This window comes from Rhinolophus sinicus, linkage group LG14, assembly GCF_036562045.2.
Source record: "Rhinolophus sinicus isolate RSC01 linkage group LG14, ASM3656204v1, whole genome shotgun sequence".
NCBI classification, from domain to species: Eukaryota; Metazoa; Chordata; class Mammalia; order Chiroptera; family Rhinolophidae; genus Rhinolophus; species Rhinolophus sinicus.
In genome coordinates this window covers 43,121,843-43,266,021 of record NC_133763.1, presented here as the reverse complement: position 1 = coordinate 43,266,021, position 144,179 = coordinate 43,121,843, and the positions used below count along the sequence as shown (strand labels likewise).

At 42.3% G+C, this 144,179-nt stretch overlaps 2 protein-coding genes, 2 long non-coding RNA genes and 1 pseudogene across 8 annotated transcripts in view; 2 read left to right on the top strand and 3 right to left on the bottom strand.

Annotated features, from left to right (window-relative positions):
* The window catches only part of RAP1A (RAP1A, member of RAS oncogene family), a 68,867-nt gene extending 31,824 nt beyond the window's left edge, over positions 1-37,043 (bottom strand). Inside the window, exon 1 of one of the 5 annotated variants that reach the window (XM_074319239.1) lies at positions 36,915-37,043. Coding sequence is in view for 2 of the 5 variants with exons in the window: in XM_074319240.1 (XP_074175341.1) it covers positions 29,408-29,421 (14 nt within the window). In the remaining 3 variants the exon portion in view is untranslated. Of the gene's footprint in view, positions 1-29,407; positions 29,482-34,097; positions 34,118-36,914 lie in introns of those variants that run through there. The other 4 variants (XM_074319242.1, XM_074319241.1, XM_019730434.2 and 1 more) reach the window with 4 other exon arrangements.
* A 10,368-nt stretch (positions 37,044-47,411) lies between these two features.
* On the bottom strand, positions 47,412-104,425 carry LOC141568542 (uncharacterized). The gene is made up of 4 exons (XR_012491685.1): positions 104,365-104,425; positions 68,111-68,175; positions 53,862-54,083; positions 47,412-48,750 (listed from the first exon to the last, which is right to left on the bottom strand). It is a non-coding gene; the product is annotated as an uncharacterized LOC141568542 (long non-coding RNA).
* LOC141568648 (thioredoxin pseudogene) lies at positions 68,651-69,049 on the bottom strand (annotated as a pseudogene).
* Positions 104,426-119,770: 15,345 nt separating the features above from the next.
* Positions 119,771-122,766, top strand: LOC141568543 (uncharacterized). The gene is made up of 3 exons (XR_012491686.1): positions 119,771-120,546; positions 121,999-122,036; positions 122,559-122,766. It is a non-coding gene; the product is annotated as an uncharacterized LOC141568543 (long non-coding RNA).
* A 69-nt stretch (positions 122,767-122,835) lies between these two features.
* LOC109446734 (transmembrane domain-containing protein TMIGD3) lies at positions 122,836-140,778 on the top strand. The gene is given in 7 exon segments (XM_019730435.2): positions 122,836-125,223; positions 133,644-133,750; positions 135,228-135,541; positions 135,543-135,576; positions 137,072-137,138; positions 138,536-138,633; positions 140,717-140,778. Coding segments are annotated over 7 exon segments (1,032 nt in total). The 5' UTR covers positions 122,836-124,873.
* Positions 140,779-144,179: the final 3,401 nt, after the last annotated feature.

Genomic DNA, 144,179 nt, shown 5'->3' with positions numbered 1-144,179 from the left:
AATCGATGTCTCCAGATTTGAAATGCCATCCTCTTTTCAATGTGTTATGCTTTGTTATCTAACAACAACAACGACAACAACAGCAGCACACATTTACTGAGCGCTTACCCTGGGCCAGGGGCTGCTGTAAGAAATCCTCACAAAAAGCTTAGGACGTAGGGACTAGTCGTCTGCCCAAGCCACACATCTAGGAGGAGAAGCGGGGATGGAAACTCAGGCAGCCTGGTTCCCGAGTTCATGCTCTGTAACCAACATGCTAACTTGCCTCTATTCATATATGTACATAGAAATCTGCATATGCTTAGACTACCTTGGGAAGGAAAGTGAGGAATATGGGGACTTGGAAAGAAGGGAGAATTTTCACTGTGTGCCTTGCATGTTTCTTGAAGGTCAGGCAGAGGAAGGGGCGCAGGTAGAGGAAATATTATAACACATGGAATTCCATGAAAAAAGGCACAGATTTGAGAGACTGAAGAGTCTAATGAAAAAACTATTAAAAAAAGAAAACAAGGAAAGTCTAGGTGGCTTGAGCATTTGAATGAAAGGCAGGGGGAAAGGAAGGAATACTGATGTGGTTGGTCTAAATAGCAAGCCAGCAAGCTACCCAAGTCCCTGCGTGACAGCCTAAGACTGGAAACTCTGATCATAGGGGGAAAGCCACCTAAGGTTGCTGAGCAGAGAACTTGAGGGGGATAAACCACAGATGAAGTGGAGACCTAGGAACCCAAATTAACAACCTCTCATTGAAAGGAAAGATCTTTCTGCTAGCACATCTGAATCCAAAACAAAGCTCTACAAATCCTATAAACCAGGGCAAGTTATTCGACCCTATTAATATGCAGTTTCCTTTGTAACAAAACAAAGATGGATTAAGATACCTCACTGGTTTCTGATAATTAAACAATGTAACATATATTAGGCACATATAACATGCCTAAAACAAGTAAGTTAAATGCTTCCCACCCCCAAAGTGAAAGCAAATAGAAGATCAACGTTTTGTTTTAATGAAAAATTGCCACATTGGACAACTATGGTTAGGATCCTGATTTATTAGTCTGTTTGCTTTGGGAACCTCCAATCTGTCTTAGCAAGGCCAGGATGTCATGACTTGCCAATTCTCATAAAGTCTGAAGTTCTACACAAGTTCCAAACATTCTCTTCGTATGGACATCAACCCCAGTGGACTAAGCTACCACCAGCTTACACCTGGATTATTGTAGTAGTGTCTCCTCTGGTCTCCCCACATCCAATCCACGCCCCCACCCCGTCTTTTCCACAATGGAGCCAGAATGATCTTTATACAAAGACAAAGTGAATCATGCTGTGACCCTCCTCCCCAATTCCTCCGGTGATTTTCTACTAACCTTAAGGATAAAGACCAGAAGGGTCAGCGAGGCCGACAGGGGCCTGCAGCTGAGTCCCTAACTCCTACCCGAGCTTCGCCTCACCATGTGCTCCCTCTCATTCTCCATGTTGTAGCCAAACTACACATCTTTCCTTTCCTCCAGTGTGCCATGCTCTCGCCTGCCAAAGGCACAAGCCAGCTGGTCAAGTGTTTTGGAGAAAAGTGAAGCAGGAAACGGTGACAGGCAGTTCACAGAGCACAGAGATTTGTAATTTGAAAAAAAGACCTCAAGGTGATGGGAAGTTAGAGAACAGAGTTGCACGGATATCTGAAGGGAATGGAAGAGACTTGAGATGCCAGGTAATTTCCATAAAGAGAAAGGAGGGCACCCCGGCTGGAGGGCACTGAGGAAGGCATGAGTAGGAGGGAAGAGATGACACAGACAGCTAAATATGCACTTTAGGCCATGATAAGGACTTTGGTTTTACTTGGTAGGATCTGGTAAGTCATTAGATAGTTCTGAGCCAAGAATGAAAAGTTATACCATGCAGACACTAACCAAAAGAAAGCTGGAGTAACTATATTAATTTCAGACAAAGGAGACTTCAGAGCAATAAAAATTATCAGGGATAAAGAGGGGCATTACACAACGATAAAGGGTCAATTCTCCAAGAAGACACGACAATCTCTAATGTATATGTGCCTAACCAGAGAGCCAAATACCTGAGGCAAAAACGGACAGAACCCAAGAACAGATGCATCCGCTACTGTAACTGGAGGTGCCAGTACCTCTGTCAGTAACCGACAGGGCCAGCAGGCAGAAAACCAGCAGGACCACGCTGAAGGGAACACCCCCATCAATCAACTGCATCGAGTTGGCATTTACAGAATACCTCATCCAACAACAAAACACACACTTTCCAGTGCACATGGAACATTTACCAAGATAGACTATTATCTAGACTATAAAACAAATGTTAAAAAAATTTAAAGCAATTTAAATCATACAAAGTATGTTTTCTGACCACAATGGAATTAACTTAGAAATCAATAATAGAAAGCCATTAGGAAAATCCCCAAATATCTGTAAACTAAATAGATAACATACCTCTAAATAAACCATGATTCAAACAAAAAGATCAAAAGGGAAATTAGTATTCTGAACAGAATGAAAATGAAACTACAACATATCAAAATTTGTAGACTACAGAGCCCAGAAAGAAACCCTTATATAAATGGTCAAATAATTTTAAACAGGGTGTTAATACCATTCAGTGAGGAAAGAACAGTCTTTTCAACAAATGGTGTTAGGAAAACAAGTTATTCGCATACAAAAGAATTAATAAGGACCTTACCTTACATTGTATACAAAAATTAATTCAAAGTGGATCAAAGACCTAAACATAAGAGCAAAACTATAAAGTTCTTAGAAGACAGGGAAAAGCTTCATGATATGGGATTTGGCAATGCTTTCTTGGATATGACGTCAAAAGCACAGGGAACTAAAGAAAAAATGAATTAAATTGGACATCAAACTTAAAAACTCTTGTGCACCAAAGGACACTATCAACAGAATAAAAAGGCAACCCACAGAACTGGAGAAAATATTTACAAATCATGTATCTGATAAAGGGGGTTGATATCCAGAATATATAAAGAACTCCTACAACTCAACAAAGAAAACCGAACAACCTACTTTGAAAAACAGGGACATTTCTCCCAAAAAGATATACAAATGACCAATAAACACATGAACTAATGCTCAACGCCACTAATCATTAGGGAAATGCAAATCAAAACTACAATGAGATCCCATTTCACACCTGTTAGGATGGCTATCACCAAGACAAAACAAACAAATGAAGAAACCAGAAAAATATGAAGTGTTGGTGAGGGTGTGGAAAAGTTAGAACCCTCGTGCATTGCTGGCGGGAATGTGAAAGATAGTATGGTGGTTCTCAAAAGATTACAAATTGAATGATCACATGACCCAGCAATTCCACTTCCGGGTATGTACCCAAGAGAACTGAAAACAGGGGCTCATAGGTATTTGTATTGCACCCACGTTCACAGCAGCGTTATTCAGGCCAGTAGTGGAAGCTACCCAAGTGGCAGCAACAGACGAATGGATAAACGAAATGTGGTCTGTCCATACAATGGAATTTCAGCCTTAAAAAAGAAAATTCTGACACACACTACAACATGGATGAATGTTCAGAACATAATAGTAAGTGAAACAAGTCAGTCACGAAAGAATAAATACTGTATGATTCCACTTAGGTAAAGCACCTAGAGCAGTCAATAGTCAAATTCACTGAAAACAGAATGGTGGTTGCTGGGGGTAGGGAAGAATGGGGAGTTACTGTTTAATGGGCAGAGTTTCAGTTTGGGAAGAGGAAAAAATTCTGGAGATGGATGGTGGTAACAGTTACAAAAATGTGAATGCCCCTTAACTGTATACTGAAAAAATGGTAAATTTTATATGATGTGTATTTTACCACAATTAAAAAAAAATGTAATTCAACATATTAACTTAAACAAAAATTATAGCTAGAGGAGCCAGCAAAGCAGGACAAAACGCAGCAGTCAGTGAGGTAGGGGGAAAACCACATGTGCGGTTTCTTGGAACAAAGAGAAAAAAGTATTTCAAAGAAGAGGAAGTGATCAACTCTTACAGGCTGCTGACAAGTCAAGTACGATGACGGAGAACTGACCACTGGAGGTCACTGGAGACGAGCTAATGTCAGTGGAATAACCGACAGACAAGAGCCTGACTAGGCTCAGGAAAGACTGGCAGGTAAGACATTGGAAATTGCATTGTAGACAATTTTTTTGAGGAGTTTGCTTAAAGAATAGAGAAATGGGGTGGCCACTACTACAAGGGAAAGAGGATTTGGGTTCAAGAGGGTATTTCTTTTTAAATTATTTTATTTTTACAGTAGGTGAAGGTCAGTATATCAGACATTTAAGAACTACTCAATAAATGTCCAGAATGAACTATTCTGAAGGCTGGGTTTATTGCCTGACACGAGAGGTTACAGTGCTGCAATTTTGAATCTTGCTTTTTTCCTCTCCAAACATTATCTCACCATTTTCCCAAGGTCATTAAAATTCTTAATAAAACTCTTTTTAAACAAATATTGCAATAAATGTGCAAGGATTTAACTATTTGCTTGGATATGTCCAAACGTTCTGTTATTACAAATAATGCTGCAATGAATCTTTGTGTATAAATTTTTACCCAGTGTCACCCCTTTTTTCTTTAGGTTACAATACATTCTCAGGTGAATCAACTAGATTAAGGTTATGAATATTTTTAAGGTTCTTCATGAAAATGAATAGTTTTATCAATTTACATTTTCATCAGGAATATAAGTCCCATTTCATCATATCCCTAACAGCACAGAGTTTCAACTTAAGTTTTCTTCCTTCAGCTTAAATGTTTTTATTTTGTTAATTGTATAATAAAAAATGTATTATGGTATTTTAACTTTCTTTGATTAGCTGGTGAGGATAAACTGTTTTTCAAATATTTATCAGTCACACTTTTTTCTTGTGTGAACTGCCTATTCTTTTCTCATTTGTCTTTGAAAATAGTTGTTTTTCCTATCAATCGTGTATTTATTAGGGACAGTTACCTTTTTGATTACTCCAGGTTTCCCGCCAGGTGTTATTTGCTTTTAATTGTTTATTTTTATCATACTCAAGTTAACGTCTTGTTAAAGATGTTAAATCAAACATTCCTTTGTCATTTCCCCTTCATATTTCAAAATTTGGTTTGTAACTGCCAAGGCTGGGTATCAGTGGATTAAAGCCAAAGACTGGGTTTAGAAACGAAAGTTCTGTTGTAAGAAAGGCAGAGTCTCTTGTGCTATTAATATCTGGGTTATTCTGGTCTCCACTTAAATGCAAGTTCAGAAGGTTTCTAAATATCTGTCTAATAATAAGTACATACTAAAATCTGGTAAAACCAATTAGAACAGGACTTGGATTCAGAACACCTATAATTAAGTGCTGGTTCTACCACTTACCAGCTGGGAGACTCTGGACTTCTTAACCTCACTCAAGTCTCATGATCTATTAATAGCAGCATAACAGTTACTGAGGCTTAGTATGTGTCAAGCACGATTCGAAGAATTTTACTTTTATCAGTTTATTGAAATACAAACTCTAGCATCTTACAATCACCACTTTACATAAGCAAACATAATCTAGAGAGATAAAATAACTCATCCAAACTCACATATGACCAGTAAATGGCAGAACCAGGAATGAGTGTCCCCATCCTGGTTCCTCATCACTCCATCACGTGGCCTCTTTCGTCTTCGAGAACGATACCATCTATCTATCTCACAGGTGTGGTGAAAGGATTAAATGAGGCAATACACATGAAAGAACTTTATGTAAAGTAGCCAAAAATAAGGAATAGTATTAAGGACTTTTGTTCTGAATAAAAACGACAACAAAAAAATCAGATACATTGTATGACTTAAAATCGGTTAAAAACCAAACCAAACAAAAAAGATGGCAACAAATTCCTCAAAGCATATTCGTACTGAGAACTAAAAATCTTACAGTAGCCTGTTAAAAGTACTGTGGCAGACAGCCCTAAGGTCTTGCTTTCTGGCTGGAATAAAAAATTCCTGCCTTAGGCTAGAAGAACACACAATTTATTCCACGAAAATGATAGTGGTGTTATTCCTAGCAGGCTGAATCATTTAAACATGCCAGGTTAGAAAAAGCCCCCGGAAACAAGAGACAGCTGTCTTTCTTCCTCTTACGTCTTGCCACGCCTTCCTCTTCTGCCAAATAAATACCAGTATCTTGGTTTATACCCTTCCTAAGATCCGTAATGCCATACTCACTTCCTCTTTTTCTATCCAAATCCTCCATGCCCTTTGGGGTACACTGCAAGCCCCAATTTCAAAGTTATAGCCATGAACTCATGGCTTTAGTCTTCTTTACCCGACCTCTCATTACTTCTTTTATAAAAACTACTTAGTCTTTGATCACATTTTTTTTGAGATATAATTCAATTACCATAAAATTCACTATTTTAAAGTGTGCAACTCGGTGGTCTAAAGTATTTTCACACGGTTGTACAACCATCATTGTCTAATTGCAGAACACTTGCACCACCCTAACAAAAAATCCCGTATCGTTATCACTTCCCACTTCCCCTCCCCCCAGCCTCTGTCAACCACTCATCTATTTTCTGTCTTTATGGATTTGACTATTCTAAACATGTCTATAAATGGAATAATACAATACGTGGCCTTTTGTGTCTGGCATCTTTCGCTTATCACAATGTTTTTCAAGGTTCATCCATGTTGTAGCATGTATCAGTGTTTCATTTCTTTTTATGGCTGAATAATATTCCATGTTATGGCTGTACCACATTTTGTTTATCCATCAGTTGATGGACATGGGTTGTTTCCCCTTTTTATCTATTATGACTAATAATGTTATGAACATAGCATACAAATTTTTAACATGTAAACATGTTTCAAAATCTCTTGGGCATATATGTAGAGTGGCATTACAGGGTCATATGGTAACTTTAACTTTTTGAGGAGCTGCCTGTTTCTACAGCCACCCACCAGTGAACATTCCACCAGCGATCTATGTTCCAGTCTCTCCACACCCTTGTCAACGCTTGTTATTGTCCATTTTTTTATTATAGCTTTCCTAGTGGGCGCAAAAAGGTATCTTGTAGTGGTTTTGATTTGTATTCCCTAATGTCTGTGGTTACATTTTATTTTATATTATATATATTCTTCTAATTCATTGTCAGCAAACTTTTGCTGTGAAGGGCCAGAATTTTATGCTTCTGGGCCACGTATCGTCTATATTACAAATTCTGTTTTTTGTGTTTTTTTTAAACAACAAAATAAAAGCCATTCTTAGCTTGAGGGCCATGCAAAAACAAGCCTTCGACTGTAGTTTGGCAACCTCTGCTCTTATTGTTTCATAATTAGCAATGCCTTCTCGAACAATGTCAATTTTGGTGATAGCAAGGTAAGGACTACTTTGTATGCTTTCACAGCCATCTGCACACAGCCCATGAATACAAGAGCAGAGGTTCTAAAAATAGTTGAACTGAACTTCTTGCACAAAGAATATCCCCAAATTAAAAGAATATTATGTATCTCCCCATGAGTATTTACAATATAAATAAACATACTAGTTTTTTACATAACTAAAAGTGAAGTGATTTTTCTTTTGGAAGTGGGCAGCTTGAGCAGGAATATTGTAAGAATCAGAGAAAAATTTTTTCATAATATCCTTTGAATCAAAATTATATTTAGTCAATTAACATATCTCTAAGTTCTAAAGTTACAAATAAGATTAAAATTATAGTAATATACTATGGCAGAACTTGGTATATGTTCCAATTTGATATATAGCCCAGCCCTCCAAATCAAACCAAAACAGAAGGTACATACTTCTGGCAAATGCTAAAATCCAGTAATTTCAACAATTTGAGTTTTATATATTTTAGAAATTATAGGTTCTTCACATAGAAGGAATTGAATCTACACAGAAGTGCTTTGATAATAGCAGAATGAAAACTAATATGAGAGATAGCAGACACAACTAGTTATTTATCTCTGGGAAAGTCCCTGAACTTCTTACAAGCCCAGATTTCTCATCTTTAAAAGTAGGAGTTATTCCATCTGCCCTTCCTTTTTTACAAAATTGTAAACATCAAATGAGACAAAGTTTATAAAAAACACTCTACAGACATCACTCATATATTGTTAGAAGAATTCTAAACCAAAAGTAAGTTTTCACTATTAACATAAATCAGAGTTCTCCGGGGTCTTCAGAGTTCTAACAAGTATTTTTCCCTAATGACATCGATGAACACTACGGTGATTCTTTTTTAAGGCTTTTTAACAGAGGAATGGAACTCAGAACAAACCAGTCTCACGTTCTGAATAGCATAAAGGTTCACAAGTGTATAAAAGCATTCAGACCGGTTCCCCAGGTCTTAGGAATCTAACACAACATTCATTCTTTTGCATCTTTAGCTTATTTTAGCTAAAAGGAATAATGTACTAAATATTCCTTTAAACACTAAACTGCCTGCTAAAAATTCAATTGGAACCAAACAGTAACCTTAAAAAGCAAGTCAGAATCACTATAAAGTTCTGATCAACAGAAAAGAAAATAAAGTGATGATAATACGTAATATTCCGTGCTAAGTACTTTAGATGGGCCATACCATTTTCATCGCCACAGGTAGGAGTGCTGTTATTGTCATTCATATTATAGCTCAGGAAAGGGAGGCTAAGATGAGTACATACCAAAGGGCACAGGTAGTAATTTGTACAGCTGGGATCAGAACTCAGGCAACATGTCCCCAGGGTCTACGTTCTTAATCTAAACAGCTATCTTCCTAAATTGCATTTATCAGATTTCATTTTCTATAGTAAAAGCAAAACAAAAACAAAATCCAAGAAAAACACAAAATTTCCAAATGTGTGCTTCATCTCATTTTCTTTCCATATTTAACTACTATGAAACTAAATAAAAGTAGTTAATACCCAGAAGACCACATAACAAAATAGGGTGATGGATGAAAGGCTGAGGTAACAACAGCCTACCTTCTAATATTGGCTTCCATCTCATTTTTAAAGTTCAAAATTACGCCTTGTTTCAGTAGGTTTCTTTGCTCACAGGGGCTGAAACCTTTTAAGAAAGCCCATTCCAGTGATCTAAAGTCCTCGTCATGGGGTTGAAAATGTGTTGGTGCACTTGCCACAGAGTCGGTGTACATTAAATACTTGAAATACTGTTTGTTGGCAGAAATGATCACCAGGAAATGTTTGTAATCATCCAGGTTAACCAACTAATCCCACCTCTACCTTCCTTACTCCCATTTTTATTTATGGATATACATTAATGCAAGGTCCAGTACAAAATGAGGCTATGTGTTTGCGGAAACCAGTATCCTACAGGTCTCTTTGAAAATGCAATTCTGATCAAGGCTTTAAGATACTTTTAACTATGAAAACTACTTTGAGTACAACATTTCTGCTGGGAAAATTTTGACTAGAAATAATATTAACCCTGGAAATTATCTGCTTGACACTAGTATCTAATTCTTTTTTTTTTTTAAGTTATACCTGAATTAATTGTATCTTTATCTAAAGAATACAGAAGAGGAGGAAAATAACCCCCAAATCCTGCAGTTGACATCAGAATGCTGAAGGGCAGTGACCAAGGGTCACAAACATTAAGGATATTAAAAGAGCTGCCAAAGAAATACCATTTAATAATTAAAATTACAAAAATAAAATGTGGGATATGGGAACAATCTTTAAAATTGTCAAAAAAGAAAGTCTCCTAATATATAAAATTTCCAAGCAACCACATAGAAACAACACCACAAATAGAAATTATATCACATTTGAGCAGTGACTTTGTTGTGATACACCTGAAAATATAATTATTGAGGGATTTCTATGTAGAATTAGTTCTAGACACAAAGTACACCAGCTATTTTCACTGAAGAGAATTCTCAATATAGTACAGACTAAAAGACTGATAATATTACCTACAACATTCATACATTCACATTGATAAGGAGAAATTTCTCAGTATCTAGACTTACCTTAATCCTTTGGCATGTATGAAAGTATCAGAACAACAGTATATACAAATTGTGAAATTTGAAAAATGCTAAATACAAACAAATGATGAAATTATCAACTCTTAACACTGTGCTTAAGTCTAACAATATTTTTGGATTTATATAGTTCTCAAGGTTCTTCAAAACTGAACTACAATCTTTTGTTGTTATAGTATGACAATTTACCAATTTAAATAACTTCACATTAGTTGAGATACCAGTCAATAAGAAATAACTATTAAAATTCACTACAAGCATATAAAGAGCTTACTTTGAGGCCTAGATTTGGACTAAGCTTTTTAACAGGGAAAAAGCATTTCTAGTCAAATAAAAAACCACCTGAATACAGGAGACAACTTAAGTTTTACTAAAGCCTTGAGGGTCTGGGTTCAAAGGGAAATAGTGTAATTAAATATCTATGATTAAATTTTCCAGAAGTTACAAGCTTAACATGTATTAGATCTAGAGCCCTGTTTCTAACGATATCTTTCACTGGCTAGAAGCAAATAATTGAAATGTTAGCCCAAATGAACATGAACGACATACCGAGCACAGCAAACATCAAACTTACACCTTGATATCTAGCTTAACACAGAAAAAAATATGTAATAGTCCCTAATATCACAAATATTTATTATGTCTACCTACTAAGGATATGAGGCACTGAGAAAGAAAAATAAAACCAGTTACCTAATTTTAACAAGGAAAAAAGTACTATCATCCATTTACTCAAAAATGTTGGTTTACATTTTACAATTACAACAAAAATTGTTGGCAAAAGCCAAGCACTGAGGGGGGCCACTCTGAGGGATGCATTCATTCTTGATTCCCTTAGTCTGCTAATTGGGCACCAGGTTAAAAGAAAAAAAAAAAGGAAAAGGAAATCTCGTGGAGAACTTACAGACACATGCTATACTAAAAATTAGAACAAAGCATCTCTAGCTGTAACTGGCAGGGCTGCCCCCCACCCCCCAAACGGGCAGAAGTATACCAGTGGATACAAACACACTAAAATGAAAAAGCCTGCCAAATCAGTGTTTTGGAGAGAAGAGAAAGAGTAGAAAAAATCTGGTAATTTACTAGGGATTCTGTCAAAACCAGTTGTGGTGAAGCACACATACCAAAGGAAACAGGTTTACTTTTATAAGAATATCTTGCTATCAGAACACAAAAATGGAGCAAAGAGAATTGTGCAGTCCAAACATGACTCATGAAAAAAGCTCCTGATCATTAAGAATTACTGATAACTGTCTAAATTAATTTCCTTTTGTCCACCTCGCTAACATTTCAGACACTTCGATCCTTCGTCATCTCCTCTCCTTCCCTCCTAAGCCTGGAACCCTCCAAGGCTGATCGTCAGTGTAGTAACTGAGCGTGGACTTTGGAACCCACTAACTTCCTGGGTTTCAAGTCCAGCTGTCACTTGACTTGCTCTGTAATCCTAGCCAATGTCTGAACCTCTCTGTGCATCAGTTTCCTCGTGGAGATAATAGTGCCTACTTCATAGGGTTATTTTGAGTAACTGAGTTAGTACCTTTAAAGCACACTTATAAATGTACCTAGCAGAGTAAAATCTATAAGTGTTTGCTCTTTATCATTATTACCATCTTTGTTGGAATTATTCTTTGCCCAGCCCCTCTATTCCATGTATTCCTGTTTCCCCCCAAATCAGCCTGTTTCCGCCCAGACCAGTTTTCCATGATCTGGCCCTGGTCTACATACGCCTCACCAGATATCCCTCTATGTGGGTAGCTATCAAGAGGTGGTGAAGTGGGGCGGCCGGGTGGCTCAGTGGTTAGAGTGCGGTGCTCATAACACCAACATCGTCGGTTCGAGTCCCACATCGGCCGGTGAGCTGTGCCCTCCACAACCAGATTGAAAACAACTTGACTTGGAGCTGAGCTGCACCCTCCACAACTAGATTGAAAATGACGACTTGACATGGATCTGATGGGTCCTGGAAAAACACACTGTTCCCCAATACCCCCCAATTAAAAACAAAAAAGTCGGTAAAGTGGACATGTGTTACTTCTGCATGTCTAGTATCCCTTCCTCCTTTTGGTAACAGCATCCAGACTGTTAGGAAATAACCCTTGTCTCACTACAGTACTGCTGGGAATGTCAATCAGGATGCCCCACCCTCCACTCGCAGGGAGACATCCCACCCAATCTCAAGCTAGGCCAACCAGGAGGAATTTCCCGAGAAGCAGACTCCTGAGCTGAATGGTGCGAAGACAGAAAAGGTTGGCACCTATTCTCCTGACTGTGGGAAACTAAAGACACCGTTCGTTCCTGCTGCCCAGGTCCAGACCTCTCTGCAAACTGGTTCTTCTCAGGCTTCCTGAAGCCTGCATGTTCGTTTCTTACTTAAATTCTGTTAGACACCATCCTTCAAGTAAACACCATTTTAGGCATTTGTTCATCCTTTTATTGGAAAAATATTTACTGAACTATGTGATCAACTTGGCTAGTACCCAGTTAGTCAAACAAAGACTAATCTGGGGTTTGCTGTGAAGGTATTATGTAAAATGTGGTTAACATCTACAATCAGTTGACTTTAAGGAGATTGTCAGCAATGGGAGGCCTCATCCAATCAGTTGAAAGACCTTAAAGGCAAAACAGAATTCACTGAAGAACTTCTGTCACAAGGCCACCAGAGTTCCCAGTCGGCCTTGCCAGCCTCCACAATCGCATATGCCAGTTCCTTGAAATAAATCTTTCTACACACACACACACACACACACACACACACAAAGTGTATGTAGGGTATGGGTGTGTGCATGTGTGTATCCCACTGGCCTGTTTCTCTGGCGAAACCCGACTAACACAAACACCTATTATACACTGGTGCTGAGAACAAGACCAAGTCTGCTTCTGTTGCTTGCAACCAAAGAACCCTAAGTGCAACTATACCATACGCCACTGTTTGAGGAGGAGTCTCCATAGAGTTCAGTTTCACAACATGTGGTAATAGTTTAAGATCAAAGCTGTAAGTAGAATTTTGAATTCTGAACGTTAATGGCAATAACGCTAATTTTCTAGATTCCTCCACAATACAGTGAAATTAAAGAATGAAGGCATGCTGAAGAAAGGGTGTCTAACATTGTCGCGCAGGTTCCTTTACACTAGTTCAGGGATCAGCAAACTGTGATCCACAGGCCGAATCTGGGTCACTGTCTATTTCTGTGTGGCCTGTAAACTAAAAATGGTTTGTACATTCTTAAATGACTTGATCAAAAGAAAAATAGTACTTAATGTGAAATTTAAATTTCAGTGTCCATAAATAAAGTGGACACAGCCATGCTCATTTGTTTATATATCTCCTTTTGTCCTATGACAGCAGGGTTTATTTTTCAATTACAGTTGACAATATTGTTTTCTATTGGTTTCAGGTGTACAGCATAGTGGTTAGACATTTAAGTAACTTATGAAGTGCTCCAATAGGTCTAGTACCCATCTGACACCAGACATAGTTATTACAATACTGGACTGCGTCCCCATGACTGTTTGTAACTACCAATTTCTACTTAATCCCTTCACCTTTTTCACCCAGCCCCCCAACCACCCTCCCAACTGGCAACCATGTTTGTTCTCTGTATCTGTGTTTGTTTCTGTTTTTTGTTCATTTAATTTGTTCTTTAGATTCCACATATAAGTGAAATCATATGGTATTTGTCTTTCTCTGACTTATTTCACTTAGCATAACACCCTCTAGGTCTATCCATGTTGTTGCAAATGGTAAGATTTCACTCGTTTTTTTATGGCTAGTAATACAGTGGTACCTCGGTTTTCGAACATAATCCGTTCTGGAAGACCATTTAAGTTCTGAAACATTCGAAAACAGAGGCACGGTTTTCCCCATAGAAAGTAATGCAAAATGGATTAATCTGTTCCAGACCTGTAAAATCAACCCCTAAAACTGCAAATTTAGCATGAATTTTACTATCTAATGATACCATAGATCCATAAAATTTAGTGTTCGCCAACTGGAGGTTTACGGTGTTCATCAACGGAGACATTTGAAAACCGGAGTACCACTGTATTCCACTGTATGTATGTACCACCTCTTCTTTATCCAATTGTCTATCGATGGACACTTAGGTTGCCTCCATATCTTGGCTATTGTAAATGCTGCAATGGACATACGGGTACACATATCTTTTCAAATTAATATTTTGGATTTCTTCAGGTTAACACCCAGAAATGGAATTGCTGGGTCATAATGTAGTTCTATGTTTAATTTTTGGGGGGAACGTCCATACTGTTTTCCATAATGGCTGCACCAATTTGTAATCCCACCAACAGTGCATGAGAGTTCCCCTTTCTCTACATCCCCGCCAACACTTGTTTATCGATGATAGCCATTCTGATAGGTGTGAGGTGGTATCTCACTGTGTTTTAATTTGCATTTTGCTGATGATTAATGATGTTGAGCATCTTTTCATATCTGTTGGCCATCTGTATGTCCTCTTTGGAGAAATGTCTATTCAGGTCCTCTGCCCATTTTTTTTTTTAATGGCTTGTTTTCCTGGTGTTAAGTTGTATGACTTCCTTATACATTCTGGATATTAACTGCTTCTTGTATGTATCATTGGCAAATATCTTCTCCCATTCAGCAGACTGTCTTTTCATTTTGTTGATGGCTTTGTGTGAAAAAACTTTTTAGTTTGATATAGTCCCATTTGTTTACTTTGTCTTTTGTTTCCCTTGTTAGAAGAGACAGATCGGAAAAAATATTACTAAGACCAATGGCAGAGAGTTTACGGTCTGTTTTCTCCTAAGAGTTCGGGTCTTACGTTTAATTTTTATCCTACTATTTCACTGAATTCATTTACTATTTCTAAGTTTTTGATGGAATATTTAGGGTTCTGTATATATAATATCATGTCAACTGCAAATAATGACAGTTTTACTTCTTCCTTTTTAAACTGGATGCCTTTTATTTCTTTTTCTTGTCTGATTGCTGTGGCTAGGACTGCCACCACTATGTCGAATAAAAGTGGTGAAAGTGGACATCCTTGTCTTGTTCCTGATCTTAAGGAAAATACTTTTAGCATTTCCCTTTTGAGTGTGATGTTGGCTGTGGGTTTGTCATGTATGGCCTTTATTGTGTTGAGGTATGTTCCCTCTATGCCCACTTTACTGAGAGTTTTTATCATAAATGGATGTTGGGTTTTGTCAAATGCTTTTTCTACATCTATTGATACAATCATATGACTTTTAGCCTTCATTTTGTTTATGTAGTGATTGACTTGCAGATATTGAGCCAACCTGGCATCTTAGGAATAAACCTTACTTGATCATGGTACATGATGTTTTTAATGTATTGCTGAATTCGGTTTGTTAATATTTTAAGGACTTTTGCATCTATGTTCATCAGGGATACTGGCCTATAATTTTCTTTTTTTGTAATGTCTTTTTCTGGTTTTAGAATCCAGGATAATGGTGGCCTTGTAAAATGAGCTGGGAGCCTTCTCTCCTCTTGAAATAGTATGAGAAGGATAGGTATTGTTTTTTGAAGTTTGGTTAAATTCACCTGTGAAGTTATCCAGTCCACGATTTTTGTTTGTTGGGAGTTTGTTGCTTACTGAGTCAATCTTGTTGGTAGTAATCGGTCTTACAACAGCAAAACTGCATATTGCAACAGAGACTGTATGGCCTTAAAAACCTAAAATTTTTATTATTTGGCCCTTAACAGAAAAATATTTGCTGACCTCTGCTATAATTCATCAGAGATAGCATTAATTTATCTTCAAGAGGAAAGAAAAAGAGTAGGAAATATTAAAAAAGAAGATACAAGAAAAGGAATAAATTAATTTTAACTATTATTTATTGAGTACTTACCATGTAAAAAATACTGTTTTAGCACTTTACATATATTAATATTTTTAATCCTCACGACATTCCTATGAGGCAGAGACTACTATCCCCACCTTATATGCATATGTGGCAGAGAGGCTAAAACAAACTTGCCCAAACTCAATGGACAAAAATTACAGAATCAGGATTACCACCCCGGAGTCTGGCTCTAGCATCTGTGTGGTTAACCACACTGCTTTATCACTCATTTTGCCTATTTAATTTGCAGTGCATTAATGGTGTTGATTTTCTTAGAATTAAGGTGTTACAAACTATAGATGAACCAACACTGGAATAAATGAAGAAGTGTGTGGCAGTGCAGTCCTTAGAGAACTTGAGGGATTACAAAAGCAACGCCTATCTTCCTTCTTAAGGGCAGGAAACTGAGGAAGACACCCCCCTGGACTCAGTCATTGTCTTCCCACAATCAAGCCTGAACTCAGAAGCTCAGGAAGGTTCCATATGCCAGCTGAGATATAGCATGTTCTCCTGCCACGTGTCTTGCCTCCTCATGACCAATTAAATAAAAGTATCTGGACTGTGCAGCCAAGATGGGGATACTTCTCCAAACTCCTCAGTTAATTCTAATGTTCAGCCAAGCCACGGTTAAAACCCACCGCACTATACTTCTCTCCTTCCAAGCAGAAGAGTGGTAATTACAAGAATACAGGTGAGGGGAGGAGCAAAGGTAGAGACGGGGGAAGTTGACAAACCTTGTCTTTGAAGAACAGAATTTTTATTTACTACACCAGCATGCTAGTAAAGAACATTTCTAGTCTTTGTCTCACCTCTATATCTGGATTTTCTTTTTTTAAAGCAGGTATGAAAACAAACTAAATATTTCTATATATGTAGTATGTACGAGTGTATTTAGACACGAAATCCCTGTAAGCATACATGGCAAACGGTAACTATAATTTTTGCCTTATCTGTAATTTTTACTTGATCAGCATTTCTTTTTCATAATGTATTGCTTGTTTAGTTAAAAATAATGAATTTGTAAAAATAAAGTGTGACTAAAAAATATCCAAGGATTACTTTAATTATACTTTGAACAGGATAAAATAATTATATGCAGAGCTAATAAAAATTGCTTTATGCTTTCCTGAAAAGCAGTTTACTTTTTGTGAGAGCACAAAACATATAATCTCCCCAATTTCTACGTGCAGTGGAGATGTATACTCTAACAAACCTATTAAAGAATCTTTTCTACCAGAAGGCTATTACTAATTAAAGTCTTACTGGTAGTAATCTATCACAACACTTAATGTGATAGGAAAATATTTTAAATAATGAGAAATAATAAAATGGAAACATTTTGAAGTTTTGCAAACTTCAAATGTCTATTATACATTTTATAATCATTAATAATTTCATACATTTTGTTAAAATCAAATATCCTCCTTATAAGGACCATTCATTTAAACGAATCTGAAGTTTTCGATGCAGCTTCAGAAAACAAAGAAGGCAATAGGGATGGTAAAGCCGTGCCCCAGCAATCACACAGGCGTGGCCCAAGGTCTGAAGTCCTAAGGAGTCACGGCTCAAGCGTGGGTTGCCACGTTTGCTGCTGTCATTCTGAGGATCCAGTTTCACATATATTCACAATGGTTAAGTTAAATTCTGTACCAAAGAATAAATCTCCAACCTGGTGAAGTGTAAGCCTCAACAGACAAAATCACATTTGAGATGTTAATTTTTTAAAAAATATCAAGCAAAGAAAAGATTATTACTGCGAAGGCTTTTCACTCCTCTAGATGAAGTGCCACGCCGCAAAGCAAAGTGAACCTCTGTAGCTGTGGTGACAACTCAAGTGAAAGAGAGGCTATTCTTAGAAAGCAGTCCTGTCTGAATTGCCTAGGCACTGAATATCATTTTTTTTTATTTTATTTTATTGAGGAATATTGGGGAACAGTGTATTTCTCCAGGGCCCATCAGTTCCAAGTTGTTCTTCAATCTAGCTGTGGAGGGTGCAGCTCACTGGCCCATGTGGGAATCGAACCAGCATCCCTGTTGTTCAGAACTCACGCTCTGACCAACTGAGCCATCGGCCACCCCAAATATTTATTATATTCATTATAATTAGTCTTCATCCTAGTGGGGAGCATAGCACTCTCAGAAGAGATTTTTCTTTACAAAGGTAAACTGACTCTTCCAGAACACTAAGAGCATTTGGAAGTCTCACTTAAGAGTGTATCTGAAAGAACAAGATTAGCTCATAGAATCATAGTTAGTAGGGTCAGAATCAACATTCAAAGATTTTAGTCATGGTGTGAGTAATTAAATTTAAAGGAGAAACTGCCCCAGAAAAAAATGAGTGCTTCTTAAAAAAACCTAAAAACATTTCTACTTTGAAATCCAAAGCATGACTGTTTTGCAATGTTTAATAGATGCCCATAGAGAAAACTGCTTGAATCCAGCAAAAATACTAGATTGAGTGTGAAAATCAAGTGCTAATTCACTGCAAAGTGTTACCATATACGTATGTATTCTGATATTTTTAACTTTTTGAGACTCTAAACCTCAAAAAACATGTATGAATAACTCTAGAGACAATATACAAAGGAACTCTATCAGAAATAGCACAGGATATCTAAAATAAGAACATCACCAGAAGGAATAAAAGTTAGACAGCAGAGAGTATATGTCCAAGATACTTCAATCAATAAACCAAAGATTAAAAGGCATATTAGACAGAAATGTTGTGGTTCCAGATAGTCCCAGAAAGCTCACAGCTCAACAGCTTGTTTGTTCACTTTCCAATTTGAGAGGTGCTTTTAGAGTTCTGAATTACTGCCAGGAGCTAAAAGGTCTCAAGCTGAAAAATGTCAATCCTCAAAAATCTGTATTATTCCAGCCCAGTTAAAATACATATACATGTCTTTAAAAAACAAACAAACAGCCAAACTTAAAACTGCAACTTGTAATCTGAAAAAGAGACAGGCACATCTGCCTTCTTAATGAAACATTTTATATTTCCAGATATAAAAGTACAACACTATAAAGTTACAGTAATTAGAATCTAGTACTACCAACCTCAGAGTAGGCAAATAAAGGAATGAAAAAGAAGAGGAAGCCTAAAAAAAGACTCAAGCATATAAAGTGCTTCCAATTCTTAAATAACCCAGCAATTCCACCATAAATGGGAATCTATATTACAGAAAAACACAAGCAAAGAAAGGCGTGTGACAGAAACAAAAAGCTAGGAAACAAAAAGTCCTCCAAATATCAGAATGGATAAATTACTGTACATCAACACAGCAGAATATTGCTAAAAAGAATGAGGTAGGAATTATATATAGTGACATGGTGATCAAAACACCTTAGACAACAAAGTAATTGCCACAGTTAAAGTTCAATCTAGTCTTTTAAAAAAGATAGATGGGTACAGCTATATAAAACTATTTGTTAGAATATATACAGGAAAAAACTGGACAAATATTCACATTAACGTTGGTTGTCCTTGTGGAAAGGGATTGCCACTTTCTAAGTAATACATAATCATAAACATTAAAATGTATAGACTAAAATAATTCTACTTCTTGGAATTTATCCTAAGAAAATAAGACGCATGGGAAAATTGATATTCAAAGATATCCAGAGCAGAGGTTTTATAATAAAAAATTGAAAACCATAGGGAGTCATTTAAAGAAATGATGACAAATGCACACAATGGAATACTATACATTATTTATCCATTAGCTATGACACTATTAAAATATATTTTCATGAAAAATTCACAACATATTTTAAATAGGGAGCATAAAGTATTATACATCTGATCTCATTTTTTTATGGAAAAAAAATATGCACTGAAAACCACTGGGAAAGATACATACCAAAATGTTAACAGGCTGGAAGGTGGTTTTTCTTTTAGCTTATTGCACGCATACTCAACAGGGGTAACACTGCCCCCAAGGGGGTAAAAATTAGCTCTAGAGGGGGTCCAAAAAAACCCCAACTTAACTCGTTTAGTATATAAAGCACAGATTAACATACATAAACAAATATATATTGTATCTGTGGTATCAAAATTTCAGGAGGCGGGAGATTAGGAAAAAATATCTAAACAGGCTGAGGTGGGTGAACAAGTGATGATAAAAAAGATTGAGAAACATTGCCTCATTGGTAGTTTCTCATTTTTTCTACAATTAAGTTGGTATTACTTGGTTTGAATAAATATATACATTGAACTAATTAAAGAGGAACATACAATAAAAAGTTAAGACATGCCATTAATTTTCATTATGAAACATAAAGTATTGCATCACAGTCACCTGGGGGTCACCTGGAGGAGTAAACTGCAGATTCTATGGCCCCCCTCAGACCTAATAAAATCAGTATTTTTGTGGATGGATGAGGCTAGTGCCCTTTATTAAATGAGGCACATACCACTCCATGGAAACATGAAATCAGGACTGATAGGTTTTAATTTAGTCTAAGAAATTTTTAAAATTATATACTAGAGTGGTAAAAATAACACTAACCTACAGGTCCGGAAATCTAGGAATACCTGGTAAACTCCTCCCTTTCCTTTAAGGAATTTGAGGATTCAAATTTCTTGACAAACAATCACACACACCCTATTAGTCATTATCTGTGCTAGGCACAAGGCATTGCAAAAAATATAAAAGAAATAAGCAATATTCTTAAATTTTGCCACTAGAATACACTTCAGTTAAATCTGCAAAAACTAGCATTTACCACTGGCTTTCTCAGGGCACCGTTATTCAGTTTTTAATCCTATGATGGAAATTAGACAAGTAGGGAACAAAAGTCACCGCTGGGTAATAATAACGGGGTTGCTGTCAGCTACACTCAATTCTCCAGTGAACATACTTAGTGGCACGTCAGCCTTGCAATATGCAAAATTTTGCCTACACCAAATTACAAACCTCCCATGTTAAATGCGCTGAGTTTAAAACATTAAACCACGAATGCCAGGATTTACTGTATACATAAATAATGGCACTACCTAAGTGCATAGCTAACAGTCCCACTTAACTAAAAGAGAATACACAGGGTTAGTCAAAATAGTGGCTATAAAGCGTGGGGAATTGCTCCAGTCCCTAGCCATCTTCTACTCCAATTTCTTACAGACATCAATGCCAACTTTAGGTGATAGTAGTAGTAATGCCAGCAATAATATTTAAGTGCTTTTTGTATGCCAGGCATACTTACTTAATCCGCAAACACGTCTAAGAAATAGGTACTATTCTTTTTCCACTTTATAGATGAAAAAAACGAGAAATAAAGAGGTGAAGTAACAGCTGGTAGGCACTACACTCAAATTTTCACCGAGAGTCTTTCCTGCTGATCACAAATACATTATTCAACGGCTAAATGTTCAAAGTGAGATTTGGCATACCATTTATAGAAATAAGTTTAAATCCTCTAATTAAACAATTATCCATAAAACAGTACATAAATGAATGTAACTGAGGCAAATCTGAGTTAGAAGAATCAAACAAAAGTCTTTTAAGTCTTCATATATCAATGGGACAATACTTTTCCCATTTTCTCTCATTCCCTGCACCCAGAAAATGGCAACCTAATTTTGTTTGATTTTGTTTCAAAGTACAGATTTTATCATTACATATAATTCCATCTCAGGAATGCAGTCTGTTTATTAATTCCTTTGTAAGGCCTTTAACTTATTTCACCCCCTAAGAATCTTCATCTTTAAAAGTTTTAAATTTCATACTCTATAATGAATTCATTTTAGAAACTTCCATTTTCTAATTATAAAATATATGAAGAATGTATTGAGTTTGGAAGATCAAAAAAATATCACCTGTAATCCCAACAGAAGATAACTCTTTTGGTGTTTCCTTTCAGTCTATGTGAATAGACATTTTGTAAAAATAAAAACTGAAACCATACTATGAAAACATTGGTAATCTGCCTTTTCTCCCTTAACAACAGAGCACTTTTTAAAAATATGCCGATGAGTGCAATTTTATAACTGATTTTCTACAAAACACTTTGGACTAAAAAAAAAAAATTGTTATATTGTAAAAATTAACCACAAAGTGGAGAGGGGATGGTGGGTCCTTCATCTGAAGAATTCTCTTTTATAAGTATTTGTTTTTAAAAAATCATTTGAAAATTTTCCTGATTTGAAGGCATTTTCTTTGCACTAAAAAATCTGGCATGTCCATCTTCAGCATGTCAATGCACAGAAGACATTGAACACACGGTTGTGGAAGTGTTATGGTTGCAAAAGATCAAAACGGTGACAATTCCCTGTAGATAGCAAGCTCAGCTCAGTACCCTTGAACCGAAGCAGAGCCAGCGAACACCACCACAAAGTGATGATTCTTTATTTCCAGTATCTAAGGCCTATTGCTTACATCCACAGCAAGCAGATGGCACTGAGTGGTGACACAAACTCAAGCTTGTTCTATCGATGACAGCAGTCCAAGTCTAAAGCATAATAAGGACAGAATAACTACAGCATCTGAAATCCTCCAACCCATGGTTTCAACTGCTGATTTTGGTTGGTTCTTAAATTATAATGCTGTCATATTCCCATGTAAAAATTATGACATTTGAGTACAAGTGAGAAATTACTAAACACTTATAATTCAAAGGGATGTTTTACAATCAAGTTTGTCTGAAGTGTGCTATTCAATATTCAAAAGCCACTGGAACTTTTTAAAAAAACAGTATAACAGTTGACTAATTTTGAGTTACTTAAGTTCCAGACTTATAGGGATGTTTAAAAGAAACACCATCAAAATAACTTAATATCTGAAAATCTAAACAAACAAAGATGGGTCTGAGAGATAAGATTCACCTTCCAAACACAATTGCCCATGATTTTTCTTAAGTTAATCTGATATTCTTAAATAATTAAATTTACTAAAGTTACACTCTCATCAATTTTTAGATATACACATCTGTAGGGCAAATTGATACTTGTACTTTTTATGCAAAACAAATTTCTGAAGCATGAAAATTTCATACTAAACCAATTATACGATTAGAATGGAGAGCAGTGGGATACAACAGTACGTCTAAAAGCTGTCATATAGAAATCTATTAAAAAAACACACACAAACAAACCCCACAAAAAACAAAAAGAGCACTTTGAGGATACCAAGAACCAAAATATCAGTTATCTTTTATAAAACCAGTCATATTATAGCCTTAGTCTCAGACATCTAGAAATAAAATTTTAAATGTTCCTTCACAAAACCACCCTCTTCATTCTAAGCGTATGTACTTGCAACTCAAACCAACAAAACTGACCCACACTTCATGAAGCAGTGAAAATGCCATGAAAAGGTGAGATTTGTCACATTCTCTCTGACGGTCCCTGCAGGCCCACAACTAACCTAAACTGTTCTTTCTTCATGTTCTACGTTATCTCCTCAGAGCCTTCAGTTCATCAATTTCATTTCTCTTTTTGTGAAAATGTCTTTTCCAGTCAAGCACAGCAACTTCCACGTGTAAATCCCGTATCATAATCCCTTCCTTTTCGCAACCTGCTACTAAAATAGTTTCTTTAAAACTCTCAATTATCTGCACCTCCGTTCATCCCTTAGGCATTCATGCCTATTTGGTAATCATCTCAGAGAACTCTAAACCTCAGAGTATTAGGTGGTAACTCACCTGAAGGACTAGAAACTGTAAAACATGCAGATTAGAGACCTTATACTATTTCTCTGCCTCCTTATTAACATCAGTTGTAAAACAATTTACCACATTATGTATTTTTTTAACCCTACTATTATATTAAATGAATGATCAGTTCATATTTCTGAACCACACACTTTGTTGTACTAAATATAGAGCAGAAACACATGCCCCCACACAACTGAAACAGACATTAGATGGACACCTAGTGTTGGCTACTTAATAATTTCAACTGTTGTTCGACCATCGCATTTCAGAGAACTACAGTAAGTTTTTAACACATTAAAAATATTATATACAAACAGAACCAAAAGGTAATACAATGAACGTGAATACAAGGGTTTATAGCAGATTTTTCTTAAAAAAAGCTGAAAACATTACAGACTACTCAGACAGCTAAAATTTCAGTGAAAATTACAGTTTCCATGTTTCTGGTTTTTATTCCCCTCTTCAGGATTTTTACTGTGTGATTTATTTTAAGTAACTTAAACCTCATGGGGGAGGAAGGCGTTTTGTACAGAAAAAAGATAGGTGAAGTCATTCATTTCTGAAGAATTTTCTAGACTCATCTGGAAGAAAAATAGTGTGTTGTACCAAAGAAAGGATTATAGTGACAGAGGCAGTCTCCTGCCATTCACCTACTGACAATCATTCATTCGCTCATGTTTGCATGTAGCAAAATGCAAATATTTACTGATCACCTATTTTATACTTTCTACTGCAACAGTCCCTGCTTCTGGTAGTTTCCTGTCAGCATTATTCTGTAATTAGAGTTTTTGAATTTTCATAAATTATATAGTTAAAGACTTTGAGTTTCATCATCTGTAAAAAATGGGCAATATTCATTTTGCAGATTTGCTGTGTGGATTAAATGAGATGCAAGGGCTTTACCTTCAAGAAAGTAATAGTCCCCCTCTCCCAGGAGGCCCCTCTAGAGATTAGGACATTTATCAGTGGTTCTCAACTTTACTATGAAAAACTTATAGTCTCCATGGAGTCCATGTCTTTAAAGGTTTTTACCTACCAACTGCATTGACATTTCATTAATCAGATAAGTAATGGCTAATTAGAACTCTCTAATTGGCAAAAGACATGAAAACTAATGAATAGTTAGGTTCTCGAGGTACAGGCACAATTTTTATTGCATTAACAGCTTGCAAATCACCAAAATGTTTGACAATGATTTGTGATAATTAGTCTTAAAGAGTTTGAGACATTATGTAATTATCGGTCAAAGCGAAGATACATAGTATTTCATCTGTATAAATCTATTGATAGCAAGTATACTTTTCATTAGGCTGTTTGCAATACTAAAAATAATTCACCCATACCTCAGCAGACCCCTGAGAAAACATAATTCCGTGTTTCCCCAAAAATAAGACCTAGCCGGACAATCAGCTCTAATGCATCTTTTGGAGTAAAAATTAATATAAGACCCAGTATTACATTATATTTATTATATATTATACCCGGTCTTACATTATAAAATAAAACCGGGTCTTGTATTAATTTTTGCTCCAAAAGACACATTAGAGCTGATGGTCCGGCTAGACCTTATTTTAGGGGAAACATGGTTTGTGTACCGTAAGTTAGTAATTTTCTATGTCTAGAGAAACTACTAATTACCTGTAGATGTGTTTCAACCCCTGTATCATTAGTAACACCATCTTCAAAGTTACACATATTTATCCATAAAGATAGGTAGTGATATCCGATGTCCACCCATTGTATTTCTAAGAAGAAAATACAAATCCTTCACCACTGACTTCAGTGATTTGTCCCTTGCCAGCCTCACCTTCCAGTCTCATCTCAGCTTAGCGCGACACCCTTCTCCGACATGACGAGCTGCTTCCCACTGTGGGGCTTGTGAACCAACTGGGCCCTCTGCCTGGTTCACTCTTCTTGCAGATGGTCACGTCTGGCTTTTTGTCCCTCAGGTCTCAGATTAAATACCATCATCTCAGGGAGCTTTTCCTCAACACTTAGGCTAGACCCTGCCATCACTCTCTATCATTTCATCCTGTTATTGCTTCTTCATGGCATCTGTGACCTCTGAAATTATTTTGTTCACTATTTGTTTCTTTCCACCACCACCAAACCACATTGGTATAAAGAGCGCCATAAGAGCAAGTCTTATTAACTATTCCATCTCCAGTTCCTGGAATAGTACCAGGCACCCAACAATCAATAAATATTTGCTGGATGGGTTAACTAGCCAAACTGTTCAAGATTATTTTGGGGATGGATTTTGATTTCTTAGTCAAGAACTTATGTTTAGCATTCAAAATTGCTGATTTAAAAGGATTAAGAAAAAAATGCTCTTTTGATAAAAAGAGTAAGAAAAATGTACACCATATTTTACCAACAGACTTTATGTTCTTTATTTTAATCCTTTGGGACAGAACATGAAAGTCTATTCCTGTTTCACACACTTCCTATGTCATCTCATGTAAAAATTGAGTGAATTAAAAAAAAAATAATTATACAATAATTTATCATAATTTTTAAGTAATTTCCTATAATAGTATATCATGAGCTACAAGCCTCTCAATCTAATAACATATTTTTCCTGCCAAGATGAAAGCAGGCTTCTAAGAATGGAAGACATCCATACTGGGGAAGCCACGGCTGCCACCATGGTGACAGCACCAGAATGGGCCAGACCAGGGAAGATCCCGTTCTCAGCTACGGTTGGGGAAGACGGGGAAAGGGTAAGAGTCATCACTCCTAGGAGAATGGTTATAGTTCTGATTTCTGTTGACAAGCAGAAACACCTTTGAGCCAATTCAAAACAGACTCAACTGGAATCTTATAGTTTGCAACATTAAATAACTGTTTTGAATATCTGAAGTCTCTTTAGTAAACCAAGTATCATTCAGTTACCAGATTTGGGTTTTTGTATTTCACATAAGAAAAAGATGGTACTTTGTAAAAAGTAACACATACACAATCACTAATACTATGTGTGGCGTTTGCTTATTACAGTCATGCCCTGCTTTACAATGCGAATATATTCTGAGAAATGCATTATTTGGCGATTTCATCTTTGCGTGAACGTCAGAGTGCACTTACACAAACCTAGATGGTACAGCCCATTGCTCCTAGACTACAATACTGTACAGCATGTTACTGCACTGAGTACTGCAGGTAATTTAACACAATGGTAAGTATTCGTGTATCTAAACATAGAATGGGTACAGTAAAAATACAGTACAAAAGAAAAAATGGCACACTTGTATAAGGCACTTATGAACAGAGCTTACGGGACAGAGTTGCTGTGGCGAGTCAGTGGGGGGGGGCATGGATGGGAAGGACATGACTGCAGGCTCCTGCAGACTTTGTAAACACGTACACTCGGGCTACACTGAATTCTAAAACAACAGGAGATTAAACCAAGCATGAGACACAGTGATGCAATCAAAAGACACAGTAAACACGAGGTACATGAGGCTTCTGCTGGCATGATGTGGCACATTGTTTTATAGCAACTCTTTTTTTACTAAGTAGAAAGAGTACACTAAATTAACGATAAAAAGTATAGTACAGTAAATACATAAAAGCACTAACAGTCATTTATTATCATTATCAAATAGTATGTATTGTACATATTGTACGTGCTATACTTTTATGGAAGTGGCGGCACGGCAGGTTTGTGTACACCAACATCGTCACAGACACGTGAGGAATGCATTTCGATACGACTGTAAGTAGGAGAAAGGAATTCTGCAGCTCCATGATCATCTTATGGGACCAGCATCGTATATGCGGTCTGTCACTGACAGAAATGTTAGGTGGCACATGACTGTAATTTTAAAATATTTTCAAGGGTACTTTTAAAAGGAAGAGAGCTGAATACAAATCAACAATAAGGACTTTATTTCTGAGTTTAGAAAAGATCTGAAAACTAAAAGAAACATTTAGACAGGTCTAACAACTCAGTGGTTTAAAAAATGCAAACACCTTGAAAGTATCACAAACCTGTATTTATTTTTTTAAAATTGGAGGTTTGCGTTTTTTCTCAACTGGTAACACTATAGGAAGATAGCTAGCAGATAATTCACAGTCATGTGAGTTTACTCGGCCACTCAAAAAGAAATAGTAATATCAACCTTTGGGCTAACTTCCTTAATGTGTTATTTAGCCAAGTGGAAAGTGCAATTAGCGTAGAAGCAGACCAGGTACCAGAATGACTAAGAATGGCATTTGCAAACTTTTTTTTTATTAAGAAATTAAGAGGGAAGGGAGAGAAGTACTAAAATATTTTTTCTAAATATCATGTGGTCTATTTCCTAGTTTTCATTGTTCCACATTTCACTGCCCTCAACATTCTAAGCTGCTTAACAAACACGAAGTCTACACTTCACTTTTCATTCATTACTTCTCCTCACACAGCTGATGCTCCTGAAGCCCAGTCACATTTACAAATCCTGGAAAGACCACACGCAAAGGATTTCACCTTACGTTGAAGTATTTTAAGATAATACATTCCAGAAATTCAATATCTAAACATGAGGATTCCCTGTTAACTAAGAACTGAAACACTAAATAAATGAAATATCTGAGGAGACTATAAATTTGTCAAAGAAACAGCATCAACATATGCTTTTCACTGATGAACAGGAATCTTTTACCTTCCAATTGCTTAAAAAAGGTAGCAACACCCAAACTGTACTGAGTCCTACGGTGTCTTCTTTTGGAGGTTGCCTAACTCCACATAGCCTCTCTCTTAGATTCAGCTGTTTTCTTTTGAATTCCTCTGCTACACTTAAAGATCCAGAGATCTTCACAACAGTGACTCTCTGCAACTTCCCCTCATTTTCCTTTAAATGCTCGTATCTTACCTGTGCTATTAGAAACAGCGTCCCTGTCTTTCTTCCTCAATTCATTCTGTACTCGGTAGCCAGATTCATCTTCCAAAAGATGGAATCATGTTCCTCATCATCAAAACTTCTTGCACTCCTGAATAAAGTCTGTACTTCTCAGCCTAGCATCCAAATTCTAGCCTCAATCTACGTTTGCGGCCTTATCACTATGTTTGCTAATTATACAATCCTAGGCTTCTGTCAAATCAGGCTCCTGTCCTCCAGCAGCTTGTCCTGAACTTTCTATATTGGCTCATGCCATTCCTACCACAAAGAATGTCTACCACTCCCCTCCAGCTGCCATTGCTCACAGCCATTTTGCATCTCTGCATTTAATCACGTAAGCAAGGCCACACAAATGTCATCTCCTGCCCCACCCACCCAAACGGGCAAAAAGCAAAAAACTCACTCAAATTTAACAATAGCTTTTATTAAATGGCTTCTATATGCCAACCAGTCTCACACAGTATTTCAAATCCTCTCAACAATCCTATGAAGTAGGTATTATCTCCTTTTAAAGATGACAAAGCCAAAGTTCAGAAACATCAAGTCATATATTTAGTAAGTTACCTCGAATGATACACTAAGTTGCCTCAAATCATGTACTCAGTAAGTGGCAAGGCAAGGATTTGAACCCAGGCTGCCTACCTCTAGGGCCATTACTCTAAACACTTAAGTGTTTATTTTTTAGTCCGAACCACGTGACTACCCCTTTCAATCTATCTGAAGAAATTTAGCCTTACATCATATTTCTTACTACATGCTATAAAAATAAGCTTTCTCGTGTTTGTCATTTTAGTAAAGGGAGACATTAAAATGCTATTTCTTTCCAATAAAAGAACAACGTGCAAATTGTAACTTCAAGGAATATCTTTTTATGTCACAAGGATTACTTTCACCTGAAATATTTTCAAAGAAATTCATTCTAACCAACTTTTTGAAAGATGACTGCAAATCACTAATGACGGTTTCACAGATTATTAATAATGTAAGGATTTTGTGATTACCACCCAGGAAATGTAAAAGATATCTACCAAATTGGCAAAGATTGTAAAAACTGACCTACTCAATGCCATTGAGGGTGCAGTGAGACACACATTCTTATACACAGGGCAACCACCCTCTGATCCAGTTATCCCACTTCTGAGAACCTATCCTAAAGAAAGAAAAAAAAAAAGAGATGTAATCAAAGATAAGTGTATTAAAAGGTTTGCCCCGGTGTTATTTAAAATAGTAATATTACAAAGAATCAACCTAAAAAGTCCCACAGTAGGTAGGAGACCAGTATCTTGTTCAGAGAAAAAAAAGTAGAAGAAAAACGGTCCACGTAAAAGTGTAATTCCAATTTTTTTAGAAATTAAAAAATCTGTACATACAAGGACAGAGCTAGAAAAATGCACATTAAAATGTTACTCATAATTATTTCTGGGTGACATGTTTATGGGGGCTTTTCAATATTTCTTTACATTTGTGTTCTTTTCCAAATTTGTCACAATGGAACATGAATTACTTTAAACAGGAAAAAATGTTTAAGCAGTTTTAAGCACTGAAAATGATCCAGAACCTAACAAGGGCATATTACTTGAAATAGAAACTACATTTCCTAGTGCGAAGAAGATGTCAAACTTCTTTTGTTTCCAGCTTCTTTTACGCTCCCATTTACTGTTAGATTGTATAAAGAATGCCATCCAAAACGCAATAGTGTTCATGGAATTGCATAAGGCTCACTAACTAAAAGTCAGCCAATACTCCAACAGAAAGCACCACAGTTGAACTCTTTTACTGTGTTTAGTGAAAATAATAAACATCCAATTAATCCTAACTCAAAACATGCAAAAATGGCAAAATCAGAAAAACTATTCTCATTTTGCAAATTAAGTAAATGTACTTTTGTTGCCTTTTAAGTACATCACAGTTAGCTCTGGGGAGGGGGGCGTTGGGGGACTTGAAAATAAAGCAGGCAAGCTACCAACATTCACTAAAAATATACACTGATGCATTTTATCTATATGCACATTTCTATTCTAGTGGATAGTTAACTTTAATGGCACAGGATGATTTTAATCAGTGTAGAAAAAATATTAAGCTGTACTAAAAAAAAAACCAAACTTCTCACATTAAACATAGAATTTAAATTGCTAGCTGAACAAGAAAATAAACTTCCCCACAAAGTGACATATATGCAGAAAAGCAACTTGAGAAACAAAAAGTCTTGGACTGAAGTTAATAGGCAGCAAACAATTCTTATTTTGTTATATTTTAAACAATTGGGAAACTGATAAAACACTAAAAAGCTGTTAGAAAATAAGGCCACAGAAACAGTTGATAAGCAACTAAGAGAGAATTTAAAATATTTTACTTAGACATTAATATCATTCTATTTTTATTCTACCATGAAAATACAACATTTATTTATAAAACATATGTCAGGTTCTGGCAAAGAAAATAAATTAGTAGCTTATAAATTCCTTAAATAGAAGCTTCCATCAAAGAGCCTAATATTGGGTCACTCAAACATCTGTTCAATGACTGAATCTGAAATCTACTAATGAAATTATGCAACGTTTTCACGAGCATACAATTTAATTTAAAAAGTGTTTCAAAAGACATCAATGATTTAGACTAGATACTGAAAACTACATAAAATCAAAAGATGAGTGTTAAATTTCAACTGTTAAAGTCATTAAGTCATGGTTATTTGTTTAATGTTCTATAATACTTCTCTGGAACAAAATGATTCTATTTATAAATGAATTTAAAAATATCACTGAAAATACAGTGAATGAATTTTCTCTCTGGGTTACACATCTGACAAATCTGAAATGTTCAGTCTGCAATAAGGGAGAATTTCCTACTACTACTAACTTAGAATCTTACAAGCTGCATTTGGGATTTGTCCAAGAAAAGCAGTTGTAGCCAGTTCTTTGTGCCTCTATTACTTTACACTTTTGTAGTTGATAACTAAACCATAGTTCTATCCTTAGCAGTTATTTTTTTACAACCACAATAATACAATATAGCACAGCAAACAACCATTATTGTTATAGGTATATATACTCCTGAGTTCAACCTAAGGCAGTTCAAGTTTTAATTAATCCAACAATATATTTTATCAGTTACAATGTGTAGTTTGGCATTTCCTATTCTTATGAAATATTGCCTAATTTAAATGTATTCTAGAACCAAACATGGATTACACATTTAATTCCAAATTTGGTTAACTTTACCATTCCACACTTTGAACCACCCTCTTTCAATGTGAAGTAATAAATAGGCTAAAGATAGGAATCTGTATCTGGGAAAGAAAATTTTTCCCCCCAGATTTATCTACTTAAATTTATACAGCTTAAATAAAGAAGTCATTGGTACAAAAAAGCCATTAACTTGTCTAATGATTCAACTTAATTTCATAGAACATATTGAATCCTCCATGTATATATCACGTACTTCTGAAAATCACATGAGAAGGGTTGTTAGACCACTTATAAAAAGATGTACAATATTTCTTGTCTCAACTTCACCTTAATCATCACACACAATTTCCTGTTTCTTATTGGTGCACACGTGTACCTTCTACTTCTAAAAGGCCTATTTTCAAGCAGAAATGAGAGCATGGCATAGTTCTCTGTTGAATTGCCTTATTGATCAGAATACCATGATAAACTAAGCTTATAGGTTCAATACTCACTTGGATCATTTAACTTTGAAACAAACTGCCCTCTTAACCAGTCATCTCAAAACTGTGAAGGGGAAGGGAGAGATTATGTGAACCATTCAGTGCAAACCCATAACCACTATTACAAAAATTCAAAACGTGAATGAATGGGCCAATATTATCTCTGTGCATGAAAAGACTGAAAAGCACAGTAAAAACTACCCCAAATTTCATCCACAAAAAAGGAAAAATTGGATGCTTCACCTACCTCAGTAACATATGCAAACCTAAGTATATTTGTTTAACACTAATCTTTTCCATGTGATTGGCATTAACTCAGGCAACACACATGATATCAGAATGAGCAGAAAATATTTGGAAATATGCCGTAACTTTTTTAAATTTATAAGTTTAATTTGAAAAGGAACATTAGGAGGAAATTTGTATTCACAATTTTAAACTCACCACAACATTATGATATAAATGCTTTATATGAGATATTTTTATTGAATTCCTAAAATAGGAGAATTTTAGAACTGGAAGCTTAGAGGTTATCTGAGGTTCAATGAACACTCATTCGCTGGGTCCCTAGCATGTATCAAGACACTGTGCTAGGTGCTTGCAGGTAACTCCATTAGTTCAACCACTCACTTCATAGATATTGGAGTTCCCTGCTCATGCCAAATCAAGCCAGCTAGATTTCACAACCAGAAATGCTGACCAATGCCTTCATAGTGGTATGATTTCTATCAAAACAGACTGGTATCATCCTCCCTTAAAAAAATAAATAAAATTTCAAAGATGCAATGCTGACCTTATTTAACAGAAACAATACTCTCTGTTTTGAATAACTATAAAGAATTACAACAATTTAAAACTTCAACTGTGAGAGTCCTCAACTGAGTACCAGGTTGCATAATTTATTGCAAAGACCAAAACATGGGGCTGTCACAGTTGTAAAATTCTAAAGACATACAAACAAATTACAGATACCATTAAAAAAATCCCTTTGTAAGGGGGGAGAAAAAGGAATTCTGAGTTTGAAAAATTAAATGCGGGCCGGCACAGAGGCTCAGATGGTTGGAGGGCCAAACTCCTAATGCTGAGGCCGCTAGTTCGATTCCCGCATGGGCCAGTGAGCTGCGCCCTCTACAGCTAAGATAGTGAACAACAGCTCTCCCTGGAGCTGGGCTGCTGTGAGCAGCTGGAGGTTAGCGTGAGCTGCCGTGGGCTACCAAGTAATGCCATGAGTGGCTGGTGGACACTGTGAGTGGCCGGCAGGCAGCGTGAGAGGCCGGCAGCCATCATGAGCTGCCCTGGGCTACCATGAGCTGCTGTGAGTGGCCGACCAACGACTGGCAACTGGCTGCCTCAGCCGGGGGAGCGTCCGGCTCATAATACCAGCATGGGCCAGGGAGCTGTGTCCTACACAACTAGACTGAGAAACAAGGGTTTGAACTGGAGTGGGGGTGGGGGCGGAAGGGGAAAAAAGGAAAAAAGAAAAAGAAAAACTAAATGCTTGATTGGAATGCTGATTTTATATAAAAGATCATTAACCACATATAACAAAGTTCATGGGTTAACAGTGAACTTTGGCAAGATTTGCAGAAACTCAACTATTAGATTACAAAATAAACAGAATGTAAAACTCCCTGAGAGTAGAGACGCTAATTCATTTCTCTGAGCTAATAATACACAAGCTCCAAATACGAGCTATTAGAAAATTAAACCTAACAATTTAAAAGATCTCTTTTTATAACTCAAAATTTTAAAGTATTAAATGATAATACTCAATGAAAGTGACATTACCATGAAACTTCAGATCAACAACTGTGGTGATCACTTTAATAAGTACAACCCACTCTTTGAAGGATCCATAGATACACCAAGAACACAAACATATTCACATACTTTGATTCAGTAGTCCTTCTGGAAATCAACCCCCAGGAAATATTCCAAAAGGAGAAAATGTTGCATATACAAACATGTTCATTTCATTGTCATTTTAATGAGGGGGGAAGGAAGCTACTTCTATGCCCAACAGCAGGTAGATGGACTGTTTGCAACCGCTGAAAAAGATTTAAAATTAAGATTAACCTCATTGGTCTTCCTGCTTCCTCCACTCTTGCTCCCCGCGCCCCAAGTTGACTTCCACACAACAGCCAGGATGATGCTCACAAACTTCAGTGAGAACAGGTCTCCTTTCGGCTCAAAACCATCTCATTCTTCTTCCCAAGGCCTTACAGTGTGGCCCCAGCTAATTCTCTAACGTCAAACTCTCTTGGTGGCCCTCTTGCTTACTGGCCTCCTCGCTGTCCTAAAAAAGACCAAGTACACTGAGGTGTCTTTGCACTTGTCCTCTTTGCTTGTACCCTTTTTCCCCCAGAGAATACACATCTCCTCACCTCCTTCGGGTCTCTACTCCAGTCTCCTGTCTTCCCTGCCTACCCTTCCCTGCTACTGATGCGCTAACTTACCTTACTCCCCTGCATAGCTCTTATCATCTGACATATCCTATATTTATTTGGCTATGGCCCATCTCTCCTGATTAGAATATAAACTCTATCACAGTAAGGACTTTGTTTTATTCCAGTGGGCATTCAAAAAGCACTTGTTGAATTAACATTGAATGTCGATACAATAATTATTAACTACATGAAAAACCATGTATATGAAAAGCTTGGAAGAGAACAGGAAAACGGGTTTGATTTGTGAACATTTTCAAGTGCTGTTGATATTGCTCAGCAGTATGTACAATAAAAATCATAATTCAGTCGTGATTAAGATTTTAGGCTGCCGACAGCAACTGTAACAGTCTTATTTCTTTTGAAGCCATTCTTAACTGTTACTGACTGGTAATAGTTACTAATGAGAACTTTTCCCCATAAAATTGTAATAACAATCACTCTAAAATCGTGTTCCCAAAGACCGAAAGTTTAATCTGTAAGTGGAAACACTGTCATTCCTGAGACCACATAGAACATGAACAAAGGCTGTTCAACAGTTTTAACATGGAAATGAATAATATTCAGGGATTCCAGTTTACTGTCCAGACAGGTAACCATGGTTGGCTTCAGAGGGCCCCCGAAATGGCAACATTTTGCACACAAATGCCTATTGCTTTTTTTCCTGCAGAGAGAGTCTATATATTTCACCATATTCTCAAAGGTATCAGTGGCCTAAAAAGGTCAAGCATTACTACTTTACATATTGGAAGTGAAATGCAATATTCAAATGGAAGCTACCTCTCAAAAGGACAGAAGATACATACATACTAATACTTAGACACATCTTTGTAATCATTCAAGAAACAGCCAATAAATGTCTACCACACACCAGGCACCGTACAATCCTCCACACCTTACCGAGGAAACAAGATTCACTGAAACACCAGCCTAAAAAAAGAATTTCAACCAACGCAAATGGAACTTCAAAACAGAAAGTCTTACAGGCAATCACAATAAAGACACAAAGGAGCTGGGGGCCGGATTGAGTGCTTATTATGCCAAAATACGGCAGATATCAATGACATCAAAAAAAAGAAACACTACACATACACATGCCCACCCCCACACACTGACAGGAAACCAAAAGTAAGTTTCCAAATCCTGTTTCCAGCAGCATCCCTTCTGAGACTGCCCTTCAACGTGCTTTTGAAGGTAAGAGTCCCCCATGAACACTGCGAGCCAGTGCGTTACTCTGACTGTGATAAAAACAGAAAGAATCCTCCTCCCACACCCAGAAGGCAGCAAACCGTGGCCACCTGTAAGGCGGTGGCCCATTAACCTCCTGCCCTCTTACTAGTCCCTTTCATTTCCTACACCCTCCTCCCTGCAAAGCACTGACAAAATGATCTTCCCTCCCGAAGACAGGTGACTGCTCAACGCTAGTTCTTTCCCCAAGCGGACCAGAGGTCCCCTAAACTCGGGGGCTTAGCCCTGGGAGGAGATTCCATTTGTTTCAGGCAGGAGGGTCTCCCCCTCATCTTTTCCCCACAGCAGTCCATTACACAATTCAGCTTAAGACACCGTCCCTTAACTTCCTGAGTAAAAGGGCCAGCGACACTCCTACCAGCCCCAGTTCGGAGGCACCCACGAATCCCACGGACCGTGTCCCCTAACGAAATCCAGGGAAGCAGAGACGCGAGCGAAGCAACGCCGGAAAGGCGAACACATGGCCTGCTGCGGAAGACCTGGGGGCCACGAGGGCGGGAAAGGGGCTGCGAGGCGGCGTGGGATGGAGAAATGTCAGCCGTGCGCGCTCGGGGGAGCAAGGAAGGCGACGGCGACCCCGGACCCGGACACAAGTGACCAGAGACGGGGCAACGCTCCAGGCTCCCCGCACCTCGCGAGGCCGAGCAGGGAGGACAGGAAAGGCACCCATCCCTGCAGCCGCCTTTCCTCGTGTCCCCCAAAGGGACAGCTGGGTTCGGAGGAAGCTGTGACCCGGGTGTGGGGACACGCGAGCAGCGAGGAAAGGCAGCGGCGTCCCGCCGTCCACACCTCCCGGGGGACGAGGCGCGAGGGCACTGTGTCCGGAGAGATGGCGAAGGAAGCGGGCTCGTGCCATGACACCTCCGGGAGCCGGAGGGTGGGGGACACAATGTCCTCTTTCTCTCCCACACCCGGCCCGGGCCCCTCCCGGCCGTCTCCCGCAGGCCCAGCCACTGCCGCCCGGCTCAGCCCGCGGGCGTGGTTGGCTTCGGCCCTGGCGGCTGCGGCCGGGCCTCCCCGAGCCCCGGCCCCTCCCGCCCGCCAGGCCCCCGGGCCGCCGCCCCGGACACCGAGGGAACGCGGCGGAGGAAGGGGGAGCTGGGGGACTGACCGGCGACAGGAGCCGCCTCAGCCCCGGCTCGGCCGACCCGCGCCCCCCGCTCCCTCTGGGGCCGGCCCCGGCTCCCCGCCCCTCACTCACCCCCCCGGTCCGGCGCCTCCTCCACCTCCTCCTCCTCCTCCTCCCTCCTCTCGGCCGTGGCTCCTGCTCCGGCTCTGCGCGGCGACGGCGGCAGCGGCCTCGAGAGCGGTGGCGGCGGCGGCGCCTCCAGAACGCGCACGCACGCAGCACGCAGGCCCCGCCCCCTAGCTCCTCCCCGCCCCTCCGAGTCGCGGTCCGCGAGGTTTCGGCCCCGCCTTCCCCGCGGTGTTCCGGAGTCCGCTTAAAGGGGCCGCGCAGGAAGGGGTGGGGAGAGCAAAGAACGCTGGTGGAGGTGCGGGGAGTTCCGGCTCTGCGGAGGATGGCATGGGGCGGGGTGCATAGGGCCGGAAGTGATCCGAGGAAGGGTCCGAGGATTCAGGAGAAATGAAATCTTGAAGGGAATATAACCATTTGACAAGTACTAACTGAACACTTCGTAGGTGCCAGGCACTGTTCTAGGCGCAAGGGACAAAGCCATAGGCAAGCAAGGGCCATCGTGGAGCTTGAGAGTTCTAGTGGGGTGAGACAGAGGAGACAAGTAAACAGAAATTTTAAATGGTGGTAAGTGGTGTGCAGAAAAATAAAGCCGGGAGTGGGGTGACTTTATAGCTAAGCAGATGTTGGCCCTCAGAGGACACCTCTGAGCACATAGGTGTTTGATATAAAGGAATGAGCCTAGCAAATACCTGGGTGGGGCTGGGACAGCCTTTCCAAGCTGAAAGAAAATCAGCCATAAACTCAGAGGTGGAAATATGCCTGGCATGTTGCAGGAACAACTAAAGGCCAGTGTTGCTTATAGGAGCCAACTGGCTAGAGAGCAAGCAATAGTAGGTAGGCTGAGGTGGGGAAGTGGCCAGATCCAGTGAGCTTTATGGGCGGTTATAAGAGCAACAGAAAGCCATGGGAGGGTGAGCAGATGAGTGACCACCTCTGATTCACGTTTTTAAAAGTGACTCTTGTTAATGTGTGTAAGATACACAACAGGGAAGCATAGATGTCTGCAAGAAGACCAGTTAAAGAAGCTGTTGGTGAAATAGGGTGGCCGCAAGGAAGGCGTGAGAAAAGAGCTATTCAGATAGATTCTGAATTGAAATGGATTCGGCAAAGAGTGTGTGAAACAGAAAGATCATGGATGATTATCAGGTTCGGGGCCTCAAGGATGGGTTAATGGTGGTGCCATTTAATGAGATGGGGGAAGAGTCAAGGAGGAGAAAATATGGGATGGGGAAAATCAGGAGTTCTGTTTTGTATGTGTCACATAGGTGCTCGGTATACATCCAAGTGGAAATACTAGTAAACAATTGGATACATGAATCTGAGATAAAAATTTGGGATTCGTCAGCACACAGAAGCTTTTTACGCAGTAGGTCTATATAAAATCACTTGGGGAGGGAAAGTAGCTGGGGGCGGGGACTAAGGAACTCCAACACTTGGAGATTAAGTAGAAAAGGAGAATTGCTACGGGTCAGGTGGGAGGAACACCTGGAGAGGGGGGACTGTTGGAAGATAACAGGATTGTTTCGGGAAGGTGGGAGTGGTCAGTCTTACCAAATACTGATGAAATGAGTAAAATGAGATCGGAGAGCTTGAAGGCTGGATTTGGCCTGATGAAGGTGCCTGATGGCCTTGATGGACAAAAGCAGTTTCAATGGGGTCAAAAAGGAGAAAGTCTGATTGGGGTGTGTTAACAAGAGAATGGGAGGTGAGGGAGAACAAGTGTTCATAGCAAATCTAAAAGCTCCTGAGGAGCTGTCCTGTAAGAGCAAGTGAGAAGTGGACAGTAGCCAGAGGATTCCTTGGGATCAAGGGAGGGTATTTTAAGGTGGGAGATGTTTCCTCATGTTAATATGCTGGAATGACCCTTCCGGAAGGTAGAAGTGATACTGCAAAGGAGGAAACAACTGGAGAAAGATTGTCTTCAAGTAGGTGAGACACAGTGGGACCTAGCATAGAAGTAAAAAGGTTGGCCTTGCTTGGAAGCAAGGACAGTATGTTTACACACTGTTTTTGGAGAGAAGGCAACATCTAGCTGCAAACGCAGGTCAGGTAGTCCATTCGGTGGTGGCGTGCTTGGGCCACCATGGAGCAGAAGGGGGCAGGTGGGCATTGAAATCCAGCCCCTGTTCTGCCAACCAAGCTGTGAAGCCACATCGACCTGGAGGAAGGGGCACCTTTTCTAATTGCTCTGCCTGGAGGGGTGGTGCCTTTTAGCATTCCTACACACATACACTGCAGTTTCTCAATTTACACTGAGTCCTGTGTGTGCCGGCTCCCTCTCACAGTACTTTGCTCTGTGCAATGGTGACCGGGAAGAGGCGATTGGCTATTTAAGGAGATAGAAGAAGGTGAGAAAGAACTCCCCTGAAGAGTGGCAAAGTTACGAGAGAGGTGTAGGCTGGACAATGCTGAGGGCCCTCTTGAGTTGGTGGTCCTATATTTAAAGTGAGACCACTCGGCAAGGTTGTGTGGTTTTTCTCCAGCCACACTCCGTTGCTGGGTGTGGGGGCGCGGTGGGGAGGTTAAAGGAGAGTTGGATTTAACTAGGGCTGGGTTTCCCGATAAAAGTCAGTGAGAGGGGCAGGGGAATAAGTCAGCAATTGGTAATTAGCCATAGACCGTGGAATCTAAGCTGTGAGAGAAGAGAGGGCAAGTAAAACAGCAGTGGGGCCAATGGTTCAGTGGTCCCTGTGGGAAAGAATAGTTCAAGAGGAAGCAATCAAATAAGTGTGGGCAAGGGGACTTTCCAAGGATCGAGCATGGGGAAGGGTGAGTGAGGCGGTTGGGGGAGAGGAAGCGAAGATAATCTGTGAGAAAAATGGTTCAGGCAGGTGCCTGGAGTGAGGAAACAGCAATGATGCTTTCGGGCTTATGCCCTCCTCCCAGTAAACACATGAGCCATTGGTTTGGGAGAGGATGAGGGAGCCGTACAGTCTGGGGAGAAACTGAGTGGAGGAGACAATAAGCCAACTTCATACTGCTGGTCTCCTTTATAAGCCATGGGGAGAGCCCACCGGGTGCTTTGTTTTTCCCACCCCCCCTTTCACTGTGGACACCCAGGCACTTGTGTTAGCACTTTATCCTGCCTGGTGTTCGACAGAAACTAAACATCTTTCCTCCTCTTCCTGACTTCCCTGTTCGATTCGCAGCACTGCCTTCCTCAGTTACTCAGCCACCTTTAATCCGTCTTCCCCATCCCTATACCCAGCCAGTCCCCAAAATGTAGCAATCTGCGCTGTCCAATAGAACATTCTCCCATGATGGAAATGTTCTCATCTTCATCGTCAAAATGGTAATCACATATGGACAATGAGCACTTGAAATGTGGCTCATAGGACTGAGGAGTTGGATTTTAAACCTCACTTAACTTTAATGAATGTAAATGAGATTTAAAGAACCACTTGTGGCTGGAGCTACTGTATTGGACACACAGACGTAATAGATCCTTCCTACAGACGTCTCTTCCACCGGCCCCCTCCTCTGTCTGCATTGCAACTACCCTGGGTCAGGTACTGATTACCTCCAGTCTAGACTTTTTCTATAGTCTCCTACTTGGTCCTCTGCTTAGTTGCTTTCCTTTCAGCCCATCTTGTGTTCTTGCCAGAACCATCTCTCTGCAGTGGCCAGATCATGACTCCACCCTATTTAAAAAATTATCAGTAGTTCCCTGTCACATCAGGAACAAATTACTTAGTCTGCCAATTGCCCAATGATGTGTCTTCGCCTCGCTCTTCCAGCCTGACCTTGCAATGCACCTTTCCATATATAGAGCTGGTTCTGAATCAAAATTGAACTACTTGCAGTAATGCCTACCAACTTTTTACAAAGGAGCCAACTTACTTGCCTAAATTCTCTCTGCCTGGAACAATATGCCTTCTTTCAGACTCCAAATCTGTTGAAATTCTTGAAGGCCTGTCTCGTATTGCAGCTCCTACTTGGAACTTTTTCCGATTTTTTCTCTCCTCTGAATCCCACTGTTCCTATTTTTGCCTCACCTGTGACACTTACAGACTGCCTTGTCATATGTTTTGTGTATTCATTTTATTCCTGTTACTAAGTATTCCTCCTTGCAGATCACTGTGTTTTAATTATGTTAGTGCCTCGTGCAGTGTTAGTCTTGTATCTTATATATACAAGGTACTTCTCAACTAACCACTGAATTGAGTTATATACACTTTTGCGGAATCTGAAGAACGTTCACGCTTCTCTCTAAGAGTCATATCACTAACCCTCAAAGAGAATATCTTTATGCCCCAGGACAAACAAAAAGAAAAAGAAGCAGAAGAAGCCAAGAAGCAATTATTTCATGGCACTCCTCTTAAACAACTGAAATTTCTTAAGTTGGAAGGCCAAGTTTGATGCAGAGCTCTTGGAAATTAAAAAGAAATGAATGAAAGAAGAACAAGCAAGGAAAAAATAAGTGGGAAACAGCTATCTGAAACATAGTTGTCTTCACACATCTGCTCTCCAGTTCTTAGAGGTTGCTAGAAACGAGGTAGATGAGTCTTTGGAAACAGATGACTTGGATGAGTTGGGTCATCCAGGCTACAATCCTGCTGACCCACAGAGTGACTTCCCTTTTCTCCACATTCTTGCCAACACTTGTCATTTCTTGTCTTTTTGGTAACAGCCATTCTGACAGGTGTGAGGTGATATCTCATTGTGGTTCTGATTTGCATTTTCCTGATGATTAATGATGTTGAACATCTTTCATGTACCTGTTGAACACCTGTATGTCTTTGGAAAAAATATCTATTCAGATCTTTGGCCCATTTTTTAGTAGGATTGTGTTTTTGTTTGTTTGTTTTTTACTATTGAGTTGTATGAGTTCTTTATTTATTTTGGGTATTAACCTCTTATCAGACATGATTTGCAAATATTGCCTCCCTCCCATTCAGCGGGTTGCCTTTTTGTTTTGTTAATGGTTTTCTTTGCTGTGGCAGAAGCTTCTTGGTGTGATGTAGTCCCACTTGTTGATTTTTGCTTTTGTTGCTCTTACTTTTTGTTGTCAGATTAATAAGTCATTGCCCAGACACAAGTGAAGGAGTTTACTGCTTATGTTTTCTTCTAGGAGTTTTATGGTTTCAGGTCTTACATTCAAGTCTTTAAACCATTTTGAGTTAATTTTATGTAAAAATAGTTGTCCAGTTTTGTGCATGTCTCTGTCCAGTTTACCCAACACCATTTACTAAAGAGACTGTCCTTTCTCCATTGTATGTTCTTGGCTCCTTTGTCATAAATTAATTGACAATATACGCGTGGGTTTATTTCTGGGCTCTCTATTCTATTCCATTGATCTATGTGTCTGTTTTTATGCCAGTACCATACTGTTTTAATTACTGTAGCTTTGTAATAGAGTTTGAAATCAGAGAGCATGATACCTCCAGCTTTGTTCTTCTTTCTGAAGACAGCTTTGGCTTTTTGGAATCTTTTGTGGCTCCATACAAATTTTAGGATTGTTTGTTCTAGGTCTGTGAAAATTGCCATTGGAATTTTCATATGGTTTACATTGAATCTGTAGATTGCTTTAGGTAGTATGAACATTTTAACAATATTAATTCTTCTAGTCCATTAGCCTGGAATATCTTTTCATTTATTTGTGTTTTCAATTTCTTTATTTAATGTTTTGTAGTTTTCAGCATACAGGTATTTCACCTCCTTAGTTAAATGTATTCCTAGGTATTTTATTCTTTATAATGCAATTGTGAATCAGATTGTTTTCTCAATTTCTCTCTTTGATAATTTGTGCATTGATTTTTGTATCCTGCAACTTTACTGAATTTGTTTATTAGTTCTAACAGTTTTTTTGATGGTTTTAGGGTTTTATATGTAATATTACATCATCTTCTTCCTTTTCAATTTGGATGCCTTTTATTGCTTTTTCTTGCCTACTTGCTCTGGCTAGGACTTTCAATACTATATTGAATAAAAGTGGCAATTGTGGGCGTCCTTGTCTTGTTGTTGATTTTAGAGAAAAAGTTTCCAGTTTTTCACTGTTGAGTATGATGTTTGCTATGGGCTTGTCACAGATGGCCTTTATTATGTGGAGGTACATTTCTAGATACCTGCTTTGTTGAGTGTTTTTTTTTTTAAATCATAAATGGATGTTGAATTTTGTCAAATGCCTTTTCTGCATCTATTCAGATAGTCATGATTTTCATTTTGTTAATGTGGTGTATCACATTGACTAATTTGCAGATGTTAAACCATCCTTGCATCCCTGGAATAAATCCCACTTGGTCATGGTATATGACTCTTTTTATGTATCAGTCTGCTAATATTTTGTTGAGGATTTTTGCATCTATGTTCGTCAGGGATACTAGCTTATAATTTTCTTTTCTTGTGGTGTCCTTGTCTGGTTTTGGTACCAGGGTAATACTGGCCTCATAAAATGAATTTGGAAGAGCTCCCTCCTCTTCTATTTTTGGAAAGAGTTTGAGAAGGATTGGTATTCTTATTTAAATACTTGGTAGAATTCACTAGTAGAGTCATCTGGTCCTGGACTTTTGTTTACTGGGAGGTTTTTGATTACTGATTCAATCTCCTTACTAGTAATGAGTCTGTTCAGATTTTCTGTTTCTTTATGATTAAGTCTTGGTAGGTTGTATGTTTCTGGGAATTTAATTATCTAATTAATCCTAACCATTTTGGCTATTTGCCACCACCTTCTTCTCCTCCTGGATATTACTTTTTCAGAAAAAGAACACTTCATGCATTTGGAGTGAAAGAGTCAGTAACAGATTTTAAAAAAAATTCCTTAATGCATTTTTACCATATATCTACTGATCTTATGCAGTGGAAGCATTATTGCTGAGTAATTAAGCATATGGTCTCTAGAGTAAGACTACATAGGTTTAAATGCGTGTTCTATCACTCACCAACTGTGCAACCTTGGAAAAATTGCTTAACCTCAGTGTTCTTATCTGTAATATGGTACTGATAAAAGTATGAAATTTCATAGGGTTTTGGTGAAAATTAAGGAATCAGGCATGGAAAGTGCTTTTCATAGAGCCTGGCACATAATGACAAAACGTTGTTTTTATATTATACTAAATGTTATCTATCCTTATTATTTCACTCTGGGTTCATAAAACTTCATGCTGTTCAAAAGATTAGAAAAATCTTGCCTATACAAGTAATTCTATAACTACCCAGGCTTATAAATACTAGATGGTCACTTTTCAATTATGCACATTATTAAAAGAGCATGAAGATCAGCTAATTCCAAAGTTCTTTATATTTATTTTTTAATGCATTGTGTGATCTGAGGGACAACACATTTGTCATCTGTGTAGCCTTGAAAATAGTTTCTATTTCTTCAGCTCAGGTTATTTGGGTGGTAAAAAAAGGCAGTCAGGTAGGTTTTTGTTGTGCATTGCACAAAGTACATTAGAGAGGAAAGTGCACACACAGATAATCAAGAGTTGTTTGGTGGTGTGTGATTGCCTATGAATATGTCTCATGCAAGAGACTTTGTCTGTAGGGTCCCTTTCTGCTAAGCCAACTCACGCTTTTCCATTGCCTTGTGTGAACACTGTCATTTGGAAGGAAGCAGCTCTTCCACCATGCAGCTTTGCAGCTCCTAGAGAGAATTAAGGATTTTTTGCAGCAAAGTAGTTGGATAAGGGTGAGCTCCAGGGAGGACACTGCTCACCATTGAAGGGAAAGCCCAGTGTAGGCAGGAGGCCAGAATGTGCCAACAGTAAGCAGAGTCTTTTCTTATCAGAAAGGAAAAGCTTGCGCTTAACTGCACTATCAAGGAGGAGACTGTCACCAGACCAACCCAGCCTTCAGTAAATGGAGGGAAAAGGAACCCAAGTGGGCTTGCCCTAGCTGTGTTGATACGAGTTACCATCATTTGTTCTGTAACAAAACGCAGCATATGTAAACCACAAATTATGCAACCCAAATATATATATAGATATGTGAATTTATAGAAGACAGAATAGTGTAATGAGAGTTGCTAGATTTAGCAAATAAAAATACAAGATGTCCAGTTAAATTTGAATTTCAGATAAACAAATACGTTTTTAGTATAAATATGTTCCAAGCAATATTTTGGGATTGTTTATCTGAAATTCAGATTAAACTGGGCATCCTGTGTTTTATCTGGCAACCCTAGGGGTGGTTAAACATGTAGGCTCTGGAGTCACATTGTGTAAGTTCAAATTTTGACCCTGCCACTTACCAGCTGTGTGACCTTGGACAAATTACTTAACCTCTCTGAGTCTCAGTTGCTGTAGGTGTAAAATGAGACCATTTACCTCATAGACTTGTTGTGAAGGTTAAATAACACATGAAACGTTATAATAGTAACTGACACGTAGTAAATGTAGAAAAAGTACTAGCTACTTTTATAGGAAAGATAAATGGTTATTTACTAACTAAAAAAAAATTTTTTAAATATATTCCAAGGGCTTTTACAAAAAATGGGAGGGTCCTCTCCCCCATTTTCATGGTACTTTCAATTTTGTTTACAACAAATTAAATTAATACAACTTTTAGACCCCCTGTCAATGACATAAAGGAACACACAACCAGCATCTTACAGTGGTAGTATCATTAGGTTTACAATTCCTTCCTTTGATGCCTGACCCGTGGACCCAATCTTGCAGATGTCCTGAGTTCCAAATTTCCACTAAGAAACTGGGTAAACTTTCATAAAGTACTTGAGTATTTACCAGATGAAACTTGGGAGTGAATGCCATCTCTAGAATGAGGTTTGCTGTAATGGGGTTCCTATGCTCTGTCGGTTATTTACAAGCAACCACCTTGTACAGAGATTTCCAGTTCTTAGATATAGTGTCCTATGGACACAAAGTTAAAAATCGAACAGTAGGAAACATGGCGAAATGTAAAGAACAGTAGACCTAGAATCCAAAAATCTGGTTCTACCACTCACTCAGCATAAGTCACCTAATACTTTTGAACATTTGCTTCCTTGTTTAGAAAATGCAAACATCAATACTACAAAAGGACAAGAATTAAGTTAAATAGGATGATATAATGGACAATACAGTGCTGGGAACAAAATAAGCACTTGATACATATTTATTAATATGAATCTGTTTATTCATTAGAAGGAAGCCGTACACTAGAGCAGCCTGGCAGAGAGATTCAAGCCTGGGGTTTGTGCTACTTTATATGGCTGAGCTAAAATAGTAACTCCTTACTCTGTCGTATTTGCTTCTGGATAAGAACCAGTAACTTCCAAACAATGATATAACCTAAGGGGAATTCAAGCAAGGACTCTGTCTTTGCAATCTCCAGTGACGTGTGTGTGTGTGTGTGTGTGTGTGTGTGTAGGGGTGGGGTTGGGGGTGGGGGGTAGGCAGTGGTGAGATAGGGAAAAAGCCATAAAAGGGGTTGGAAATTTCCTTTCCATTTTAATAACCAGTTGAGCCAGATACTAAACTTTGTGTGTAAAAAATATTAGCTTGAGGCCAGAAAGTGAAAAACATGCTTCCAGTAAATTTACAATATTAATTTTCAGCTGCGTGAGCAAATCCCAAATTCAACTAGATGCAGAAATTAGGACCTCGGCTTTTCCAGACTTTTTACTCATTAGGCTTGTTACAGATTAACCAGAGATAGAATGTATTAGGGGGAAAACAGCAGAGAAAATTAGAATTCATGAGACTACTCCATCTCAGAGAATGAAATTACCTGTCTTAGTGTTTGCTGCTAATAAATGAGACTTGAGTGAAGAAGTGTACTATTTTCTAAGATGGTGTGGAGGGGTATTTGGGTTCTGCCAAGCAGACCTAGGTAGTCAGTTGTTTTGAGCTGGAAGATCATAAGGAGAGCATTGCAAGGCAATACAGAGATGATGGTAAGCTAGGGAAGTAGAGCTGGTAGTTGCAGAATGAGCCAAATAACTTCTGAAAGTCAATTAATCAACATTTATACAGATGCTCCTGGACTTACGATGGGATTACATCCCAATAACCCCATCATAAATTGAAAATGTCATTAAGTCGAAAATGCATGTAATACACCTCACCTACTGAACATCATAGCTTACCTAGCCTGCCCTAAACATGTTCAGCACACAATATCCAAAACACGCTGGTCACACAGAATACTGTGGAGTTATCAGCTGTGTACCCTCGTGATCGCGTGGCTGGCTGGGAGCTGTGGCTCACTGCCATTGCCCCGCGTCATGAGAGAGCTAGCCCGGGAAAAGACCAAAATTCCAAACTCGAAGTTTGGTTTCTACTGAATGTGTATCACTTTTGCACCATCGTAAAGCCGAAAAATCATTAGGTCGAATGATCGTTAAGTTGGGGGCCATCTATCTGTATATTGAACCTATGTACTCAACAGCTTAATAAGTGTTTAGGGGGTACAATATCCCATAAAGCAGAGAACCAGCACCCCATATGTCTAGTTTAGGGGAAAGGAAACTATGAGCCTAGGTGAGACAGAAGAAAAAAAATGAAAAAGGAAGGTTCTGGAACAGAGGGTTAGGAAATTTTGAATGACTAAGATTTGAGTTAAAAAAAGTAAGGATGGGTGGCCTGTTAGCTCAGTTGGTTAGAGCACGGTGCACTTAACAACAAAGGTTGCTTGTTTGATTCCCACATGTGAGCTACTGTGAGCTGAGCCCTCCACAACTAGATTGAAACAACTACTTGACATGGAGCTGATGGGTCCTGGAAAAACACAAATAAAAGTTAAAAAAAGAAAAAGTAAGGACTGAATTCTAAAACAGAGACTAGAAATAGAATTTGCTACCAACTTGGAGGCCTCCTGACAAAACTACATTCAGTGTTGGGTATGCTGGGGACGTGATTGAAGGCCTCACACGGGCTTCAAACTTGGCCAAGGGTAGAGGGGAAGCATTGTTCAAACCCATCTCTTGCCTCCTGCAGCACCGAGGTGTATGGTTATCAAGGAAGAAAAGCCAGGGTCTGTGCACCTCTGCACAGGTATCTGAAATGGATCCGAACCTTCCTGCTGGAAGTTGTAGGGTTTCTCACTGCCCCTCTCTTCTCCCCCTCCCCCCGAGCTGTAATTGCCAAAACGAACAAATTATCACCATGTCAGCCTATGCAACTATCTCACTCATGCTCATTTGCTGACATTAATGAGTTCTAGAACCAATTGGTGATCTTATAATCAGTTCAGATTTGTCACTGAAAGAAAGCTCTGTTAGGTCTTGTTAGAGAGGCCAGCTCTGCAGACCGCAGATACAGTGATATGAAAATGAATTAAAATGAATTCTGGTGGGCATTAAGGCTCGAAGTTCCCTAACACCATGAAGCACAAAAATATTCGTGTCCCATGGGCCGGCTCACGTACAATATCTATCTTGCAAACTACATTCAAGCATCTTTTTGTTCTCTCTTTGAAATTTCATAGCTTCCTCTGCTCTGCCTAAAAAGGAAAACTCACGTCTTTGTGCTGCTACAGTAAAACTATTGGCAGCGTGTACAGTGAGAACAGAGCCTTGCCTTTATTTACTGCACCATGCAGATTTATTACACATCAAGGTAATAATAACAATACTATGACTTGCTGCCTGATAATCTCCTCCTCTGCTCCAGTAGGAGTGCAGTGGAGGGAGCTTGGAGGGCCCACAGACTCCCTGTATGGTGCTGAGCACCGCAGGGCACGCTCTTGGCTCAGCTCCACTAGATGATGGGGCACTACTGTGCCATGCAGTGCCAAGAGGAGATGCAGAGCTGGTGAGGAGATCCAGTGTTTGGATAGCAGATGCTGGAAGCCATTTGCCAGGTCTAGGTCTGTGAGACGAGTGTTTCCACCCTTGCTCATTGCCAGGGGAGTAAGCCTTCCCAGCTACCTTCGTCTCCTAAGGGGTTCCTCCACCTGAAACCTGAGGAAAACACAGATTGAGAACCATAGAGGTGAGGGAGTCCTTTACAGGGCATTTTATCTGCCTTTAGGCAGCACCGCACTGAAAAGAATCTGCGACCTTCCAAGTTAAATCTGTTCCATGTCTGAGGAATGATGACAAAATACAGGGTTAAAGACGATCACCCCTCAGGCCAAGGGTCTCCTTCAGGGTGGCCAGCCTCACTTTGGTCAGCTTCTCTATCTCTTCATCTTGGCTTCCGGGTCCTGAGGTGTCCAGGCCATCTTGACTGCTGCCAGGGAAACTGCTTGAGGGTACTTGGGCACGCAGCTGGCCCATGGTGACAGTGACATTCTCTCAGAGGACAGCGACCATCAGAGGTGTCTTCCTGCTGCTCAGCTCACTCGGGAAGCCTTTCATTAGGGCTTCTAATTTTTAAGATAATGGGAACTTAATGGGGACCATTTTGATTTTCTCTCACTAGCCAAGGCTTTTGTACCCGAAGCCTTGCTGCTTCCAGCTGCAACCGCCTGAACAAATTGCATCCTGAACAAGCAAAAGCTGTGGCCCAGGGGACCGCTGAAACATCGTCCAATCCTATTTCCTAATTCTCTTTCCTCATGCCAAGGGTTTTGCCTATAATAGCAGTTGGGTTTCTGGCCATCTCAGTGACCACTTTGGATCTTCCCTTGTTCCCCCCGCACCCCCCGCCACCAATTTTTAGACAGAAACATCTTTAACAAGTCATTAATGGACTAATCAATTAATTCTAAGCATTTGAGAGGCTCAGGTTCCTCCTGCTTCTCTCCTTACCACATTTTATAAAAATCAAGAATTTAGTCGGCCATATTCCATTATCTGTTTAGATTCTAAGACAGCGTTTTACCCTCCAAGGACAGTTCCAAGACCAAAATGATTGGGAAATTATGGAATCAAATGACCTCAATAAATCCCTTTTGAGGCCATTAGGCCCCGGGGATCCAAAGGCATTGTCATGTCCTCTGCCAAAGCTTTGGCTTTCTTCTCAATAAACAAGTGTCAGTTTGTTTGTTTTTGCATTAGTCAGTGGGGTGAATTGGCCCTTCGGGAGTTTTATCCCACTAAAGTGATGGCAAACCACAAAAATGTGCAAACCACCATCTTTAGTAGACCAACTGTGTTCCACACTTCCCAGGATTGGCTGGATTTGGGTGTCCCCTGCCTCTGTTGGCTCTTAGATATTGGGACCATTCAGCAAATCTTGAATCTTGGAAACCACTTCAGTCTTGTGGTTGTTGATTCCTGGCAGGTAAGAAACCATGTCAATCTTCTGTCTGAGATTCAGTGGAGTATTATCCCTACCAACTTGACTTTCTAGAAGTAGGTCATCTCACAACTCACCCCAAGTCAATCTAACAGTATAGAAACCAGAGAGTCAGAAAGGCCAATGAGTCACTGAAATGGAGCTAAACATGACCCCAGGTATGTTTAGGGAGACGACAGGCCCTGGTGCTTCAAAGCATGTTGCTGATCATTTTTGATGGACGGCCCAGGACTATTTTAACTAAACAATTATTTTGAGGATAAATGTATAAGACAGGGATTATAACAGCTATTTTGTGGGATGGGTGTCAAAGGATTGGCCCCAAAAGAGGAAGAAGGGAAAAGGCACCAAAGAAGGCGAATGACAATACAAAATGGTAAGTAGGTAGAGACTGTAGCATTGTAAAAAAAATAAAAATAAAAATAAAAAAATAAAAATTACATCAGAAGTGGGGACTCATTTTTATTTATTTTTATCATGATGATTTTTTTCTTTTTCTTTTTTTCATTTTAAGACTGTTTTTAAGGGTATAAGTTAAACTGTGGCTACCCTGGCCACTGAGAATTGACGTCAAGTGGAACCAATATGTAACAGGGACCCCTGAGAAGAATTTGCATCAACGTGTGGCAGTGAGGGGTAGGGGACATTGAAGAGACGAGAATGAAGCAGAGGTTTTAGTCCCACAAGGAGCAGTCACCTAACTTCAAAGGACACCTGTGTCGCTGACAGTGTCAAGGAGTGCAGACAGGGTTCAGAAACATGGCTTTCCAGCTCCTGACAGTGACTGAGCGGCAGTTTACTGCAGTGCACGAGGCACAGCTCATTTGCTGCCTTCATCACTCTGTAGGTGCTGACTTTGCTGGCAGAGTCTCACCGCAGCCACTGGGCCCCTTCCCACTTCCTCCTCCTCACGCTGCTCTTCTCATCAGACAAGCCAAGGCCCACTCTTGTCTACTTTGCATCTCTTACATCAGAGGTTTTGGATGGCAGATTGCAAATGATCGTTGCAATCTTTCCCTTTTGTGCTCTTGAAGTTGGAACAGAGAGGCAAAGACTAAGTGGCCCAGGTGCAAATAAATGTCTGCATTTCCAGAATGCGTCTGAAATGAAGCTCCTCGGAAAATGTGGCAGGCGTTCTTTCTTTTAGGGCAAAAGCTGGACAGGCTCTCAGAGAGTCTCACTCCTACATATTTTATCCGTTTTGTTAGAAAGAGAAGGAAAGAAAAAAAAAAAGACAGCTAGATACCATTCCCTTAGTTGGCATGCTATGAAGAAAAACTAACAGATATTCACTACCTTTTTAATGGCAGACCTGAGCAGTTCTGGGAGGAGTGGGTTTTGTATTCCAACACAACTGTTCACGCCCCAAACTTGGGAGAAGTGAAAGGATTTTACAAAAGAAAAGATACAATAACTGCGATCTAAAATGTTCTACTGCGGTCCAAATTAAAGTTCAGTTTCCAAGCGAAAGGACCATTCTGTCAAATCTCTACTGCACCCCAGCTAACACCCTACTGCTTGCCTCACCTCTGCCTAATTTTCACACCTTTCATCTCAGAGTACATGGTAAATACTTATTAGTTTTCACAGCACTCTGAAGTTGGTCATGTCGTTCAAACTTATAGTGATGACAGGTTGGGCAGTAGGTAGCAATTTTCTTTTGTTGTCATTACCCTTCCTACGTGCTGGGAAACTGAGGCACAGAAGACTTCGGGTTCTGGAACAAATCAGTGGTGTTCCAGGAACCAAGCCTCAAGCACTTCTGTCATCTCTGGGAAGTGGCTTTTTAATTCAGCAGCGGTACTTTCCAATGTCAGCACTTGTGTGTGTGTCAGCATCTAAGATGACTCCCATCCAAGAAGACCCAGGTTCTCAGCCTCTGCTTCACCTCAGAAAAGTTCCCAGGGTAGTTGAAGACATTGGGGTGGGTGGAGAAGTTAGATGGTTGGATGCTTGAATGGGTTTTAGCAAGGAAGGAGAGGGACTCTGCGAATGTGAGTTAATTTAGCTAGAGGGGATCAGAGATTCAGCTTTGTCCTTAAAACTCTGATAGGAAACTAGGATTTGCACTAGCCCCTCTCTTAATAATGAAGCATTGCAAAGTCCTGTCTAGCCTGACTCCTAGCCTCACTTGTCCTGCCCCCTTGGGTGTTGCACACACCTGTAAACTTGGAAAGGGGCCATATTGGGGATGACTTTCTTGAGGCCTTATTGGTTTCCATCTTAACAGAGATCAACAGGACACTTATGCCTAGGTTGACTGAGACAGTCTTAGAGTAGTTAGATAATTCAGTGTCAGCTGGAATTTGATCATTTTTTTAAGTGCTAGAAGAGAAAGATGGACAATGTCCACTAGGTGGAAAAGATTAGACCAGTGGGTACTCACTGCTTCCCAGCTTCATGACCCCTTGCCTCAGAAAAGTGGAAGAAAAATAAACTGACATCATTTAATGAATGCCCCCTCCCCACAGAGTAGTCCAACTCTGTATCTCAGCAGGAGAGGGGGAAAGTGGGAGTGGGAACTGACATTTATTGAGTGCCAACTCTCTGCTGGTGCCTTTATATAAATAATGTAATTTAATCCTCCCTCACAAGACCCTACTATGTAGGTATGATTGTCCACATGTTTAAATACAGCTCTCTTAGGTTCTCACAGTTAGGAAGCCATGAGGCCAAAATGTAAAACCCAGGGCTTCCTGACTCCACATTCTTTCCATAAATATTGTTATCAGGCTGCAGTGTGTGTGTTGAATGAAACCTGATTTGATCCTGAACTCAGCCTACAGGAGGAAAAGGACAGCAGACAGGTAGTGTCTTCTTCTACCGCATGGCTATCAGAACGTTCTTAGTGACAGGATGTCACACTTGTTTCAAAACTCTGTTTGGCTGAAGGATCCAATTCCCTGAATGAACACCTTTCATGCCAGGTTGTGAGGGTGCAGGTCTTTATGGAGGGTAATCAGCTTATGGAGGGAGATACTCTACGATTTGTTTGTTGAAAAATCTGATTAGAGTTTACTTTTAATCACTTGTCAGTGAATGTATGGGTGCCTTAAACTAGAAGGGCCTTCAAAATCATACACCTCTTACCCTTGTCATAAAATAATTATAACCAAATTAATTGAGGACTTATTATGTTCCAGGAACCATTCTTGAGGCTTTACATGTATTATTTAATCTTCCAACAATCCTGTGAGGAAGGTACCATTTTTTTCTCCATTTACAGGTTAAAGTACAGATGAAAGGCACAGAGAGGTTAAGTACCTTGCCCAAGGTTACACAGGAAGGAAGTGGCAAAACTGGGATTTGAACTTCCAAACCTGGGTACCTATCATCTACATTTTTGCTGCCTGTCATTGGGAAAGATTGTACAAAAATAGGAAGGGTCATTTCTGTACTCGGAGCAGAAGATTCTTCTTTTCTCATTTTCCATTTCTAGAGTAATAGCCACCTAGAGTAATTCCTCCACATGAAGCACTAGGTCCTTTTACCCACATACATGTCAACCTGCTAGAAAGGTTTAAGGAGGTTAACTCCAGTCCTTCATTACACAGCTTTGTTCTTCTCTTTCCTTCTCCTAGGCTGGTCTTTCAGCATCTTCCTCCCGCGATGGGAATGAGGTGTGATTGTAGACGACGATCATCCTTCTCAGCTGTGGTTTCACCCTCTGGTGTGGTCACGGTCATGGACACCCACAGGCATTGGAGAGTGGTTGAAATTCACTTCTTGGGCACCAAGTTTCCCACCATCACCATCATCCTCACCAAAAAGAGACAGGCAGTTTCCCCATACTGACCACCGTGGCGGAGGACAATGAATGAATTCTTACCGTGCTGTGTAGGTGAAGTATGTGGACCTCAAAGAAAGGTCTTGGTCACTGAGGAGAGGGAGTAAGTGAAACTGCAGCGGCCTCAGGTTTTGATTTCGACGCTGAAACTCACTTCTGCCTCCCCTTTCGGGTGTCAACCAGGCTCGTAGAAGTTCGCGCTCCACTCAGATGTGTAAAGAAAACTGTTTCTTTTATCTCGAAATCCTTCTGCGCCCGCCCCTGCTGGGTAGCAAGAGGGGAAAAAACCTTTTTAGTTTAATAGGTTTGAAAACTTAGTCATTCCATTACTTAAACAGTTTCTTTAGGCTTAACCCTGCCTCTTTGGGTTAAGGCTCAGTCTTTCAGATTCCTCCCTTCTTCTGCTTGCTTCTCTGGAAATGGTACTTTTGGCTCTGAGACCAGGCTCCTAGCTCCCTCACCCCACAGTGCCCTAGCAAGGGAATTCACAGAGCCCTCCTGCCTTTGATGTTCTCTTAATTTATTTGATTTTCCTTCAGGCAGAGACCCAAAGAGCTGCCAGTAGTATCTACCTCAGGGGTTGATTACAAAGTTTAAATTTATTAACATATATAGAGAACTTAGATGTTTGCTTATCTCATAGTAAGCACTCAACAAATGTCAGCCATTTAGAATCCACACACATATAGCAGGAGATTTGAAGTCTTAGAAGCTTCTTATGTGTGATATAGAGGAAAGGGCAGCTCAAGTTATATGATATTGAGCAAAGTTATACGGCCTCTATGAGGCGTGGTCTGAAAAATGAGGATAATAGTATCACAGGAAAGCTGTCAGATTGAAATGAAACATCAGATGTATGTGAAGCCTTAGCAAAGAGTTTGGCACATAATTGAGGCTCAGCCAATGTTTCTTCCCCTTTCTCCTGATGTCAGTAACATGTTCTCTTATAATTGTTTACTGTTACATCCTCAACCAGGAATCTAAAGCTGTTATCATCCCCTCACTGGCTGGCGTACAGGAGAAAACCAATAGATTCACTGACAGATGCAAATGAACCTCCAGATCTGGGGCTCAAGACCCAGAACTCCTCCCCTGTCAAGGGCGGTTGGTCAGAGGACAATTCCTGTCTTCTGATTTTCACATCTTCTGGGCACGTATTTCTCCCTTCTCTTTAGTAAAGTTACACTGTGGTCTGTTGGAGGCATCTGTGTCTGCTTTACTCACATCACTCAACCCACACTTGGAAACCAATGTGTTTGCATAAATACTAGCAGATGAATTTTTTTAAATATCACTTTTTCTCTTCTGGCACTCTGTGAGAGAAATGAGCAAATATAAACAGAAGAGTATCACACCAGAAATACAGCAGATGGGTTCCTGCTGGAGATCTGGACTTTCCTGGAGTTTACACATTTGGGAGATTTAGGATTATGACAAAATCCACTTGTAATGCTCTTGCTTTTTATTTCTTGGGCACATTATAAATTGCTTAATGACTGGGCTTAATGTATACTTTCAGCCCCAATTTCCCCTTTGGGGAATAAGCAGGAGGCTGTAAGCACTCTCTGTCAGAGAGGTTCCCTTCCGAAGCCTACCATAAATCTAGTTTGATTGAGGATCAAGAAGAGAGAAAGAAAAAGTCTATCTTTATTCCACGCAGCGAGGGCAGGGGAAAGACGAAACGTCATTTCCCATGTCAGATGGCTTCGTACTTATGACCAAAAGTTTATTATGGATATTAAAAAGATGGAACTGATTACACACGCTCTCTGACCAATCCTGATTTGGGCCATCTCAGTTCAGAATATACATCCTAAGAAATACATGTATACCCGGGGAGTTGCTCATGAGCCATCCTTAACTCCAGGCCACCCCTTTGGCCCAGACTTGGTAAGATATGAGTATTATTTTCATTCATGCATTCAACAAATTTCAATGAGCATCTACTACAGACTAAACACTGTACTGGGAGTCGGTATGTAGCAATGATGAAGACAAGTATGGTCCCTGACTTCACAAAAGTCTAGTGGGGAAATAGACATAATCATTCTATTATACAGGTATTGAAAAGCAACATTTTCTACTTCCATCAACTATCCCATGTCCCAAGAATTGGCCTTGGAGGACGTAGGAGGTGGAAGCTCCCTCATGGTATCAGAGCCTCCATGGGACCTTAAGGCCACCCCACGGAAGAGCTCCTGATCCACAGTTGACCTGGCTGACCCCTGGTTTTCTTGAACTGTCTTCATGGGCTTCTCACAAGAACTTTAGCAGTGAGCCTGTCTGCCTATAACGGTGTCTTCTGGATCTCAGAGAAAGCTCCACCATTAATCGATAAGTAAGAACTCACGTTTTATTACAAGCATGTTTATCTGTGAGGTTTAACAAGGGAGACAGTGTGATGCACTGCACAGCACACAGACTTTCTGTGGTTTAACTGCCTTATGTGCAAAATGGGGAGAAGAGCACTTAACTCTGAATTGTTGAGATTCTTAAATGAAATAAGCTCCAAGAAGTGCTTTAGCGTGGGGCACATTCTCCTCCATTACGCTCAGGACCTGCGTGCTATGGCCCACAACCTGCCTTTGAAAGGAAACGGCATTTGCATGAAATATTTCATGACAGCCATACAACTACGACCATTTGGTAAATGATACATTATACTCACGGCCGAGGCTGCCTAGCCTGACTAGTAGTACCAATGCTTTCTGCTTCTGCTGCCCTAACTCTGCAGCTCAAATTAATTCTCTTCAGCGAGTGACCCAACCAGGAAAACCCAGAGGAATTCAGAATACTCCCATAGGAAACCAGAAAAAGAGACAGTAAGACACTATAAATGTTTTAAAATGAGATCCTCAGCTTTGTCACACTAAGTATATGTAGCCCCCCCTCCTTTATTTTACTGTTCTTTTCACTCATTGAAAATATTACCTGTCACCTTCAGGATGCTTGAAAATGTTGGGCTGAAGATGGAAATTGTGGGCCACATTTGGCAAGGAAATAGACAGGTAGATCCTGGTGACACTGCCTTAAGGAATTTCTATGTCCTTTAAGACCTCGTACCAGAAATCCATGAGTCTTATAGCTCTCGAGGGCCTAGATCCCCCAAAGAATTGAATTGGCATCTTCCTCTGATTGTCTGTCCTGTAGGTCCCTTCCGCAGCTTGTAGGTTACCCATCCAGAGATTTTAGCGTTTACCACCTGGCTACGTGACGGGGCTGATGCAAAAATCCCCAAATTTTGTATATTAATTGAAGAATTACAGTTTTGAAAACTGGACACAAATGCAGTGTCCAAAACATTTCGGGATGATTAAGATAAGTCTATGGCTTATTAGTTAACCATGAATAATTATGGTTACATAACTTTCCAGATGATAACAGGGAAAAACTGTAAGATATATTTAGCAAAAAGCAGCACACACAATTTTATATACAGAATGAGAGCAATGGGGTTAAAAGAATAAATCTGCCTATAAAAAAAACTGGAGGAAACACACTAAAACGTTCACATTTTGAGTGTTGGAACTATGGCTAATTTTTTGTTTCTACTTCTATTTTTATAACAAGCCTATACGTATCGTTTACATTGTCTTAAAAAGCATTTTGAAATGAAGACTTCTGAGACCAAGAATATGGTCCTCCCTGAGATGATTTTCATGAATTATTTCCAAAGAGGATATTCAGTAATTCACCGGTTGGCTTGGCTGAGTGTGAAATTCACGTGAGCAAGAGGCAGTGCTTTTAAGGAATTTAAGGGGATCAGAAAGTTTGCCACTATCAAGTTTGGGTTCTGTGGTTCTTTCTTTACAGGGGCTGTAGTTTTCTTCCCAGCTGCCAAGCCTCGTTAGCTTTCAGTCTCCCCACTGAGCGCTGGAGATCAAGCTTTGCTCTTTCTGAGGCATAACATCTGCTGGTGCACTTATGCGGGCGGGATAGGGGCGGCAGCGCTCGGGGAGGTGAACGCACAGGCTGAGTCGAGCCCCCACTGCAGGTCCAGTGAAGCGGAACATGGATGTAGGCTAAAACACCCACGTTAACATATTCTGTTGTCCTCTGCTTTTAAGCTAGTCCCCAAACTTCCTAGGTTTTGACCTAAAACAAGAATCAGACAGTTTGGTGGCTGGTTAGCTCAGTTGGTTAGAGCGTGGTGCTGGTAGCACCAAGATTGCTGGTTCGATCCCCGCAGGGGCCACTGTGAGCTGCGCCCTCCTTAAAAACAAAAACAAAAAAACCAAAAAAACAAAAGAACAAAAAAAAACGGAGAGAGAGAATCAGACAGCCTGCGAGCGAATCTTGTTGAAGCAGGGCCCGGTTGGGGCCCCTCACAGTGACCCGGCCTCACCTTTCCTTGACCTATATCTTGACAGTAGATCATCCCCCTGCGGCTTGAGCTCCAAATGTCCCCGGTCCCTCCCAGTTCCCTGTTTTAGAAAATTACCCTGAAACTTATGATTAATACCCTTAGGCTTATTGATCACAATCTCCATGGTCTGGCATTCTTTCCAGACTCCTATCCTTGTTCCTGGGTTGCTGATGCCACCAGAGAGCCATGCAGACCCTGGAACCCTCAGTAGCCTCTGGAGGAACACCCAGGTTTTCCCTTAAATACCCGGAGCCAGTCTGAGAATGTGAAGGTGTCAACCCGCTGCCTTCTCAGACCACCGATGCTCTGATAAACGCTTATTCTGTGGCCCAACTCCTGTGTGGGTCTATTGGCTGAACCGCGCAGGCAGCACGAGCCCCGGACTCGGTCGGCCTCTGGTTTCACTGTCATCCTCATAATCCAAGACAGCCTATCTCCGGGGGTATTTTACAATTTCTTTTTTCCTCCCCAATAAATCCCCTTCACAGCCATATGATATCAGCAATCTTGGATGCATCAGGGCCCCTGTTCGTTACACATGTGGTTTTTCTTTCTGGGTTCAAGGACTGTGAGCTGGCCAGGCAGATCTGCATGAAACCAAACCATTAGACATGTTCCAAGGACTCAGCCTACTCCACCACTTTTTTACTTAGAAAAGTGTAAAAGGTAGGGGTCATGTCCTAAGATGCCAGGAAACATGCTCAGTGGCTTCCAAGCCAAACAGACCCTGATGGGGCCGTGTCCCCCGATCTCTCAGCCATCAGGTTCACCCTCAGCGATGCCTGGAGTCTAAGCCTTGAGTGGCCCGTCCAGCTCCACCGTTATGCTTCAAGATAAGGCTTTGGGGAAACGATGCATTCTAACCACATCCCAACAAACAGAAAAGGGCGAAGAAGAAATTTAACTTATGCCCTGACTCTTGTGACCCAGACACCATAGCACTAGAAAAGAAATGGCACTGGAGTAATACCACTGTGTCTGATTAGCAACCTTGCCACAACCTGAGCAAAGAATTCCAAGCCTTAAGACTTAGAACTTGTAAATAGAAAAGAACAGCCGTCAGGTGACTGGTCCAGCTGAGTTTTACTAGACAGCCCAGTGTTAGCAGTTCCTGAGGGGCCTGCTCTTAGCCTGAGTCAGCCAGGGTGTGACAAACCACAGTGCTGATCTCACCTTTGCAAGCCAACCAGTTCCCTGCCCCGCCGCCCACTCAGCTGCTGTCAGCCACTTCTGCCAACTTGTTCATTTTGTTTCTATTTTTCTCCCTCTCTCTCTCTCTCTCTCTCTCTGGGCAGCCACCTCCTCTGCTATTTACCCCCCAACACACCCACTGATCTTCAGATCTCTGCTGTTGACGTGTGGTGACTCATTTGTTACTTAGGTATTTTGGGTTCATTCCTCTTCAGCCAGTTTACCCAGAAGAACCACACAGAGCCAACACAGAGAAGAGAGGAAATGGAGGCGTGCAGATGGGAGGGGTGGGGGGAGAAATCCAAGAGCTGCCACGGAAAAATTCCACGGAGGTGCTGCTGTCCAAGCTGGGACTCAGAGAACAAGGCCATTCCAAAAGCAACAATGGGAAGGAAACAGTGCTTTGATTAAAACTTCATCAGGAGGCCTGGACACCCCCCGCCCCACCCCTTCACCCCCAGAGTTCTCCCACGACAGCGATGGCGTGTTCAAGAGTCCAAAAGAATCGTCATTGCTCTTTGGGAATTTTAAGAGCAACCACACCCAAGCGTGTTGATGTGGCCAAAACAAGGTGGAAGGGTGCAGTCGGGGGGCAGCCAAGCAGAACCTACAAAATACAGCCCAAGTCATTTGCCTGAACCTTCAGGCCCCACCCCTCTAATACCCAGGTACCCTTGGCTCAACTATCTGGGTTGCTTTGTGGACACTATCCAGTGTGGTGATGCTGCTGTCTTGAATCGACAGCCGCTGCTTATGTTGTGAACAATGGAAAAATCATGTGTGACAGGTCAGCCAAAGGATTCATAGGTTTGAGACACTTCCAGGAAATGATTGTTTAGAAATTAATTTTTCTTAAATTGCTTCCCCCAAGACTATTCAGTACAGGAGGCTTCTGCGTGCACTGTTGCTTAAGCCTGACGTGTTCTGTTCTAATCTCTTTAGTAAGTGTCTTGAATTACTGTTTGTGACATTTGCCATCCGTTTCTAGTTTGGGGCTTGCAAGACTAGCATGCTGGGCGTATGCGTTCCTTTCCAATTATGCATTTTTTAATTCAACAAAATTCCCCAAATACCTAATGTTGGAACCAGCCCGTCAGGTCCAGACTGGGGCACGGGATAAAGCTCAGGCTTCCGATAGGCAATTCCAGACCAGGATTCTGAACTCTCAGAGAAAGAAGCTGGTGAAAATAAAGACAGGTTCATGATAAATCTTGTTATTAATGAGTTTGGGCTGTTAATTCCTTCTTATGAAGCGTGGGTTAGTGAAACAGTAGATTGTACCCAACAGCTGCTATATGCAAACCATTTTACCGGAAACAGTGAGAAATTAAAAAAAAAAAAAAGAGATATATGACGGAAATGATGGAATCCATGTATTAGGGTGATGGAAGAGGGAGAAAGAAGGGTCCAGGTTTCTGATGGCATCATACCACCATCTCAGCCCAGATAACAATATCATATAGATCACATTTTCTGATCTATAAAAATCTTATTTACAAAAACCTTACTGTAATTTCCACCATGAATAAATTTAAAAATACTTCTTAATAACATTAAGAATAAATAATAATTGATGGATAAAGAAAAAATAACTAAAAGTAGATGCTATATAGAGCTAAATAATAAAATATTTTCCAAAACTTGTGGGATGCAGCAAAAGCTGCAGCGAAATTAACAAAAGCTTTAAAACGCCTATTTAGAAAAAGAAAGACTAGAAATTAATGAACCATGCGCCCAACTCAGAATACTGGTAATAGGAAAACAGCATACACACAAAGAGAGTAGAAGAAAAAAATAATACAGAGGAGAAATTAATTAAATAGAAAACAAACTTATAATAGAAATGATCAAGAAAACAAACAGCTGGTGCTTTGGAAAGACTAATAAAGCAGACAGAATAAAAGGGAAAATCACTACATATATAATAGAATTTTTGAGAAATAAGAGAATGCTATAAACGTCACGTAACTAAATTTGAAAACATATAAAATGACCAGTTCCTTAGAAAAATGAAACTTACTAAAACTGACTCAAGAAGAAATAGAAAATCTAATCAGAGAGCTATAGCTATTTTTAAAAAGTTGAGTTGATAGTTTAAAATCTACCTACAAAAACAAAACAAAACACAGGAGGGCCAGAGGGGTTTACAAGCAAATTCTGACAAACACTTCAGAGAAAGATAATCATAATCTTGCACAATCGATTTCAGAGAACAGAAGAAGAAAGAATGACCACAACTCATTTTATGGTGCTGGCACAATTTGGTATCAAAATCAGACTAGGATACATAGGAAAGGAAAATTATAGACAAATCTCTCATAAATGCAGATGTACAAATTCTAAACAAAATAGTAGAAAATTAAATCCTGAATTAAATTCAGCAATGCATCAGAATTAATATTTATGATCTATTTGGGTTTGTCCCAGAATACAGTGCTAGAACATTAGAAAAATTATTAATATAATTTACTACATTTGTATATTAAAGGAGAAAAATCATCATCTCAATGGATGTAGAGAAAATATTTGATAAAATTTAATTCCTGGTAAAAATTCTTAGCAAATTCATTATAGAAGGAACCTCCTTAACTTGATAAAGGGTGCCCACCCAAATTTTACAGCAAATAGTATACTTAATATACTTAGTGGTAATGTTTCTTAGACTCATTCCCTTTAAAGTCAGGGCTAAGACAAGGATATCTACTATCACTATTTCTATTAAATTGAATACTGGAGGACCTAGTAAGGAACCAAAAGATAAAAAGAATTTAAATGTATAAAATTTGAAAGGCCAAAAGAAACTGCTGTTATTGCCAATCAATGTAATTATGAAGAAAATTCAAGATAATCTATACACTATTAAGAGACAGCAGAATCCATAGAAACAAAATCAAAACAATGCAAAAATCAGCGGTGTTCTTATATAGGAAAAACAAATAATTAGAAGCCGTAATTAAAAAATAATGTGTCCTAGGGCCAGCCCAGTGGCTCAGGCAGTTAGAGCTCCATGCTCCTAACTCCGAAGGCTGCCCGTTCGATTCCCACATGGGGCTCTCAACCACAAGGTTGCCAGTTGGGTGGGCTCCGCCCCCTGCAACTAAGATTGAACATGGCACCTTGAGCTGAGCTGCCGCTGAGCTCCTGGATGGTTAGTTGTTGGAGCTCGTCCTCTCAACCACAAGGTTGCCAGTTTGACTCCCGCAAGGGATGGTGGGCTGCACCCCCTGCAACTAGAAAATGGCAACTGGACCTGGAGCTGAGCTGTGCCCTCCACAACTAAGATTGAAAGGACAACAACTTGACCTGGAAAAAAGTCCTGGAAGTACACACTGTTCCCCAATAAAGTCCTGTTCCCCTTCCCCAATTAAAAAGAAAAAAATCTTAAAAAATAAAAATAATGTGTCCTAGAAGCAAAAAAAAATTTTTTAATGGAATGAATCTAACCAAAGATGTGTAAGACAGTTGTAGAAATAGCTATAAAACCATATCGAAAGATATAAAAAAATACCTAAACAACTATTGAGAGGTGCTATGTTTTGAGAAAGGAGGACTCAATGAATGAAGATGTCAATTCTTCACAAGGGAATTTATAAGTTCAAGGCAATTCAATCAAAACCTCCAAGTGTTGTTTTGTTTGGTTCGTTTGTTTGTTTACCTGAGTGGCACATGATAAGCTCAACCTAAATTCAGAAGATAAAGCATTCAGAAGGCCATAAATAGGCAACATAATTTCAAAGAAAAACAATGTTGGGAGAACTCGTGCTGCTACATATCAAGTGTTTGTAAATCAGTAACAATTAAGATGGTGTGAACTTGACCAAGGGACAGACGAATAACCAATAAAATAGAACGGAGAGCCCAGAAACTGCCCCAAACATATATATATGAAAAATTACCCTAAGATAAGTGGATGGTGTTATAGAGTAGTCAAAATACGGGGCTCAGGCAATTGGTTTCCACACAGAAAGATAAAATAAAACTATACAGTTACCTTGTACCATGTACCAAAATTTGTTCTAGGTGGATTAGACTCCTAAATGTCGGAGACAAACTTTTAAAATTTAAGAAGAAAATATGGAAGAATATTTTTAAGATCTTGGGAAATGAAATGATTTTTAAAATAGGATACAAAAAGCACAAATCATAAAGGTCCAGGTTGATACATTTCATTATATTAAAATTAAAACTTTAAAACAAAAACACTCAAAGTGAGAAATCAAGACAGCAGCTAGCAGTGTATATTTACAATGTATAGAACCCCCCAAAATTATCATTATGAATAATATATCCCATAAATTACTGAGAATAAGACAACTCAACAGGGAAAAAATGGACAAAAGATATGAACAGATGCTTTACAAAAAGGAATACTAAAACTGATGACTCAATATAAGAAAAAAAATGATCAAGTATATTAGTAATCAGAGAGAAATTAAAACTACCATGTAGCCTTTTATACCTACCAGATTAATAAAAATTTTAAAAAATGAGTGTTGGTGAGGATGTGGGAGAGTGTATGCATTCAGCTTCTCATCTGTATCCTCCCCCCACTAGAATGTAAGTTCCATCACAGCAGGAACAAGCCTTTGTTCACAGACATCATCTTCAGTGCCTGGCACTGCCTGGCATTGCAGAGAAGTGAGGGCAAGAACTGGTAAAACTGAAGACGAATACAATCTAACACTCCATTCGTCAGGATATGATTCACAGAAAGGTGTCCTAGAACAATTCTTTAACATGTGCACAAGAAAGCATGTCCAATATACTTATTATTTCAAAATAGCAGCCAGTTGGAAGAGAATAGATAAATAGATTGTGGAATACTTATACAATGGAATAATATATGCCAGTTAAAACACATGAATTAGAACCAGCATATATCAGTGTGGATGGAGTATTAAATTATTTTCTGTACTTAAACTATATTTGCTTGAAATACATCATTAAAAGAGTTATATACCATCTTTAAGGGGTTGAAAAAAATGTTAGACGAACAAAAAGTTCAATGTAAAAGCCAATGTGATAATTCATACTAATTTTTGCTACACAAACGTGAAACAAGACAGATATGATAAGAGTTACAAAGTGATACGAGAGTCCTGAAAAAGGAGAAATTAATCTCTTCAAAAGAAATCAGGGAAGTGTTCTTGCATGAAGTTACACTTAATATTTAAACAGTTAGAAATGGAGCAAAGAGATTCTTGGTGGAGGGAATAAAGGCCTAGGTAGAGGAAATAAGGCACTTAAGTAAGGAAAATGCAGAGCATTTTCAAGGAGTGTTTGGAAATTCAATTTGACTGGAATATCAATTGACTACAGAAGAATGGTGAAAGACAGGTTGGGATAAAATCTTGGAGAAATTTAAATATCAGGTTGAAGTTGGGTAGAAAGCTACCTAAAGTGTACTCTGGGGCCAGGACTTGGGTTTAAGTACCTAGGCTCCACTGGAATTTGTTTCCTTGGGAGTTCAGGTTAAGATATTTGCCTAATGAATTAGGTTTTTTTCACTTAGAAATTAGGATATCACTAAGAAATCAAAAACATGCATAACTCTACTAACGGACTTATTTAAGGGAGAAAAAGATGTAAGTAAATGAAGACAGTTACTTTAGTGAAGTGCTTTTCTCACGCTTCTTTCACTATCACGACGTAGTTTACCAGGATTTTCCCTCTGTCTTGAGTATAAAACAACTTTTTATTTACTGGACCTTATTTTTAGACTCAAAGACTCAGTGACTCATTTGTTCGTTCATGTCATTCTACTAAAATTTATATAACAGCCTACGCCAAGGTAATGGCCCCGGCTTTCATGGAGCATAAATTCTAGGACAAGACATATAAATAAACCGGCAATGACAATAGAGATGATAGAGATATGCAAAGGATGTTCTCATGAAACAGTGGAGTGACAGCTAATCAGGGAGTTAAGACAGGCTTCCTGGAGGAGGAGATATTTTAGAAGGATGTTTAGCAGTTAGTTTGCTGGACCAAAGAGGAGTCGGTAGGAACGCATCTGAGGAGGGTCAGGGGCATGAAACAGCCTGTGCGTATAGCCAAGTAGGATCAGAAAAGAGAAAGTATTGGGGTACTCAGTAGGAATAAGGGCCACAGATGTGGGCAGGGACACATCAGGAAAGATTAGGTGTTAAGTGAACTGGAGGTGAAAGTGGACACAACCATAACAGTAGACTTGACAAACTTGGTTTTCAAGGAGAGAGAAAGGGCTGAGCCAGGAGAGAGCAGTGTGCAGAAGGGTGGAAGTTGTTTTTAAAGAGTAGAGATGAAAATATTTACATGCCGTGAGGAAAGAGCAAGTGAAGGGGAAGTTTGGAGTAAAGGAGAAAGAGGGGATGACTAATAAGGAAGAGTTCCTGAGGAGGAGGCGGAGACCAGACGGAGAATTAGCTTTGCCCTGGAGAAAAAGTTGCCCTGAAACAGGAGAGAAATGGAAAGCAGAGAATTAGAGTTTTTCGTTTTTCGGTGCTGGGGAGGGATCTCAAGGAGTGCCAACTCGATGCCTTTAATTTTCTCATAGAGTAGAAAGATGATTTGCTGAAAGTGAAGGTGTTGAGGGTGTGAGGAAAAATAGGGAACGGCTGGAAGAGCTGTGGAGAAGAGTGACAGAAGGAACAGGTTAGCAGCAGCTGGAGAGCCACCGGAAGCTGGAGCAAATGTATCTGCGTGATGGCTTGTAGCCACTGGAGCACACGTACAGAAGGCAGGAAGTCAATAGTCAAGGATGGAACGTCATAGAGTGGCTGAAATACACAGACGAGGAGGAGGAGGAAGAGGGTTGGGGGGTACTGCTGGCGGGGATTAGAGGGCAAGGTCACTGGTGTTGAGGATGTAAGATCATGTGACAGGAGTCTTCCACGAGGACCCTGGGGTTATACAGTTTGATTGACGCATAAGAGGTGGTGGGGGAACAAAGGAATGTGAACCAGATGCCAAGTGCCAGGTGAAGGTTAGGAGACTCGTGATTCCAGCCAGCTCTGGGGATTCAAGGCTGCAAGGTAGTTTCACCAACTAAGAAACAACCTGAGGGAGCGTTTGAGGGCTTGCTCCCTGGCATATGTTGTCAGTCTCAAGTAAACTCTTATAAAAAATAAAAAAGAAATTAAAAAAAGAAACAATCTGGAAGAAGGCCGTGAGGTGTCATTTCTGCGTGTGTAATAAGCTACTTGTGTGATTGTTCGTGCACCTTTTCATCCCTCCGTTCACTCCAATCCTTCAGCAACCTAGAAATATTTATTAAATATTGACTAAGGGGCAACATCCCCACCACTGGAGGTGAACAAGACACGTGTCAATTCGTCCGTTCTGAAACACACAGTCCTCACCCCCTCCACTCCTCAAATTTTTTAATATCTCTGAAAGCAATTGGGATACTTCTTACACTGACGTCACCCAGGCTGACAGCCCAGGGTAGTTGTCACGGTCTTCCCAGGCTCAAACTTAGTCATAGCTGTTCATGTTGTCATTACTTCATTTGAGTTAAGTACACTGTTGGTAATAACATGTTGAGCTTAGTTGCTATTTAAAATTCCCCCCCAAAAAAAAAAAAAATTACACTATCATTTGGCATGGAAATGAAAAGCTATTGTATTTGCAGAAGGCATGAAAATAGTGGGACGTGGATTTGATACTGATGAAGCAGATATTGATGCTTCAGTGGGGAAATTACCACAATTTCATGTATTACTGCGAAAAACAAGAACCGAGTGTTTTATAGGACCCTCGAAAGAAAGAAAAAATACCCACAAACAAATAAAATTGTGTTATGTTTGTCACTGATATTTATATACACAAAGAATTGCCTAAGATAATAAGCCAAGCAATGCAATGGGAGGCCTGGAAGATTGTCCCATATTTCAAAGCCAGAGGCTGGTGTGACTGATTCCTGGGTCACAAGGTTATGGCTAAGGCATTGTATCATAGTTTGGTTGGCAGGGTTTTTTTTTCCTTAGTGATACATAAAATCATGGTGTGTCTTAGAGTTAAATGTGTCATTAGAATGGATACTATATGATCATTCGTGTCCGAGAACTAGCTAAACATTTCCTTTTAGAGAAACTGAGAATGCCAGATCCATAAGAACCAACTCCTTTCTTTCCAAATAAGAAACCTGAGTCCGGGAGGTAGGTGGCTGGCCCAGGATTGCACCCCACAGCTTGTTGGAGGCAGAAGTTTATTTACTAAAGGATATTGTGATGATTTTTGGCAAAAGGAGCAAGATAAAAATTATATAATGGCTTAATGGCTCCAATCTCCATTAAAAACCCTATGACTGCTTTTTTTTTTTTCTTCTGTTAGAAGGATGATGATAAGCAGGTTTAGTAACCACTAATCTTTGACAACAGGCTTCTGACTTAGGTCCACCATCTATATCGATTTAATCTCCTTAATCACTGCCCTTGCTGGTTTTATCATTTACATAAAGAGCACACAGAGCACACACTCTCAGTGTCCCTTTTTATTTTCCTCAAGAAAATTGTAAGACACATAAGGCAGTTTAAAAATAGATGGAGATAGCAATCCCTTATTTGGTGTGAGATATTTTTTTCAATACTTAAAAAACGAAGTTGCTTCACTGCTGTTCCCCCCCCCCCCCCCCCCGGGGCTGGGACAGTTAAGGGAAGCAGGTGTCCAAACTTGAAAGGGAGGATTGAGCCAAGAATGGTGGTGGGATCTGATGCAGCCATCATAGAGTAACTAGAGAGTTCTCTCTTCCTACCTGGTCCTTCGGATCCACGTTATCACAGAAGCAATCTCTTTGTTTATTGTCCACAGCTCCCGATACTAGTGAGAAAATACACAAAAGAGTGTGAAAATAAGATGACAGATACTTACTTTTCTAGTTTGGCAGTGGAAAGCTACAGGTTCCTGTGCTGAGAATTTTATGGCCAGCAGTTAGTCGGCGTTCATCCTTTTAGCTCCCACATCTTAACTGAATAAGATTCACATTTGTTTTTTGTTTGTTTGTTTTTGGTTATCATAGCTGCTACTATTTCTACTTTTACTAAAGAATGGCATTCTGGTGACCAGCCACATAGTTCCTTATAAATTATTCCCTATTTATAAATGAATCACTCTGAAGGCATTTGGAGAATGGAGGAGACACCACGAGATACCCTATTTTTCTCTTCTCTCCTGTTGGAGGCTCCTTTTATCTTTAAGCATTTCCAATACAGGAGAGGTTTGCCCTTTTTTGGTAGTAAAACTCATCCATCGTATGTTTTGTTATACATGCTTCTGATCGTTCATCATTGTCAATTTAAAAAGTTGCAAGTTTTAAACAGCCAGCGTGATTAGATTCATTCATTCGCCGTGACTTCTCAAGTTTTTCCTTATTAGCTCCAAAAAATTCATCCACTTTTTGTCCCTTTTTCAAAACTGGAAGGTAGGTAATTGAAAAATAAATTTAAAAAATTTTTTAAAGAGTGGAAGGTTGGCATGCATGTGACCTCACCTTTGGAGAAACATCCTGATGGTCCTCCCATGTACTGCAAGGAACGCAGCACCGGAGTACTTTTCAGAGAGGGGTGAAAGGAAGGCTTGATCGTTTTTTGCAAGGCCCACACCACATGGCTGAGAAGTCAACGACTACGAGTTTATCTCCTGCACTGTTCCAGGCTTCCCAAAAAGCCTACTTTCTCTCCACCTGCTTCACCATTTTGGCGGCTGGGGTCTGATGAGCGACCGTAAGAACCAATGGAAATGGATCCAAACTATGGGACCATGCTTCCCTCTCCTTTTTCTATGCGTGCTTTTTACAGTTGAAGTATCAATTGTATACGCAGTAGTGTATTTTGTTTTGCTTATTCAATATTATTAGGTAAGCATTTTCTTATATTACTCACTCTTAAGTACAATTATTAGTAGTTGCATACTATCTCCCTGTGGATGTTAACGTACCTTTTTTTTTTTTAACCCATTCACCTGTGATTACAGACTTAGGGTGTTTTCAGGCTTTTGCTATTGTAAATCACGTTGTGGCAAACATCTTCATGCATTCATCTTTTTCTGTGTGCAATGAGATTCACCCCCGAGGGTGATAGCTATACCATCCTGCCCTTTTGCATTTTTCCAGAGCAGGGAAAGACACTGGGGTTGGGTGAGAGTGGGTAGTTTAGAGGACCAGTGTTGATCTGTGCCTGGCAACCTCTGACCGGTGCCCAGAAAATACAGGACTCTCTGCAAAATACTTTGTGAAAATCATGGTTTCTTGCCTTTCCGATTAATTGATACATTCCATGAAGACAGAGTGGACTCCAGACTTGCACGGACCCATAGTTCTCCTGCAGTCACCACAGGACTGTCTGGTTGCAGCAGTTGAGAACCCAGCTCAGGGCCAGGAGACTGGGCTCTGGCTTGGGTAGGAGTAATCCCCTCGCTTGGCACCTAGTAGCTTCAAAGGGCAATTTGATCCGAAAGCCCTTAGGTCATGCATTATAACACAGCTGTTAGAACACACACCCTGTAAACAGGAAATGCCTTGGGAAGCACAACCGAGTACATCTTATTTTTATTTTTAAAGAAACTATTATAAAGCCTGAGCAGAGGGTGACATTTATCTGACATTACAGTTAACAAGTTAGAGCTGTTCCCTGACAGCCCTAGTTTTATGTTCTGAGCAATTGCGTGCCCGCTGCTCTTTCACAGGTGCTTAAATAGTCCCAAATTCATCTATAGCTCATCTTGCCTTGTAAAATGAGGGTCTCGGTCAAGGGAATTGCAAGTTACATAGTTCTTTCTTGCTGTCATAGGAAAGGAAAAGATTTACTAAACCCTAAACCACTATTTAGACACCTCTGTGCTTGAAATATGGATAATTTACCGTATTTCCCCGAAAATAAGACCGGGTCTTATATTAATTTTTGCTCCAAAAGACGTATTAGGGCTTATATTCAGGGGATGGCATCCTGAAAATTCATGCTAGGGCTTATCTTCCTGTTAGGTCTTATTTTCGGGGAAACACGGTAGCACCGAGAGAAAGGAAAACCATGTGAAAGAGGATTGGGAGGCTCTAGTTGGTTGAATCGCACCAGGAAAGGCTAAAATTAAGAACGGATGACTTCCAGAAAAGACTTAGCACAGTCAATCCACCCTTTGCGCCAGGTCCCACCCTGCCCCCTGCCCCAGCCATGTGCCATTTGTTTGTCACACAGCCTCATCGACGAGGCCGTTTCCCACCACAGGGCTTTTATAGGTGCCCCACAACACTTGGAATGCCCCATATTCCTCTCAGCTCCCCGATTTGTTTGGCAAATTCCTCCTCCTCCTTCAAGGCTGAGATGTCACTCGATTTGGTTATAGCACGAAGACAGCATAATAGAGTGGTGAGAACCTGGATTTTAGAGTGAAACATAACTGGGTTTAAATCTTGGTACCATTTTTTGACTAGGTGAGTGATCTTGGACAAATTGATTTGACCTCTGGGATTCTGTTTCCTCTTCAGTTAATGGAGTTAATACCTCACTCACTGGCGTGTAGCGACTATTAAGTCACGTGACTATACAACATGCTTGGCATACACTAGATACTCAATAAACGTCAATTTCCTTCTGCCACGCCCATCTCCCAAGCCTTCCTTCATTCCCTAGGCAGCACGCTTTTATTCCAAGCCTGGAGTGTGAGCCGGTGTCTTATCTCGGAGTCTGTAGTATCTACACAGTATTCAAATTCTTCGTGCCATGCTGAAGTTATAAGGTTTCCAGATAAAAATTTTAATTCATTTGTTTATTTAACGAATATTTATTGAATGACATCAGACAGCAGCTATCCTGTCACTTGTGTTCTTGATATGTTTTTTTCCTTCTTTTGGAAGGGGGTCTCTCAACTTTGACACTATTGCCATTGGGCCAGATAATTCTTTGTTGTGGGGGGGGGCTGCCCTGTTCATTGTAGGATGTTGGGCAGGATCCCTGGCCTGTACCCACTAGAAGCTAGTAACAACTCCCCCAAACCGGAAGTGACAACTCCAAATGCCTCTAGACGCTGACTGCCCCTGGTTGAGAAAAACTGCTCGAGAACTTGGCTCCCTTGGTTGGTTATTCTCCCAACTCTGGTCTCTACATTCAGCCTTGATGGGTACCTTTCTCTCATAAAAATATGCTATTTTCTCTAGTCTCGCAATAAATGAATAAAACATTAGTAAATGAAACACAAAACCCATTCCCTTCACAGCCAAGCTCTCCAAAAGTATAGCCTGCATCCAGTGCCCCTTTCCATCCATTCTTCCACCTGCTGCAGTCAGGGCCTTTCCCGCTTTCAGGAAGTGTTCTGACAACGTTTCTACTGATAAATGGTTAAACCCTGTGTCTCTTTCCGCTGCTCACCTTGCTGGAACTCTACGACATTTGACACTCGATAAATTCCAGCACATCCTTCTTTCCTGGTTCTTCTTTGACTCTCTTTGACCCCACCCAAGCAGTAGTGGGGTCTCCTTTGCTCTGCCTCTTAAATTCTATCCTTTCCAGCGCTCTGTGCTTGGTCTTCTCTCTCCCTAGAGCTCGTTCACCTCTTTTCAAAGCTTTAATTCTAATATAGCGTCAACTTCAACGTATTTAGTTCCAGCCCAGATTTCTCTCCTGAGTACCAAACCTGTATATCCACTGTGTCTCAGTCATCTCAAAGACAACTGTAACCCAGATCTCCTCTTCCCAAAGTTGTTTCTCTGCCCACCTTCCCGTGCCTGTCTCACCTGCACAGTGGAGCACCGCGTGAGCGTTAGGCCCTGGTGTTGCAGATATTAGGCATTTTAGTAAAGGCGTTCATCTTAGGTTACCTAGTAATGCAAGGCCATGCCAGTTCCTCCACCTCTTAGACCCTCCTCACAATCCTTTGGCTGGAGCTGCAAACCTTAGCACTACATTAAATGAGACAACCTCCGAAAGTACCCAGCACATAGTAGGTCTCTTTCCCTGTTATTTTCTTCTAGAAGACACACTCTAGAACATTGAGAGTTGTGTATGGGTTGTGAGATTGCAAGTGATTTTTTTCTTGTGTTCTCTAAATTTTTTCCCATTGAAAAGAAATTACTTTTGCAACTAAAGGAAAAAGGGTTTTGCTGATATACCCTGATGTGCACTTCTGCTCATGCCACTCCCCTCTATTGGCTGTTCATTGCCCTCACGGTCAAGTCCAAAACAATAAGCATGGCTTACAAGATCCTCTGTGACTTGGCCTTGATCTGGTTATGAAAACTTATCTTATGCTGTACTACCTCCCTTTCACATTACACACTCTGGCAACGCCAAATCTCTTCCAGATCCCTGAACAAGCCAGGCTTGTTTCTGCGTAGGATTTTCCTGCTGCTTTGTGACTTACCCATGCCCTCCATCCCTTCCTGCTCATAGCCAAATCCACACTTACATGCATACTCTGCGCTACCTGGCCAATTCTCATTTCTCATAACTCAGTTCAAACACGTCTTCTGAACCCTTTCTTTCCTTTTTTTCTTCCTTCTTTCCTCCCTTTCTTCCTTTCTTCCTTCCTTCCTTCCTTCCTTCTTCCCTTCCTACCTTGCTCCCCCTTTCCCTCCCTTCCTCCCTCTCTTCCCTCCTTTCTTTCTTTCTTTTTTTTTTTAAACACCTATCCTTCTCAGCTTTATTTTATCTGTGTGCTGGAGTCATTTTGCCTGCTAGAAAAAAATTGTTTCCATTTCTTAATTTCCATCAGAGGTTCAGTGCCTTCTTGCTTATGATGGTAGTTGAAATTAATCAACCTCTCTGTGAGTTCCAAGGTGGCTGGTTGGACACGCCAATAGCTTCCTTCCTTGTTCAAGAGAGGAGATTGCACTTCAGGTCTTCCTGTGCATAGGACTGCAGCACAAGCTTTGCTCTGAGAGTCCTGGCCGGTTTCATTTTCTTTCTTCATGATAAAAAGCGTAATGGATCCACAAACATAGCCATGGTTGTGGTGGTCTGTGAAGTGATCATAAAACCTTAGTTTGTCCCTGATCACTTGGCCCGGCTGTGGTTTCTGCTGGAGCCCAGTTACATGAACAGCCAAGACTTTGGGCCAATCAAGCACTTGGAAAGGAGGGAGTAGTCTAGATTACTGGTTTATTAACCGCCAGATGGAACAGATGCAAAGGATAAGGTATGGGGAAAAGACACACGCTTCCAAGCCCTCTCTGAGGGTGTTACTCACCCTGTGTCTCTATGTGTTCACCAACGCTTTCTTATCTCTTAGTCTCCAAATTGAAAAGTAAACATGCTTGGCTTTGTTCTTTCCCCATTTAGACATTTGTCAGGGCACCTAGAATACTTGATTATATTTATTTAGTGCTTCATCTTCTCCCTCTAAGAGACTGTGTACTCCCCTTAAGAGCAAGGACTATGTGTGTCTTTCATTTGGCATATAGGAGATGCTCATTTAAATGTCCTCTCACTGAGAAACACGGCAGTAAACTTTAGGATGGGAGGAGGGATGGGAAGTAAGCCATGGCTCTTCCTGCCTTTTGGGGCCTTACAATTGTATCATGGAAATGGACGTGATTAAGTGGGGTAAAGAAAGAAGAGATTATAATAAAAGCTAAACACTTTACATGCTTTGTCTCTCATTTAACCCATGATTTACTTGGACACAAATGCTATTATTTTGTAAATATGGCAAATTGAGACTTTCATGAGGTTATGTGACTTGACAAACAAATAATAAGCTTCCAAACTCCAAGCTCCTCATCTGAACACAACAATGTATTTGATGCTACGATTTGAATGAAGTCCTCCAAAATCTATTCACGGAGAAATTACTATGGGGGCTTACCTTACAAGAAACCTGGATTCCTGCAAAAGAACACCCAGATGTCAGTCGATTAATCCAAATGTACAGGGGCTGAGATTTCTGCTACTCCGTCTCAACCCGTCTTCCCACGTCTGACTCTAGAAAAACACTGAAAAAACACAAGCTTCGCCAGGTAGTGGGATCTACAACCACTTGACCTAGGGAACCTCCTGAGTCTCAGGCAACCAGGAAAATCTGGCTTGTGTGGGGACGGTCTTCCTGGAGGGGATTACTTCCTGGGGCACAGTCAGACCAGTAGGCCGTGATGATGCTGAGTGGGGGGCTCTATTAAGGACATTCGTCTTCGGTCACCTAGTCACCCAAGGCTGAGTGTGTCCTTCCGCTCTGAAGGCCCTCTTCCCAAAGCTCTGGCTGCGGGCCCACAGGGAGGCCTGCCTCCTGGTAGCTTTGGTAATGACTTTAGAGTCTGATTGAGATCAGGTGGCCTCCGAGCTGGCACCAGCACCCATTACACTCTCCAAAGATAAGGAAACCAAACATTAGCTAGCTGGTAGCAAACAGTGCCATAAACACACCCACGCCTTCCTCCCCTTCACCCCTTCAAAGGAGCACCAAATGCCACTCCTGTCCTTATTTGGGCGGGGAAATAAAGACACACTGACAATGACCCGAGTATTTAAAGTTGCTTTAGCCCAGAGAAGTTCTCCTACAGAATATGCTGTCTTTATTTCTCCCCCGCTGAATCAAGTGCCTTCCTTTCCTTCCTCCAGGAATTCTTCAGATACCTTCACTTGCCTGAACCCCTTGATTCTATGGCCTGAATTACGTGTACGCTTAAATGGTACTGTGGACTCCAGTCATTATATAGAGGGATGGGATGTAGTTTAGCGAGTATTTTCTAGCCACTTGACGTACTTTGCTCTGTGTCTTGTGTATCCAAATAGTTTATAACCCCCCTTGGGACTAAGAAACCCATTTCTTTAGTGTCACCTGGTATAGCCCTCCGACCAATGGCATGAGCAGTGACTCAAAGCTTGTTAGAAAGGCAGGGTCTCAGGCCCTACCCCAGACCCACTGAGTCAGAATCTGCATTCTACCTGGATCCTCAGGGGATTCATATGCACCTTGAGAAGCTCTGGGCTACAGTGTTGTTCGCTGATGCACACACTCTTCTGTGATCCCACAAGGTGGGCACAGTGCAGGCAGGCTGTACTCTCTGTCCCCCAAGAAACTTCAGTGCACACCATAATCCTACTGACCCTTTTTGCATATTTTTTGTACATGTCATATATTTTTTCAGTGCCATACACAGATATTTTGTATGAGTGGTAAATAAGAAGAACAAGAAATATTTACTGAGCTTTCATGTGCTACATGCTGTACGCGTGTTACCATTGTATTTGTTTAGGCTGTGGTAACAAAATACCACAGACTGGACGGCTCCAACAACAGAAATGTATTTTCCCACAGTTCTAGAGGCTGTAAGTCCAAGATCAAGGTGTGGGCAGGTTTGGCTTTTGTTGAGGCCTCTCTCCTTGGCTTGCAGACGGCTGCCTTCTTGCTGTGTCCTCACATGGCCTTTTCTTGAGTGTGTGCATCTGTCTCATCTCTCTCTCTCTCCCTCTCTCTCTCAATCTCTCTCCAAATTTCCTTTTCTTATAAATCAGATTAGATTAAGGCCTGTTTTTAACGTCATTGTCTCTTTCAGGACCTTGTCTCCAAAGATGAGTACATTCTGAGGTACTGGGGGTCAGGACTCCAACATATAAATGTTGGAGGAACACCATTCAGCCCATAACAATTCTAAAGTGGCTAACTATTATTATTGTCCCCATTTTACAGGTGAAGAAACGAGGACTTTCAAATGTTCATTGACTTGGTTAATGTCACACAGCTAGAATGACAGAGCCAGAACTGGAGCTTTTTGTTTACTCATAGGTTTGTTTACACATTTACTTAGCATATATTTATTAGATATCTACTCTGTGCTATGCATTATAGTGTGTGATAGGGCTATAGACCTCACACTTCTCGCTCTCATAAACTTTACATTTTTGTGGATTATTTTTTATTCTGGAGTCTACATGCTTACCCCCTCTACTGCTGTAGAGATTCATTTCTGTGTAGCCTCACACCATTATTTATTGCCAAATAGCAACCTTCCAAAAAAAATCAGGCTCTGAATCTCGCCTCATAAACACCTATCTGGGACCATATTTGTTTTAGGCTAGTCCTGGCCATTTCCTAGGGTGACCAACTCATCCCAGTTTGCCTAGGACTCGGGCTTCCCTGGTTTTAGCACTGAAAGTCCTGTGTCCCAGGAACCTTTTCAGTCCCAGGCAAACCACCATAGTTGTTCACCCTACTATTCCCTGATTTACACAGACATCCCATATGGAGAGCCTGATTTCAGAATCAAGATGGATTGAGGGGCCCACGAAACTTTAGCTTCACCCAGGCCTCTCTCTACTAATCCGGGTCAGTCTGTTACTTCCATGGATGGGAACTGAACCAGGGGCTAAATGGGACATCTCCAGCATTGAGTATTCTCCCTGTAAGCATGAACGAACAAAATAATCTCTAGAGTTTTCTCAGCTGAGGACTCAGGAATTCCTGAGTTCCGAATATCCAGCCGTTCTTCCTTAGGTAATCTCAGTTTCTGTTAACAACCCGTGAGAAACTGACAGTGGGGGGCTGTGGCAGCACAGGAAGCCCTCTCTGAGTGGGCCATCTTGGGGAGAACAGAGAGCGCCTGCTCTCTGACACTAGAGCCTGTGCAATGTGGCAAAAGGAGTTTTTGAAAGGCAGCCAAATTCTACTGCATCATTGATGACCGCAGCAGAGCCCTGCGGGACCTGTTTGGTACTTTCCCGGGGCTGCGGCATCTTCTACTGCCCACTGTCTTTGGGACCCTCTTAGGTGCAGCGCCGGCAAGTTCCTGCCTATGGAAATGGCAGGCCTCGCAGCTGCTGAGGTGCCAAGTGCATTGTACTCCAGCCTCTGCTTTTCGTCATTCTGTTAGCACTCAAAGCTTCAATGAATCAGGAAGAGTCAGGGAGCCTCATAATTAGTTAAACCTATGAAAACTCCTAAATAAGAAACTTAGCTTCTTGAACAACAACAACAACAAAAAACCCAAAAATACAAGCTATTTTATTCAATCTCACCAAATTCAAGGTTAGGGATGGAATTGGGATCATGCATTATCCTGACAGAATGGCCTATTACAAAAACAAGGGTCTCCCATAATATTTCTGATTTCAGGGAACGGGGATTCCTTAGCCATGCAGTCACTAACTATGCTTCTTGCTTCCAAGTTAGTCAAGAAATTAACTGATAGATGTTTAAGTAAGATCCTACTGTGTGCAATGGTGATATAATAAAAAATGTATTTAGTCTTTGTCTCAGGTTCCTGACACAGAGTTCCTAAAATCTTTGGAATTTCCTGAGTGATAGGAACGTCTTTTGTTATTCCTAAAGAGCCTCTTTTGACCACACCTGACTTTTTGCTAATGAGGCGATTAAGCATGGGACCCCTGAATAGCTTCAGGAAGGAGGTTGGTCACCAGAAAGACCAAACTTTCAGCCCCAGTCTCTGATCTTTAGGGAGGGGCAGTGGCTGGAGATGGGTTACAAAAACTCTCGAACAATGGGACCCAGGGAGATTCCAGATTGGTGAACACGCTGGTATGTGTGCCCAGAGAGGGCACGGAAGCTCCAAGCACCTTTCCATCCCCCGCTCCCATACCTTGCCTTCTGCATCTCTTCCATTTGGTTGTTCCTGAGTTGTATCCTTAATCATAAACTGGTGAACCTAAGCAAAGTGCTTTCCTGAATTCTATGAGTCATTCTAACTAATTATGGGAACTGACTGGGGAGGAGTTTGTGGGAACCTTCAAATTTGCACTTAGCCAAACACAAGTTTGGGTAGCTTGGGCACCCCATTTGTGGTTGGCATCTGAAGCGGAGGCAGACTTGTGGGACTGTACCCTTCACCTGTGGAGTCTGATACTAATTAGTGTCAGGATTGAACCGGATTGTTGAACACCCTGTTGGAGTTGGGGAATCGGAGCATTGGTGGAAAACACACACAGTTGGTGTTAGAACTGATACCAGAAAACGTCGTTCAGCAGTGAACATTCTAAGCACCAAGTAGGAAACACAAAATTAACAGATGGTCCTTCAGCATTTACAATCAACTGGAGATTCAGATATACACACAGAAGTGCACACTTCAAACCCATTTTGGTAAGTGCCCAGCACGTGGATTGCTGCACCTCATTAGGCCTTGATTTGACCTTGAAGTCCCTTTCAACTTCAGTATAGTTTCAATTTATGTATATTCCAAGGTGCACAGGCTGAAGGGTATAAGAGAAGAGCAAGAGGCAGAAGATGGCCTCAGGAGCCCTTGGTTTCAGAGCCGGCTTCCGGGAGGGTCAGCCATGTTGACCCGTGCCATGGCGGTGAGAGCCGGGCATTAGCCATTGTTTGCTCATAGAGCACTTGGGTCCCCATGCCAAAATGAAGGTTAGGTTGGCAAACGTTTGCATGTCCTCTGGGAAATTAAGAAGCTTCCCTACGCCACACACTCGGGACACAGCACTCAGCAGTCTCCTCCCTGACATTTTATGCTTTGCTTTATATTTTTTCCAGGTGGAAGGAACACCACAGAGGCTCCTCCACTAGCTGGAAAAAGACTATTTAATGTTTCTTCTGAATCAGAACCTTCCAGGGAGACCTCTGAATTTCCATCTCTCACAAATACATTTGAGGCCTCAAAAGTGCTGAAAAGCAGGAGGTTTTGAGACTTCCGAGTAGGTGGTACCGTCTCCTGGGCACCCAAGGGTGATTTGAAGACTGCTGGGAAGGCCTCTTGGCCAAAAGTGCCTCCCTGTCTTAGACGATTGTGGGGGCAGAGCCCCAGAAAGTAGTTTCCAGGCTCTCGGCCTCACATAGACAGGTGCCTGGCTCAGGTAGTAAATGGCCATCAACTGTGATTGCATGGCCATCAGCTGTGGCTAGTTGGCCGTCAGCTGTAACCAGTGAGCCATTGGCCACTAATATAACTGCTGTGGTTACGCTAGCAGAGGGAGAAGAGAGAAAGAATGGGGGCTAGCAAGAAGATGGCGGCTGGGCTGGCAAGCATGGATGGCGGTTTGCGGACAGTGTGGATCCAGCCTCCAGTGAGAGTATAGTGCCGCCAGAGAGAATATAGTGGTATGACTCCCCTACCTATGGCTCCATGGGTGTTCCTTTTTGGCCTCACCATATCCTGCGTTCTTGTATGGGGAGCGGGAGCAGAGACCCCGCAGGCCTCCCAGCACGACAAATGGCGCAGCGAGCAGGGTCCCCCGCATGACACGATAATTCCTTCATGTGGGACCTGAAGATATTTCAAGCTTCAGAGACTCTTGTAAGTGAAGGTCGGAAAGATAATAGCTTAGATTCCAAGAATCACTGAGGTAGAAGGGGAATTTAGCTCATTCCCCTCTTTTTAAGTTAAATTAAATCAAATTTAAAATTCAGCCTCTCGGTCATTAATTCATACCAATCACATTTCAAGTGCTTGATAACCCCATGTGGCTAGTGGGGTTATTGTGGCCATCGGACCTCACGGGTTTAGATGCCCTTTTCTCTGACTTCCCCAATCCACATTGAGTGCCCTCCCACATGTCTCCAGAGTATTCTGTGTTTGACCCGATCCCCGTACTTACTGCACTGTGATATAGTTGCCTGCTTACATCTCTGTTTTCCATTAGACTTTAAACTTCTTGACAGTTAGCACTTTGTTTTATTCACCTTTGTCCTTACAGCAGCCAGCAATCCTCGTGTAAAACAGCTGCTCAGTGTGTTTGAACGAGGTAGAATGCCTCAACACCAGCAATTTTCTCTGGCCCTTCAAGACACCCCAAAATCTGGTCCCTGACGCGTTCTTGGACCTCATGTGCTGCCACCCTCCCTCTGCTCACTCTGCTGCAACCACATTGGCTCCTTGCCATTCCTTGGATGCCCTTAGCACTGTGTGCTCTGTGCTTGGAAAGCGCTTCCCCTGGAGAGCCAATCCACTTTGCTCGCTCCCTCATTGCATTTAGATACCTCATTAGAGCTGCCTTCCCTGGCCAACCTTTTGAAAATAAGTCCTATTCTGCCAGTCATTTTCTAACCCTTTTATTTTTCATTATGGTGCCCATCACCCCCTGGCATGTTATTTACTTAATTCATCTGACTCTCCCAACTAGAACGTAGGTTTCATGAGAGCAGGTACTTTTCTGTGTTGCTCAATGCTGTATTTCCAGAAACTGGAACTGTCCCTGACATCTAGTAGGTGCTCAATAAATGTATGCTGACTGTAAGAAGGTTAGACTACCTATCATAGGGGAGCTTGGGAAAAGAGAAAAGACAACAAGGCACTTAGAGGCAAAGTTCCAGAAATTTCACTATTTCTCCCAGTTCAAATTTCGAAGTGTCCACATGACTTGGAAAGTCACCCAATGACCAGCTTTTCCTTGATTTATGGTGCAAAAGTTGCCGCAGGAGAAAAAGGGTAATCATGAGTTTTAGGAGGCTGAGGCTTCATAAATGTGCCCACTTCTCTGCCCCCAGACCTAGGGGACCCCTGATTCTCCAAAGGCAGAAGGGTTGGGTGGGTGGAATGTGGCTGTTGGGAGCTTCCATGGCATTTGGTAAAGGAGACCACCAGTTAGATTGATGGAAGGGACTCCTGCAGGACGCATGGAACAGAAAGAGGCCAGGTAGGAAAGCTCCTGGGGGAAGAGGGCAGACTGGATGTTGGGCTGCCTGAGTCCTGGCTGGCAGGGAGGCATAGCAGAAAACGTAAGAGCTGGAGGCCAAGATCTGGGTCTGCGTCTGCATACTCATCACAGTGGAAAACGGCTTGGTGACGTCAGGCAAGCTAGTCAATCCATGCTTTGTCTTCCCTTGTAAAATGAGATAATTTATATATCACAGGATTGTTGTGAAGATGACATGACATAATACATGTGAAAATGCCCTGTCAGCTGTAAAGTATTCGAGAAATACAAGTTATTAGCCCTCTAGGTATTTTCCCAGGAGTTCTCTTGTCTGCCCACTCTACACATTCAGTCGTTGTATTTACTGATTGTATACAACTCGGGGGTCTTAGAAACCTTTATTTTGTTATAAAACTCAGATCCTTTCCTCCTGTGTGTCCTATGGGGTTCAGAAAAACAAATTTCTGTCTAGCCTTAAAGAACCATCATAAATTGTGACTCAAGGAGCCACATTTTGGCATTTCAACAAATAGAGTTTTCTAATGATTTCATGTGTGAATGTGTTGCCTGCCCAGATAGACTATAAGCTGGTTGTTGTAAAAAGCACAGACTTAAAGTCATTCAGTCCTGGGTTTACATCTTGGCTTTGCGACTTACTTATAGTAAGGACTTTGGGCCGGTCACTTAATCTTGTTAAGCATTAACCTTACCCACAATATTGACATCCTCATAATATCATTTGTAAAGTATTGTTGTGAGAATTAAAATAGATAATACATTTAAAGTTCTCAAGTCTGTACCTAGGACATAGTAAGACACTAATCAATTGTACCTTCTGAACAATACTAAACACAAGGGTTGGGTTTTCCCAAAAATATTGGATTGAGAACTGTAAGTAAAGCAAAGAAAGCAAACAGTAATTCAAGGCCAATTTTGTTTTTAATCTCCCAGCCTCCCAATAGAAACTGCACTGGATCTCTGGCTGGTTCAAAAGTCAAGTCAAAGAGTGCTTTCACCATCTGAATGCCCATCCCATACTATGCTGAGCTTTGCCTTGTCCAATGTCTAAAAAACTTAAAGGGTTATCGCTTCCTGACCCAAGCAGACACTTGAACAGGAATATAAAAGCAGTTATTTTCTTGAGTTGACACCTGATAAATCTCACCTGAAATATGAGTGGGTTCGGGTAGAGGAAGGGGATATTGGCAATATTAGTCCTGAGATGTTCATGGAATGGTTGTGGGATATAGGAATGGGACAGAATGACATATTTTTTAAGGTAATTACCAATTTCAAATCCTCTGCCCCTTTTTCAGACCATGTATTTTGACTTTTGTTCAGAAACTTTAATGGACACAAATATAGCTACGTTACTGTACATCACCAAAAATAATTAGCATCGTGTTTACTTATTTGGCTATTTGTTTAATTTATCCACACACTCAACAGTTTTTAAATTCCTACTGAGAGCTGATTGTAGGGATCAAACACAAGGCACAAGAGTTCTTGACCTAATGTTCCAGTGCAGGAGACAGACACATAACCAACTTTATTGAAATGCTACCTGGGTGATGTTAAGGGTTATGTACAAAACGACCTGGGTTATAGAAGATGGGGAAATTCCTTCTCCTTTGGGGAAGGTGTGGTGTTGTCAGAATAAACCTTACAGAGAAAATAGCAGATCTTGCCGTGTTGCCATATCCCAGGGTTGGGTGGCTATGGTGAGCTATGAATGAAAACTGAATTTGAGCTCAGGATGTGGAGGATCTTCCATCCTATGCTAAGCAGAACTTTACTCAGTAGGCAACGTGGAACTGCTGAAGGGTTTTAACCAGGGAGGACATGATTCTAAAGGTAGTTTTGGTAACAATGGGAAGGAGAAACAGATTGGGAAAGGGCAGGAGCAGGACAGGCATGGGAAGAGTATTGGAAAAATGCAGAAGAAAGATGATTCGTCCTGAATTAGGATTGTAGCCATGGGATGGAAAGAGGGGATCAATTCTAGACACATTTCTGATAGAATTGACCCAACTCAGGCCCTCTTCAAATTACGCACACGCAACGCACATCCGAGAAACAGACTTCACTAAGAGAGACGTCCATCAATGAGGGGAAATCAGAAAGAAAGTCAACAGTTGTGAGCAATAGGACAGAACAGCAATGGTCTGTGATTGAATAAAACTCTGACTATTCACTCTATCTTTGGCCTGCATGTGGCCTGTACTTCCCTCTCTCTCTCTTTCCCAACGTACATATATATAGTCTGCCCTCTGACAGGTAGGAAATTAACAGTAACCTCCAGTTAGTCACTAGATTGTCCATCTAAAATTAACAATTGGGTCAGGGAGGTGCTTTGAAGATGCAAAATCCTGAATCTCTTTTGGGATATGGTCCTATCAAGTCAGCCTTAGACATTGGATAGGGCAAAACTCAGGCTACTATGGTGAAAGTAGACGGTGAAAGTAGACGGTTTGACTTGACTTTTGAACCAGCCAGAGATCCAGTGCAGTTTTTCAAATTTTTTTTCACTGGAGAAACAAAGAGGTGGAGCTGATGAGGCTGTAGGTCTTGAGGCAGGAGGGAGAGAATTGGCAAGGGTTTGGGGGAACCGAATGAAGTTGGCTAGATTAATCTTCTTTGGTTTCCAAGGCAATCTACAGGTATTTATCATGTACCATACGCCTGCTATCAAGGCCTCTTTCATTCTGTTCTGCCTACTCCATTTATTCATTTATTCAACAAGTATTTCTTGAGGACCTAGGCCCTAGGAATATGAGAACAATAAATGAAACCAGAGCCATCTACCTTTGCCCTCATTCTCTGTGTTAGCTTAGCTCTGAGGAAAGTGTAAAGTAGAATGAGGGTGCGCTTGGGTGGGAGTGGGCTGTCCTCTTTGTGACTCTCATGTGTTTAACTGCATTGAGAAAATGCTAGGCAATTTTGTCGGCCTCACCCACTGCACTAATCTCTGAATTTCCTGTGCCTTGCCTATAAGGTACATACGAAGTACTCAGTAATAGAGCAATGAATGAAAGAATTGGCTGCTCTGAGAGGCAATTTTTAATTCAGTGCTTGATGTGCCGAGAATCTTTGATCTTAAAGCAAGGGACGGGACAATTGACAAGTACGTGGTAGCACTGTGGAACTGCACTCTTCAGAATTGAAGAAATACAAGACACACCTGCGAGTAGATTTAGTAATTTATGCTGTAATGTGTGCTTTGATTTCCCAGCATCCGGTGACCCAGCCCTCAGTCTCTCAAGCATTAAGATTTGAAGCCACTTGTAGCCAGACCCATTTCTTGGCCTTTAGCCAAATAAAAGAGAGAACATTTTAAATTGAGCTGCCATTGTGTTTCTCCAAGACTTGGAAGTCGGTAATAGTAAATGGAATACAGGTGCTTTAAATATCAAAAACAATCATTTTATATCTGTATAATGCTTTTGATTTTCCAAAGTATTGTTTATGTCATTGGATTCCATTCGATTATATCACACGATAGATAGAACAGATATATTATGGTTTCCTTTCCAGATAAGGAAAGGGAGGCACAGTAGTAATAAATAATTTACCTAAAGACTTACAGGTGGTTACTGGGACAGTTGGGATTAGAATGCAAACCTCTTAATGACCAGAATAATATTTATTTCTGCATTTGGTTACAGGGGCTTTAAGTTCCATGAGGTCAAAGACTGTTTAGATTATTGGTGTATCTTCAATGCCTAATAGTAGGTGCTTAATAAAAATTAGTTTAATTAAATGAATAAATTATTTCCTTCCTTCTAATTCTTTGTATCTGTTTTAATGGCTATGTTTTGTTGACATCAGAAACCTTCAACCCTGTAGACAATTTTATGAGTGTATTTGAGACAAACTGACATATGCCAGGGAGCAAGATCTCAAATGCATCAGGGAATAATGGTTTTTCAGGGTTTTTTTATGCATTTGAAATTAAGGAGGGAATTTAAGGAAGATTCCAAGGAAGTGGGAAAAAACAAGGCGGGGATTGGATTACAGAATAGTTCACAAGATTACTGCTCTCTTGAGGCTCAGTTCAAAGGTGTGTGAACCTAGATGCATAGAAACAATGGACAGGGCTGCTTAAGGCAAAGATAAACCTTTACTAAAAAGTTATGTGCCTGAGGCATGACTGCCAACCATGACCTGCCCATTTAGGAATTTATGATCAGATCACCCTTTTTTTGGTCCTCAGTTCCTAGCTTCTCCTCCTCTTCCTTCTTTTTTTTTTTTTTTAAAGATTTTATTGGGGAAGGGGAGCAGGTCTTTATCGGGGAAGAGTGTGTACTTCCAGGATTTTTTCCAAGTCAAGTTGTTGTCCTTTCAATCGTAGATGTTGAGGGCGCAGTTCAACTCCAGGTCCAGTTGCCATTGTTAGTTGCAGGGACACAGCCCACCATCCCTTGCGGGAGTCGAGCAGTCGAACTGGCAACCTTGTGGTTGAGAGCCCACTGGCCTACATGGGAATTGAACCGGCAGCCTTTGGCATTAGGAGCACGGAACTCCAACCACCTGAGCCACCGGGCTGGCCCTTTTTATTTCCCATAAATCATAATTAAAAAAAAAAAAATGTTATTGGGGAATGTTGGGAAACAGTGTGTTTCTCCAGGGCCCATCAGCAAAAGTCATTGTCCTTCAATCTAATTGTGGAGGGTGCAGTTCAGCTTCAAGTCCAGTTGCCATTTTCAGTCTTTAGTTGCAGGGGGCACAGCCCACCATCCCATGTGGGAATTGAACCAGCAACCTTGAGAGCCCACTCTCTAACCAACCAAGCCATTAGGCTGCCCCCCCTAACTTCTTAAATTAGTTGACTAACTCATTAATTTTTTACCTTTTTCCTTGCTAATATGGGAAATCAAGATTATACACTTCCCTTTAAAGACTGATTTACTCTTATCCCACAAGTTTTGTTTTTTTTCAATTTCAGTTGACATTCAATATTATTTTATATTAGTTTCAGGTGTACAGCATAGTGGTTAGACAGTTATATAATTTACAAAGTTGATCCCACAAGGTATTTTCATTATTTATCGTTCAGGTCTAAATATTTTCAAATTCAAAATTTCAATAACATATGTTTTTAATTATCTTTTAAATTGGTGTATTATTTAATTGCATTGTTCTATATGTGATTATTGTAAATATATTAGAACTTAAGATCTAGAATATGTTCAAGTTATGTAAAAACTGCCTTTGAAGTGAACTTCTCTTGCTGGGACTGTATTTTATACATAATCAGTTTCATCAAGCTTTTTGAATTATCGAATAATCCATTATTGGTGTTTTAGTCAGCTTGTTCTATCAGTTACTAAAAGAGGTAAGTCAGAATCTGTCACTCTGGTGGTAAATTTGTCATTTTTGTTGTTGCTATTCAGTCACTTTTTACTTCATGTAGTTTAAAGCTATCTTATTAGGTAGATTTTAGATGTTTATATTCTCCCGGGCAATGGAAATATTGACGATTATGTAGTGACCCTATTTATTTGAGTAATATTTTTGCCCAATATTAATATAGCTATACCAGCTTTCTTGTAATTAGGACGTTGCCATTCTTTAAGTTTCAACCTCTCTTTGTCCCATGTTCTGAACGTTTATATTATAAACAGGAAATAAGTGGGTTTTTAAAAATCTTTTTAAAAAAGTCCTTCCATATTTGACTTCTAACACAAAAGATTTGGTCTGTTTATTGTAAGTACTGTTATATTTAGATTCATTTCTACTATTTTAATTTGGACTTTCTGTTTTTGTTTCATTATTCCCACTCCTGTCGTGCTTTCTTTTGGATTGAGCTCTCCCCTTCCCCCACCCAATTCCATTTTTCCCCCTTTAGTAGATTTTATTTTCTTACAGTGGCTACTCTAGAAATTTTAATGTGCATAATTTACTTCATATATACTAATTCTAATTAATATATTTATTTCCCTTCTAACAATATATATATTTATTTATATATAAAATAATATTTATTTATAATATATAAATAAATCCCTTCTAACTATATATATTTATTTATATATAAAATAATATATTTATTTTCCTTCTAACAAGGAAGCTTAGAGTACTACTTATTACTCAGATCAACCTCCCCAACTCAAATGCTATTACTGTTTATATTTGTTTATTTTTATCCCGCAAATTAGTAATTTTTATAAAATCATTTTTTAGATATACCTATTTGTCAGACTATTGGCACATCGTTCCTTGTAGCATCTTAAACCTTTTTTCTGACATAATTTACTTCTCAAAGTATGTATTTTAGAAGCTCATTTAGTGCTAGTAAAGTTCAAGTTTTTAATTATCTGGAATTATTTTTATTTTCACCTTATTTCTGTAAGATTTTTTAATTAAGGTATCCATTTTTAGGTAGAATTATTTTTCATCTCAGTCTTTGGAAGACATTATACTTCACTCTTCTGGCTTCCATTGTGGTGTTGAGAAACCAGTTGTCAGTCTAAATATCATTCCTATGAAGGTTTATTTTTTTGCTTTGACTGATGTTAACATTTTCTCTTTGTTAATTTGTGGTTTTACTCCAATGTGTCTAGATATGTTTTTCTTTTATTATGGATTCATTGTGATTCCTTAAATTTAACATTTGTGTCTCATCAGTTCTGAAAAAATTATCAACCATTATCATTTTTTCAAGTTTAAGTGAATTGTAGTAAAATATACATAACAACCATGTTAACTATTTTTGAGTATATGATTCAGCAGCATTAAGTACACTGACATTATTCTGCAGCCATCACCATCATTCAACTCCAGAACCTTTTTTATCTTCTAAAACTGAAATTTGGTATCCATCCCATTAAACACTAGTTCTCTCTTTCCTTAGCCCCTGGCAACCACATTCTACTTTGTCTCTATTAATTTGACTGTATTCTTATTTAATATTCTGTAAAACTAATGCCTATATTTAAAGTCTTGGCAGGTGATGTTTTACCCCCTGCATGTTGTTCTGTCTCTCACTTAGGGAATTTTGTCTCATTTATTTTTGTGCCCATTTTTGATTGTGAGCTAACATTCTTTGGAAGCTGGTTGGAATTCTTAGAGGCCTGAGTAGAGAAAATGTGTTTGTTTTTCCTACAGAGTTGATACTACTACCAATCTGGAACCACTTCGACTACATTTTTTATTTTTATTTTTTTTAACATGAAGGAAATCTGAATTAAGGCCCCAAACTTACTTGAAATCTCATATGTGGTTAGAAATCCACAAAGATTTTTAGACCTTGTCCCAAATGCTATGACTGATGAATTGTTTTTCATTATATTCCTTTGAGGGGTGTATGTGTGTTTCTTTTAACTATTCACTGAGCGTATAATCCTTTGATCCAATTCCCAGATAAATGTTTGGGTCTCTGATCTTCCTCTTGAACTTACGTGAACTTGAGATTTACTGTGCTGCCTCCAAGTGGCCATTACAACAAACGCTCTAGATTACTGTGGATCCACAAATGCTCTAGAACAGCCCTCAGGTCTGGCATTCACCCTGCTCTTTAGGTTTGGGTTTTACCTTTGACCTTTGAATACTTTCTTTATTTTCTTCCCTAACAGAAGATATTGTTAAATTTTACCTGGTGGTTTTGAGAGATTTTTAGTAACAAGGTTTTTTCAGTTATGAGAGTCTCTGTAATACTACACACCTCCATGGGTTCTCACAGCGCTAGATTCTGTGATGTTTCCTTTCTAACTTGAGTTTTGATGTCTGTTCTATGCGCGTCATTTTAATTCTCCCAACAAGTCTGTGAGATGGGTATTATCATTATTCCTATTTTAAAGATGAAGAAACTGAAACATAGAAATTTAAGTAATAAGCCTAAGGTCACACAGCCAATGCGTAGTAGGTATTTGAATCCGGAAACCCTGGCTTCAGTGCTTATGCTCTTAACCACTCCAATCAATCATGTTCAGTTTCTGCTTTGTGCCCACACTTTTCCTTCTTGCTTCCAGTCAGAATGAGGAGGCAATGCATACCCATATGGCACCATTAGAAAACAATATGAGATAATGTGTGCTCCAATTTTACATTATGTGTACAGGCTCTTAATTTCTATAGATGCTTACAGCAGGGTGGTCAATGGGAAGTCTTCTGCCAGTTTGGACTTGAAATAGCTCTTAAGAAATAGATTTAAATTAAGTAAGACAAAAGGAAAAGGGGAAGAAATTCCAAAGCAGGGGAGATATAACCCCAATGTCAGAAGTAGAAATGAGCATGATATATGTTTGAAAATCCTGGCCCATGAAGCAGAGAAGGTTTTCTTTAGGAAGAAATGGGCAATTCAGCTGGATAGATATGGAGGAGCCTGAAAGCCAAATAAAGATATTTAGATGTAATAGGCAGAAATTAGGTTTAAGGAAGATACATTTGCAACAGGATGGAAGTTATCAAAACCTGTGAAGGGTCTGACATTTTACCCTACCTGCAAGCAAAAAAGTTAGCCTTTTGCACAGATGCTGGTGGATATTACACAAAACTGCTGCTTTGTTATTCGCGGCACAGCAGGCAGCATGAGTTTCAGTTTCACATCTATTCTCCTTGCTCCTCCGGTCCCAGAGGTGATGCTGAGTGAACGCTATATAGCCGTGGTTTTGTGTCACAGCGGAGGAAACTCACGCCTAAGAAACTCAAATCCTTTATAATGGCTGCAATAATACCTGCCTGACTTGTGCCTGGAGGAAGTATTATCTTCATTATACTAGGCAATACACAAACCTGTTGTCTGCTGGAGAGGAAGAGAGTCCGAAAATAAGGCCATCTATGCCTCTGCTTGCAAGAGGGGAAGCAACGTGAGAAACCCATGAAAAATAATTTCCCCAAATTATAATCTGAAAAATAGCAAACTGAGTATGAAGCGTTTGGGACATTTCATGTAAGCTCCACGAGAACAGGGATCTTACCTGTTGCTATGGACTGAATGTTTGTGTCCCCCACCAAATTCATATGTTGAAGCCCCAGTGTGATGGTATTTGGAGGTGGGGACTTTGGGAGGTAATTAAGTCATGAGGGAGAAACCCTCGTGAATGGAATTAATGCCCTTCTACCAAAAGACACCAGAAAGATGATCTCTCTCTCTCTGCCACATAGGACACAGCAAGAAGGCAGCCAACTATAAATCAGGAAGAGGGCTCTCAGTGGTCACTCGATGTGCTGGCACCTTGATCTTGGACTTCCCAGACTCCAGAACTGTGAGAAATAAATGTTTGTTGTTTAAGCCGCCCAGTCTATGGTAATTTGTTACAGCAACCCAAGCTGACTAACACACCTGCCGTCAGTCTTGTTCACTATAATACTCCTACAGATAAGTATATAATAGGCCTTCAATAAATACTTGCTAAATGCATTTAGTGCCTAACAATATTTTAGTGTTTATTGTGTACCAGGCTCAGTATTAATCATTTGACAAGTATTAACTCATTTAATCCTCGTAACAATAGGCACTTTATTATCCCATTCTACAGATGGTAAACCTGAGGCAAAGAGAGTTTTTCATTAACTTGCTCTAGATCACACATCTAAGTGGTGGAGCTGGAATTCAAACACCAACATATGATTCCAGCCTCTTTTCTGCTAACTTTTAATAGTATGATAAACTGCCTCTCAATGCCTGCCTAGTGGTGGTATTTATTGAGATTTTGAAGGAGCAGTTGGATGGCTTTGGTGATTTACTAGATATAGGGGATTTGAAAAAAAAGGGATGAGTTTGGATCTTAGTGAAAATGGTAGGCTGAGGTTCTTCAAAATTCTACCCCTCCACAGAAACAACTAAAAATCCGGCAAGAACTGTCATAATCAATTCTTTTCGAAACTCTAGGAACTAGTCATGTTTTTTGCAGCAATGCAGGAAGCATCTATTCCAGGAAAACAGCTGAATCTTGGTAAGAATAGCAAGCCTGTGACATTTAAATTTACCCCAGTCCCATCTCCATCTCTCCAGCACAGTGGTAACCTTAAAGATAACAGCCTGCATTCTAGTACCAGTATCACAGGGGACAGAATGAATGTCATTTGAAAATATTGGTCTTTGGTTGATCTTTCTGGTGACTTCCTAGATAACCAGCTCAAAAGGCATTTTATCTCATTTACGTCAGAATTTGCCCAGCCCGAAAGTCACTACCCATGGTCATTTGTCGAAAACCTTTACTACAGGCAAACGTTTTAGCCTTTGTTGCTAAGGCAATGTATAACAGTTGGGACAAACAATAGAGTAATCAAATACCTTTGGAGGAAAGGCTGGGGAATGACCTGCTTTAAGGAAATAAGGGTATTGATGAGCTCTGACATATTTCTGGGAATCCAGAAGGCCCAAGGCTGCCCACATGCTCAAGGAAAATGAGAGAAGGTCCTAAGCTCTGACCTCTTATTGACCCACATGAGCAGGAAGTGAGAGCCAAGGCAGAGTTGTAAATTTCCTGGCTGAATGTTGAAGGCATGCCTTAATACATATACAGAATCCCTCTGCAAAGACTGGGAGATTCTTGTTGTTGTTGTTCCCGGTTTTTAAGGAAATCCCTGTACATTCATTAGCTGAGCACTGTTAACAGAACAGAGATTTCAGTGTTCACACATGACAAAGAATACAATCTTTACAAAATTAGTTCAAGAGAAGTCACTTAAACAACAGCCACAGTAAGCAGCAACAAAGTCTGTAGGGGGAGAAAAAAATCTAATTTCAGTGTTTCCAAATTATGATATTCAAAATGTCCAGTTTTCAATAAAGAAAATATGAGGCATGCACAGAAACAGGAAAGTATGGCCCATTCACAGGGAAAAAAACAACAAAACAATCAACAGAAAGCGTTCCTGAGGAAGCCCAGATATTAGACTTTTCTAGACAAAGGCAATATTATGAACAGTTGTATGCCAACAAATTAGACAAATTTCCAGAAACACACAAACTATCAAAACTGACTCAAGAAGATACAAAAAATCTGACTAGACCTATAAAAAGTAGAGATGGTAATAAAAATAACAAAAACCAAAAAAACTTTCAACAAAGAAAAACCCAGGACCAGATGGCTTCACTGGAGAATTCTACCAAATGCTCAAAAAAGTAATACCAATCCTACACAAACACTTTGAAAAAATAGAGAGCAGTGAACACTTTCTAATTCATTCTATGAGGACAGTAGTACCCTGGTATCAAAACCAGACAGAGGCTTCAGAAGAAAAGAAAACTACAGATCAACAGCCTTTATGAATAATGATGTAGAAATCCTCAACAAAATACAAGTACACTGAACCCAGCAGCATATAAAAAAGATTATACATCATGATCAAATGAGACTTATCCAATAAATGAAAAATGGGTTCATTTCTTGTATGGTATACAATCAATATAATGTACTTTATTTATGATTATCTTAATAGACACAAAAAGCATTTGACAAAGTCCAACTCTTTCATGATAAAAGCACTCAACTAAACCAGAAATTGAAGGAAAATTCCTCAATCTGATAAAAGGTATCTACAAAAAACCCACAGCTGACATCATACTTAGTGGTGAAAGACTGAAATATTTCCTCCTAAAATCAGAAACAAGACAAAAATGGCCACTTGCACCACTTCTACTCAATACTATTGGAAGTTCTAGCCAGGTGAATTAGGCAAGAGAAGAACTAAAAGGCATCAGTTTGGAAAGGAAGACGTAAAACTATCTTTTTTACAGATCATATGATCTGTGTACAATTTAAATATAGAAAGCCTGAAAGAATGCACACACACACACACATACACACACACAATTAGCACTAGTAAATGAGTTCAGCAAAGTTGAAAGTTACGAGATCAATATATAAAAATCAGTTGTATTTCTACACACTACAATGAACAGTCCAAAAATAAAACTAAGCAAATAATTTCATTTTTAATACCATAAAAAAAGAATATAATACATAGGAATAAATTATTGTTTAGAAGGCATCATTCCACTTCAAACCCATTAGGATGGCTATTACCATAAAAGAAAACCAAAAATGAACAAAATAACAAGTGTTGGTAAGGATGTAGAAAAACTGGATCCCATGTCCACTGCTGGTGGGAACGTAAAATGGTACAGCTGCCATGGAAAACAATATGGCGGTTCCTCAAAAAATTAAACATACAATTACCATATGACCCAGCAATCCCATGACTCGATATATACCCCCAAGGAATTGAAAGTAGGGACTCAGACAGATATTTATACATCTCTGTTCATAGCACCTTTATTCATAGAAGCTAAAATGTGGAAGCGAATCAAGTGTCCATCAACAGATAAATAAATGGATAAACAAAATGTGACATATATATGCGACGGAATACTTTTCAGTTTTTAAAAGGAAGGAGATTCTGATACATGCTACAATGTGGATGAACTTTGAAGACAATAAGTTAAATAAGCCCGTCACAAAGAGGCAAATATTTTATGATTTTTTTTTAATGCCTATAGCATTTTTAAATTTTTTTATTTTTGGGGAAGGTGAACAGGACTTTTATTGGGGAACAGTGTGTACTTCCAGGGCTTTTTTCCAAGTCAAGTTGTTGTCCTTTCAATCTTAGTCGTGGAGGGTGCAGCTCAGCTCCAGGTCCAGTTGCCGTTGTCAGTTGCAGGGGACACAGACCACCATCCCTTGGGGGAACCGGCAACCTTGCGGTTGAGAGCCCACTGGCCCATGTGGGAATCGAACCGGCAGCCTTTGGCGTTAGGAGCACGGAGCTCCAACCACCTGAGCCACCGGCCAGCCCCTATGATTCTTTTATATGAGGTACATAGAGTTGTCAAGTTCATGGACACAGAAAGTAGAATGGAGGTCGCCAGGGGCTGGGGAAGAACAGAACGGGGAGTTATTGTTTAGTGGATATACAGTGTCAGTTTTAGAAGATGAAGAGTTCTGGAGATGGATGATGGTGATGGTTGTACAACAGTGTGAATAATAAAATGTGCTATATCTTTGTAGCGGAATATTATTCAGCCATAAAAGGGAATGAAGTACTGACACATGCTACAACGTGGATGAACCCTGACAACATTATGCTAAGTGAAAGAATTCAGACACAAAAGGCGACATACTCTATTGTTGCATTTATAGAAATGTCCAGAATAGTCAGATCCATGGAGACAGAATGTAGATTGGTCATTGCCAGGGAAGGGGGGAGAGGAAGGAATTGAGAAATGTGGGGTTTCTTTTTAGGGAGATAGAAATGTTCTGGGAATAGATAGTGGTGATGGCTGCACAGCATTGTGAATATACTGAAAATTACTAAATTGTACACTTTAAAATTGGTCAAATGATAAATTTTACATTATATGGATTTGGTATCAATTTTTTAAGAAAGAAATGAATAAAAAATGAGTGACTCTCCTTCAGGTTTCAAGTCTGTGTACTTAAGAGAATTACATCACTGATGGAGATGAGTAAGTTAGAAAGGGGAGCCTGATTTTGAGGGCAATTGGCAAATTTGACTTGAACACATTGACTACAAATTGAAGACGGTAGGTTTGGTTGGTATTATGACCCCTGATAGATGTCTCGGGAGAGTTCATGGCTTGAAATAAGATTCCGGGTCCTTCAGTATAGAGTATAGTGGAGACTGGGAGAATGAAGCATCTCCTAAGGAAAGGACCTCTTCTTTGCAGATCGTAGCCCATTCTCCCTCTCGGAGGAGGCCCAATGCTTGAAAATAAGCAAAACCCCACCCCCTTCAAAAATGCCCAACCTGGGCTGGCAAGATGAATGATAATGCAGGAATAGGGGTAATTCTATTTTTATTGGAAGTTTTCCAATCTGTGCTAGCACTTCTTACCCGCTCCTTCTAAAAGCAGAGCCCAGCCTTTCAATGAGGAAAATCCATTTTTCATTTCTTCAGAGCACTGAGACACCAAGAAATGATTGTGTTAACATTTTGGTGAACTCTCTCCATTGGGAGTTTTAAGCAGAAGAACGATGTTATCAAATTATGTTTCTAAGGGATCATTCTGGTTGCTGTGTGGAGAATGGATTGGGAGAATGGATTCAGGGAAACCAGACTGAAACCAGTTTTTCGCTTTTGGTAGTGAATTTCCTTGGAAATGAAATTCTTCAGTTTTTTTCTTAGAAAATCAAGTTCTCTATATATAAAAGTTCTCTCTCTCTCTCTCTCTCTCTCTCTATATATATATATATATATATATATATATAATATTGCTATATATAGAGAGAGAGTGCACACAGAATTACATTAGTTTTTTTTCTTCATCAGTAAAAATACCCATAAAAAAACTATATTTAATAGTTGGGTTACCAAAGAACTCATACCTCTACTTTGTGTGTGTGCGTGTGTGCGTGTGTGTGTGTGTTTAACAGAAAGACTTTCTTTAGAAATGTCCCAGATATTACAACCCAGAGGAGGACTCTACAAATAGACTCTTGATTTCAGTGTTACATTGCATTCTACATTATGGTTTTTATGTTTCTTTTTATCAGGAGAAAACTATGTTTGTGAAGGAGTAGACACACCCAACTACCCAGTAACGTGGCATTTCAGCAGGGCTGGTTGCAGTTCTTCTAGAACGAATCCCAAGAACTCAACAGAAATCCCCACGGAATACTTTGGTAAGATATTGTGGGAGTCAAAACTATTGTACGTATGCAGATGTGGTTAGCTCTTCTGTATAGGTGCTCAGAGAATCTTCTTAGATAATTAGGAATCGTGTCCAGCACCAAATTCTGTCAGGCGGGGTTCCATCAAAGAAGCAAAACCACTAGAGATGTGAGCGTACACGACTGGGAGATGTGGTTGAACAGTCTCTGTAAGGGTGAGGTATTTGTGCCGGCTGCTGGAGTGTGAAGCTTGCAGGGCAGGCAGTCAGGAAGGGAAGCTGGGTGCAAAGCAGGGGAGAGAAGCAGAAATGAGCTGGCACCCTGCGCCTCCAGCTGGAACCCACGAAGATGAACTGGAACCTGTGCTGGTTTCTCATCACCTCCAACTTCCACAGGGGGAATTGGCACACTTTGTCCTGGAGCCAGATACTCACCTGGCCCAGGAGTCAGAAAAGCTGAAGGAAGATCCAGGAGTGGGTAGAGCAGCTGCAGGGCTGCTGCCAGCAGATAGGAGACAGCATACGTGAGCTCCATCAATGCCTCTTGCTCCTGGTGTACTGTTTTAACCATTTTTTAAAAATATCTTTTTGTTTTTATTGGGGAAGGGGAACAGAACTTTATTGGGGAACAGTGTGTATTTCTAGAACTTTTTTCCAAGTCAAGTTGTTGTTCTTTCAATCGTAGTTGTGGAGGGCGCAGCTCAGCTCCAGGTTCAGTTGCTGTTGTTAGTTGCAGGGGGCGCAGCCCACCCTCCCTTGCAGGAGTCAAGGAGTCGAACCAGCAACCTTGTGGTTCCCACTGGCCCATGTGAGAATTGGCAACCTTCAGCGTTAGGAGCACAGAGCTCCAACCGCCTGAGCCACCGGGCCGGCCCCCTATTTTAACCATTTTTAAATGTACAGTTCAGTAGCATTAAGTACATTTATGTTGTGAAACTGTTACCACCACCCAGAATTTTCTTCATTTTCCCAAACCGAAACTCTGTACCCATTGAACACTAACTCTCTATTCCTCCTCTCCCCTCAACCCCTGGCAACCACCATTCTACCTTTTGTCTATGAATTTGACTACTGACTACTCTAAGGACCTCATATAAGTGGAGCCATAGAGTATTTGTCCTTCTGTGACTGGCTTATTTCACTCAGCATAATGTCCTCCAAGGTTCATCCATGTTGTGGCATGTGTCAGAATTTCCTTCCTTTTTAAGGCTGAATAATATTCCATCGCACGCACATACCACATTTTGCTTATCCATTTTTCTGTTCATGGACATTTGGGCTGCTTCCATCTTCTGTGAGTAATGCTGTTGTGAACAGGGGTTGCAAATATCTGTTCGTCTCTGCTATTAATTCTTTTGGGTGTACCCATGTTCTATCTTCTATAGATTTACTCTCCTTGTCTCATCTCTGGCCCCACCTTCCACCTTGTTCTTCTTTGATAACTTAACGAATGCCTAACTAACTACTTGTACGTCTTATTATGGCCCCTTCCATTTGTACTGCTGTGCCTTTGCTTCTACTGCTCCCTCTGCCAAGAACACCCTTCCCACTTTTGGGGGAGTGACTCTTCCTAATTCTTCCTTTAGGAATTAGGTTACATGCCATCTTCTCCAAGAAGCTTTTCCCAAATCCCCATGTTGGGTTATGATCCTCTCTTCTGAGTTCCAATGGTCCCCCGTTTACGCTGTTTGGTTAAAACATTATATCATATTATATTGCTGGTGCCTATAAGGTCTTCAGAAATTGGAGACAAGATCTTCTTTAGCTTAACTTCCAGCAGCTAAACACAATTTTTGGCACATAGATGACATTTGTTAAAATTAGCTTAACAAAACTGAAAGGAATGTCGTGTCTCTGAGGCAAGTGCCTGCTGCTAAGGGTGGGCCATCACTGCCAACGGCAAAGAGAAGTTCAAGTGGGAGAAATCCTCTCGTATTGGTCCTTAGGATCAGGCTCATTGGGGGAATAGACGAAATCCCGCGGAGGAATGGAAGTATCAGATGACTTCTAGATCGTAGACTGGGAAAATTCCCCTGTTGCCAGGCCACTACTCAGGGCATCTATTTGAAAAAGTATATAAAGTTCAGGTCATTCCAAAGGCCATTAGGCAACAATCCAGTTTCTCTGTGGTATCGTCGTCCTTGCTTGGAGAAATGTCAGAGGTCCTGGGAACCTTTTTATTCTTCAGTGCGTTTAGATGGAGACACGTTGTATGCAACCTTAGTTCTTTTATTCTTGAAAACGTTTCTCCAAATGCACTCTGAAGAGTGTCGCTGTTGCAATGATTTTGTAGACAGTATGGTTCTAAACCCAAAGGAGACTGAGTGGTTCCTGGGACTTCAAAGATGAACAAATGCATTTAGGACAAAATACGTAATAGTACGTGCCCACTACACAGGGCCAGATGCCAGGAGCAGGTGAATTCAGCAGCCACAACAGAAGAGAGACTTCCTCCTCGGGAACCGCCTCCTCACACTCTGCTCAGAGCCAACTAGTCACACACAGACACAAGGCGTGTCTGAACAATGAACTTGATAATGGAAAGACCTCACAATTTCTGTAGACACGTGAATCATGAACTTCCCAGTTCAAATCCTCCTCCTGTCCTCAAGAAAACTTGCAAGTAGGGAGTCGCTTTGGTACAACGTGGTTTTCTGCACAGTATCTTGTCCATAAAAATGTCCACTGAAAGTGGGGGAGTTGATGGGTCACTAGCTAACATCCTTCCAGCATACTTACCAAATGTACTTGATCAATGTTTGATATGAGATTGAATTCCGGAAGAACAAATTGTGTTTTTCAGTAAAATTGGTGTTGTTTTCTGCATATCACAGTACAGTATTTTTAATGGCTGGTATCACTCATGATATCATCCCGATGCGCTCAATTTTCTGACGGAACTCTTCTTCTAAAAACTGTGAAAATGCCATTGAACTGACGAACAACAAAACATATGGGTTTAAAGTCTAAATTGCTTAGGTTTTTAAGGAAAGTATTTAAAGAAAATAGTAAGAGGGTCATTCTGGTAGTAAGAACACGGAGGAAGAAAGCCTCTTGAATAAATGAATGGTAATGAAAAGTGGTCCAAAGAAAAGATCCCATTTACTTTAATCTTGGTTATCGTGGCCCGCCCGTGTCTCATGTTGCTACTTATACTGTTTTAATTTTCCCTAAAATTTATGGATTGCGGATTAAATATGTCTCTCTTAGGCTTGATAAAGTAGGGTTGTTTCCCTCAGAAACGTAATATTATTATTCCTGAGCATTTACGACTGAGTTTAGACTACCTTCTTTCTAATCCTTTAAAATCACGTGTCGAAAAGGGAGGGTTCCCTTGAAAAGGGAAACTGTCTGGTGTCCTAAGACAGCTTGCGCTTGGGACAACTTTCAAAGTGCTGCTTGAATTTTCAGCCTCTTTGGCCTTGGCTACCCTGACAGGGAAGTTTCCCCTTTAAACCGCAATGTTCTTATGAACGTATGTTGTGCATCAGAGTCGTTATTTACAACCCTGCCTGCATCTCTGGGTGAGGAGCTGCGATGCCAGACTACCTTCAGGTGCTCAGCAAGTCTTCACTGAGCGGACACAGCGCTGTGCTAAGGGCTATTTATTCATTCTGTGCAGGATATTTATTGAGCATCTACACTCTGCTGGACATTGGGATACAAAATAAAAAGGATGAGCCCTGATTTCAAAGAGCTCAGAGTCCAGGTGAGAAGCCAGTTGAAATAAATAGCTGTCTGAGTAGATCGTACTAGAAGGGAGGGCCTCGGGAGGTCTAAAGGGAAACAATGGGGTATTGGGGAAGAGGAACTTTGCCAAGAGGAGGTGATACTTGACCTCAAGTCTTGAAGGATGAGTGAAATTTTGCCAGTTGAAGAAGAGTGAGGTGAGAATAGTGGGGAAATAGGTTTGGGTAGGGAAGGTGGTTGAAGGAAAACTTGAAAATCAGGGGCAAGAATTTGGACCTGAATTGGTGGTTGACAGGAGGCAAGCACCCGTAGGCTGAGGAGCAGAAGGAAAATATGTCCCATCAATTGTTCAAGGAAATTTCGTCAGACATGACATGTTGGGGACAGGTTGGCCTGGAGGCAGCCAGTCAAACACCACCAATTGGAAGGTGAGAAAGCCTGGGATTGGGGTGATGACAGAAGGGGAAGAGAAAGGGAAGTATCCCAGTGGAAAGGGACAGCGCTTGGCACATGGTTAGGAGAGAATAATGGAATATTTAAATGGATAATTGACAGTGAACATGAAACACTGACTGTGATTCTAAGGGTTGACAGGGATAAGGAACAGGAGAGATGAAGTGGATTCAAAGAAAAAGAAATTAACTACTCCCTATAAACTCCTACAGGGTCAAGTTTTGTTTCCTCCCGCTGAGTACAGGATTTAGTATATAGCAATTTATTTGTAAATGTTAATGGGAAGTTAAGAGTGCAAGTAAATAGGGGAAAAGAAGGTATGGCTTTCAGCCTCTCTGTTGCCCTAAGATGGCTTGTCCTGGAGATACCTCTCAAAGTGCCGCTCGGGATGTTAGACTCTTTGGCCTCAGTTTCCTCATCCAAAAAATGGGGGAGTTGATTGGTGACTAACATCCTACCAGCATTGATAAGCAATGACTTTGTTCTTTTTTGCTGATATTGGTGTTCTTTCTGCCTAAAAAACAACTTAAAAGATGAATCCCAACTCTTCAAGCCCATCCCTTCCCTCTGAAGTAAGCAGAGAACACTTAATGTCTGAGGTACAGGGAGAATCTAAAGGACTTATGAGCTGAAGGGCTATTTCTCACTGTTTGAAGGATCCTGTTGCCAAAAATGGAAGTGGTGTTTGGAGCGTTGTTTTTGCCATGTCCCCTGGACTTAAATGGAACTAAATTCTCTTGCAAAGATGAAGAGGAGAGGAGAGGAGGGGCTGCCTTGGCCGGGAGCTGGCTGCTAATCTATGCAGTGGAGGTCCAAGTTCAAATACGCTTGCAGGAAAGCTTCTGTTCACTTTTTCCTTTGTACACAATGAAACTGTTGTGCATCTAGAAGCGGGGAGAAGGCAACTGGATTTCTAGAGCTCAAAGGCCAGCATCTTTTTTATTCCTTTTTGAATCTCCTCTTTTGGAGACACACCCTATAGGACACACTGGTCTGGAGAGCAAAATACTAGTCAGCCATGGTTGTCAAGTCGAGCAAACAAGAAACGCATCCTGAGCAGGAGTTATCAGCCCTCATTAGCACATAGTCTCAGTGAATCACTCAGCAATACTTGAATGATGACTTCCCCTAAAATAAGGAGCGTGACACACTGTACCCTCATCTTAACATTTGTTCTGCCTATGATGACCATTTTAGGTGGGTCCATTCCTGGACTGCTGGGTCCTTTTGCTGTGTTAGTTGAGTTTTGTAAACTACCCCGTAGAGGAATGTGTTGAATAAATGCCCATCTGATTTCAAAAGTCCGGAGGGACTTCTGTGCCTACTACTTATAAATCTAATCAGATGGTCCCGAACATGGCTCCGACCCTCTCTTTGAGAAAAATTTCCAAAATGATAAATTATTTTTTCTGCTAAACCTCTGTGTGATCATTTGTCTGTGATTTCTCTTTGCACGGATGAAGCTTAAGGAGTTGGTGCAAAAGGAAACTGGGATTTAGAGGGATGGGGGTAGGTGGCTGTACTTACATACAATGCTAATAATAGTTGATATTTATTCAGTGCTTACTCTGTACCAGGCACTGGTAAAGATTCTTTACAAATTTAATTCAGTTAATCCTCAAAGTGACTCTATAAAATAGACATTAGTGTCTTCATCACTTTAGAGCTGAGGAAACTGTGGCGTGGAGAGGATAAATCATGAAGCTGACAGGTAGCTGGGCCAGGCTCCCAAATGTGGTACTCTCTACTAATTTCCTGGGAACAGGCTGTTCCCCTAACTTTCATGCCCCTGGGTTTCCTGAGAGCTTTGTTGGGTTTCAGTTCTGGATACAGTTCTTGACTATTCGCTGTCTTCATACTGTGGTTCCCACACGTAGGATGAACAGAGAGTGATGGATAAGTAAACAGGGGTGGAGAGTAAGGGAGGAAGTTATGCTATCAAGTACACACACACACACACACACACACACACACACACACACACACACGCCGGCCCATTTATTTATTTTATACTCATGTGCTCTCAGAGGCTCCTTTCCTGCCAGGTTATACATAGTCCTTCCCTGAGGGATCAGCCCTTTCCACTCCAGGTCATGGGAAGGGGCAGGAAGGAGATGACTTCCTTTCCAAGGGCTGGCCGGAAAACCAAGTTTGGAGAGGGCCCCTTATAAGAATCGATTGATACGAATAGCAGCTGTAAAGGCCAACCGTCTGTGGCTGAGACGGCACAGTCACCAGCTCTCAGGACATAGAAGGAAATCACTTCCAGCCTTCAGGAGCGCAGCAGTGACAAGAGAGCAAACGCCAATTCTGATGTGTCGGTCCCCACATGCGCCCACAATCCAGGGCCCCAAGACTGTCATCTTAGGACATATGCTGTGACATGCTGTCATGTCCTCTATAGTTTCCTGCAGCCTGATTTAAAAACAACTCCAACTTTTACAGCCGTACAATCGAATGCTCTGTAGACATTACAATGAATAGGTTGAATTACTATTGAAAGATGCTCATGGCATATTTATCAGGTGAAATTAGCTCACAGAACTGTATGCACGGTAAGATCCCACTGTGTAACAAAGAGAAAAAATACCCGCATAATAACAATCATAAAAATGCACAATAATATCTGTACAGTGCTTATTATATACCTGGCATAATTCTAAGTGCTTTACGTTTGTTAATGTAATCCTCAAAACAATCCTGTGAAATGGGTAATAATATTATCTCAGTTTTATATGAAGAGATTAAAGTACAGAGAAGTGAAGTAACTTGCTCAAAGTCAGTCAACCGGGTGGCAAAGTCAGAATTCAAACCCAGGAATCCTGGCTCCTGAATGTCTATTGTTAACCTATTAACCATGCTATGCTGTACTAGAAATGCCATATGAGCAGAGAACAATTCCAGACAAATACACAGCAACCTGTTACCAATGGTTAGCGAAGAGGTGTGGAAATGGCAGGCGGGATGCAGGATGAGGGAGATAATTTAATTTTTATAATACATACTTTTGTACTTTCTGGCATTATTCTCAAACTACCTTATTATTTGTTTACAGTTTTAATTCTTTAGGGGCTGCAGACAGTCACTGAACCTATGGTAGCCTAGTCAAAGCAAGAGATTAAACAGATGTTGTTTCCAGGAGGAGAGTGAGAAGTGGGTTGGGTATATGCGTAGAAAGGGAAGAGTAGGCTATGACTTGAGAAAAGGGAGACATGAGGCACTTACGGTAGTCAAAAATCACAGAGACGGGAAGTGTAAAATCAGCAACCAGGAGGGATGGGGGGTTATTGTTTAACAGGTATAGAGTTTCAGTTTTGCAAGATGAACAGTTACAGAGATGGATGGCGGTGCTGGTTGCACAACAATGTGAATGTACTTAAGACCATTGAACGCTGCACTTAAAATGGTTAAGATGGTAAATTTTGTGTTAGGTATATTTTACTACCACAACAACAACAACAACAAAACTGAAGAGAAACAGGAGAGGAGAGGGAGAATAGACTGAGGAGCCCGTAGAGGCAGCAAAGAAGGGAAAGGAGTTGCCATCGGAGCATCAAACTGTGGTGAGGAACTTGGATCTCTAACGCCATCAGCTTTAATGACCCACACTTAAATATGAAGTCTCCGTGGAGGGAGAAACTTGGGTTCTCCACGGACAGAAATGAAGTGTTTTGCACACTTTGTAAGCTAACCCAGGCATGTCCTTTTGGGGGATGGTCAGAGGGTCCCAGGAAGAATTTCAATCATAACACACTTGTCTCCATCCTGAGACCAGGGCTTCTGGTTTGGAGGAAAGGTTGCTGTTTGAAAGCAGAAGTGGGCTCCCTGGCTCTGACAAATGTAAATACAGATCGATCCTCCCCTCTACAGAGCAGTCTGGATAAACAGGGCCACCCACTACCAACCACGCTAGCATGCCAGGGCAGGGATCAGGTTTCACCTTGCTGGCCTGGTTACAGGCCTCTGTGAGGTGGCCCCGTTCCAGCAGATGCCAGTAGCTGCTTTGCCAGGTCTGCTATCAGCTCATCTACCTTTCACCCTTGAACTAGAGCCAACATCTCTGGAGGAAGGACCGTGCCACTGCCTTTCACGTCAGGGCCTTCCTAGGCTGCACTTCCTAGAGGTCAGGCCGTGCTCAGTCCTGAGTGGCTGAGTGGCTCCCGGGGTCTCATGTGCGTGGGGGGCCCTGCCATAAGAAAGGCTGAGTCTCTGGAAAAGCACCTCCAAGAATAGCCCTCTTCCCTTGGGCTATTTCTGACAATTATGATTTTTTTGGAGTACAAATGAGATTTTCTTAGTTTTTCCCTAGGCTTGGATGGACTTAACTTCAAAGCACGGCATGTTTTCATTTTGACAAGTGTGAAGAGGTACCACCTTGCCATCCCCTTCCTGTGGTCACTGTTTCATCCCCATAATAGCAATTATCATTATATTTGCTGAGTGAGTATTATGGAATCACACTTGAATATTTCTCACAATAAAATGTTGTGCAATAGGGAATATTATCACCATTTTATAAACGGATGAAAGTGGCAATCAGACAAAAGTTATCCAGAGCCACTCATTTGTGGCAGAGATGGGATTTGAACCCAGGCCCGTTCAACTCCAAAGATGGTAAACATATACATTAAATGTGTACATTATATATTATGCTAGATTGGCCTTTAAAATGCAAATAGGAACTATTTGCTAATCAAATAGTTCCCTAATACACAACTTTACATAGACAATAAAGACATTTAAATTGTTAAAGGTTTTACTTACCTTACTTAGTTCAGTCACCAATTCAGATGGAGATTGCAGCCAAGAAATCAAGAGAAGGCTGAGACTTGGAAGGGCTGCAACGGAAGAATTAGGAAAGACCATCAAGAGCAAAGATGTGTCAACAGAAACCAAGGCTAAGAATATTCACACCCTCACGTTCCCAATTACTGTGCATGGATGTGAAAGTTGGATAGTGAAGGAGGCTGATAGGAAAATAAAAATGATTTATTTGACAGTCTTTGGAGGAGAGCACCCCTGAGAGCCTGGACCACCAGATAAATGAACAAGTGGGTCCCGGAGCAAATTAAGCCTGAGGCAAAAGTGACACAGCTGAAGCTGTCCTACTTTGGGCACATCATGAAGGTAAGGTTCTTTGGAAAAGACAATAATACTGGAAAAAATAGAAGACATAAGGAAAAGAGGAAGATCAACTACGAGATGGACTGACTCCATAAGAGAAGCCACGGTCGTGAGTCTACAGGAGCTGAGCAGGGCTGCTGAGGACAGGGCATTGTGGACGTCACTCATTCATAGGGTCACCAGGAGTCAGAGCTGACTCAACAGCGTGTACACACAGTGCCCTAATAAACAGGTGGCCAGAGCTGCAGCATAAACACAAATTCATACCTTGTCAGACCCAAAGTCTCATATTCTCGCCTATCTTCCCAGGTATGACTTGCATTCCAATATCCCTGATATAAATTCTGTTAGGAATAAAAAGGAATTTCCTCTGTCTGATATAAGGCATCTATGAAAAACCTACAACAAACATCATCCTGAAAGACTGAAGGCTTTCTCCTAACAGTTGTACCTGCAGTCCAGGTAACACGGTAGCCTGCCTGGGCCCAAATCCTGGCTCTACCATTTTCTATGCATGTATTCTTGGGCAAGTCACTTAACCTCAGTCTACTTATCTGTAAAATCCCCTAAGATCAGAAACAAGGCAAGGATGGCCACTTTCACTGCTTCTGTTGAGCATTGTATTGAAGGTTCTAGCTAGTAGAATGAGGGGGAAAAAAAGAAGAAAAAGAAACAAAAGACATTCTGATTGAAAAAGAAGAAGTAAAATTGACTTTATTTGCAGATGATATGATTGTCTATGTAGAAAATGTTATATAAATTTGTTTGTTTGTTTTTTCAGATTATTAACTTTCTCTTTTTGTTGTTTACTTAAAAAAAACAAAACACTTTATTGGGGAATATTGGGGAACAGTGTGTCTCTCCAGGGCCCATCAGCTCCAACTCACTGTCCTTCAATCTAGTTGTGGAGGGCACAGCTCAGCTCCAAGTCCAGTTGCCGTTTTCAATCTTTAGTTGGGTGGGGGGCAGTCCACCATCCCCTATGGGAATTGAACCATCAACCTTGTTGTTAAGAGCTCACGCTCTAACCAACTGAGCCACCCAGCCATCTTATATACGTTTAATATCCAAAAATTAATTCTATTTTTTATTCTGGTAATGAACAATTACAAATTAAAACTTAAAAACAGTATCATTTGCTGTAGCCATAGCAACGAATAATACTTAAGGATTAATTTAGCAAAAGATACATAAAATCTAAACTCTGAAAACTATAAAACATTGCTGAAAAAAATTAAAGAAGGCCTAATAAAATGGAAAGATGTACTGTGTTCATAGATTGCAAGATTCTGTGTTGTTGAGGTGACGATTCTCTCCACACTGATCTATCAGTTTAACACAATCCCAATCACATCCCCAGAGGATTTTTTGAAAAAAATTGAGAAGTTGATTTAAAAATGTGTATGAAAATTCAAAAGACCTAGAACAGCCAAAACAATTTTGAAAAAGAAGAGCAATGTTGCAGTACTAACACTACTTGATTTCAAGACTGACCACGAAACCACAGCAATCAAGATGGTTACGGTATAGGTCTAAAGATAGACAAATAGATTGATGAGACAGAATACAGAGTCCAGAAATAGATCCACATATTTATGGTCAATTGGTTTTTAAGAAACATACCATGGCCACTGCATGGGGAAAGGATAATTTTTTCAAGAAATGGTATGGTGGGGGCAGCCGGATGGCTCAGTTGTTTAGAGCGTGGGCTCTCAACAACAAGGTTACCAGTTCAATTCCCACATGGGATGGTGGGCTGTGCCCCCTGCAACTGAAGATTGAAAATGGCAACTGGACTTGGAGCTGTGCTGTGCTCTCCACAACTAGATTGAAGGACAATGACTTGGAGCTGATGGGCCCTGGAGAAACACACTGTTCCCCGATATTCCCCAATAAAATTTATAAAATAAAAGAAAAAGAAAAAGAAATGGATGGCAACAATTGGATAGCCATACGTAATAAAATGAACCTCAACCCTTACCTCACACCATGTACAAAAATTAACTCGAAATGGATCATAGACTTGAATATAAGACTAAAACAGTAACATTTCTGGGAAAAAACACAGGACCAAGTCTTAGTGACCTTGGCCTTGGCAAAGATTTCTTAAATATGACAAAAAAGCACAAGCTATGCAATCAAAAATAAGTAAACTGGATATGCAAGCAAAAATAAATAAAATGAAATCTTTTGTTTTTCAAAGGCACTGTCAAGAAAATGGACAAGTCAGCCACAGACTGGGAGAAAATATTTGCAGAACATATACCTGAAAAAAGAATTTGTAGCTAAAATATATAAAGAACTCTAACAGCGCCGTAAGAATATGAGTAATTCAATTTAAAAATGGGCAAAAGATTTAACAGTTGCTCCACAAAGAAGATATACAAATGTCAATATGCATATGCAAAGGTGCTCAAGGTCATTGGTCACCTGGAATATACAAATTTAAGCAATGAGATACCACCACACAACCATTAGAATGGCTAAAGTGAAAGCAACTGACCATTCCAAACATTGGCAAGGATCCATGTAGAGGCACCGGAACTCTCATTCGTTACCAGTGGGAATGTTAAATGGCACAATCATTTTACAATATGGTCTGGCAGTTTCTGAAGACGCTAAATACGCATCTACCGTATGATTTCGTCATTCCATAACCAGGTCTTTACCCAAGAAACTTATGTCCACATAAAGACTGGCACGTTGGATCTTTGGGGCACTTTTATTTGCAGTAGTCCTAAACTGGAAACAAACTAGGTGTTTCGTCAACAGATGAATGTATAAGTAAATTGTGAAAGATCCACGCAGTGGAATTGTACTCAGCAATAACAATTAAAGAACTAGTGATGCAGCAACAACATAGATGAATCTCATAATAATGATGCCGATTGAAAGAAGCCAGATAAAAAAGAGTGCATACTTTCTGTATGACCCCATTTATATAATTTTCTAGAAAGTACAAATGATAGTGACAGAGAGCAGATCAGTAGTTAGTAGGTGGGAATAGGGAGGGGTGGAAGGAAGGATTAAAAAGGGGCAGGAGGTACAGAATTGTACACCTGAAATCTATGTAATTTTACTAACAACTGTCACCCCAATAAATTAAAAATAAATAAAAAACAAAAAAAGAAAAAAAAAGAAAAAAAACACACAAAAAAAGGGGGCAGGAGGAAACTTTAGGGAGCAATAGATGTGTTATCTTGTAGGGTAGATGTTGAGGAAAAATTGTCTTCATTGGTTGATGTGAGCTTTTGGCTATCAGCTTTTATCTGTTCCATTCTAGCATCTTTGGGAACTTGTATGCAGCTTGCTGCTTGCAGTATCAGAAGACTTCCTAACTTCCAACAACTACAACAACAACAACAACAAAAACAACAACAACTACACGCCAACAACAACATTCTTGAGAACTAGCAAGCAGCGGTGTGGGAGACCCCTGAGTTTCTCTCAGCTACAGACCCGGCAACGTTTTGATTTATGACTTTTCCAGTGCTGTTCTCTCCCAGTTGGTGAGCTTGTGGCATCTACTGTAATAGTTCCTATCCTATAGAGCTTATTACTGCTTGTGGATACTCCTTACTCATGTTATTTGTGTATTTAGCCAAGTGATTTTTGATCAATAGTAAACATATGTTGGGATCTCTTAAACTTACATGTATGTATACTCCTTTGACATGACATTGTTATCAATGTATATAGTTTAGTCTTAACCACCTTTACTTTCTGTCATTAGCACATTCTATTAACTGCCTTTGACCTTTACTATTGTATACTGCTAACTAGATTGAGTAAAGATTGCTAAATAAATTGATTTAGGTATTGCTAAATAAATAAGTTAATTAATTAGCTCCATTCTAGCCTGTGTCCCTCCTCTTTCTTTTCCCCACTCTGTCATTACATATCTTGATTGTGGTGATGATTTCACAGGTGTACACCTATGTCAAAATTGATCAAATTGTGCACTTTAAGTATGGGACGTTTATTGCATATTAGTTATCCTTCAATAAGGGTGTAAAACAAAAGAAATGTATTTTAGATTGCCACCCATCATACACTCAAATATGTAACTCAAACAAAACTACTCTTACTATGAGCAATGTAATCTGATATATCCATTTTATTCCATTCCATTGATAATATACTCTGAGCACGATCTACTCAACCGATTTCATAATTCAGTAATGGGTTGACACCTGTCGTTTGAAAAACACTGCCTCAACATACGTTTGAAAATGAATGGCTTGAGTCCAAAACAGCCTCTTGGTGACAATGACGAGCCCCTCTGAGTGAGTCTCTACGTCTTTACCACTTTAACTTTCATCTCCGCTTCTGTTAATGTGGCTGAGAGATTGTAGAGGCTGGTGGAAATGGAGTCCTAGTCTTTCAGATTCTTGCATCAGAGACTAAAGTTTCCTCTCACCCTTTTGCCACCATCTTCCTCCTGACTTGTTTGGGAGGCTGTGGATTTTATGATCTCATAATGAAAACTCTTCTGTGATGTCCGCAGTCAAGAGGGACACTATGGGGGACTGTGGGGGACAATGAGATGGCAGCTACTGACCACACAGTTCCTAGGCCAAGGATTTTCGACTTTACTATCGTCGGTAGCAGCTGCTAGTAACTCTCATTTTCCTCATAAAAAAAAAAAGCAAGGAGGCTCTGACAGTGAACCTACTCTTTGTGATGACTTATTTGGTTTCCTGAAGACTTTACTTTCAGTTGTTGTTCATTTTTGCCTGTGCGTGAGGAAGGCCATATGGAAAGTGGTTCCTGTTTCCTAGTGCCAGTACGTTAACAGTGGTAAGTAACTGTCGGTGCCCTGCAGGGTCCAGCAAAGAAGAGAAAATGCTAGAGGAGAGAAGCAGAGAATCAAAGGTGAGGAAAGAATTCTAGGCTTGGCCTTGTTTCAACTCTGCGATCAATTAGTGTTGCTGTATGCAACTTTACGTGCCTGGCAGTCTTTCTGTGTCGCGGGAAGTGATGTAATTTGCAAATTCTGTTCATTTTATGTCGGTAAAGATTTTAATCAACAAATTCGGAACCAAAAGGAGATGAAAGTCAGGCAGAAGGCTGAGTTGTGATTCTGGTCTCAGCCTTTGTCTAGACAGTGGCTGACGGCAAGCAACCGGAAGACCTGCCATTATTTCCCAAGACCTCAGACTTCCCGTGTTTCCAGAAGAACCAGTGGAGTGGATGCCCAAAACCAAGCCTCATGGCACACTTGGGGGACACAGGATTGCACAGGAGAGCTTCAGTTCCTAGCTTGGCAGAGTTGCCTACGTCTCGGTTGATTTAGCTCCAAAAATCTAAGATCTAGATTCTGCTCAGATAACTAGCAGCCAGAGGTTGTAATTTCAGAATTTGAACAGTCTTGGGGGTGAGGAATCAGAGTATATTGATGCTCTCCCTTCTGGGCAAGTAGATTTCAGTGTCAATTCACACCTTCTTTATTTAGAACTAGGAGAGAGTGTGAGGTAGTGGCAAACACTTGGTCACGGTGTCTGGTTCAGATTCTAGGTACAGATTCTGTCACTGTTGCCTGCCAGCCTCGTGACCTTGGGAAAATTGCTTAACTTCTCTGAACTTCCGACTTCTCATTTAGAGCAGCAGTTTTCAACCGGGAGCGATTGCTCCCATCACCCCCACCCCCAGGGAACATTTGGCAATGTCTGGAGACGTTTTTGATTGTTATGACTTGGGGTGGTGGGGTGCTGTTGGCATTTAGTGGCTAGAGACCCTGAATGCTCCTAAACATCCTTCAAAGCACAGACAGCCCCTCACAGCAAAGAATTACCTGGTCTAAAATGTCAGTAGAGCTGAGGTTGAGAAATCCTGGCTTAGAGACAATGCATGCGAAGTGTCTGGCGTAAAATAAGTAGATGCTGAATCAATAGTAGTTTAGTATAGCTAACTGAAAACCAGATTCTGGGGAAGCAAGGACCATGCGAGTCTGTCCTAGGTTCCGGAAAAGTCCCCAACAGTGGTACAGTGGTACCTCGGTTTTCGAACGCCTCCGTGAACGAACATTTCGGTTTACGAACGCCATGCATTTTATGGATCTATGGTATCATTAGCTAGTAAAATTCATGCTAAATTTGCAGTTTTAGGGGTTGATTTTAAAGATCTGGAACGGATTAATCCATTTTGCATTACTTTCTGTGGGGAAACCGTGCCTCGGTTTTCGAACGTTTCAGAACTCGAATGGTCTTCTGGAATGGATTACGTTAGAAAACCGAGGTACCACTGTACCTGCAGTCCACTGAACAGTTAGTGCAGGTGTCGCTGTGGTAAAGAGGTTCCAGTGGTAGCTATGGAGCCAACCTACCTGGGTCCAAATCCTGGCTCTACCATTTACTGCATGTGCATTCTCGGGCAAGTCACTTAACCTCGGTCTACTTCTCGATAAAACGGGGACAATAATGTTACCTGCCTCACAGAGATGTGTTAAGACGCACAAAGGATAAATTCGCATAGCATAGGAACTGCTCAAGTAACATTTGCTGTTATTACAAGGGGAGTAGTCATAGAGCCAGGGCTGAGAGGGGCACTGATTTTAATAAGAAGCTCTGAGCTTTTTGATATGAAATATGAAGGGGAACACAAACCAAACAAATGGGTAATTCACATGGCAATAGAAATTTCATCAACCAGTTAAGGACCCACTATGAGCGGCTGGGCAAGATGCCAGCTGTTTATAAATTCATCTCATTGAATCCCCTTGACAAGTCTTAGAAATGGCTCTTATTAAACTATTTCAGTCTTATTACAGATATGGAAACAGGCTCTAAACAATTAAAGTAACTTGACCAAACTCACACAGCCCTTAGGGGGAGAGCTGGGGTTTTGAATCCAGGGTGTGTTTGTGGGCTGAAATTCAGAAATGGCCAATTCAGGGCAAATTCCTGGATATAAAACATTCAATTAGTTGGAATTCTTTATGTGTAAAGAAAGGAAGAAAAACTTAGAGTCCAATACCTACTAGGACAAATGTCCTGGGGTATGTGGGTACGAGGAAAGGAGAGCAGGACACAAGTGACAGGAGCAGTCCTCGCTTTTCTCCAGTGACAGCTGCTAAGGCCAGGGAAGCCACCTGGCATTGCCACAGCAGCATAGAGCCGTAGAGAACCATTCTTGGTAATGGCTGAGGCCTGGTAGCCTAAGAGAAGGGAAGTGGACTAATAGGTTACTCAGTGTTGGTGCTTTCTGCCATGAGGAGATGTTTTCCAGATAATTCCTGAGATGCCCCTCCTCTCTCTAAGTGTTTCATGAGACGTGTGCTCTGTGTGTGGGGTAGGGATGTGTGTAGTGTGTGTGTGTGTGTGTGTGTGTGTGTGTGTGTACTATGTGGTGTGTGTGTGTGTGTGTGTGTGTGTGTGTGTGTGTATAGATGACACCACAATAAGCCTCGGACTGAGGAACCAGCAGAACCAGAAAAAAGTCCTTGGGAGAAGCTGTGGCCTTCCTCTAAACAAACAGCTCTGTTGAGAGAAGGGTGGAAATGGTAAAAATAGCCAAGAGAAAACTGAATATCTCCCAAGATGAGCAGTGTTAAGGGCTGGCACACCTTGAAGCTCTGGGCTGTGCTGTGACATAGGTGGTGTTTCATGGATCTCTGGCTTTCCTGGGGGTGCCCTTCACCCCATCCATTGTGGGAAAACCATCTGGGCAGGCCTCCCGGCTGCCTGCCTCACTGCACAGATGGTGGGTTGGGAGGCCTTCTCAGGAACTCTGGGCCACACTCATTCAGCGCGACCCATGCCCTGTGTGTTCTGTGGGAGGCGGTGCTCTTCCTGGGCAGAAATGCTTTCCCCATTTCACTAACCTGGTTGTTTAAATATAGGAGAGGAAACAGATGCTGGTTGGGCGGAAGTCCCTGGGATGACAGGGCTTTGGCAGTGGCTTCCTAAGGCTGATAAGGACATGGGTGTGCTCCCAGATGGGCCTTTGTGACATTGCTCTGAGCCAGAGCCATCAGAACTTGGCTCCTCCACAAGCTCCTCCTAACTGACATGGAGAGGAGGGCTATTTTTAAGCTGATCCTTGTGACTTCCTTTTGGCCATCCTCGTTGTTCTCCTCTCTCAGAGCCCCAGAGAGCAGCTTCCTGCTTCAGCTAACTTGAGCTGGGCTGATGGGGGCAGGGTCCTGAGAGGTGAGGGCTGGCTGTGCAGGACGGTGACAGAGCCGAGGACAGAGCCAAGGGGGCTGCCGTCCTGGCAGGCAGAGTCCAAACCCGACTGATCTCGTGATGGGACTGTGTGTGGCGTCCCAGCTTCAGGCTCAGGTACCAGGGGTGGGGGTGGGGGTGGGGCCACCCGGGGTGGGGCCACCCAGATCCGTCACCCAGCAGGAGTCATGTGGAACCTACAGTCCCAGGACTCTCCGGGGCCACATTAACGTGTAGGAAAGCCACTGAGCATGGATATCATGGAGCAGATCCTGATTTGGGGGACCAGCTCAGCTCTACGGTCTGTGGGGAACACCCTCCCACGTCCCTTGGAGCAGAGTTCCGGAGGAGTGTGTCCGGCTGCGTGTACCACCAGCATCCTCAAATTGTGTGGAGGATGAATCACACCGACAGTCCCACCCTCTGCACCGCGCCTTAGAACCGGGGAGCTGCCCTGTGGGCACTGTGGCTCCTGGGGGATGCCCAGGAGACAAATGTCTGCCTCCGCTGCCTCTGGCTTCCTCCAGTTCTCAGACCCACAGTCGGAGCATCTCAAGTACAGCCCTGGAGCCCACCAGCTGCCTGTGAGAAACGGGGCCCATCCTCTCTGGCTCAAGGGACAGTCGTGTCCTCATGGAGACCTCCTTCCTCATCGTCTGCTGGGGGTGACTGACAGCACACCCAGCTCCCAGCAGGGCACATGCAGTCCCTGCCCTCTCCCCATCTCTTAGGCGGCCCAACAGCCGGGGCCTGAAACACCTCTCACGAGCGATTCCTTCATCCGATATAAGCAGGGCTGAGGACAGACGTGCCACAGTTTAAGAAACTGGTGCTTTCTGTCCAAGCGCAGGGGAACTGAGGCTCAGGCCTCACCAGGTGGGAGCCCTGGTTCCACAGCCCCTGGGAAATCCAACAGGAACGGCCGGTGTGTATCCCACAGACCAGTAACAGTCCACGCGATGCTCAGAAAGGCCATTCCAGGCTAAGAATCTGGGCCAAGTACTGGGCCTTCACTCTAGACACTCCTTTAGAGGAAGAACAGACCCTGAGGCTGCCTTTCTGTTGAATCCAGGATTCTAGACTCTTAACCTCTGTCTCTCATCTGTAGAGATGGCATTGGGACTAAAGGAGCTGCCCCGGGCAAGGCCGCTCAGTGGCTGGGTGAGCGTTGGCTGAGGTGGAGGCTGGTTCTACTGCTCACAGAAAGGGCAACCTTACAAAACCTTTCTAAATGTCAGCTTCCTTACCTGTGAAAGCAGATGTGAAGAAAATGATGGGCTCTATGATAGAACACATCCAGGACCAAGGGAGAGCCTGTGAGAGAGCAGTTAGCATTGTGCCAGGCCCAGAGGAAGCCCCCTGGAGGGTTAGTTGCTATTTCTGCATTACTGCATAGGAAAGTCCCGAGCCCACACATACACAGTGGGGTGGGGGTGGTGCCAGGTGCTAGGTTAGACTTTGCTTCTAAGTACATCTTTTCCCTCTTTGGGCCTCTGTTGTCGTCTGTGAAATAAGAAGCTGGACTGTTGTTCTCTAAGACCCATTTCAGCTGTAACATAGACTTTAACATTTAAAGAAGTGATATTTATAAAAGGGGGTGCATATACTCCCTTCATTTGCAAGTGGAAGGGGAGGAAATGGGAGGCCTGGCAGCAATCTTAGGTCCTTACCCCAGGGCCCCTTTGCCTGTGGGAGGTTCAGCTGAAGCTGTGCCCTTTGCCCTCCTCGCTGTGGTTCCTCCCACAGCCCCTCCCACCCCTCACCTCAGCCCTGCAGCCACTCTTGCCTCCCTGCAGAGGATTCCAGTTTGCAGATGGCACAGGGTTCACGTTGCTCATTTGTTCCATTTGCTCAGAAACAACAGCCAGCATTATTGGCAAGAGATGGAGAGGGTGCCAACTCCAGGATAACACAAAAAGCCCTAGTCATGGCCACTGGGCGGGGGTGGGGGTGGGGGAGGGAAGGGACGCAAGCTGGACCATCTTGCAGTGACCTAGAGTTAGTTCTGTTGCTCGAGCTGAAGTCATGGTCGTTGAAGCAAGGTCTAGCTTTCCTCTGGGAATGACCAGAGCAGGCCCGTTGACTCATCTTGGAGCGACAAGGACAGAATGAGATTCTTGCTATTTCAGAGGCAGGGAATGGTTGGAGCCTAGCCCGGCCTTGAGGCTAAACCCTTGACCTAGAACAAATTATATTTCTTTGTTCCTTGGGAATCAGGAAAGACTCCAGGGTTAATGAAAGATGAGATGCTATTTGGTGTTCAGGGTTGAGAGCAAATACAAATAAATGTAATGCAAATTAAATTATGGGCCTCGTGTGCTGCCATGTTTGCCATTGCAGCCGTTTTGGCAGAAGTTGGCTGTCATATTTAGCATCACTCACACCCTGCACCGTGGGGGGGGGCACTTCATAGTAGTGAATAGTGCCGAGTGATCTGCCAGACCCTGCAGAATGAGCAACCCTCAAGAAACGGAAACTAAGGAGCTTGCGCGCGCTTGAGACCAGACTGGTGCTGGGAGGGATTCGCCAGCGGCAAGTTGGGGGCCTGAGAGGCTGTCAGGGGCTAGGACCTGACAGGCTGCAGGCCCCGAACTGAGCACCCTCAGATCACAGGCTGCCCTCTCCAGGCTCACACAGGAGTCGTGGGTGGGACTGTTGGGGAGCCCACCCAGCAGCCTGCTGAGGCTTCCCTGGAGGGTGGGCACCTCCCCAACGCTGACACACCACTCAGAATAGGAACAGCAAGACGTGGGGAGCAAAGAGGACGATGTCCCTACCTCCTCGAAATCTCCTTTGGATATTTCCCGTTTCTGAAGCCAGGATCGCCGTCAGGGGGTTTGGAACAGGAATAGAGCCCCTCCAGTGAGAGACTGAGAATCCCAGTTTCTGAGGCGCACCTCCTTCTGGCAGGCCAACTCTGTCTGCCAGCGGAGAAACCTGGCTGCCTGCTCCAGGTTTGACCTTGAACTCGCCACTCTGGGCATCAGTTTCCGCTGGTGCTCCCACCCACCTCAAATCCTCGTGTCCTGGAAACCCCGTACCCAACACAGGGATCTGGGGCAAGTCACTTGGTGTAGTGAGTCCTGTCACATCATGTGTCAGATGAAACGGGCCAGCTCGAGCCAGAGGTGGTTCTAGGTCCTGCAAATACAGCAGTGACAGGATAAGTAAGGAAATGAATAAACTCGTCCTGATTGTGAAAGGGAACACAGGAAATAAACAGTGAGATGATGGATAACACATGCATGTGCGTGTGTGTGTGTGTGTGTGTGTGTGTGTGAAAGAGGGAACCAGTTTAGATATATCACAGAGATGAGAGAATAAAATGGGCTATTGTATGTGAAAATGCTGAAACCACAAACTGTAATATGAATATCAGACATTCTTTCCCAGGGTCTTTTGACTAGACCCAAACTGGTCACATGCCAGTTTTTATCTGTACTGGTTTGAGACTGAAGTCAGATGCAAAAAGCTATTTTTTTTGTTGAGGAGGAGGTCTTTCGATATGCCTCCCGATTCCTCACTGGACTTAGAGAGGTACGGTCAGCATTCCTTACAAGGTGAGCGGAAGGCAGAGAATAACACAGTATACATTCAATGAGAATTTATTGCAGGTCTCAGATGTGCCAGGTACTACTTTAGGCTCTTGATACTTTGGTGAGCAGGGGAGTGGGAGGGATAGAAAAATATGAATAAATGTCTTATGGAGTTTACTTAAGGGGTGTATTAGCTAGTGGGAGTTTTCTAGCTAGCAGGAGAAGCAGTCGTATAAATAAATTCTACAAAATAGTGTAATAAGCACTCAGATAGAGACATGTGTAAGCTGGTGTGGGAGTACAAAGCAGGAAGCTATTAACTCAGCCTGGTAGTACCTCCCCTCCTTTATGGAAGGAGGTGAGGTGTACATAAATAAAAATAATTTCTACCTGGGGGAATCACAGTATTAGGCCCTATTCAGCACCATTCCTAAGGGAGCATTTACTAGATATCGCTGGATATTGATGATTCAATTATTGTATTGATAGATTTCCTCGAAGGGCTCACTTAACTCCAGAGGGCATTTTTAATCTCATCATTTGTTTTTTTTCTTGTGTCCAAACTGATCATCTAAATTAAACTATGATTCTGAACCACTTGTGGAAGAAAAAAAAAATCGTCACCCCCAAAGTCATGGGGGTGGGGTGGGTGGAGCTGACACGAATCTTTGTCTAGCAGCCTGGAATGATGAACCTACAGACACGCCTTTGAAATAAACGCTAATGCTCCTTCTAATGTTAGTTCTCTGTATTTATTATTTATGCTTTGCTGACTGCCAAAAAGCACGGGAAGCTACTCACAGTAAAAGAGCAGAGAATGATGGAATCGCTAACACACCAGGAGTCAGGAGGTGATGGGGGGCAGATAGAGACCCTGGGAAACCTAAGCAAAGCATGATCGCTGAGACAGAACTCCAGCTCCGAGCCTCTTGGCTGCCCACGCAAAATCATACAAAGCTTCCCCACTAAGCAGTTCAACAAAGCAGGCTGGTGTAGAAAGAAAAGCAACCTCTTCTCTAGCATTTAACTCCTCAGAGCAATTTGTCCTAAGAATTACTTTCTGTTAGCAACACAGAGAGTATCATCAGTCGTGATGAAATGCTGAGACACATTTCGTAGGACGGCTTTCGCTATTTACCTCGAATAAAAGCAGCGAGAATAAGGTTTCGGCAAGGAACTCAAGTCATGTGGGTTCAGGATGTCATTGTCTGATGGTGGACTCGGTACAGGAGTAGCTGTAGAGAATGTGCAGGGGGAGGGACCCGGCGCCGTTCCACTGGCCCAGAGCAACCATCTTCTGGGCCAAACTTTGACAGGAGCCAGAGGGCAGCCAATTGACACAATAACACACTGCCCCCAATATCTGGCCCGATCTATGAAACAAGTCTTACCCATTAGGATACTGAAGAATTTCGGCCCAAAATGACACTTTGGGTTTTGGCCTAACTGGTGTACAGCTGTTCTCATGGGGTTTGTTGGGAACGGCCAGGGCTTTGAAGTCAAAATAGACTTGGATTTGGACCCCAGCTCTGCCATGTACTGGCCGTGCTGCCCAGAGCCCGTCACTTAATTGTCACCAAGCTTTAGTTTCCTCACCTGTGAAATGGATCTGATAATACTTACTTGCAAGGGCGCTATAGAATTGTGGATGGCATGTAAAACCCCTGGCAGAGGGCCTGACACACGGTCGTTGGCCTTCTGTCAATGGCAGCTGTCATGAGAATAAATAGGAAAGACCGTGTGGAGTAGGAGGGGAAGGGAAGACACATATGTCCTCAAAACAGGGGAAGTTACGGATCTCCTGGCATAGCAGGAGGGTTTGCACCCAGTTCATTAAGGAATATCATCACGTGTATTTGGTAGAAGGTAAAAAGGAGGGGACTAGGACATGGGCCTGCTGTATACATTTGGGATCCGCAGCTGCTGTATCCAGAGTTTGTTCCTACACCCTTTGGTGTGTAGATAAACCGCATGGGGGGTTGAGGCCAGGATCCACAGTTAGCCCATCAGAAATCAGGGCCTATGGAGACTGGGGAGACACTGGGCTGGGTGGTTAGAAGCCTGGAGCTGTGATGAAGGCTGGACTGTGAAGAGACCCAAGGCATTTTGAGAAATCATGGGCTCCAGCAATTTCCCAGCGGAGAACAGGAAAATTGACCAGTGGGTCCTGTGCCCATAGAAGGGGGAGGACAAGTCAGAGGTTGGCAGGTGCTGAGGGGGGGCAATGACATGGGTATGGCAGGGAGCTAAACATCTCAGTGGGACCTCACAGCGGGCAAGCCCTCACCTGAAGTGAGGAGGCCAGAGACGAGCTCGGGGCCTCACACTGCCTCTTCCTGTGAGGCTGCAACTCAGGGAATGAATAACATGAGAAAACGAAAAAAGAAAGGAACAGCGACACCAGAGATGAGATCAGAGACAGGCCAGGCTTTTGGCGGCCGTTGTAGACAGACCAAGGTCAAAGCCACCAAGGTCAAAGGCACCTCAGGGCCACCCCAGCAACCCCAGAAGAAGAGCACCAGGTGGAGGAGCCTGCTTGGGACACAGAAGCCCAGACACTAGGGTAAGGAGTGTCCTAATCCCCCAGTACAAATAAAAAGGGCACTGAAAGAGATTGTTCTCCTTGTCAACATGCTAACAGTACCAGCTGTTCAACCTTGAGCAGATTTCTCCATCTCTCTGCCTCGGTTTCCTCTGCTGATAAGATGAGAGGAATAATACCTGCTTTGTGGGGTTGCTGTGCTAATGTCGTGAGAAAAGCACAAACATTGTTTTTATTGGAACTCGCACAGGTTTAAAAGGAGAAGCTGCTTCTGCTCAACCTTCTTGAGTCAAGAGGATGGAATTTGGTACCGCCCAGGAATATTCCACGGGATTGGATTGAATTGAGGCAGTGGGCAGTCTATGCTTGTATTCCTTCCCTTTAATTCTCACTTCTTTCATTTTCTGCACGATCTGAGGTCGCTGGCTAAGCAGGGCTGGAAGGTGGTGCGACGAAGTTCTCCGTCACTTTTTCAGACTGCATCCTGCGTGGCAGTGGAGATGTGCCGCCACCTGGTGCTCACTGATGAGCATCGCGCCGCATCTGGAACACCGGAATCAGCCTTTCAGATGCTTGAAACTGATGCCTGGAAGCTTCTACCCACTGACTCATGTAGCTCGAACCCCTCCTCACTGTCTCATGCCTAGAAACCTGGAACAAATTTAGAGTTAGCTGAACCCTTCTTTGCACTCTCCACTAGGGCCCAGAGACCTTCTGACACACGCAGTGTGGGCGGTGTGGGAGTGGGGGGTTTGGAGGGAGGGTGGGGGGCTCTGGTGGGTTGGGCACGGTCTCTTGGAACAGTTCCACTTAGCAGGGCAGGATTTCCTGTTACTCAGAGTGAAGAAACCTTGACCTCTCCCCCGCCCCTCGCACTGGCTCTAAGTGAGTCTCCTGAACTGTACAGGCTTCAGGAATCCCTGGTTCCCTGGCCACAGCTGGATTGGCTCAAGTCACTGAGCCCTAGTGAGAAGCCCCCTGGGGACAGTGGCTCCAGAGCAGCCCGTGGAGGCAGCCTTCAGAAAGGCCCAGTCTCCTCCCTGGGGCTTGACTGAGAGGCAGAGAAGGGAGAGGTGCTGGGGGAGGGGGAGTAAAGGTTGGCCGACCGCCTTCCTGGGGTGACCCTGGGCTCTTGTTCTTTCTAAGCCTCTGCTGTTGGCTAGCATACAGCTCTGTAAAAATATAAGGTTTTGGGGAAGTGGCAATGGTGCCAAGAGGAAGTGAGCAAACTGATTTTGTGCAACTCTGCAAGCAGCAGTTGAGTCAGGGAGAGCCAGGCCCGGGCAGAAGCTGCCACCTTCCGTTTGCCTGACATCCTGTCTCAGCAGCCGTCTGCACCAGTTTTAGAGCTCCAGCATCCTTTCCTTGGGCCCCTGCTAATGCTGCATCTTGCGCTATTGCAGGCTGGTTGCTGGGGCTTCCCAGGATTTTCTGAGAAGCTGCAAAGAATCTGATGAACCATCTCTGGCCAGTCTCTCAGAATGTTAAGCAGAATTCCAAGGGCAAGATTGCAGCCTTGTGGTTGAGCTGTGTCCAGTTGCATCAGCCCAGGGAGGCTCCAGGCCAGGGATGGGGACAGGTGAGGCCTTGCCCTAGGACTCCCGTTGCTTTTCCTGTGATTCCGGCCCAGGATCTGAATCCCAGATCTTGGCCTCCTCCGTGGAGTTCAGGTTCTTCTAGTAGAACTGAAACAGACATGACCTTTTGTTTGGATGGAAAAATCCCCCGAACGATGTTTCACTTATAATTTATTTTATTGTTTAAGTAAAATTCTTTTTGGCCCCTTGGTCCAACGAAAGATTTTCTTTCTGTCCCAGAGCTCCCCTTGGGGCCTCTGCTCCTCCACCAGTGGCCTGCTCAATACAAGTGTTTCTCTGGTTCCTCCACCTCTTCTTAACTCAGAGCTGGAGCTGGACCTACATTATGCTTGCGCTTTGCTCCTATGACCTTTGGCTGCCTCTTTCTTTTCCAGGTGTGAGGTTAGAACCTGTTGATACTATGACCACATCAAATCTAGGGACTCCTTGTACTTGTGAAAGCTTCGTGTGGTCGGTTGTTCACTTGCTCATTTATTGAGCAAAGGCTGTGGTTCAAAACCTGCACCCTTCCCAGGAGCCAGGAGTCTGGGATTGAATCCCAGCTCTGCCACTTCCTAGCTGAGCAAACCTGGGCAAGTAACCCTTCCGAACCTCCGTTAGCTCAGCAGTAATCATAGTATCACTTTTATCAGAGACCATTGAATGAGAGCATGTAAGTAAAATGCTCAGCACTGTAGCTGTTATAATGGAAAGTGCTTCTCAGGTCCTAGCTGACTTGTTGCTGTTATTTACCTAGGGCTCAGTGTATGTCCCCTGGCTCACTGAGGCACTTTCATTCATTGATCAATATACTAAGCCCCTACCATCTGGCAGGCATTGTGGTAAGGGCTGGAAATGCAGACGTGAAAAGTGGAGGTCCCTGCCCTTTCAGAGCTTACAGGATAAACATCGCACATTGGGGTCCCGGGTGTGTGTGTGTGTGTGTGTGTGTGTGTGTGTGTGTGTGTGTAATGTGGAACCTTTTCTTCAAGGTCCTGTTTGGAAACAGTTTTGAAGGAACAGTGCTTGTTTTCTAGAGGCAGGGAAGAAGGGCCTTCCTAGCCGAAAAGAGCATGTGTGTGGGGAGAGGAAGTGAAAGAGCATGCCTCTGACCCACGGGGTGCTCAGCGGGATGGCACTGCGGTTTCTGGGGGAACCAGGCAACAGGAGGCTGCGGGGGCTGGGAGAGCCCATCACGAAGCGTCCCATCCACCATGCCAAGGAGTCTGGACTTGATCCTGGGGGCAACACAGAGTCTTTGGGGAGGACTCCCATGCGGGGGCGGGGGGGTAAGGGGTAGGAGGTTGAGGTCATGAGAGAAGATGAGGGAAGCTGCTTCACCGAGAGTGGCTGTGGGCTTTGGGCTGTGGTGGGGGAATGGGTAAACCAGGTGGCTCTCCATCCTGGCCTCTCTGTCCTATTTCCCTGACTGCCCTTTGGTGTTCCCTTTACAGTGAAAAGGACACTCAGGGCACCGTTCTCTGCCAAAATGGTAAGCGACTGTGACACCTTTCCTCCTACCCCCTCAAATTGCCCCTCTGAGCATTGATGGGCTCTGTCTACTCAGAAAACATAAAGGGTTTCCTTTCTTAGTGAGAGGAAATCCCCCAGGTCTGTGCAGAGAATTCTAGAAACAGAATTCCCGGGTGGGAAGAGGTGGCTTGGCTGCCGGCCCCACACGTGCTCTGTCTCTCCTTTTTCCCATGGGTTATTCTCTCAGGGGCTATCCTGTCCCCAGGCTGCTCTGTCACTGATGCTTGGACAAAACCCCTCTCCTGATTTCTCTAACCCAAATGAGATGGGCTGGTTTCAAACAGAGAAGAAAGGGGCAAGAATCTGCAAACACACACCAGTCAGGTTTCCAGCTCCAGCTGTCACCTCCATCCCTGAGACCTCTTCTGTTGGGCTGGGTCCATGGCTCAAGGACTTTTCCTGGCCCCCACCAACTTTCCTCTCCCCACAGCTTCTGGCCCATAAGCACACAAGGACCACAGTCTTTTTTTTCTCAATGCAGAAGCTGTCCGTCGTCTGACCAGCTCTCAAACGTAGAGCAATCGTCTGTGCTCTGCTCCTTCCTTGGCCACTCCAGGTTGGTCTGAGAGCAGACCCTGGGCTGCCAAGCCCCCCAGGAAAACCACTGTTCATTTGCACAAGCGCCAGAACCAGGCAACACGACTCGTCCCTCCACCAGAGGGTCTTTCTCTCCCAAGGTTCTTTGTTGTTACTGGGTGGTGAGTGTCGGGGGGGAGGGTGCATTTTTGGGGGGAGGGTGAGTCGTCCAGGCTGAAAGATCGCTATATAGTGAGAACTTGTTTCCTTAGCACGCAGCATTCTGGAAATCGCTCTCTGTGACTTCCTTCTTCCAAGCAGTGATAAAGAAAGCGGTTACAGTAGAGACATTTATGAGAGCCATGTGGAATCTGACGTAGCTTCTCGAGTTCCCGCAGTGCAGGGATGTGGGCATAGCCAACAGTGGAAAATGCTAGAGTGACGGGACATGCAGTCAGAGAGGGCTGCTCCTCCATGTCTGGGGGCTTTGCTCAGGGAGACCTGGCAAGTCTCGCACGGACAAGCAAGGCCCTCGGACAGGTGTGGACTTACCTGGGTGCAGCAAGGACCAGTGGGGGATGCGGAAGCAGAGCCAGTAAAGAAGGCCCTGGCAGGCCCTGGGCCGAAGCATCTCACCTGTGTCCCCGTGAAAAGTGCTTGTTAGTAACCTCAGAACAACATGTTGTTACAGCTGCTTTTTATTTTGGGCTGTGGGTAGACTGGCACTTTAAGCTGAAAGTTATAAACCCTTCAATTCACTGTGTGGGCTTAGGTCCAACCGTTCCTCTTGTTGTCCCTCTACATAACCCTTTTGGGGGGCAGTGGGAAACACCTGAACTAGGTGGGCCTCAAATAATAATTGCCTTCAATTCGCAGGAGCTGAGACCAGGTGAACAACTTCCCAGAAGGGGCCTGAGTCTCAGACCCACACCGGTTCCTGCAGGGTGGGGGTGGGCTTTGAGGCACAAAGGTAGGAGGGGATTCCATGCGATCATGTACACATGTTGTCATTTCTGTCATTTCCCCACGGCTGGTCATCCTGTTGTCCAGTGGTTCCTCAAATAGATTCGACACAGGCAGTTGCTAGTGTGAGGGCATGGTGGGTGCGTGGGCTGAGGAGAGATGGAAGGGTAGCAGATGTGATGCTTATGGGGTGTGCTGAATTTTTCCTCTTCTGAGCAGGGAATCTTAGCTTGTCCCTTTGGCAAAAGAGTTTTGATACAAAGGCTGGGTTCTGGCTGTGCCCAGCAAAGAGTGGGGGGCTTATAAACAACAGAACTTTATTTCCCACGGTTCTGGAGGCTGGGAAGTCCAAGAGCAAGGTGCTGGCAGAAGCCGTGTTTGCTGAGGACCCACTTCCTGGTTCATAGAAGGGGTGAGGGAGGTCTGTGGGGTCTCTTCAAAAGAGCACTAATCCCATTCATGAGGGATCCAGCCTCATGACCTCGTTATTTCCCAAAGGCCCACTTCCAAATACCATCACCTAGCGGGGCAGATTTCAACATATGAATTTTGGGGGAACACACCGAGTCAGTCTATACAGTATATGCACTAGAAAGAGTAAATTCTGGCTAAGATTAGGGACCTGCCACCAAAGTTTATTTCTTGTTGCTCTGTGTCTCCTATTTGCCTCATTGTCATGGTTTTTTGTTTTGTTTTGTTTGGGGTTTTTTTTTGGTTGTTTCTTTGCTAAGCTGGCAGAAAGCCAGAATATTACGTACTCAGTACCCCCAGTTTCTCTCCCACCCACGCTGCACTCTGGTCGGTCCCCAGTGAATGTATGCTGAGGCTTCTCCAAGCCTCACACCCTCTGTTCTTTCCATCCTCTTACTGAGCGCTCCTGGCTCTGTGCTTCCTCTTGGCCCATCTCACTTCCTGAAACACCCCTGAAGAGAGCTGCTTATCTTGATGGCGCTTCAGTAGCCCTCAGGAGGCAGGGGAAGGCGGGGGCCCTGTGCACATCTATCTGGGGAAGCAAGACCATCAGCAGTTTCAGATTCAGCCCACACAGAACTGTCCTCCAGGCTTCCGGGAACCCATCCCAGAACTCACATCCCGGAACCTGCAGAGGGGCTGGAAGTGATTGCCCTGTGATGGGCTCTCTGTAAAGAGAGGGGGTCCTCCACGAGAGCGCCCCACCAGAGGAGAGAAGGAATGGATGCACTGTGAGTTTTAGACTGCTGCCGTTGCACCGGGACCTCTGGCAGCAGCTAGACTCACTGGCCTGCTTGGATCCTCTTTGCATGCCTGTCCCCTTGGAGGCTCCTCTGGGAAACCAAGATGCCTATGAACGGCACGGCCATGTTGCTGGCCAACTACATGTACATCATCATGGAGATTGTCATTGGGCTGTGCGCCATCGTGGGCAACGTGCTGGTCATCTGGGTGGTCAAGCTGAACCCCAGTCTGCAGACCACCACCTTCTATTTCATTGTCTCCCTGGCCCTGGCTGACATTGCTGTTGGGTTGCTGGTCATGCCTCTGGCCATTGTCATCAGCCTGAGTGTCACAATCCACTTCTACAGCTGCCTTCTCATGACCTGCCTGCTCCTGATCTTCACTCACGCCTCCATCATGTCCTTGCTTGCCATCGCTGTGGACCGATACCTGCGGGTCAAGCTCACGGTCAGGTAACCTGCTGGAAGAAGGGGTGATGTGAGGCAGTGACACAGGTGCCTGGGAAATGGGGCTCCAAACTTCAGATCCCAGACTTTTTGAGTGGCACATGAATCCAAAGTGGCCTCTGAGATGGAAAGAGCTTCTTTTTGCCATTTGATGTGTGAGGGGTTTTGCAATGATGAGATGAGACTCAGGAATTAGAAATAAGAGGAACGCCTCTCCGCTGACTGGAGTGTATGCTCCAGTGTACGGAGTGTGTGCTCTCTCAGCCAGGGGAGCTAAAGATGATAAAAACTTGATGCATCTTTGATTAGTAAAAAATGCTCTTGACTTTTAGAAACGATATAAACTTACTGGATAAGATAAAGAACAGACAGATAAGAATAAGAGGAGATAATCTGATAGTGCCATTCTTTGCAAACTAAGTTATTTTAACTTTGCTTCCTCTTCCATGTTGAGAAGGGTTTCAATAAAGTTCTCCATTGCACAAAGTACTAATAATCTTTTGTGGGACCATGTGAACAGAACAGACCACCAAATGGAGAAATCGAGTTCCCCACGTATCTTGACCACAACTGTCTCATGTTTCTTTTCTCTTCTCTTGGAGTAAACAGCATGGCGAGGCAGTTATGGACAAGCTTTCGATACAAACAAGCCTGGGTTCAAATCCCAGTCCTTGAAATCTGATCTGGGGCAAGTGACTTGACTTTCTCTGCTTCAGTTCCTCATCTAACCCATAGTGGTTAAGAGGCTCTGAATTCAGCCCTACCTCTTTTCGATTTTAGCTTCGCCATTTCTAGTTTGTACAAGTTACTGGTCTATTTCATTTTTCTCACCTACAAAATGGGGGCAATAATGAATTGCATTGTCCCACGCCATCCTCATAAGATTGCGTTAACATGTGTAAAGTTCTTAGCAAAAATGCCTGGCACACAGTCTTTGTTCAAGAAATGGTAACTATTAATATAACTACCACTCTTACCATCAATGAAATGGAGATTATCATAAAAATATCTCTCGTTTGTCGGGAGATTTCTTCGGGAGAAAGTGTCCTGAGTACATAGTATTTAACAAAATCAGGTTCCTTCTTGCAGTCCGTGTAGAATGTTGCCAGGAAGGATGGTTTACGGAGAAATGGTGACTCTTATTGGATGAGCCTTTCAACGTCCCAGAAGCATTTCAACATGACCTTCCCAACTCCATGGATTTGTTTAACTCAAATACCAAGTGTAGCTGCCAGTGCAAGAAGAGAGGCAGGGCAGATACAGGACAGGCAAACATGCTTTGAGGAGATCATTTCTCACCAGGTAGATGATCCCAGGAGACTTAGATAATTCTTACCTCCCAAGAATTGAAGAATTCTTGGGCTGGAAAGGGACTAGTGCGTGAGGAGTGCCAGGCAACATGTGCCTGGTCCATTCTAGATTGTAATTCTTTAGACAAGTCCCCGAGAGAAGTCTGCGGATTTTTATCTAATCATGGTCTGCTCATCTTGTCTTCAGGTCCACTAGAATTTAGCCGGAATCGTCATAGAATACCGACACTCTCCCCCTCTCTCTCCTTTCCCAGCTCTGTCTCCCTGCACCTTTGAGCAATTCCAGCTGGGAACTCACTAGCTCTCTTCCGTTCAAACAGATACAGGAGGATCACCACGCAGAGAAGAATATGGTTTGCCCTGGGCCTTTGCTGGCTGCTGTCCCTGCTGGTGGGACTGACCCCCATGTTCGGCTGGAACATGAAACTGACCTCCGCGTACTACAGAAATGTGACCCTCCTCCCTTGCCAATTCCGTTCCGTCGTGAGGATGGACTACATGGTCTACTTCAGCTTCTTTACTTGGATTTTCATCCCCCTGGTTATCATGTGTGTCATCTACATCGACATCTTCTGCATCATCCGGAACAAACTCAGTCAGACGAGCTCCAAAGAGACAGGTGCGTTTTATGGACGGGAGTTCAAGACAGCCAAGTCTCTGTTCCTGGTGCTCTTCCTATTTGCCTTGTCCTGGCTGCCTTTGTCCATCATCAACTGTATCATCTACTTTGACGGCGAGGTGCCCCAAGTCGTGCTGAACCTGGGTATCCTGCTGTCCCACGCCAACTCCATGATGAACCCGATCGTCTACGCTTACAAAATAAAGAAGTTCAAGGAAACCTATCTCTTGATCCTCAGAGCCTGTATGATCTGCCAGCCCTCTGATTCCTTGAACCCAAAAATCGCACCGATTTCTGAGTAGGGATCCGTGGAAGACAACTTGTCCATCCCATCGACCTTCAGATGCAACACCAACACCCCCTTGAGGGCCTGTCAATCTGGGCCACGGGCTCTCACATCCTCGATTCCTCCCACTGATGTGGGGAGCGTTTGGCCCGTTGCCTTCAATTGTACCTCTTCTATTACAACCCTCTTCCTCTAATTCAATTGTTTTGGTCTTATCCTTCTTCCCTGATTCGATTTTCTGGATGCCTGACGTGAGGACAATGCTCTGTTGTGACAGCCTGAGCTCCTTCTTGGCAAACTGGAGAAGTCATGGACTCTGAAGGTGGCCTCACTGACTTATTGACAAAAGGCCCCATTTGGGCCGGACAAGTTTTTGATGGTGATTCAGTTCCATTCCATGGGGGAACTAAGCAAAGAACCCTACTCTCAACAGAAGGAGTGAACTGAGTGAAAGGGGGCCAGGGCGGGGGGAAAGGGGGCGGGCTTCAACTGCTGAATCCACCTGTAAATATATTTGAGTAAATCAAAGATGAGAGCGTGCTGTTGTGTAGCTGTTTGCTGAGGGTCAGGGTCACTTGGGGCTTGAAGACACGGCTGGCTGATCTGAGGCATGTGGCATGTTGACTTGTGTGAATTCTGGGCCCCTCACTTGTGGCCCCAGAACACCCTGCGCTTTTTTCCTGGGCTGGTCAGAGCCTTTGTCAAATTTATGAGCCCCTGATTGATCGATAGAGAAGGGACGATGCTCTCTCTAGACTCTAGACTCTCTCTAGAGCTAAGCCCTCATATTTCCTCTGGTGGATCATCTTAATAGGAGTAGTAGGGGTGGGGCAAAAAAAGAGACACTGGATCGTTATAATCTGTTGCGCTTGTTCTCTGCGCAAAGCACCTGGCATACATTGTCTCTTTAGGTCCTGACAATCTTTGAGGGAGTCGCCACCAGTACTATCCTTTCCATTTTGCAGAAGAAAACATCTGAGGCACAGAGAGGTTAGGGAACTTGTCCGTGGTCACACGATTCACAAGCAGTAGAGCCAGGATTTAAACTCAGCCCTGCCTGATGGGAGAACTCCAGCTTCTAAACACCTATTCTCAGACATGAAAAGGGACTTGTAACTTCTCCAAAGTCCAAACTCTCAAGTTCACCGAATGTACAGTTAATTAGTAAATACATGGGTACTTGGGGACTGCTGGGTTTTTGTCTGTGTCTGTCTGTCTGTCTGTCTGTCTGGTTTTGCCTTCGCTACTATTGTTGAGCTCTCATTAATCAGGATATCAGACAGGGATAGAGTTCCAGGCATATCATTCAAGCATTGAATGTGGCTTTGGACGTTCAAGGTGACATCGCTGGGTTGCTCTATCCAAACGTGCAGCTATGAACTCTTTTTCCCATGACAATAAATATACAAACTCAATGAGAGCAGCAAGATGGAGATTTCAATTAAACCACATCAAAGAGGATAAGTGAACTGAAAATGTTTTTATGAATTCTTAGCCAGTTCTGAAAATTTATCCTAAACCGAATCTTAGGCTGGAGACTGATAACCATACTTATCTCGTTAACATTTCATTTCAGGAAAGGGTCCTTTTTTCTCCTCCTATCACCCCAGGAAGAATCAACACTTCTGGGAAGTTTGAGGTGGTCACCCCACCCCCTACTTCCTGACTCCATTCGCAATCATATCTTAGAGGTTGAAGACTGGGACACAAGTCCCATTGTCCCTGTGGGTCCCTGGGAGTGGGAGGGACTTTAGTCCTGACGATCTCCCCTTCAGTATTTTGGGGGATACTTTTCTTGAAAAATTCAACCCACTTCCCTTTTTTTTTTTCTCTTCTTAATGATATCCTTTTATTTGATTCAAGGCTTTCCCCCTGAATTAATTTTTGTTTTTGTTTTAAAATGCCACTCCAGGACGAGACCCTGGGTTTATTTGGGGGCTTCTGGTGACCCTGGCACACTCTTCTGCCCAGTTGGAGACTTGAGGGAGTGCTGGTTAGTTCCCAGTCCCAAGGTAATCTTCACACAGGTTTAATTTACAGTCTGGAAACTTGTTGCTGTAGCAACACTTAGCACCTGCGCTTTTTGGAAACTTGATTTAAAGTGATCATTTCCCTCAAAACAAAACAGCCGTCTGTCCCGGGTCATCTGGTGTCACCAGATGAGCTATAGCTCCCGAGTTTCAATAAAACCCATTGTTTTCGCTTTGCTTTTCTCCCTTTTCCCTCCTTCTTCCCTTCTCTTTCTTTTTCTTCCTGACAGCCACTGCTGAACAAACCCACCGAGGGTTTGAATGGAGTTGATGTTTTTTTGGTGGTTTGGGGGTGGGGGCGTCAAATGGCCATCTCCTGAATTAAGTAAGGTGTTTGTTTCATCAGCCAGAGAAAGCCCTTGAAGTGAAAATGTCTTTTGGAGCGAATTCAAAAAAGATGAACCAAGAATCACGAGTGAGGAGCTTGGGTAGAAGTGGTGAGTTCTTGTTTCAGGTTTAGAGATAATGTCACAGAATCTCCCTGACTCTATCTCCTGGCTAGCTGTCCTTCAGCTGAACAGTTAAGAGTGGCTGTTGGGCTTTTAAAATTTTTTTATATGATATATATATATATATATATATATATATATATATATATATATTATTTTATTTATTTATTTTTTAATTATTATTATTTTAAATAAAGGAATAAGGTAAAAAGACCACCCAGACAAAACCGAGGTTGCTTCTCCTCTGGAACAAAGGTAGCTAGATGTTGAGTAGCTGGGTTTATTTACCCAATTTTTTATCAAGTCAACTGTGGAAATAAGTGAAGACCACATAAGAAAAGCAAAGGTTATTTATTCCAAGTTTGCTGTAGCAAGGGAGTCAGCCACTGTCACTCGTGTGTTAGCTGAGACCCAGAGACCGGCAGAGGAATGGGAAAGGTCTACAGCGGGAAACATGGAGGCCTCAGGGGGCCCTGACTGGAGGCTGTGGGCCTGGGGGAGCTGTGGGGGGCTAACTGGAAGGGGGCATCCTGTGGGATTGCTTAGGGGTGCACATTTGGCTTCCTCTGGTTGGTCCCAAGTTGGAAGCAGGGCAGAATGAGGGAAGTTGTCAGTCACCAAGTCCTGGCCATTTGGGGCTGATTGCTTACAGGGGTTATTGCTTGGTGTTCTGGACGGCTGCTGGAGACGGTGGTCTGACTTCTAGCAGGCCGGCTTCCTGGGCCGGTTACTGTAGATAAGGGGCTGGTTTCCTGGGCTGGTTATGGGCCAGAGTACTGTTTTCACACATGGTCTGGCCATTGTCCATTCGTATATCTAGTCTCTTGCAACTAGATGTACATTTTCTAGAGAAACTCTGCCCTTAGATACTATACTGGGTATGATGGGAATAAAATTTAGGCTTTCTCTTGCCCTAACCACTCACATGATGTGGTGTTATGTAAAGTCTCTTCGTAAACTCTAAAGTGCTCTACAATTTTGCAGTATTGTCACTATTGAGGGAGAAGAATAATATGATGGAAAGAACTTTTTTTTCCCTTCACACTCAGCATAGAGCACAGTGGCTGTACTAGCTGCGTGAACTTGGGCAAGTTACTTAAACTGAGGCTCACTTTTCCTCATTTGTAAAATGAGACAAATAATACCTGTGTCAAAATTCCGTGTTTTTTTTTGTTTTTTGTTTTTTACTTTTCATTATGGACATTTTCAAGCATACACAATCGGAGAGACTAGAATATCAAACCCTTATCTGTCTACCTATCATCCTGCTTTAATAATGATCAACTTATAGCCAATCTTGTTTCATTTATACCCCCACCCACTCACCTGTTCCACTCTAATTATCTTGAAACTTGGACATCAAATTATTTCATCTGTAAACATTTCAGTTTGTAGTTCTAAAAGACATTTTAAAAAATTAACAATTGGTTTATTCTTATTACCCATTTACTTTCTTATTTTCACATCTAAAGAGTGCAAATTAAGTCTACTCTTAAGAGGCAGCAAGAGGGGGACCCGGTGGCTCAGGCGGTTAGAGCTCAGGCGGTTAGAGCTCCGTGCTCCTAACTCCGAAGGCTGCTGGTTCGATTCCCATATGGGCCAGTGGGCTCTCAACCACAAGGTTGCCAGTTCAATCCCTTGAGTCCTGCAAGGGATGGTGGGCAGCGCCCCCTGCAACTAAAATTGAACACGGCACCTTGAGCTGAGCTGCCGCTGAGCTCCCGGATGGCTCAGTTGGTTGGAGCGTGTCCTCTCAACCACAAGGTTGCCAGTTCTACTCCCACAAGGGATGGTGGGCTGTGCCCCCTGCAACTAGCAACGGCAACTGGACCTGGAGCTGAGCTGCGCCCTCCACAACTAAGACTGGAAGGACAACCTGAAGCTGAACAGAACCCTCCACAACTAAGATTGAAAGGACAACAACTTGACTTGGAAAAAAGTCCTGGAAGCACACACTGTTCCCCAATAAAGTCCTGTTCTCCTTCCCCAATAAAATCTTTTTTTAAAAAAAAAGAGGCAGCAAGAGAACAATCACACTAATAGTCGGAAGTCTAATAGACACATCTGGTTATTATTCTCTGTAACTCTGGGCCTTCCTTTGGCTTTAGAACATCACTTTTTTTTTTCATTTCTTGGGCATTGCACTGATATCTATCTGCAAGCAATTCATTTCTCTTTCTATTGTTACTTCCTTTGGTTTTATGGTACCAACGTTGGTACCAAACAATCTGATTTAAAAAAGGGCAGAGAACCTGAATAGACGTTTCAAACGGGGATTACAGAGGTATGAAAAGATGCTCAGTGTCACTAACCACCAGGGAGATGCAAATTAAAACCACAAGGAGATATCACATCACACCTGACAGGATGGCTATCATCAATAAATCAACAAACAAGTGTTGGTGAGCGCCTGGCGAAAAGGGAACACTTGTGCACGGTTGGTGGGATTGCAAATGGGTGCAGCCACTATGGAAAACAGTATGGCGTTTTCTCAAAAAATTAAAAATAGAACTACCTTATGACCCAGCAATTCCACTTCTGGATATTTATCCAAAGAAATCCAAAACACTAATTTGAGAAGACAAATGCGTCCCTACATTCACTGCAGCATTATTTACAACAGCCAAGATGTGGAAGCAACTTAAGTGCCCATCAATAGACAACTGGATAAAGAAGAGGTGGTATTAGACTGGTGGAAAAGTAACTGCGGTTTTTGCAATTATTTTTAACCTTTTAGACTGCAATTACTTTTGCGCCAACCTAATACATATATACGATAGATTAGTACTCGGCCACAAAAGGAAAATAAAATCTTACCATTTGCGACAACATGTGGAATCTAAAAACAAAGCAAACAACAGAAACAAACTCACAGATACAGAGAACAAACTGATGGTTGCCAGATGGGAGGGGGTTTGGGGGGATGGATGAAAAAGGGCAAGGGATTAAGAACTACAAATTGCCAGTTATAAAAGCAGTACAGCATAGGAAATAGAGCCAATAATATTGTAATAACTACATATGGTGTCAGGTGGGTACTAGACTTATTGGGGGATCATTTAGTAAGTTACATACACGTCTGATCACTATGTTGTACACCTGAAACTAATATAATATGGTAGGTCAACTGCAATTGAAAAATTAAAAAGTCTGGAGGCTGCAGCCCTGGCTGTTGACACCCAAACACCCAGATTTTCACCGGCTTAGGCACGTCTGCTACTGACAGCATCATTCTCCAACCCTGACCCCACTCTGCAGTGAAGTGGCAGGGTCCACGTGGGAGTCAGGGACGTTAGAAGTCTCCTCACTAGTGTTCCTCTCAGATAAATAGGAACTGGGCCTCCAAAACTGGGCAGACGAGGAGTGGCCTCTGGTGACACCCGGAACGTCAGCGGGAGAAGGCACAGTTGCCAGCGATGGTATGTGTGTACGTGCTCTTCTGAGTGTGTACAAGGCTTGTCGTGCCAGCGTGGATTTATTCTGGAGGGGAATCTCCATTCCTGTTTTGGGCTCTGCCCGGAAGCCCTGGATTTTTTCAGTTGCCCCATATTATTATATATGTTTAGGTGTGTGGATGGCATCCCTCTGATGAAGTACGCTTGTGCAGTGCACAACCTTGATACCCAGACATGGCAGCCCTGCTTGGATGAATTGGTTGTTCCTTTTCTCCCTGGTTTCTCCAAACAGGACAAAACCATCTTAAGCTCCAAGATACCTGTTTCCCTTAAACAGATCCAGGCTACCTGAGGTTCCTGTGTACTTCTTGCCATTCCAGTTGGAGGTGCACTTCCTTCCGGTCATGGGGCTTTTTATTCTGCTCTCCTTGACTGTCTTTTCAGGTAAGACATGGGGCAGAAACATCGCCAGCCTTCCAAACTTCCCAGGGACTTTGCATTTCCTCTTCCTCTCCTACTGGTAGTTCCTGCTTATTAGCTTGAATGGCGGAAGGAGTGGGATGGGGAAATAAAAGGAGGTGAACATAGATCTTGTCCAAAACAGTCCTCATTCTTAACTCTGACTAGAGGGTTGTGGGGAATTTGAAACCCTCAGCTGCAATGAAGGCTCTGTATTCTCTCTTTCAGTTCAAGTTCCCCTTAAAAATGTTGCGCAGATGTGTAAGGCTGGGACTTTCCCCTTTCGGCTCACGCCTGCCTCCATAGATGACACTCAGAGGAGTGGGTTGGCCCTGTTTCTACCACCCTCCAGGCTTGTGGCCTTGAGAGTTGCCGCACGTCTCCTGGGTCAGCATGCATGCCTGTAAATCGATCATCACACGAATCTCTTTGTGGAGTTAATACGAGAACAACAGATCAAGTCCTTTTAATGGTTTTGTAGGCTGGTCCCACCCACAGCAAGCTCCATTTGATGCAGCATTTGAGAGGACCCCAGCACATATCCGAAAGGCTGAGAGACGGGGGCTCTGCTGCCCCTCTCTCTTCTCTTTGGTCAGACACTTCCCCAGCCATGGTCAACCTGGATGTGGTGGGCACGATTTCCGCGTTCTGCAATATCCTGAGATGGTGGAGGTGGTCACGCTGGTCTTGTATGGAGGAAATACGAAGCTCTTAGTCCCTAAGGACACAGCCCAACTCCCTCTGTGTTTCAGCCCAATACAGCCAGCAGAAGCCTCCAAACCTTCTCACGCTCTTTTTGAGGGTCCAGGTAGCGCGGGGGACTGGGGGTAGAGGATCTATACCTCAGGCTTTTCAGGTCTCCTGCCAAGCAATGGTAGGAGGCCTTCTCAATTCTGGCACAGCAGGGTCCATATTTTCCTTGCCCAGGGAAAAAGACTTTTCCAGGGCTGCTGTGTTAGTTTGGTAAGCCTGCTGCAACAAACACTACATGCTGGGCGGCTTAGACAACAGAAATTTGTTTCCTTGCAGTCCTGGGGGTTAGAAGTACAAGATCAAGGTGTTGGCAGGTTTGGTTTCTACTGAGGCCTCTCTCCTTGGCTTGCAGACGGCTGCCTTCTGACTCTGTCCTCACATGGTCCTCCCTTTGTTGTCTGAGTCCTAACCACCTGTTTTTTTTTATAAGGACAGCAGTCATATTGAACGAAGGCCCATTGTAATGACCACATTTTAACTTAATTACCTTTTCAAAAGGTCCTATCTCCAAATACAGTCACGTTCTGAAGTACGGGGGGTTAGCACTTCAGCATGTGAATTTTAGGGGGATACCTCTCAGCCCATAACAATTGCCAACCCCAAACAAGCAAAAAAAATCAGCCTCCAAGGCTTTAATTTTTTCCCCAGGAAGGCAGGAGCTGCAATGTGTGTAAAAGATTGATGATGTATGCGTGCGTGTGTTTGACAGAAGTCATGGTCATGGACGGCAAACTTAAGGAAAGCTTCACGCCGGACATGGCGTCTGCTGTCTGCAACTACCATGCCCACTATAAGGACCCCCCCAAATACTGGTGCCGAGGCTATTTCCGGAGTTACTGCAACATGATCGCCTTCACACCCAGCAGTACAGACCGCGTGGCCCTGAGGGACACCAGAAACCAGCTCATGGTCACTGTGTCCTGCCTGACCAAGGAGGACACGGGCTGGTACTGGTGTGGCATCCAGCGGGACTTTGCCCGGGATGACATGTATTTCACCGAGCTGGTGGTGACTGACAACAGAGGGAACCCTCACCAGGGATTTCTGGTCTGTGAAAGGTGAGGGTCATGCCAGGGGTCTGCTTGGGGGTAACCTACAGTGGGGACTTTGGTTGGTGTCATACTCCCTGAAGCCAGTGAGCACCAACTCAGGCCCCCCTGAGCTTCTCTGGTCTCTCCTTCCCTTCAAAGTACGGTGGTTGCTGATGGAGTTGGGGGGAAAGAGGGCGTCTGGGCCTCGGGGTGGGTGCTCCTGGAACCTTCCTTCCCTCACAGCGACCTGGTTCACGGAACTTGAAAGGGGCTCGTGGGGGCTGACAGTGTGAGAGTTTTGCGCTGCTGGTCAGGAAAGGCGTTGAGGTTGTTAGTTAGGAAGCCTCTGTGCTCTGTGACCAGCCTGGCACGTCTGGAATCTTGAACATTAGTTTCTTGAGAGGTGACCGCGGCTGCAAAAAGTGACCGAGGCGCCTGGATGAGCACCCTCACAAACCGCCCACTGAATTTCATAATTGACAGGTCAAACTGGTCAGCATTCGCCTTTGAGAAGTGCTGCAGGGCGGGAGGAGTCTGTCTAAGCCCCTCACTTGCACCTTTGGGCCACAGAGCTCAGCAAAGGATCTCCAAATGCTCACAAAATTCTCCCGTCAACCACGGAAAACCTTTTTACGCCAGAAAGACTTTCTCTTAGGCAGAGAGCTTAGGGAAAGCCCTAGTCTTTCTCTTTTATCGCCTTTGGTTTCTCATTGTTTCCATTTCTAGAAGGAGCATCTTTTTTTCTATCACAATCCATAGTACAATGCCAGTAGGAAAACAAAGCAGGACCTAAGTGGAGCTGTGGGAAGCCCCGTGCTGGTGCTAGAGAGAGAGTCTTGCTCACCGCTGACCAACTGGTAATTTGTCCAACGAGGATCTTACTGAAGGTGTGACATCCTTCCCACCTGCAGTGTTTCTACTTTGTGTGGTTCTGCTTTTACTTAGCTGTGTAGTTTTAGGCTCAGGACGAGAGCGATTCCACCTAAATGTGCTCCTTAGTTTAAAGGAAACACATACACCCACTCCCCTGTTTGGAGGGTTGTTTGGAGGAGGCAATGTGGGTGGTCACGGTGGAACTTATCCCATTGGGTTTTGGTGGCTGTCAGAAGCATGATGCGGCAATTATGTCACCTATTGATCAGGTCTCTAGAGCCTCTGGTGTCCCCTCTCACAGCCCTCAGCCTGGGACTCTCTAACCCGGGGCCACTTCTAGTCCCCACCGGGCTTTTGAGCACTTCTGCAAAGGTGCCCCTTCCTCTAGGTGCATGGAGCCCAGTGGCAGGGTGCCTGGTTTAGCAAGCAGGGTGTGGGCTGGATTTTAGCTCTGACTTGTTCTCTCAGCCTTGTGTCCTGGGCAGGGCATGTTCACACCCCTGTACTTTGTGCCTCTGCGTGACCCAGCCGTCACCCAGACCCCACATGCTCTGGAGCTTGGGAGAATGACAGGCAGAGACGCAAGTTGCAGCAGGCTGGGCCTGGGAATGGGCCTTGCTTGACTCTCCACAAATCCTTTCCAATGCAGAACCATCACGCAACAAGAACAGAAGCTGCAGGTCTTCCAAAGGTGTGCACCAGGCAGATGAGTCCAGGTGAGCAGTAACTGAGGAGACAAATTGGCTGGGGGGAGGGACGCAGCAACAACGGACCAGGCGGTTGACTTGCACGGACCACACCAACCACTTTTCAGCTGCGTGTTGTCTCTCCAGTGGAACTATGTGTCTTGATTGTGCCTTCTTGGTTTCTTTCAAAAGGAGATATATATAGTTCAGGACTCCTGGCTGTGTCGACAAAAAAACATCCAGCCTAAGAGAAAACTTGTAAGAGGTAATGTGAGCCAAACTGACGACAATTGCGGGAAGCAAAATCTCAACGGATTGAGAAAATGCTCTGGAAAATGGCCGTTTTGCCACTTATTTTGTACATTAGAATCAAAGAAGAAGGGTTACATGAAATCCACTAGTTGCAGGTTAAGGGGGTGAGAGAAAGCAAAGCGGGGAAATCTCTGGGATTGATAAAAAGTACATCGGAAAGACAGATACTTCTCTGACATTGGTGGACACAGGATAGTTAAGTTAGCATATTACAGCACATAGAGATGGTAATCAGGGGACAACAAAGGAGGGATTCTGGAGTTTCCTGCTCTGGTGTGGGGGGATGTGCCCTGATGGGTCCGGAAAAAGGCATTATTCTGACCTTCCAAGGGTATGTTATCTTAGATACAAAAAAGACAACAGACAGACTCATTTAAGGTCAAGACTGACCTTTGTCAAGGAAGCTACAGGCCTAAGACGTGACTACCCATCAGGGCCTGATTTTAGTTAGCAATTTTTATATTCAGACCACTGTATGTGGTTAATTTCTGTCTCTGAGTTTGTAGGGCCTGCCATGCTGGCCTCCCCTGAGCTTGTCAGATTTAGTATGTGGCCCTTTTTATGTCCACAGTTGCAAGCAGCAAAAATGCCCTGTCTCTATTTTAATTAAAAAGGAGAATTCGTCACAAGGAGAGAGCAGTGTCTCCAAAGTGCAAGGGCTGGGATGCGGCCGCCCTCAGAAACAGGAGCGTCAGCAGGACTGTATCTCTGTCTTTCATCTGCTACTCTCGTGTGGGTCAGCTTCCCCTCTCTCTGTACTGGCCTTTTACGCTTCAGTTTTGCCCTGGGAAAAGAGATCCATCTCCAGCTCCCGAGTTTATTTCTCCCCTGTTCGAGAGCCTAGTCAGTTTGAGACTGGATTCCCCTACTCCTGGTCTCAGGTTAGTTATAGAAGAAGGGGATCAGCCTAGCTGGGTCAGACACCCACCCCAGGTCCAATCAAGTGTAGGGGCCACTCTAAGGGAATACAAGCTGCCAGCAGCTACTGGAACCGAGTGGGGGCAGGGACAGGGCACTGGGGACAGATCCCAGGAAAAGGGATCTGAAAAGGGGAGCAGAAAGCCAAAAGATGGTTTCTCCCAAGGGATGTGAAACCTGTATGTGGTTCCTTCCAGGATGTCCATTGTCATCATCTGCATACTGACCAGGGTGGGGACCCTTTCTATAATCAGTCACTTGTCCCAAAGGCAGAGACGTCAGAGGAACAGAAGAGGTAAGTCGCAGTCTGGCGGTGGTGATTAGGGAAAATGGAAGGGGTCAAGGAGACGCCCTTGTTGCCTGGACCCCTGGAGGCCAATGCAGCCAGCCCGTGGAGCTGGCCTGCGGAGATTCTGCTTCACAGTCACAAAGGCACCAGGAGACGTCACAGAGAGAACACCGCAGCCTTCCTAAGTGGAGGTGTGCGTAGGCAAGGGAGGAGGCAGGCCCTGAGATGACCAACCGCACCACAGGTTCCAGGTCTGGAGAGCCACCTGCTTCCCCAGCAGACAAAGTGTGGGAGGCGGCCTTAGCCCTGATGGAAACATTTTGTTCCCCTGGAGGGACTGGGTGCCAAGGCTGCTGTCCATGGAGCTGGCGGGCCCGTAACAGGCATAGAACGGGCTCCTTGAGAAGGGTCAGGCATGGAAGAGGACAGGCCCAGGGCCTCAGCCCTCGTCTTGGGTCGCGGGAGGAGTGGCCTGTAAGCACTGTGCCTTCTGCCCTCGGGGGATTGCAGGTCAAGGCCCAGCAAGAAGCCAGAAAACCTGCCAAGTGTCTTCTGCGATCCCCACCCCTCTGGTAGGTCGCCTCTGTGACTCTGTCCTGAGCCCTGTGCTCCCAGTGACCTTATCTTCAGGGCTCCCTCTTCCTGCCCAGAGAACAGGAACTTCGTTCAGAAGGGGCTGAGCAGCTCTGTCTACCTGTCCTTTGGGGTCGTGTCAGAGAAACCAGAATACTCACGGCCTCCGGGGGGGGGATTCTGTGAGCCTCTCAAGCGGACACAGGGCGGAAAGCGCATCAAACACAAATGCCACTGTTTGGCCGATACGTTTTCAAACTTTGTTTTCTTCTTAGGCTCAGAAGCCCCAGGAATACCTTGGGCAATGGAGAGACTGTGAGGCGTAATTACAAAAACAGACTCTAACTCTTCCGGGTATGGAAAGGTAAAAGAAACATTTCAGAGAATGAGACACAACAAAGAAACTGGAGAGAGACACCTGTTAGTGAAACACAAAGGTCTTGAAGCAGCAGAACCTGAAATTCAAAGCTAAGGCTATAAGTTCTTATACTTTGCCTGTGATAATTTGGCCCCAGGGTCACAGCAGCAGCCCAAGAAATCAAGAGTGGCTCCCCCAGCATTCCTGCCTTTTGTCCTCTAAGAGCTTGGGGAACTGTGGAAGTGGGAGTATAGACGAAGCAACATCTTTCTCCGTTTTTTTTTGGTCCAAGATAAATCCCTTTGGGACACAACTGTAGTGTAGGTTTTTGCAAACACCATTGTCACTTCTTTAAGGCATGACCTTAGGCACCTTTTTATTTCTCTGGGCCTGTTTCCTTCTCTGTGTTTTTGAGGACCCCAGTCTCATCCTGCCCAGGACTCTTTATTCATACACTCAATTCATCCTTCGATAAAACAAGGACTGTGCTAGAAGCATGTGTCTTCATGGAGCTTATACTATAGAGCGGGAAGGAGACAAACGATTTCACTCACGCACACACACACTCACACACAATGTAAAGTTGTCAACTAGGGTAAGTACTGTAAAGACACATGGGTGCTATGAAAGTTGAGGCAATGGAACCCAAACCAATTCCTTTTTAGCAAGGAGTACTGTGTTTCCCCCGAAAATAAGACCTAACCATAAAATAAGCCTTCGCATGATTTTTCAGGATGACATCCCCTGAACATAAGCCCTAATGTGTCTTTTGGAGCAAAACTTAATATAAGATCTGGTCTTATTTTCGGGGAAACACAGTAGCCATGGACTGCTTCCTCATACTCAGTCAATTGAAGCATGGCAGTCTGAATCAAGGTCCCTTCTGGCTTTGACAGTCTTGAGTTCTGAAAGAGTCCAGTAGCATTCATATCACCAAAGTGTGCTAAGAGGTGAATGCAAGCCCCATGTACCAAGTGTTCCTATTGACTGACCAATGAACTTCAAAGTAATGACATCTGATTTCAGCCCTGAAAACGAACTTTGGTGTTTAGTCCCCATAAAGCCCTCATAAGAGAGCTGGCAACTTTTGCTGAAGAGACACTCAGCAGAGGTAGGCAGGAGATCGCAACTTAATTTTCCCTTCTGTCTCCAACAAAGTAGACAGCTCTTTGAAGCCCCTCTCACGTGTCCTGACTCTAGAGGAAACTGAACAGATGTGACTGAAGATTTCTTTTATTCAGTTCACAAATAAAGTGATGTGACAATAGACTCACCATGACAACCGTCCCATGTCTTAGGGACTGATTCTTATCTCTGTGGTGTTGTGAAGGGCTCTTTAACCACACCAGCAGTCATTTGTAGCTAGGTAAGAACAGAGATAGCCAGAGGAGCTATGCGAGGACAGCCTGAGCAGGGCTCAGATAACATCTCCAGATCTTAATTCTCATTGCTTTGAGCTAGCTGGACGTGTGGGGCAGAATCTTGGGGGTGGGTTGGGGGGGGCAGGAAATCCCTTGTATTTCATTTGTGAGCCAATAAATTCGTAACTAGTGTTGAATGAAATCCCAAGTATGACTAACTTCTCCCAGGATATCACTGGAGAAGTATTTCTGGAAAAGTATCGTTTAAAGTTAGAATAATATTCCAATTTATTCCTGAGTTGGTATTACATGAAGGAGAGAAAGGCTAAATCCGTGGTTCTCAGGTTCTCTTGGTGAAAAGACCTATATGGCAAACTGCCCCCAGACTGCATGGATGCTGCTTTTGATCAATGAGAAACCAAAGGGGGATGACTTAAGTGAAATATTCCTTCAAATCAGGGAACACAAATCAAGACCAAGGCACCAGCAACCGTGGGTGCAAGTGAGGTGATCCTATAATCAATGCCAGAATTACCAAAAGCTCTTAGCGCCCACCTGCATCTCTGCACCCTCTCTCCCCATGTAGTGTGTCTCCTGCTATTTCACCATCACTGACTCAGCTGCCCTCATAAAAAAGCCTGCTCTTATGGTTCTTCTAATAGGGTGCTGGCCAGTCTCAGTGCTTAGGATGCCCAAATGACCCTCTTGTCTGAGCAGGCCTGGGACAGGGGGATGGGCTCTTGGCACAATTGTGTACATGCCCTGCATAGTTAGTCTCAAGGTCTAACAAAGTCTTTCATGAACACGGTTCCTTCAGCTTCTACCCTAAAGAACCCCACTCTCTCTAGGTAGGGAACTCAAAGCTAGTCACCAGCCTGATGGGAAGGGGAAGGCGTGTGGATACCATCCCATTCCTGCCATCTTCTGTGTTTCCACACAGCCAGGCCCCCTCCCTCCCAGACTCACAGACAAACAACATCAAAAGTGCTGTCTTTTCCCTCAGCCACAAAACAACCCCAATCCCTGCCCTGTGGCCATGTAGTGAATTTACATAAAGGAGCCAGTAGCCCCTGCTTCTGCAAACAGCAATCCTAACTGGGCTTGGTTAGGACATCCAACGATACAAGGCAAGAGAGCAGACCTCCATCTCCCGTGACAGACAAAGCCATCTATTGATGTGTCAGAAGATTTACACGTACGAGTACCTATCTGGAAAACTACTTCCCCTGAGAATCCTACAAGTTTGTTCTACTTCCATGATCCCCGGTTGAAGAGGCTTGTTTCTTCCCTTATCTAGCAAAGAACTTTTCAATCTATAGTCAATTATTTACTCACTGATTTCATTCCCCAGCAAGGCTAGTTGCTCACATTTTCGTAATAGGAACACAAAAGAAAAAGACAAAAAAACAAGTCTTTGTAAACACAGGGCTATGCTGTTAGAAAGGGGAAGCTTCAAGAAAACAGGGAGGAACACCCTACTATTTCGTGTACAAACGGATGGCCATAGGGCAATGCTTACTCCTCTCATAGCTGCTTATAAGGCACAGATTGAACTGGAAAGCTGATGTGGCTTCTAGCTTCAGGGTTGGTAGAATTGTCTGATGTCACCCCAGAGTTTGGGAACAGTTGAAAGCGAGAGGCCTCCCTTGGGGTTGCTTCGTACTATTAGCTACAAGAGGAGCATTCTTGGTGCTCTGCTGCCCCCATGGGGCTGGCTGCTCTCTTCACAAGACTATTTCCCTAACCTGTCTCTCCTAGACCTGTCCGCTGCCTCGGAGGGCCCACTGCTTTCTCAAACCCCCCTTCCACTCTTTTCTCAAAATCCAGCTGTCAGGAGCAACTGCGGTCTCTCACAATGGGCATGCTCCCTCTCCATCAGGTCACCTGACTTTACCTTTCTGGTTTGTCGGCCAGGATACACGCTCTGGGGCAGCTGCGTGTGAGGGCAAAATTCGAGGAATCTGAAGTCAAAGGACTCAATTTAAACTTCGTTCTGCCACTCACTAGCTGGGAGACGTTAGGTAAATGATTTCATATCTTTAAACTTCAATTTCCTTACCTTGATTTTTAAAAATGTTATTTAATGTATTTTTAAGAGAGATTTATGGAGGATGCTCCCCACCTCCCACTCCCGCTTCCTTCCCTTGGACATTCCTCAATGACGCTCCATCGCGGTGGAGTGAGCTGTGTGAAGTGTGAGGCTGGGGGTGGGAAACAGGCACACCACTCTGCCCTTCCTCTTCCTTTCAGAATCTTTTGGGTGCGGCTGTCAAAGAGCACGTGATCTCTGCTGCAACTCCTGGAGACAGCTGAGCCCCGGTTTGATTGCAAGGGGAGGAGACTTGCCTTGGTGCAGCTCTGTCAGTCATGGTGTTCATTGATCTGAAGCCCACTTGTCTGTAGGTCCAAGATATACTATACTCTCCAGTGTGGACTATGTTTGTAACAAAGATGGTACTTTGTTCTCTGTCTGCTGAGTCCTTTTTCTTATTTCTCAACGGGTTCAGAATTCAGGGGGTAATGGGAGCATTAGGTATTGGGCCTCCTGAAGCTGCTCAACAGGTAAGTGAGGAACTTCAAAAGTTACAAAAAAGCTTTTAAGGGAAAGCCTACCTCCTTCCATCCCACCTCTCAGTCCCTCAGTTATTAAGTGATTAAGGGCAATCACTCTGACCAGTTAATGGTGTTTTCTTCTGCAGACATTTTAAATATATGGAAATACAGGTGTGAGCGCGTGTGCACACACACACACACATTTTCTACATGAATAAAGCAGATGCAGAATTCTCTTTATCAGCTCGTACTTTTTATTTAACAATATCTCTTGGAGATCTTTTTTTTCTTAGAACATAAAAGCTGCCTCCTTTTTAATGGTTACATTGCACTCCATCAGCCGTGCCTTCTCAATAGACAATGAGGGTTTCCCCGGTCTTTCACTATTTCAGAGAGTTGAGCATAATGGATAAATGTGCAAACTCTGGGGCCAGCCTACCTGGCCTGAGTCCCAGTGCCATGACTTACTAGCAGTGTGAACTCTGGCAAGTTACTTAACCTCTCTGTGCCTCCATGATCAAAAATTAAATGTTTGCCTTGCCGTCTACTTAGGTCATTAAAAAAATGTTATTTCTGGTGATAATTTTTATTACGGGCAAGGTCCCCAATTTAAATTCTTTAAGAGAGGTAAAAGTTTCTGTTGACACAGGGTCTGGATTGCCTTCAGTTCAAAATAATCCACATGCCAAAGTGGCACATCTTGGCTG